The following is a 113,736-nucleotide window of genomic DNA, read 5'->3' as shown; positions in this document are numbered from 1 at the left end:
AATGATGATTACTCTGCAGCAATTCATCACTGCATTGATGCCGCAAACAGAAGGATAGATACCTAGGAATGAAGATAGAAGCCGCAGAAGTAAAATAAGAAGATGAATGGTAAAGAGGTTAAAGAAACCACAGCTATTAGCACAAAAGAAAAGAATCATTTGCTCTGCTCTATGGCAAGTTGAAAATTTAGGAGAAAACTGAAGTGTAAATGGGAATGAGGTAATGGAAATAACTATAAGAGAAGTGAAATGAAATTAAGGTGATTCTAACAAGGTGTAACAGACTCAACAGTGGCCAACTTCTTTAAGAATTTGCACCAAAATACAAGTCCAATAGCAACTATTTAAAATCAAGCCTATTGAGTTAGTGATTGTTCTAGATTTGAAGACAAGCATCTTGCATGTATTTCTGTAAGGAGAAGAAACCAATGTAAGCAACTGCAGACTTGTGAGTCTGGCTCAGTAGTACGTGTAGCTTTAAAACAGGTTTTGAAGTAAAAGACCACTAAGGCTACAGATAAAAGGGAAGTGGAATATTGGTTTACCAAAGCAAGATGTGCCAAACTAACTTGATCCTGATCTTTTTTTTACCCCCACTTTAAATAGTATGACTTCATTTTCTAGAGAAAGGAAATGAAGGGGATATATTCTGTCTGTCCTTCTACAATGGACTCATGCTGCTGAAAAGAAAATTACGTACTTGCTTGGAGAAAGTAGAGTTTAAGAGTGCAACTGTAAGATGACCAAGGTAAAGGATTTAGGGCAAGATTGAAAAAGCAACCATTGGGCTGAGGGGAAGTTACTTGGGACTGATTCTTAAGAAGCTGTATTAGGAGAAATCTTTTCATTGATCGCCTTAAGAGAAATGGGATTGAAACTTGCTGATAGTACAATATTGGGAAATTTACAAAACTGAGAAGTCTCAGGATATCCAATGAAAAGAGCTACATTACCTTAAGGACTGGGGAACTAGACAGAAGATTCAGCAACACAAACTGCAAACAATTACAACAGGATACAATAGAGAACATGTCAAATCTTGTTATGAGCTGAGAACTCATCAGTGGGAAATAGAGACTATGAGAGGCCTGATTTCTGTCTATCAATACACAAGAGGGCTAGAAACTCTATTCACTGTTTTAAATATCTCTTCTGGGTCTTATTATGTCTTCTTCTGCTGTGCTAAAAATCAATTTGTTATCAAAAATATCTTTTTCCACATGGCTACTGGTGGAATATGATCCAGTCACTCTATTTATTAACTAAACAAATAGAAATTTTGACACCTCTTTCACTACGAAATAATTGTTTCCAGACCACTAGCTGTTATAGCTCCTTTCTGAGTCCCTGCTACCAATATCCGTTTAGAAGTGCAGATAACAGAATGTTTCAGCAATGATCTCATTAATACCCTATTACGAAGTAATTACCACTCTTGATATTGTTATACATCCCTCTATTCAAGGATTATATTCTCTGTCTAGAACCATATTGGAAACAGACGGTAGTTAATAATCATGATTTGAAAAGCTTTCCAGTCACGCTGCATTGTAGAATACTATCTATCCCCCCTCTGAATTTGGTTCACTGTCTTCATTCCTAGGTATCTCTATCCTTGTATTTGGTCATATTAAAAAACTTGGTTATTTACCAAGCAATAGAGATCAGCCTGTATAGGTGGTCTGACCCTACTGCTACATTTTATTCCCTTAATTAGTAAAAGGTTTTCTGCCGGTAGATGTGATAAATAAAATACTTCCTTATATACAGACAGGTTTTTCCTGGCTTTGTTGGAAAATGACCCAACAATTGACAAAGTGATGATTCCTGTTTACAGAGTTATTATTATTATTATTATTATTTTTAATCTAACAGCTAAATAAGAAATTGTTGATATCTTTATGTAACAATTAAAAATATGTACCTATGTCAATGACTATCTTTTGTATATATGTATGGAAGACTTGTCCACAAAATGTGTCTTCATATATTTAATGCATACATAATTAAAAAATCCATGTTAAAGTGTGTAAATCTTCATATAGTTATCCCAGTACAATGAATTAAGATTAAGATAATCTGATCTTGCTTATTAGTAAATGCCTAGTACTACATACGATAAAATTAATCAATAAATTCTTATCCTATAAATACAGTAAATTAATTTTGTATGAATGCAAATCAATATAGAAAGTTACTGTGAACTGATATTAAGACCAAAATAGCAAGAAACAGATGCCATGTAGAAACAGAAATCTTTCCTTCAAAATTAAATCCTGTATACTTAACATGGTTGTAAAAGCTGTTTTACTGTATGGCACTGCAACTTGAAGACATACCAAGCTGCTGCTATCTGAACTCCACTTCTTTATAAAGTGTGGCTGTAGGCTACCTCTATATAGGCAGACACAGTTAAACCACTGGCCAAAACTAATCACAAGTGGAAGTCTCTGGAGACAGACAAAATGGAAAATGAGAGGAAGCCAAAATGTAATTAACAGCATAAAAAGGCAAGCACTGGCTTGTAATATCTTTCTCCACGCTGCCCAGAGTAGCCCAGAAATCTACACACCTTCACTGTTTGTTGCTCCAAAGGGGAATGGAAATGAGCTGAATAAGATAGCAGGGGCAGAGCCATGGAGAGTTTACATGTCTCCTTGCTGGTGGAAGAAAAAAGGCGATTTACTCTGCCCACGTTTGCAGCTGCCCAGCTGCTCATGAGGATACAGAGAAGGAAAAGGGTTAAGGCTGGGACTGTCCTACTGCTCCCTGCAAGTGATGCCATACGTAGCAAAATGCTTGATCTGTGCCTAAAACCAGTGCTTTTCACAGGCAAGCAGCGTCAACTCAAACAAAAGACACCATGGGTTACACAAAAATGGGGGAAATAAAAGGGCATGTGTAGAAAAAAAAGACTGTCATATAGAAATGTAAGGCGTATGCTCTCCACTGGACAAGGAGGCATAGCTAACCCACCAGCTTACTGTCACCCAAGTGCTACGGTTTTGTCTTTGTCTGTGGTTTAACACCTATACATTTCTCTCTAAATACATTGCTTCCTATCACTATGAAAAACAGTGGCAAACTATTTTATTAGAAAAATAAAATATGGTATTTATTTGGACACCAAACTGGAGCTGTAAGACACAGCAAGGGTGAGGTTCTTCACTTGTAGAAATGTAATGCATGACCGAGGGACTCACTGTCTCTTATTCCAAGCAACTGAGTCTCGAAAAACAACACAACCTTCCTGTGCGATTGAAGTGAGACACAACAAAGACTTGACTTCAGAATAACAGGTTTACTGGCATTATACACTGTAAGAGCTGCACATTAGTGAGGCAATTCAAAAGCTGGCTATACTTTTGCATCAGTGCCCAAAAAGTACTTTGGAAATTATTTGCCATGTTAAATATAAAACTACTAAGCAGTTTATTACTGTCAAAGTCATTCAACACAGACATCCTTGAATGTAATGTAAAGCTCCTGAGGGATGTATTTATGGCAAAATACACACGAAATGTTCATTTCTGAGCATCCCTGTAAACCCATCCGCTGTGGGAACGCTTCATGGAACTTTCCACTGTGCGTTACTTTCCTACCCTCTTGGTGATTTCTTTTATGTCGTTACTGCTCAGTGACTGTTAGGTGAGGAAAGTGGATACAATGCAGTTGCTCTAATTAGACTATGGTGATCAGTCAATGGAAATTGCCTTGCTTTTCTTTCTCTGCTTCACTCAGCTTCCTGTTGGAGCTTGTAAGTCTTTTCTGTCAGCCTGTGTTCCATCTTTCCATGCACTTTAAAAGTTGGGGTAGGGATGGGGATTAGTATCACCAAAAAGTTACAAAGTTTCCTTTTTCTTTCTTTTCTTTCTTTTTTATTTTCTTTTTTTCTTCTTCTTTCTTTTCTTTCAGAAATACCACACTTTGCTAAGAAAACACTGGATAGTTTCTTAGTATTTGGCTAAATTCTGCTGTTCTTACTGAGGATAATCTGCACTAATGGTGATAAAATCTCACCCACTCTAAGATCCCTTGGCCAGGAATCACTTCCTCTACAGTAATCCTTAGGAGTGAGTGAGTATTTTGAGTTAGTTGCCATTATGTGATCAAGACTCTACCAGATTAAACTGCTTTTCTGCTCAAAAGAGCTTAAATCTGGCTTTTAAATTATACTTGTAATTTTGCATATGCACTTCTTCTTGTGCCAATTCTTGATACTCTTGATTTTTTTTTCTCCATCTTTCTTATTGAAGCCAAATCCAACTGAACATTTCAGAATAAGCCCTGGTCTTTTCAAACTTTATGTTTATACACACATGAATCACGGTGTATCAAATAGAGCAGCTGGACGTGACACCACAAACCGTGCACATCAGACTGAGGGTCAAACCAGGAGACCCGCTAGGCAGCATTTCTGACAACAAATTTTACGCAACATTTTTCAATAGAGGAACCTGTGCTTATTCAATGTCTTTAAAAACGTAAATGTAAGGGAGAGCTCTAAAAGAGCTATTAAGCTCTTTTTTCTTCAAGTGACTTTTATGCTAAGTCCTGAGAGGATTAAGCGCTTTGGCAAAAGCAACTTCTACTGGCATAACTTTGTAAGTACAATCTGTAAAACAAGAAAACATTTCAAAAAATGGAGTATGGAGCTGATGTGCAATGTTTGTATATTATAAGTGTCAAAGAAAAACCTGTCTAGCTGTATTTAATAGCATAAACACAGAGATGATTCAAAGAGGGATGTCTGCAATTATTATTATTATTATTTTTCTAAATAAGATTCCAGTTTGTAATTCACAAATATGTATGAAGAAAACAATTGTAAGTATTCCTGGAACTAAAAAAAAAGTGCTATTTTTTACTGTATTTCATTTGAAATCTTGAACAAGTCAACTTCAGCTGTTTGCTTTCAGCCAATGACTTCAAATTGTATTAGCAGGCACAGCAGCAAACAATTTTTTCTAGCTGAATTACTTGAGAAGTGAAGAGCACAAGTTTTATAGACAACTTTTTCAAATTCTCATACAATAGGCCTGATGTTGACTTACACTTAAAAATACTGAAAACAAAAGAGATGCTAGATTACTTACTTGATTACCAGTTAAGTAGAAGTTCCAATTTTTCACTTGAGACTACAGAGGAAACAAATAAAAACGATCAAATGATGAAAACATTAAGGAAATTACTGAAATATTCAGGAAAACAGGCAAAAATTATCCAGTAAGTGGATATTATAACTTGTCTTCTTCTCTGATGGTTCCCCAAATGACTGCAAAGAAATTAAGTCTTGTATAGTACTAGCTATTAGCATTTTAAAAGTTAACCAGGGAAGGAAGCCACAGTCTCTGGTGGTCATCCAACATAATTTCACTGCAAAGTGCTTTTTGAGTTGTTAATGTTTCTAATCAAAATTTGTCAAGTGATGCTGTCTTAAGCTTTTGGGAAGAATTCCCTTGTAAAACTTGCAAAACCACTTCATCTGTTATCTTTTACATCTCTCTTCAAAACTTGCACTTGCTGATGTCTGCAAAAAAGTGGACAGATGTTGGAGTGCTGTAAACATAACTGCTTAGCAGACAGAGATTTGTTTCACTTCTTACCACCTTCTGTAATATTTTCTAGCCTTTGGTTATCTCTATCACTTTTGTCATTCTTTTGCAGTAAGCTTTCTGGACGAGAGACTATCTTTCTGCTCAGTGGTCTACAGCCATGGTCCCTGGCTAGGGCTCTGACTTTCTAAGGTAATGCAAGTGAATTAACAATAATCTTTAGGCTTTCTGTACGTTCTCTTCCCTCAGTAAACACCACCCTTTTCACATATGCTAAATTTCTTATTTTTCTTTGCCAGTGATGCTTCAGGTGGTATACTGAAATAATATTTTATTTATTTTTCCCAAAAGATAAGTCAGTGAGATTTGCAAAGCACATAACCAGACTCAACTTCAAACACGTCAACCATATCGCTGTTAGGAACTGTTCCAATATGAAGCTTCAGAGTATAGTTATGTACTATGCTAAGCAGCGGTAACAGACATTTGGTTAAAATCCAGTATGAACTTCAGGACTTTGCTGCCCTGGGGCATTTCTACACTTAAAATCCATTAAAATCCTAGCATGTAAAAATGTGTTGTTACTTCAGGCCCTTTACCCACCAGATCTTCAGCAATAGTCTCTCTGTAGGTATATTTTTCATTGGACATGGTGGATCAAAACAACAGGGAATTTTGGGTAACAAAGGAAAATAAATTTGTTAGGAAAATAACTCAAGACCAAATCACTGTAACTCTCATGTCTGCTTCCAGAGCACAGGAACAAAATACACACAGTTTGCTTACTCTTTTAGAAAATGTATCTGAGAGTGTTGCATGGACAAAGTCTCTGGACTTCAGGAAACTTGAAAAGAATTTGATTTTTTTCAAATATTTTTCAGTGTAGGTCATCTGAGAGAGGAGTGAGGCAAGAGACCATCACACTTCATCTGTTGTTGAAGAATTTTTCTAAGCTACCATTGTGAAGTTTTGTGGGCTTGTGCTCTCACCTCATAGGTGTCACACAAGCAATTAAACAGCCTGGAGCACTCTATACACTTCATAAAATATTTTTTATTTTTCTTCTTTCTTAGCTAAGAACACAGTCCTGGTCCCTAAAGTAGAATAAGGAAAAGCAAATACTTGAAATTATCCATCACATGTTTATAAAACAGTGAGGTGTACTTCCAGTTTCTTTCAACACTTGGAGAAAAAAAAAATTAATCTCATAATAATGAAATCCTGAAGTGTGCCTCACAAGACTGATTAGTCTTCCTGATCATAAACTTCAACACTAAAATTATGTCCTCAGGGAGGTGATGAATGTCCTCATGCAGGGCAAAATCCCAAATATCATTCAGATGTAGTCAGATCTGATTAGCCTAGGTGAACGGTATACTCATTTTATATTTAGATTACAACACTAATAAAAAATGTATGAAAGCAAGAGATTGAGAAGAGGATGCTGCAGGCAAGTTTTTCAGAAGGTAGTTGGAGTGTGCAAAACACAACTGAATCCTCACATATGTTATGTGTCTTTAAAATCAAGCATATGAAAACTTGCCATTAAGAAAAAGAATGCCCTTAAAAGTATGCAAAATATTGAATACTGACTTCGTTTTAGAGAATGGATCAATACTTTTGCAAGCCTGATGAAAGCCTTGCAAGCCTGATGAAAGCCTTGCAAGCCTTTGCAAGTGTTAGTGATCATTATCATTGATAGGAAACGAATAAATATTGAAAAAAGTGTTTGTACAGATTTTAATGTACAGATTTGAATTGACCATGAAGTGCACTAACATAAAGACAGTTCCCAAGGAGCTACAGAACAGCACAGAAAGGGGAATAATCTGGGAGAACCAGAGATGAGGGCTTTTTGTGTATGAGAGAGGCTTCTTTTCCCTATTCCTATTATAATTTGAGGGGATGTAGGATTTTAAAAGATTAGCAAAGGGGAAAGTCTTGGTAAGGTACAATACAGAAAAAAAAATGAATGGAAGTTTAATTGGGAAGTCAGGATCTAAAGATATCTTACACTGCTGACATCAGTAATAAAATTCTATGTTGCTTAATTGTTTTGTAATTATATTTCATTGTGAATCTGGTACCAAGTCACACAATCCTATTTCTTGATGACTTCAAGAGATGTTGTCTTTTCTTCTGGAAGGAAAAGGATGAAGACTTGATTTATTTTGTCCAATACCATTGATATTGCACAAGTTTTGAATGTTGCCAATCATATTCTGCTGTTTTTACTTGTAAAAAATAGGTTCCTTTTTACTATGGTTGACTTTGGCCTATCCTGTTTCTGCAGTATTAGAAAAGGGTGCAAAATGACTAATAGGAAATTGCTGCATAGACACTTTGCAGCATTTTTGTAAGTGTTCATATTTCTCTTTCATCTTATTATTCATCAGCAGCATGTATTATTACATAAGAGTACCTGGAGTTCATCCAAATATACGTTCACATAACGTAGGCTATTGTAGGACAAAGTCTTCTGTAGTCTTAGCATTGAAGAGACGGTATGAATGAAGTATGACTCTGGAATATAAAGATATGGAAACTCTCCTGGGTGCAGGTATAAGGTTAGAGGACATTTTGTTCATCCATGAAACTCTCGTAGAGCAACATTTAGAAAAAGGCTAAGGAGAAAAATGTGGGATTTCTTTACAGTGGGGAAAAGGTGAGGCAGATATCCATTACCAGAGCACAGGTGCTTGGGCCAGAATCTATACAGTAAATGTTCAGTCACTAAAAAGATAACTCTAAGGCTCTGAATCCAGAGATAAGCCCCTTGCTGCAAATTTCATTCTGTCTATGTTTTGTTAGGAGCTTAGACCTGAATTCTGAGAACAATTCAGGAAAGTTCTGAACATTTAGTTCCTTAAAACATGTGGTGTATATAGGAAAGCCCATTCTGTTAGTGGCAATTTCTGTGCTGTGGTAATTGTTGTGGGGAATAAAATGATGTAATGGTGTTGTGAATCAGGCCCATAGTTAACACGTAGTTAGCCTATTAGTGTCTTAAAACAAATTTCACATTTTTTTGTGAACATTTTTCTTGATTTTTAGTTTTATGGATGGCAATCCATAGAAGGCAGCTAAAGGTCATTTTCATTATATTTCACATTTAAGAGCCTGCTCTTGCAGCAATTATTGCAACAGAAATATTGGCAAGTTCACAACAACTGCAGGATTGGGCAATAAGGGAATTAAAAAGATTTGTAAAAATCCAGTGACTAAGTGCCTATTTCACTGCCTGTTGTATCCTGTTATATCTAGAGAATGGAAAAAGGAAATTCCATATTGACTAGATTGAGCTGTACTTGCCATCTCAGTAATGAATCCATCATGCAATTCCTTCAAATGAAACCTCAGTTAAACTGCACAACTGTTTCTTTTTATTTTCACACTGTAAAAATTCAGAGCAGCAAGTGTCCAGGAAAATATATTCATTGGAAAGAAGCTACCAAAGTTCGTTCATTTCGCTGTCATCTGCAGCTTATTTCACACAACCCCCAAAAGCAAGCAGTCAAAAATGGAAACTGTATGGGTGGTTTATTACTCAGCACTGGGCTCCAAGCATGTCTTGATGCAATTGTCTTCCTGATATAAAACAGACTGATAATTTGTTTCCCAATTCCATAATTATCTGAATTCATCAAATGACAGAAAATATTAAAACATTTCAGATTGCGCATAACCGCCCACAGCCCCTGTATTTAAATTCTGGGTCTTGGTCCCCTTTTCCTGGTAATTGATATAGTCATTTAAAGCTTTGCAGGTGCAAGACAGTATAATATGTGAGCAAAGAGATTCTGATTTGCACAAGCCCTGTTATGCTAAATCTCAATTATTGAAGATGCGACCTATATACTCAATTTTGCAATGAAGTCATTTTCGATGATTGGTATTGTCTAACGCAGTTTTTCAATAAATGTTCAATACAATGATTAAAATAGTAACATTTTCTCTAGGAAAGAGAAAAAAAAAAGGCATTTTCTTTCCCTCACTCTTTTTAGAGAGAGGTGCCTGCTCCTTTCCTGTGTCAGTACAATTCTTATGAAGACTGTTATAAATGAGGGTGCAGTTATTCTAGTCACAAAACAGACTGATGGACAGGTTAATATTATTGTGCTATATTCATATATTGTGTTACAATCAGAACAAGTTCCTTCTGACAGAAAAAAAAAATATTAATGCCTTCATTGTTAAGTCACATTTTCTACTAATTTCTCAAAATTCAAAAAGAAAAAGAAAGATTCTGGATACATTAAGAGAAAAAGGCAAATAAACGATGGCAAGCAAAAAGAAAACAACACTTTATACTCCTTTTTTGCCACTTTCCAAAATAAATTTTAGTTTAAGTGACTGTGGTTCATTCTACTAGAATATAGCTTTAGATTGGAGTTTTGCACTCACAATAGAAGTCAGGAGTCAATGAATGATTCCTCTGTGTTGGGAATGAGAAAAGACACAGAGGATTGATTCCTACATTTATATAGACCTTTCTGGAGTTCTCTTGGTTCTGCATAGCTGTTCATGCGTCAGTATTAGCAGTAAAGAGTGTCCCAGCCTTCTCAAAATATTGTCTAAGTATCTTTTTCTTAGTAGGTCATTAATTTTCAGAGACTTGCTAGCTATCCTACACAGTAGGTGGGAAAAAATGTTGTGCTGCTTGGGTGTAATGCCAACAATAACTAGCAATTCACAGCTATGATTTCTTGCCAAGTAATTATAACTTTTACTTCACTAGGGGAAAAAATAATACTAAGAATGAATATTTCAATAGCATTTACCCATTACCAAATGATTCTTAAGTTTTCTTTGGGAAAAGGAGCTAGGAGCCTTCCTTATGGGATGCAGATTTCCATGGGCTTTCTTGGGATTTCCAACCACACTAAAAATAGTTATCTGTATACCTGTGTGAAAAAGTTCTTTTTAAGCATCCTACCTCTTTTCCTAGTAGGTTGCATTCTCTATCCACTTGAGACACCTTACAGCTGTATCATGGTGTTTATGAGATTGTTGGCACAGGTTCCTTTCCACTTTCATTCTGTAGAGTGCTACAAACTTTGGGCATTCCTGGAGGTAGGTGTTGCAATATTAAGTTAACCTGCTCCTGAAAATGCCAGTACTTCTTAGCAACACAGCCCTGTAGTGTTAGTATAATGGTGTTTGTCTCAATTTAGCATTGTTATCTTTGTCTGGTCAAGGGTAACCTAGAGCAGGATCATGAGGAATGGACTCGAACATTCTTCCATGGGGAAAAAGGCTAATCAGGTTGTAAGGTATCTACTTTCTGTATGTAGCTGCAGCTTCAATTGCTGCTTGACCATGCAATTCCTTTGCAGTTCTTGTTACAAGAGGGCATTGTATTTTATTTCATTTTGGGAAGATACTTACCATTTTATTTATACTTCAACATTTTATTTATACTTTATTTCATTTTGGGAAATACTTATTCAATGTGCATCAAAATGAGAAGCATCCCAAATGTGAGCAATGCATTATTGAAAGATGGGACAGCAGAAATGTGAAAGAGTAGAATACAACCAATTTTAAGACAAAGTAATGTTATCATTTCAGAGTCATGAATTGTTAACTTGCAGATGTACTACTTTTATGTGTACCCTGGGCTCTGAGTAAGGCATTTGTAGGTGCAGCAGGCAGCCAGCAGTACTGCATAGTGCTGAGAGGTGAACAACACGGCACACATGGGGACAGATTTTATTTAGTACTTTCTCTGTTGAAAATGGTACAAAAATCTGGAGCTTGATCGTGAAGTTTTATGATACCATACACTTAGGAGTTATTGCCAATATCCAGAAAGATCAAAATATCTTTCAAGAAGTATTAGATTACTTTGAGAATTATACTGCTAGATGGAAATGGGTGAATGTTATAACCTAGGGATTTGGTAGCTGGAGACAACAGAGGCTGAAAAATGCATGTGCCAGCTTATAGACAAGAAGATTCAGGAAGGTTGTTTGATCACAGGAACACCACATAACGGAAGTTTAAGATGATACAAGTGATTTTAGGATGGGTCAGGTGAGCTATTTTTGAGAGAGGGAGGCCATCCTTGGCACCCACCAAACAATTGCATTCAGCTGTATTTGGGGATGCACTGAAACAGAGGAGAACAGTTTGATCGATGCAGGAGTCTACCTTGCGAGAGAAATTAAACTCTCAGGAAGAAGACTGAAAGGAAATGTCATGGTTCAGATCACCATGAGTTCAGATTAAACTGGTAAGTAGAAGAAATATTTTAGCCACTAGAAGTGCAAGGTGCTGGAACTGCCCTGCTAACATGACAGCACAGGCAAGACAAGAATAGCTTTGAAGATGGAGCTTAATAAGCTTAATGAACGGGAGCTGTCTGGCATGAAGGGGATTAAGTGACCCAGGTGTTCCTGTCAGGGCCTGGAGGGCACCAACAGGACCGTGTGTCCCTGAGCAGCCTGGCTGGGACCCCAGCCCCACCTGCGGGCCCAGGTGCTCAGGGCTGGCTTAGGCTGGTACCCCAGGCCTCACGGCAGCCATCTTGCTGCCAGCACTGCGCCCAGCCCATGCACACTGGGTCTGGTGGAGATGCCGGGACAGACCTCACAGCCTTCCCTCGCTGTCTCCAACGATGGCCAGGAGATTGGTGGGCCTGTCATTGTCACTGCTGTGGCCCTGCTTGGTGGCTGCACGCCTGCCTGGCCTGTACAGGGGCTGTCTGTAGCTCCTGGCACATCCCAAAGTGGGGAGTCCCACTCCAGCTGCTTCTTGGCAATTCCCTTCCTAGTCCTTAGGCAAACCTTCCTATAAGAAGGAAAAAATGTGATAATTATGTAAGCCAAGGTCTGAAAGAGACTGTGATAGTATTGATAAAGTTCCTGATATCCTAATAAATATCATAATTGCTAAGTATTTGGTTGACAGTAATGCACTGGTTGTCTGTAATTTCCTCAGTGACTTCATGGTCTTTCTAAGGGACATCAATAAAAAAAAAAAGAAAGAAAAAAAAAGTCTATCACTCTGCTCAGTATGTGAAACACTAAATAAGCTGTTAGTAATATCAGGTTCAAGTTTAGAAGATACCCATTTTTGATGGCAATCCCTAGAATGGAAGATCAATGATAGTTTCATTGGTTATAGAACTGAAAATGTCTTTGAAGCTTAGAGCAATTGGTCTGGATATTCCCAGCAAAAGAACCTAGACCCTGCATTTTTTTGCAAATCTTTTGAATGCTCATTTCTCTTGCATTTTCATGAAGGCAATGTTTTTTCCTTTCTCTTCCACTCAGTGAATTAACTCTTTATCAGTGCTGTAATGGAAGACTGTGAAACAAACAGCCACACCATCTGAAACTCTTCATCAGATCCTGTGGCTGGCAACAGGCATCTCTCCTGCTGAGCTACAGAACATATCATCTATGCCTTGTGCGTGATTAAAAGCAAGAACTATGTCCATTAGTATGCTTGCTAGTGCCAGGGATGCTTCCCTTGCAGTGTGTATCAGTAACCCCCTGGATTGCATTATTATTATTATTTTTTTAAAATCTGGTCACAAGACATTGTACAAGGACTGGCTGGATTTTGTTTTAAAATTTTTAATGGACAAAGTATCAGATCATCTGGTAATTTAAATGAACGTAGCTTTTGGAATGGGTTATGCCACTTGAGCACCTGGCTCTGTCTCTCCTAATAACTCCTAACCTGACTTCACTTTGGTTTTCAAAACGTTCCTTCAGCCGTTAGTGAGGCAAATATCCAACTGACATTTTTAAGAGTTGTGACTTATTAGTGCCTATGACTGTAGTAGACATTTGGATTAACCAACAGCTATATTTTGTTTCTAAGATGTAGCCTTTTTTGACTGTATCATGTATGAGTTCACACAACTTCCATTTCTTAAATCCTATTATGGTTTCGTTATTTGCTAATGTTATTAACTTGGAAGTTAATAAAAGATGTTCACCTCCTAACACACAGTTATGCCAGACAAGTGCCATACTTGGTGAATTCTTCTGGCTGAGCTTTAAACCTCTGAAAACTAACATTTATAAATAGAAGTGTTGACAAAGCCCTTAAAAACAGAACTGTAATAGAAATATACTAGAACTTTTATGAGAAGATTGAATAAAATTGTAGCTTTTCTCCAGATAAAAGAAAATCCCAGAAGAAAGAAAATCAAGGTCCTTTTATTGCATTATACATCCAGGGCCATGTTTTCAGATGTATGGAATGCTTTAACTAGAACTGGCTTGGGTAAAAGCCTTATGTCTGCTGTGTGGTATAAAATAGATTTAAAATAACCAGAGAAATTAAATATATAACCAATGACAACCAGTGAATATAAAAAAAGCAGCGAATTTAAGATGACCTGCAGAGGTTTTCCTGCTGCAAGGGAATTTTCTGCTTGCAGAAAGATCATGGAGATATGGAAGCATCTTTTGTGCATTGGTCACATTTTCATCCTTGAAATAAATGAAAGCCATTTGCCATATGTGAACAGTGACCGGGTGGGGGTCAAGAGAGCAGGCCAACACTGATGTATGTTTGCTGAGCCTCTTTATTCAGTGGGAAAATAAAAAGACCTATTTCTAAATATAGGTTTCCTGGGATTAAGGAGGTCAAATAGACGTGGATTTTTTTTTGCAGCCTTTCTCTACATTATCTCCAAATATAGATCATCTAGAATGGAAAATCTAACTTTTAGTGCAAATGTATTCAGTACACAAAATTGGTATGTGCTTATATATTGGTAGGTTAACCACTTTGCGTGCTGTACTGGGACTTTTAGCTGTATGTATGTACTCAAACAGCTATTTATATGCCTGGATTTCTCACATAATTTAGGGGTATGCAAACTCATACTGTTAGGTTCAAAATGTAAATCCATTTATATAAACATGTGCAGCCAACACAGATTTTTTTATATGTTTCAGTGTTGAAACCATGAATGAATCAGCTTGGATGAAAAAAGTCCTTCTAATACTGTATAAACTCAACAGGATTCTAGACAGAAAGCACTAGATACTTTAAAATAAAAAAGGAAATGTTTATGTGTGGATGATCTTGAAAGTATATAACAATAGTAGGAATGCCAGTTTCTCCATTCCATAGTCACCATGGACACCCCTTAATACTTATTAATACCCCATCTTGTCCTATTTTTAAACAAACTGACCCTCCCATAAGTATTCCTTTAAACTGTTAGTATGTGTTCTTGAATAAACACTTGCATCTATATGTAGACAGGCACCTGTAATCTGTCTGCTAAGATAGTTTTCTACTTGAATACATGAATGTTGTAGTTTTTTAAGAAACAGTATGAAAATAAAACTTCAAGTAGGCAAACTTGATGTCTGATGAACAAAGATAGTGTTTTCATGTACAAAGAATTTTTGTAATATCACTGCTATGACATGACTTGGATAGAACAAATTTAGAAAGTGGCCTTACAGTCCTCATTCTATTCATTAAAACTTCAAAAGAAACTAGGAGGCATTTGGGATGAATGGCCAAGTTTACTCTAATGCCATTTGCCCTCAGGTGCCATGCTTGAGTTGCCATATTGCTGGCATAGATGGTGGTTTGGATTATCATTACCTTGTAGTGTGTAAATACTGGAATTGTAATTTGCACAAAAAATATTTTTTTCTAGTAAGATTAGCTGAAAAATCATATTGAAGAAATAGGTTATCTGGTGTGCTCCTACTCTCTTGTGTCTGGCAATTTCTTAGTTTTCATATATTGAAAGCATCTGTGGCATGTGTTTTACAAAGTCTAAGTGGTGGAAGAAGAGTCTGAATGAGGAAGTAAGACAGGGCACAGAGAACCCTATGGAGAAAGCTAAGGTCCAGAAATTCTAGTATGAAATCCATTTTGTTGTTGAAAGAACTGCAAATTGCAGCTGAGAATGCTCACAAAGTTCCAAATGTTTGGATGCCATACTCTTTCCGTAAACACTGGAGTGACGTCGTACATGTCTACACGGCTCAGCCACACCTCTTCTGCATTTACTTCAGACTCCCTGCCTCTAGTGGTGCAGCCAACATAACAGTCCAGAACACTCTCCTCATCATTCCCAATTCCTCCTTTTAAGGTTTATTTTGGGGCAGCAACAGGCAAAGCCTTTCCTCCACCTCTCTCCAATTCAGGGTCACTGACCTCTTTGGACATTGGCAGATCAGGTTTTTCTTATTCTTCATGAGATCCTGAGTTTAACCTATGTGTTGATAGAAATAGCTGGTGATACTTCATTTTCAAGAAGAGTTTGAAGCTTTAGGGGCTATCTCCACCCTGTTGATCTGTTTGCTTAAATAGATTGCCAAAGCTTCAGGGATGCCAAAGGTTGTGCTAGCTAGTTCCACTTGGGTCTCCCACCCAAAAAAAAGGGTGGAGAATTCCAGACAGAGTGTGATTCAGGAAGGCCAAAAACCCTTTAGGACTCCACAGAAATTATCTGGTTTTCATCTTTTTAAGCCAATCCAGAAGAAACAGCACATAGAATCAAAGAGTCAAGGAATGGTTTGGGTTGGAAGGGACCTTAAAGTCCACCCAGCTCCAACCCCCTGCCATGGGCAGGGACACCTCCCACCAGACCAGGTTGCCCAAAGCCCCATCCAGCCTGGCCTTGAACACCCCCAGGGATGGGGCATCCACAGCTTCTCTGGGCAACCTGTGCCAGGGCCTCACCACCCTCAGAGTAAAGAATTTCTTTCTAATACTTAATCTAAGTCTACCGCCTTTTAATTAAAAAATGTTTTTGTTTGAAAGAGGTTGACATCCTTTTTGCCTTTAACTCAGGTATGAGAGAAATTTTAACCACAACTGAAGGTGGAAATTCTATGTACCTGATCTTAATGATGTGTTTTTAAGCGGAACCCCCATGGTTTTAAGTTGAAAGTTTTGGTTAAAACAGAGGTCAGGCTACCACTTGGGATGTTTTGCTTGTTTGCACCATAAAATGTAGTGATATTCTGCACATTGACAATGTATGTTCAGGTAATGTAACGTGTAGTTGCTGTGTGAAAAGAAAATCCTGGGAGGTAATTGTGTGTACTGATAGCAAGACAGTTTCCCGACATCTCTACATTTTAGGTATAAAATGCATATACAATTCATTAAAACTTAATTGGTGCTAACTGGAGGCCTTTGCCAAATTGGATTCCTCTCATGCTTCTCCTTTCTCATGTTTTTAGCTGCAACAGAGTTAATTTTCTTTTTAGAGGCTCACACTACTGTGTTTTGAATTTGGGATGAGAATAATGCTGATAAAATATGCATGTTTTAGTTGTTGCAGAGCAGTACTTGCACAGAGCCAAAGACTTTTCAGCTTCTCGTGCTGCCTTGCCAGCAAGGAGGCTGGGGTTGCCCAACGATCTGGGAGGGGACACAGCCAGGACAGTTGACCCAGGCTGACCAAAGGAATGTCCCATACCACATGGCATCATGCTCAGCAATAAAGCTGGGAAAAAGAAGGAGGAAGGGGGATAGTTCGGATAATGGTGTTTGTCTTCCCAAGAAACCATCACACCTGATGAGCCCTGCTTTCCTGGAAGTGGGAAGCGGCTGAACATCTTTAGCGAATGAATTCCATTTTTGCTTTGCTTGTGTGCGTGGCTTTTGCTTTACCTAATAAACTGTCTTTATCTCAACCCACGAGTTCTTGCATTTTTATTCTTCTGATTCTCTCCCCCGTTCCACATGGGGAGAGTGAGACAGCGGCTGTGTAGTACTTAGCTGCCTCACGGTGCTAAACCACAACAGATACCTATCAGAGTAATCCTAGGAACCATTTCATTGTACCATAGATACCCTGACCAGGAGTGCAGCAAAAATTTTCTCCACTGCGTTGTGGAGGCAGTAGTTACAGATTACCTATTGGAGGTTTTCCTTATTCAGATTTTAAGTGCCACAGGAGCCCATCTGCCTTGTTTCTGAATCCCTGGAAATCATATTACAAAATGTGGTTTGAGGACTCATCACAAATGCGCATTTGCAGATCTTAACAGGCCTTGTTTCTGTTCTGCTGCTCTAACTGTTTTTATTCCACCGATAGTAGAGAAAAATAATAAAGTGGATGAATTTCCACTAACTAAATATAAACATCTACAATAATAATAATCATTTTTGTTCCCTTTGTAATAAATGGACAGAAAAAAATACTTGTGGAGTGTGATTCACATCATTCCAAGGTAAGTGTCTAAACTTGTTTGGATGAATCATGTCCTAAAAATGCCCGATTTTCCACATGATGAGAGCCTTTGGTGACAACTTCAGATACAGGCTTCTGCACTGAAAAACATTTATCCAAAGGGAGATGAAGGGGATTTCATCTCAGGAGATCCTAAGAAAACAAAAACTACTACGTAAGGCAGATCATCTAGCTTAGTACCACTAATACTCGAGACAACAGGAATCTTACCGAATCTTAAAGAACAATGCAAGACCAAGTCAAGTATTAAGTTATCTTTCCTCACTATACTCTCCCAATTTCTGGCAGTGAGCAGATTATGGTTGCCATGAGCCAGAGGTTTCTCCTGGATCATTGCTCATTGTAGTGATGTGCATGTGTCTGGACCAGTGAATCAATGCACAGCACTAACCCTCCCCATCATACTTTCCTCTGAGGCTTCAGGATCCTTGTCCAGGATTAAGAATGCCTTACTATTCTTAATCTGTCCATGTATGGAACCTGTTTCAATCTAACTGTTCTGATACTTTTTTCCTTATTTTCTCTATTTCTTATTATATCCTCTGGGAACCAGAACTGTATGTTGCATTCAGCACATATTGGTATGCTTTTTCTTAAGTATCTTCATAATAGTTCTTAACATTCTAGTAGTCTTTTTGGTCACTACTGAGCATTACACTGTTTTTGCAGGCAGTTACTCACCGTCACTCCAGAACTGTTTTCCTTAGTGCTGAGAATTAATAAGTGAATGAACAAGAAGGTGCTTTTTCCTTTGTGAATTACTTTATGCTTGTCAATACTGAACTTCATATTATATTTTCTCTTTTAGACCTATAATACCCTGAAATTCTTCTGCAGTTCTTTGCACTTTTCTTTATTATGGCTACTCTTATTTATTTATTTATTTTTTTACATGATCTGCAAGTATTGCTGCCTTCTTGTTCATCCAGATTCTCTGCAAATTTGTTGAACAGAACAGATCAGAGCACAGCCTAGCATAGCAAAACATCGATATCCTCCTATAAAAAGTGACCTATTAGCCTCAGTTTTGTTTTGTATACTTTAGTCAGTTTTAATCCTATAACAGCTGAGTTTCTTTAAGATTCTTTGATAGAGGATCTTTCAAAAATCTATTAAATTTTGTGAAGACTTTTCCAATTAGAGATTAAAAGTGATTTTCAACAGAGAGAGAAAATGAATTGTGAAAGATACACTGTATTAGCAGAGAACTGGTGTACTAGGTAGTGAAGCAAAAGCATGGAAGATCATTTTATAATAAATAAAAAAGATAGTAGTCCTGTGGAAAAGGGAAAGAAAGGAAAAAAAAAGAGAAATGTTTTCATCATAGAATAAATTAGTTTAAATAGATTGCAATTATAGCACTTGGAAAGAGCAAGACTTGAAGGAGGAATCTTCCCTCTCCCTCTATTTCAAGCTTGCTGCTTTAGATTCTTCCTGCTTCTAATGTGAAGCCATAGTGCACCATGGAAAGCATAAATATGGATTCCTTCAGAGGTTTGATGACATTTTGTTGGAAAACACAGATATGTTATTTTGCAGATTTGTGATCTGCAAGAGTTCCATGTGTGCCAGTATATTCGGGACCATGCCATAGATCACAGTTCGAAATTGCCAGTTCACTCTATTTATTTACCTGGGTTAATAGAAACAAAAGAATATTGAACTGCAATTAAACTGAACTTGGAAAAGGATTTATGAAACCTTGTCGACTGTGTTATCCAACACAATGCCATTTGTGTGAGAACAAAGATTGTTCATTTAGAATATGTTGAAATCGTAAGTGAAATCACCTCACAAATATTTTTCTCCTTGAATGGATAACATCTGACAGACAGGAAAGCAATGCCTAACCCACTATTAACCATTACCAGGTTACCATTATAGTTAATTATCAAGGCATTACCCATAGTCCTCTGAAGACAATCGTTTTCTGGCCGTCACCCAGCCCTGCTGCAGTATGGTCTCGCTGACTCCAGAAAGCTGACAAGAGCTTTATTTTCCTGCAAGGGATACATTGTGAAGGAAGCCTGGTGAGGGGATAATCATGCATTGTTACATCGGCTTTAGGAGACTAGTATGATTACATTAGCTGGCAGCTCTTCTGATATCTACTTCAATGTCAGGGAAATTTCTGCATCAATATTCAAAATGTAACTCTATATACTAATTGCTTTTTCTCCCTGGCAGATACCTAACTTTAACTAGGAACTATTTTGAAACCTGTGCACTTGTTGAGAACTCATCAATAGATCATAAAAAATCAGGTCACAGTTTGAAAAGTGGCAAGTATTTTCAGGGTTATGGAGAGAAGAGTTGCATCTTTCCATAAGCTCTTTTCTGTAGGAAGAAGAGTTCAGCATCTTCATTAACGACCTGGATGAAGGGGCAGAGCACACAGAAGTTTGCTGAAGAAAGGCACAAAACTGTGAGAAGTGACTGATATGCCAGAGTCTTTTTGGTCTTCTCTACAAGGATGGCCTGACAATGATGCTGAGCATGGTTATGTGAGAGACGTGTTTCCTCTTTAGACTGTGCATATAGGGCTCTCTTCCTGACATGGAAGATGCTAGCATTACTGTGGCAGCAGCCCATTAAACAGCTGGAAAAAAAGTAAAAAGGCTTTGCTTCAATCCACAGTGACATAGCTTGATCAACAAAAAGTAGAATTTGAGGCCTTCAAAGAGGCAGCTCCCACACAAGTAGCTCACTGGCACGTGGCTGGATCATGAAGAAAGCGTGTCAGCAGCGTGAGGCTTTTATCACACACAACTTGAGAACAGTCCAGCAAATATCGACACTGATCACTCCAGACAGTAAAAGAAAACAAACAAAACCAAAACCAAACAAACAAATGAAAAAAAATTTGATAAGATTCTGTTCCTAATAGCATTTCTGACATACAGCGATAAGCTGTTTCTGGTGCACATCCTGATATTTAAGCCCCCACATCTTCAAGGTGCATTTTCAATGACCTTGGAAAAGAGTTTTTACCTCTCCTCTTCTTTTATACTTTTGACCTGTACTTTTCCATAGATACTTTAACAATATTCCAGCTTGTGATGCCAGAAAAAGAGAAGATCAGAAAGAAAAACATGTCATTACTCAGCAGTCTCATTGCTCAAGCAGGCTGCATTCTGCATAAAGTACATTCAGTGCTTTGCTCTCTGCAACACCAGTTTGAAGATTGTATAGCCCAGAACCCATATTGCATTCCAGGATTTGTGTTTGGAGGTGGTGTCACCTCATAAAAGTGTCAAAAACGTGACACATTGCAGTCACTGCAATTTGTTGAAAAACCATCCAAATTAAAGGAACTCTAGAAGAAAACATCAGCGATAAGAAAGTGAAATTTCCTATCAGTGTCAAGGGCCATGACAGAGTTGTTTTGCAGCATCCTGCAGGGCTCAACAATAATAAAAACAAGTGTCACAGTGGTTTAGCACTTCCTATTTGTGGAGGAAAATTTATTAAACAGCGACTATAAATATATGGGCTCATTCACCTTAATTTCTTCCCATCCTATCTGCCATTGTCTACAGGAAATAGAAGGACATGGGTTTCACAGCTTTGGTGGTGACAAAGGACCCCTGTGTGAATTTTGTTGTTAGCCTGCTGAAGGGCCACTTGGCACTTCACATTGGCTCATGGGTTGGGAATGGTGAGGGCCCAAAATCAAGCATGTGATAGAAGACTGCACACATCAAACCAAGTAGGCTAGGACAGGTGTGCGTAAACTCAGCTGGGGTTCAAGACTTTGACATCTCCTCACCAAAGTACACTGAGTAGCTTTATTGGGAGATCAAGACCTACTCAAAATATACTGACAAAGGCATTCCTCTCAAAGTTTTTTTTTTTTTTTTTTCTGTCTGCCACTTTTAATATTAAACTAGAGCACAGACACCCTCCACATCCTCTTTAATATAATAATCTTTATATTATTATAATATAATTATATTATAATTATAATTATAATATTGAGCCTTCAGCCTGGAGGTGTGGGTAATCTGGTTTCAGATTCATCTCTTCATCCTGAGGACATGCGGGTTCAGATCTCCCACTAGAATGTCTTAATCCTTGGCTGTGGGTGAGCACGGGTAAGTGATCTGTGTCCATTTTGTCAAAGGAAATACAAAAAAAAAAATGGAACCAAGATCCATTGGGCCAGAGAAAAAAGGAGATCTGGGCAATTTCCTGAACTCTTGATCTTTACTTCCTGAGAACCATTTCTGTGTACTATGTCAAGAAGCCACTGCATTAAATGACCTGAATTGGAACAAAACAAAACAAAACCCACCCTTTTCAGGGGCCTAACTCTTTTTGGATCTACCCATAGGTCATTTTGTTTTTAATTTTATGTCTCTATATTGCTTTGATGACCCTGTTGTGAATTCCCTTAGTTTTATTGTAGCGAGCATGGTGGCCTGTTACTACAGTTTTTCTTCTGAGAACAATGACATGATTGTAATCTGTGCGTGCACATTCAAAATGTGTGGCACACATTTTAACCTCACTTCCTGAAGCAGAGGTATTATTTTTGCTTTGGCTCTCCCCATAAGTTCACGGGGCGAGGGAAGAATAATGGAATTCTGGAGATCTGGCTCATGAGAGCCAGCTGTGTGCTGCGAGTGAAGCCCCCTTTGGAGATATCATTTGGGGCCAATTCCTTTATTTTGTTGTTAGGCAAAACTCCCATTGACGTCAGTGGGAATTTTCCTTCCATAAAAAATGGGGACTCAGGTTTGGCCCTGATTTTTTATCAGCTTGGGCGACTTCAAATAGTGCTGGTGTTCTAAACACCCACTGGTGGGCAGAAAGCTCCTGGATCTGTATTCTACTTACGATACCTTCAGGTTGGGATAAAAAGGTAAAAATAAGGAAAATCAATTCATCAGCCATTTTTTTTTCCCAGTATTCCCCAATGTATCTTATAAGAACAGTTGGACCCCCTCAGATTCATAAATGTAGCAGGTATTTTTAGTTTAATCTTTCAAAAATGCATTCTAAATCAGACATCTGGTAATAGCTTGTAAATAGAAATGTTAATAAAAATGCATCGTATTCAGGAATATCCACGATTTGAATCGCGTACTCCACCCCAAGCTTAGGAAAAGTAAATGTTATCCGTTTTCACATAATTTTTTTAGCCAAAGTCTTTTAAGCATATAACTTTACAGCTTTCATAAAAAGGGCATAAAAATGAAAAATGTGTTTTGCAATGAATCTGCCACTGATATGAGTGTTCAATTAAATGGACCGTGCAAGAGAAGAGGAAAGATTTGCTACTGGGGTATTGCCAATGATATCCTTTGACACTTCTATGGTCTCATGTGTTCCTGATCAAGCAACACAGAGCACTGGAAAATCCCAAACCAATAAGCCTGAAACCAGAGCAGTCTGCATACATTTGATATGCAGTCAGAAAAGGCTGATTTGAGATTATTGGCACTGAACCTATGGCCTTTATATTAACTTATCTTAAACCATTTTTGCCCTTTTGTTGACACAGAACTTCACCAACTCTATTTATACCCTGGAAAACTGCATGTTTCTGCTTAGACAACAGAATCAAACTATGTTTTTACTAGTGGCAGCCATTTGGAATTCTTTCCTACCACACTGTATCCCATTTCACTTTAAATCTTCTCTTCTGGACACATACTAGGTTCATATTTCTGTAAAATCTAGTTACCAAATTTGGTAATTTATCATTGACGTTATCCAGTGAAATATGCAGCTGGTTTCAGCCCAGTTCGTAAGTTTGTGTATTTTGTTCCCATCAAAGAAATTTCAGTGCTCCTGATGCAATTCAGTGCAATTCCCAGTGTAAGATCCAGGTTGCCATGCATGCTCTACTACAGGTGCAGAGATAAGAGTGTCAGCTCTGCTGTCTTGTCCTTGCTTTCCAACTTTGACCCCCAGATGCCCATCTTTCTGTGCACCTGGTTTGAGGAGAGGAGAGTATGAAATACAGACTGGTAGTTGATCCATTTTGGCCATTGTTTAAACTCTTGGTAGCTGATGGATGCTGAGATTGTCAGGGTTAATAGAGTTGTCTCCAACTTTTGTCATCCATATTCCTTGGAGGAAGAAGGAAGGGAGGTTCCAGGGAAAAAAAGACGACACCTTCTGGTGGCAGAAAACCTGCCTGCAATCTGATCAGGGAACCAATGTGTTCACAATGAGTTCACAGGAGTCTCTGATGTCTCGGATGTGGTACCATCTCCTCAACCCCAGATACTGGGAGAGTCATTGGTTTTGGGAGACAACTCCTCTGCTGTTCCCTCACTAGGATAGAGACCACTCATTCTGACTGAAGAAAGAAAAAGAAACCCTATGAAAAAGGTACAAAAATATTTCCGTCATCCATTTTGTCACATGCTCTTACACGTGGAAAAATGCATTTAAAGAATAGTAAGAGATCTTGACAATGTAAGTGTGAAAAACAGATTCTCACAGAGGCTTGCTTTTCATGTAAAACTAAAAAGTGGAAATACATCATGAATATATTTTTGTTCTTGCCACTCACTGACTTAACTTCCATGAAGTTGAGGTCTTCCTTTTCCAGTGCTATGAATCTGGCACTGCTCATAATAATTAAAGAGAAATTAAAAAAAAAAAAAAAGAGAGAGAAAAAGAATTATTTTGCTATGGCCAAGGAATGCACAAACTGCTGGAAGAATTTTTTAACTGCTTAACACAACATAACAGAGAGGTTATGCCAGTCTTCAGGATATAAATTTCTCATGAGGAATTCAGCTTGTTATTTGCTGTCTCATGTAATTACATTGTCATCTGTGTAGATGCTGCTTAGTTCTAAGTATAAAACTACTATCAGATTTATTTTTCATCTGCAAGAAATCCTGTTTCCACAGTTCAAGATTCTTCTGCCATGACTGAATTTGTTTTCTTGTGCATGAGGAAAGATATGTAGCTCATTTTTCAAACCAATGATGTGTGAAGGACTTGCCACTACTCTTCCAAACATGTCCAACAGATATATCTTGGTCCTTGTTGATAAAGAGCTCAGTTGTCTAAGACCTGGCACATTTCATGGCAACTCAGTCAAGTTCTATCTTTGGCTGCATTCACCAGTGCATCCCCAGCAGGCACATCTGACTCCCTGCCTTGTGTATGGGCAGCTGAGACCTACGGTAGAGAGAATGGGACAGATCTCAACCTCCAGGATAAGTGCCATGGCATACCTTGTGATTACTAAATGCTTTCCTCCTCAGAACAGGACAGCCTCGTCCAGGATCCTTGCGGGAAGAGTTCCTGCCCTGTGCTATCCTCTATATCATACCTTCTGGGAGTGTATTAGCTGTCTCATGCAAACCTAGGAGGCATCTAACAATTTTATTTAACAGATGATCCTGGGAAGTTGTTCAAATTGATATCTGCCTGTAAACTTGTCAGTAGTGTAAACATTGTCTAAAATATCTGAAATCCACCCCATTAAGCCTAGAACACCAAGGAGGGAGCTTGAATTGGTTTGCATGGGAAACACATTTTAGTGTGCTATGAGTTTTCATTGGTCTTTCTGACTTAAATTGGAATTTCGCTGAATATTGCCCACTTCATAAAATAAAAACAATATTGTCATTCAGTGGTAATTTGTGGATAGAGAAAAAATGCTAAAGACAAGTAATCACACCATTACGAAATAAGCTAAGGTCTGTGAAAATGTTGAATAAACGTATCTACATAACTTTTAAAATAAATGATGAACATCTCTCTTGACTGCTGAAACAACATTATCCCTCCATTATTTTTTTCCATAACTTTATTCCCTTGTCTAACCAGGAATAATTCAGTGCAGCTGAAATTCAGGAGCTGAAACGAAATGCAACTGGGATTAATCCCAGTAAAGTTACTTGCCTCATGCCAACCAATGACTTCAGCACAATGAGTCATTTTAATTGCATCATAAGTGTCCAAAACACCTTCTGTTTTACTGACCTCTTGGAAAAGTGAAGGCTTCTTGTTGGGATAAGTCCTTTTTATTTCTTTTCTTGCTATGGTGTTAGCATGTATTTCTGTGAAACATATAGAAGACTAAAGAACGGAATCATCAGACTTGGCAAAATTAACAGTGGTGTTCAGAATAAAGCAAGATGACTGGCAAACATACAAACTTTTATGATTCCTTTTCAGTCAAAGCGGTCAAATATACAGAAATGGCATTAAAATCTGAAAGAAAAACTAGTAATGTTTTGCATATTGCTATATGAACATCTTCAGAAATAATAACTTGGCATTCTCACATCTGTTGAAGCAAAGAGAGAGTTCAGATCTGTATTTGCAACTGTATTATTTTTTCCTTAATTATTGCAGAGCTTTCATCTCTTGTATCATGAGCTTCTTTACAGAGAAAAAAAAAAAAAAAAAAACAATCCAATAATATAATCTGTGCAATTTCATGGCTCTAATTTCCTTTCTTGTGAAGTGGTCAAAAAGAATATGTTTATTCTATTTTGGTTACAGAGCTTTTTTGGCAAAAACTTAATTTTGGAATAATTTCCTTGACATTTGACTTAGCAGTGTAAAGGAGAATGAAGAAAGAGAAGAAGGAATTTCTACTTGGAATCTTTCCATTTGGTGCTACCATGTATCTGTGACAATCAGCAGCTATTCCAAACCTCCCTCAGATGCAGGCAGTGAATAGTATTTGCATATAAATCCATATTTTATTTTATTTTATTTTATTTTATTTTATTTTATTTTATTTTATTTTATTTTATTTTATTTTATTTTATTTTATTTTATTTTATTTTATTTTATTTATTACAAGGAATGTGGTTTGTTTTTGTGCAAGTTTGAGGTACCAGTTTGCAGTGGTTTTAAGAAATTTTGTTTGTTAAACAATCTAAAACTGTTCCTAAACTGTACAAAAACTAGGCTTTAGGAAATCAAAAGGTCACCTGTTCTGAAGAAGATCATCTTTACAAGATCAGGACAAAAGACTTACTGGATTTCCTTCTCAGCAGAAGATAATGTTTCAGGAACCATCAGAGGGGAAAAGACATGCTTGACACATTGAAAATTAAAATTCCTGCAAAATATCTCTGCATCACATTAAATTCCACATTAGTCCAGCATAATTTGTGTGAGGTGTAGGCCCATGCACAGTTAAAAGAGATTTATACATTAGTGTTTTCTTTACTTGTCAGGAGAGTTGTTGAAAAAAAAGTACTCCATAATAGCAGGAAGTGGGAAGAAATTCAGAATGAGGTTGCATATAAACACTGTACGCTGAGACTGGAAGACTGTGGACCTGTTTTTAAGCCCATTAAAGTTAACTGGAGTAGTTCTGACCATGAGAATGAGTGCAATTCACATACAGATTTGGGCTCAGTGAACAAGTTTGCATAAAACAAGAGCAAACCTGAAACCTTGTGGAAAAAAAAAAAAAAAAAAAAAAAAGAAAGACTAAACATTTAACTGAACCAAGCCTTTTCCTGAGGGTTGGAAAAATTTTGATTAATTGTTTAATTTTCACATTCCTCATCTTTTCCATTTTCAGTTGGGAGAAAAAGTGGACAAGAGAGTAGTTTGTGGTATTTTTACTGGCCTGACTGAAGTTGAAGAGGTATTAGAGGTAAATTCATGAGAAAGTTTGACCTTGCAAGATTTCTGATTAACTTCCAGAGCCAAGAGATTCAGATACATTTGGATAGACTTTGAATAAACATCCAGCCTTTTTCATGCTTGTCTGAACCAAAGATCCAAATATTTTGATACTCCCCCCTCCCTCTCCTTGATGAACACACGTGTATATTGTGTGCACATTTACATGTGTTGCTTGGAAATCTTGGGAAAACACATGGACATTTAGGTTCTTGTCAGAGGAGTTCCTGGGCTGAAGTGCTAATTCATTACTGGAAATATAAACTGATATAAAACATAAGTGTTAAGTACTTCAGAAAGTACATTATGAAAAATATTTGAGCTATACACAGTCTTCAGGCTCATTAGGAAGTGAGAAAGGGATGGCATGGAAAAAATTAACTTGTCAACATAGCCATATATAATTTTCAAAGAGCACAATGTGAACACAAGATGTTGCACTGACCACTCAAATAAATCAGAAAGCTGTGAATTGTTTTAGAGATTTATTGATTTAATTACCGATCATAACACAAAGTGTTTGTTCTAAAGTAATCCTATAAAAAAGGGAAAAACATGATGTATTTATGCAGCTCTTGGACAGAAAAGCAGATCCTTTGAAACTGGTGAGTTATAGACTGCATGTGAACCACGCATTTACTATGCAAAGCTTTAAAAAAGTTTCTATAGAGTACAGCAGCGTCAGCATGGCATGTTAAATGATACAGAGATTCCAGTGAAGATCTTTTTGACCTCAGAATAGCTGAAGGTTTCTCTATGATTTTAATCATCACTGAAACCTGAAGCAGCGAAGGAGCACAGTGACAAGGAAGATGATTTAGCATGGGAAAATCATTGATGTTTTTCAGCCCTGCACACAGATAGCACCTAAAAATAACCCTGCAAAACTTGTACTGAGATGGAGGGAGTCTGAAGAAAATTACCTGATACTACTATCTGAATATTTGCCAGCATTTCAATATTTTAACCCCCCCAATCAGAAAAACTCATAAGCACAAGCTGAAGTCTCCTGAGGCTACTCACATGCTAAGGTTTATGCATGTGCTTAAGTGCTGCTCTGGGGCAGGTCTGTGGGACTGTGGAAGCCAGTATATTGGAGCAGCACTGGGAAACAGGAGAAAAAAAAAACACAGGCGTGTGAGTATGAAAAATGGGCAAAGAAGCAAATTGCCACAACATAGTGGAAGAGAAATCATTATGATTAAATTCACTGGCTTCTAATGGATCCCTCTGTTTAAGCCAGACTTGCCTCCTCAGGATGTGATACTGAAAAATCTTATCTGGGTTGTTCAAAGAACCTACAAAGCACATAAGAGGTCTTTTTGCCGTAACAGCACAACATGGTTTACACATATATTTATACAATACTTGCTATCCAGAAATTGCAAAGGTTTTATATTTCAGGGACTCGGTTCCTCCAGAATGGACGTAAGCTTGGATGGAATAAACTTCTGTGTGCTCCCTGTGAGCAGTCAGGGTACAAGGCCCAGTGAAATGTGAAATGCTAGGGTGACAGTATAAATGCAAATGTTTTACACTAAAAAGTATAGCCTGCTATAAGGGATGGGGAAAGACTTACCAATGCCACAACGATTCCTGTCTATTTGACTTTTGGTCCATGTTCTACACATAGGGCAATGACATTAAACATAACTGGCTGTGATTTCTTAGAGGCAAAATTTAATTTTTTTGGCTGTCTGCTGGAAAAATTAACCTCTAAACTAAACCCCTGGCATTTAATTCAGGTCTGATTTTTATTGGTCCTTAAAGAATAAAAGTTAGTAACATCTAAAATAGTGTAACATACATCTCCCTCAGAGCTGGAATAAACAGAAATTTTAATGATCTATAAAGTTTTATGAGTGACTGAACTTTAGTCAGCAGTGTTTCAGCAGGATTTCTGGAAACATCAAAAGAATAAAAAATCCAAATATAACACCATTCTACTTTGGTGGCTAAGAGTTAATAAAGTTAAAACCTCTTCCATACTCTGTCATTTAACTCCATATCATAACTCTTGTTACACTAAGGTTCATTGCCAAGAATTCATAGTAGTGGAAGAAGCAAATGAAAAATGGTCAGAAAGACCACAATTTTGTTAAGCAAAACAGTTCAGGTACAAGAGTTTGGCTGCTGTGAAAGAAGGGGAGGTGGCCAAAACTACTTGAGTATAACAGCCTCCCCATATTCTGCAATTATCCAACAATGAGTCTTGCCATTAATATCCATTAGGCCGTCTCAAAGTCCTGAGCTATTCAGTACTATAACCCCTCCCAGGGTGCATCAAGCCAACAGCCTAGAGAGGTTCCCAAGAGCCAAGCAGGCAGAATAATAATGACAGCTGTGAGTAAACACCTTTGTTCAGTAAAATTAATCATTGCAATGCTGGAGTCTGTGACCAGGTCATTACCTTACAGGCAGGTCCTGATTGTGACATCTGAGCAACCATAATGGAAAAGCCCCTATGCACAGAGCACAAAGAAGTTCTTTTATGACTTGTAACTAGGCCAAGGGAGCAATACCTTATGAGTGACAAGCTGAGCTGGAACTGGCCACACAGCCATGAGGGAATGGCTATGGGATACTACCACTATCTGAGGGTGGCGTTCACTGAATGGCAGAAGAAATGAGGAAAGTGGATCACTTGGTGTGAGGCAGATAAAGAGACAAAATAATATGAGACTAATATAGCACTTGCCCTTTGCTGGGAAGAGATGCAGTTATACAAAATCATAGAATCACAGAACGGTTTGGGTTGGAAGGGCCCGTAAAGCCCACCCAGCTCCAACCCCCTGCCACGGGCAGGGACACCTCCCACCAGACCAGGTTGCCCAAAGCCCCATCCAGCCTGGCCTTGAACACCTCCAGGGATGGGGCATCCACAGCTGCTCTGGGCAGCCTGTGCCAGGGCCTCACCGCCCTCTGAATAAATAATTTCTTCATAATATCTAATCTGAATCTACCCTCTTTTAGTTTAAAGACATTACTCCTCGTAAATATGGAAACCCTTGCTTCACAGTTGGGCATAAGCAGCACTGACAACCCACAGGCTTTTCTGCACGCATTACTAGGCTTGAGGCCACAAAGACATACCTGCAGATCTGTGGAGGAAGGGGTCATCTTGTGTCTATAAGCTACCTAAATTACTAATGATTTCCAAGAGAAGTTAGGCATCTAAACATAAGTTAGGCACGCAATACCTTTTGTAGACCTGTCCCCCTATCCCTACAAAAATAAGGTGATTTTAATATTCTCTTTTTATAATTCCAGAGAACGATTCCTTGCAGTCGTTACTGCCATTTCTACGAGCAATAAGGGTTTCTCTGTTCTGTGCGGATCAGATGCAAGTAGCAAAGCATACAATTGCTTTCCATGTCAGTCACAGTGGGTGAACACAGTGGGAGTCAGATGAAAGGGTGAGGCAAGTGTAAAGTGAATGGGGCTTAGCAGGTATGCTAAAATCACAGGTTTGCATTGGCTTGGCCAGTGCAGGAGGGGAATTACAGAATTTATTTGTCTGTCCTCAGATGGAGAAGCCTGCAGGGGAACTGGGAGAGGTTAAATTAAAGATTCTCCATAGTAGTTTTCCTTATGCATAGGGGACAGGCAGATGAAAGCACAGAGGTGGCTTTCTTCTCAGGAAAAAATAGGCGTGCTGATTGAGGAGGTTGTCTTTGTCAGATCACAGGCAGGAGCTGACAGTCTGATAGGCCAATGTATTTGACAGGTTGGGTGAGGCTAAATGTGAAGGGTCTTAAAGGCAAAGATAAGATGCCTGTGTTTGAAAATGAGAAGCCACTGTAAGGACAGAAGGAGCGTGGTGATGCAGCCAAAGCAACTGGCCAGGAACGTGGTTCTAATCTCTGTGTTTTGAATGGAAGTGAAGGCAGCAGTATGGCTGGAGACCAGATTATTACAGACGAAGCGCAAAATGATGGGATCCTGCTACGAGCCTTAGCAGGCTGCTGAGAGAAAGGAATCCTGAATCTGTGAGCTATTATGTAGGAGGAAGCAAGTAGACTTGGATCACGCAGTGACTGAAAGAGGGAGTAGAGTCTAAAATGTTCCTTGATCATAGGCTGGGGGAAGTGAGAGGTTAAGGGCAGCGGAAAAATCAGGGAAGGTGGACAGAAAATTCTGTTTTATCCATTACTGGCTGTCAGAGATGTGGAAGTGGTAGAATAAGAATTACATTGAGAAAGAGGTAGTGAGAGAAATTTGTGAGTCTTTTGTAGAGATTAATTTTTAGGAGAAAGGCACCTACAGATGGGAGAGAGATAGAAGATATTTAAAGAACTCTTTCTGCCTCTTCTTCTGATGTCCAGGCAGCTGAAAAATCATGGGCATCACCAGTAGCAAATCTTCCTTGCTTTGCTTACTAAAAGAATCGTTTTATCAATTTTGTTATGTTTATCATGCTTCTACAACTGGTTGTGCAGTGAGTGCAGAACCAATCACCCATGGTCCAGATGCTCCAGATGCTGATGGGGGATACTGCCAATAGTGGACACAATAGTGCCTGTGAGTTTTATGAAACAGGAGAAGAGTTTCAGTGCAGTGACAAGAGTCATACCAAAATGTGACAATCTACTGGATGCACAACTAGAACAGTCTTCTGTGGGTTTGATATAAAAGTACTCTGGATATATACCAAGACCTTGGGTATTATTAGAGCAGCTTTATGTGTCTTCTTTAATTTTCACGGTGACATAATCCTGTGCTTTTCTGTCTGGTGAGCAATGATTTACCAGATTGACAGACAAGATAAGATTTGATGGGCACATCATTCATATCAAAACCACCAGCTTTGCAGCCGGGTTCAGCTTTTCTGAACCTCCTGACCTCCCTTCTGTCATTCTTGTTGATGGTCATGATGCCCTCTCTGCCAGCCTCAAGAGGAGAGGGGCAGTAAGGACTTCTGTGCATTTTTTCACTCTCTCCTTTAATCCCAGAGTAGTAGGCTCTGAGTTGGCCTTCAGATTTGCTCCAGGACCCATCTCCCAACAGGTTTTAAGTCTGTCAGACAGTATCAACAACATTCTCACAGATTTCTGCTGAGAAACAGAGGCCAAAAGCCAAGGAAATTATTTGAAGAGGTATTAGTAACTCCTTTTTCCTACTAAATTTCAAGCCAGTATCTAAACCCCAGGGTGATGGCTGAAGTGCTGAGAGTAATAAACAGAACATCTTACTGATCATTTTGGCTGAAGAGAGAAAGAAAACCAGCAGGCATTTCTATACTTGAAATAATTATTAACAGTTTTTATTAGGAAGAGACCAAACTTGTTTAGCTTCTTTCATAATAAACATGTCTGATGGGGTGGAGAGAAAGGAGGGAAAATCACATGTATTCTTTATACAGTCTGGTTGGATGGCTGGCAAGTGCACCTGTAGGGCATATGTGAATGTATAAACCCACACATGTTCACTTAAAAGGACACCGTCAGCTTGCTTCAGAGCTTTTGTTTGTTCTTTAATCTGCATTATTTTAATACCCTTCTTAGAAGCTTAAAAAACATTATTTATTTCCCTATTGATTTCCTTCTTCTCTTTCCCCTTGTCAAACCCTTTCTCTGCGTGTTTGTTTTGCTTTGTTTTGAGTGGAGATAAAATTAACACAGCTGGTCTCATTTAACAGCCCAAACAGCTTCCACTTGCACCACGCGTTACCAGGCCAGTGCTAGCAAGGGTGAGAGTGTCAGGGGACAGCGAGCAGTGGCACGCTGTGTGAGCACCAGTTAGTGCTGCTCTGCTTAGACTGGCCTTTATGGGACACCAAGGCAACAGGTGGTTGGGAGGACATCCCCCTGAATGTGAGGACAGGCACATTACAGTGGTTCTCACTGCTGTTGTGAGCATTTCTGAGGCTTGCAGTGATGCAGAGCACCAGGAGGAGCCCTGGGGAGAGAAGCTGCCCGTCCTTGCCGTCGCAGCAGGCACATCAGGAGAAGCAGCCTACTGGAAGGCACCCAGTCAAAGTCTCCTGCTCCCTGCCATCCACAAAAGTAGGGGAAAGAAGGGTGCAAGGAGGAGCTTGCCAGAAAAGCTATGATGGTGGAGAGCTGTTGTGAGTACTGAGCTTCTCAAGTAGATTGCACTGGGGAGAAAGAAAAGAGCAGAGAGGTGGGGAGGAGAGGAGGTTCGTGGTCAACCCACTGTGCTCTAGTTCTGCTGGGAGATTTCAGCTGTCTTTGGAGGGCTGGCAGTGTTCACTGCTCCCCCACTGACTGCCTTTAGGATCTGTTCCAGAACAGATGAATTTTGACTCCTGTTTTTAAAGGTTTGTTCAAGTGAGGAGGCCAGAGGGAAAGCAATAGATGTTCAACCATCAAATCGTATTTCTGTCTTCAGCCTTGCAGGCTCCGTCAAAATCTAACAATTCTGAAGTTCCATGTAGAAAAAAGGATTTTGTGATATCATCAGACTTTCGCTCAAAAGTAAGGGTAGTTGACTATCACTGAATGAAAGTGAGCAGGACTGACACTGGCAGGGTGCTGCTGTTACTTCGCCTTGATGCTGTGGTGGGACCAGCTTACAGACGAACTCTAGGAAGCAGAAAGCAAAGGAAGGTCTCATTAAAAAAAGCACAGGGCTAAAACTTACAAAACAAGCTCTACAAAAGCCCCAGATCTGGTGTTTCATCTGTTTCAAGAATTCAGAGGATTTTTCTCCTTTTGGAAGATGATGCTTCAAAGGTTGCCACAAAGGAACTGAATCTGATCTCAGCAACAGCCACGGCTACAAAAGCAGTATGAAATAACAGGGTGAAAACAGAAATTCACACCCAGCCCATTACTGGATTAAATGTTTTAGGTTCTCAGACAGTGCTCAGCTATTCTCCTGTTCTTTGGCTATCCGAGACGCGTAATACACCAGGGCCAAGCAATCACTGTAAGTGGCCTAGGTGAAAAGATCCTCACAGGGAGGTCAGGCTTCCCCACCTGTGCTGGTGGGATGCCATTGCAGGGCTTCCTTCTGCCACCTTCTGCCTCCTGGCAGTACTGCGGGCCGGGGAGCGAGCCCGGCAGTTCTCTGCTCGGCTGCAGGACCTTGGCTTTTGCCCAGCGGCAAAAGACCTGATTCAAGTCACACACTGGGAAATGACTGAAAATAACTTGTTTACGATAATAATTAATATGTATTTAAGCTATGGACTAAAGTGCTTATATAGGCATGCCTGCCCAAACATCTGCTGTTGGAGCACACACATGAAGACAGAGAATAGTTGAAGAAAAAAAGAGACTGTTTTCTCCCCAAGGGTTTTCCTCTCTGATCTTGTCTTTCTAGCTGCATAACCCCTCCTGCTGAGGCTCTGCAGGAGCTTTGTCCACCCCAATGAGCTAAGCCACCCAGTATCCCTGCCAAGATCTCTGCAGTTTGCATCCTTCGGGACAAGCAAGAAGCACACAGAGAAGGAAGCAAGAAATGATCTACTCCACAATGAGACCAGATGGATGTGCACTCCCCTGGGTGCTCAGGTGTTTTGCTTCCTCCTAACAAAAAAGGACTCAGCTACCGTATAACTTTGCCATGCATACCTGAAGGGATTGTTGGTTTTCTGATGGGCCTGGCTTTGGTCGTCACTTTAGTTTGCTCTGACCAGTTAGAAGGAATATTGAAAACTGTCTTGTGCCTGGGGTTTAGATAGGGACTGTCTCCTTGGGTGTCTGTAGCACAATTACATACAGAAATGGTTACCATCCCTGATCAGTTTGAATGGGGTAAAGACTGTGAGGGTCCCTCCTTTGTGTCCCTCTTTCAAACTCCCAGGGTGAAGGATAGGACCCATTCAAGAAGGGGGCATACTGTTAGATGGACACGTCCAAGGAGAACAGGGCTGCGTGTGTGGCAGCTAGCCCTATGTGCCTTCTGAAAGGTCTCCTGCTCCGCTGCTGCTGCTGAACCTCAGCCAAGCAGCCTTCTGGATGCCTGCCCCCACCCCACTACATGTGAGACCCTGCAGTTGCTGGGTTGGGCTATGAATATTTCAATGGACTTTGCAGATGTCAATGTGGCAGTATGTCCTTCCGGCTGTGTGCATCCATCATGCTGCCAGCTATCTTGCAGCATCTAGGTTTGCCTTGGCATTTGGCTACATTTATTTCCATATTAGTTCGTAAGTAACATCTTCAGCTTTTGAGAAAACTCCAGCTACAAGCCATATATACGCATATATTCTGTGAGGCATTTACTGCTGGCATTTGAACAGCAAAAACAATGACAGCTACCAATTTTTGTTGCTGCTATTTGGGTCTAAGCTACAGTACTACATGAGAAGGTGGAAGGAGTTCAGCTATTTTCCGCTTTTCACAAGAAGTTAGTTTATAGTTGCTCATATGTTTTTCTTCATCTCATTTTGGCCTTGGATGCATCTCTCTCTTGTCTCTATTACAAATGTTGTCCCAGAAGTATAAGGTTAAAACAGTGGTCACCCCATCCACCTCTGTCTTGGACTTACGGACATAGAAGTCCCTTTCCTGCCAATTTCTATGAACAACTGCATCTAAAAGCTCATATGATGGCTTTGCTGGCAAAATGCTGTTTCTCATTTCCCTTCTTTTGTTACATTTTTGTCCCTGCACAAAATAATTAATACTTTCTGTTCTGCTTTCTCTTACCTTCCACTCATCTTTATTTCATTTCTGACGTTGTAAATTTGTTTTGGAATAGAAAGGCCTTTCTCTTAGCTCTTTCCAGCAACCCTGTGTGTTACATTTTATGAATGATTGTGACTTTTACAGAGCACTGCCTATTCATGTGTGCAATTTTGCAGTGGTAAGGTTTTCAATAAAATTCCTCTTACCACGGAAGTTTAGTTAAGTAAAAAATTGACTTTTTTTTTCTAGTTCTGCTTGGGGTTACTTTTATGTGTTGTTAAGCATGTCTAATTAAAATTGGCACAATCATTTTGCCATAAAAGTGGAGACAATACCAGTTAAGTAATCCTTGCCTAAGATCTCAAAATACAGAGAATGTTTCTTGCGGTTGTACTGTAATTTTTCTTAACGGAAAAAAACTTAGTCCACCAAATCTTTTTGGATGTTCTTAACCTGTAAGGTTTGTTTCCTTGCTCCTGAATACAAATATTTACTACATCAATTATTTGCTATTTTTGTGTGGTTAGGGGAGGTCTGTGTGCAGTCTGGAGCAAGGAGCAATGCTCAATGTGCCTAGCTGCAGAGGGCAATGAACCTTTCCAGGCAAAACACAGGGTACAGAGCTGGTCAATGGGGGCTCAGCAGGGCTCCAGAAGAGCACAGGTGCAGGAGACTTTTCTGAAGTAATGTAAAGATTGCTGCCAGCAGTAGAGAGTTGTTAATTACATCTTTCGAGGAGTAAGAAGTACAGAGATCTGGATAACCAACAGTCAAAAAGCTGACAAGAAGTGAGTTAAAAACTGGTGGAGCTATAAAGCATTGTGATAGACCTGTTTAATTTATAATATCTTGAACAATATTAACTTACTAAAACTTGCTAAAATGTTCTGTATCAGTTGTACCCTAGTAAAGAATCTGGGAACATGCTAAGAAAAAGAGGGAGAGTTTTGTGGTGTTTTATTAGCCACCGTGTTCCTTTTCCTTCCTGCTTCTTCCACAGCTGTGTGCATTACAGTACATGCTGTATTTTTGCTTAATCAGTAAGGTACCAGTCACCGCAAGTTACACATCATCACACACAGGCTCTTATCATCTCTCAAGGTGTGTTTGTAGATAATGTGTAATGTAAATGTGGGTGAAATCTCCATCATTACATGAGCTCTACATGCCAGTAATTGTTATCAATGAAAATTATTTATTAACAGAACAAGGGAGGGGAGAGGCTGGGTGCAGTTTCAAAGGCGGGTTTCCAGTGTTGAACCTTTGTTACATGACTCACAAGCTGAGGGGTCTGAGTGTGTATCTAAGGGTGTGCTTTGTTGCCTCAACTATGAGGTTATTCAGAAGCATTTTAATTCACCTCTCTCTGGTCTCTCTTGCTAACAGTTTCCTCAGCAGAAATGCCCATGTTTAGCCCCTGTCCTCCTTGATCTCTCTTGCCTTAAGCAGCTTGCATTATTCTTCCTTCCCCCAGTGTCCCTGGTAGTTTCTTAGTCATTGATTCTCTGCCTTGTTTCTGTTTTCCTGTTCTGTTTCCGGCTCCGGACGCTGGAGCAGAGCATCTGGCTTGGAGTGGTGTCAGGGCTGCAAACACCAGCGTGGAGCACTGCAGTGCTCCTGCAGCCAGGGTCGCTCTTGCTTGGCCATGCCCCAAAAGACTTTCTATAACCCCAGCTGGTGCCAGAGCAGTTATGCCACTTTGGTGAAAGAAGATGATTCCTCCATGCACAGAGGACACCCTTTTCGCTATTTAGCTACTTTTAAGTTTTCTCATGAAAGCTGCAATAGCGCCCAAGCAAGCCTAATGTGGTTAAGTATTCAGCCCAATGATCTCACATCCTCCACAGCAGTTGAAGACTCATAAACACATTTTATGTCTGTATTGGTATGCTGTCGTAATTTGGGAGACACATTGCCTGGGAACATAATTGTTGAATATGAAAGCCTAGTTAGATGCTGAGAGATCTCAGCCAGATGTAACATTCCAGTAATCAAAATTAAGTTATTGCAGGAACAAATAGAAAGTAGTGAAAGGTTAACTTTATATAGCTGTTGTTTCTTTTTCTTAAAACCTTAATTCATTTTTGTCTTCAAAAGCAGGGACTAGGAGAAGACAATGATGTCTGTTGTGGCAGGAGAAGAAGAAATCCAAGGAATTGTAGAGTCAGTAGAACTAGCTGGGGAAGAAATTTCATATAAAGCATTAAATTATAAAGCATATCTGATTAGAGCTGTACATGTATAAAGCATGACCTTCCAGAGCTCCAAGAAACGGGGATAAGCGAATTGTAGTATCAATTGGTGGAGAAGTACACAGATGGATGTAGAAGATATGGTAGAGAACAGGCTTCACAGAAAACTCAGAATTTGCAGATGCCTACTGCATAAGATGATTTCAAGGCTGTTCTAGATAAGCTGACCTAGGGAAGTATGTCTATAAGAAAAAATGTAAAGGAACAGAGAGTCAACTGAAAGACACAAGTAATTAAGGGATGAGTTTGTGCTGTGACATGAAAAACAGGAATTGAGAGAAGGCGGGAAAGAAGGAATTTGGTGAAGAATAGCCAGCTTCAAAAAAGACAGGAGGAAGAATAGAGTGGCAACCACTGTCTGGGGAAGAAGAGAAAAAAATACACATGGAAAAAAAAGACTAGTCAGGATAATATGGATATTAAAGAGTGAAGTTCAAAACCAGCATCTGGAAGTGACCAGTCAATATATCTGGGACTTCTGTTTACGAAGGCCTGTTGTTTTGAATGGCTCTATAGTAGCGAAATATTTGCTCTCTGACTGAAAAAAGGGTGTGAGTGGAGGACTCAGTGGGGTCAAATAATCTTGGCAGGCATAAAGGAGATCCACCCACCTCTCTGAAGAGTAAGATCCTAGCTGGAACACATTGAAAGTCAGTTTGCTGGGCAAAGGCAAATACTTAATGGTGAAAACTCAGGGATCTTCTCTTTCTGTCACATATTCTACAACCAGTTTAAAGGAGCATGCGTAAACACTTAGGGTAGTTGAATCCCACAATTAATCCATGGGTAGTGTATTGTAGTGAGTAACCTAATACAGAGCTAGTCTTATTTTCCTAATAGGCATCTGGATCCTGCTTTCTTATCTGTTCAAGGGCCTAGCTTCAAGATGAGTGGATAATGTTGGCACACCCTACCTTCCTTCATACACTCCCTGTCCGCTGATGGTGGGGATTTTTCCCTCCATTCAAGGCTGAGATGTGGTTAGACAGTAGGTCTTCTACTTTTCAGAAAAGTACTTTAGCTAATAGGTAGAAAATTACCATCCTGAAAGAAGTGAAATATGCTTGATAAAACAACCACATCTGTAGACTGTGGAAATGCAATAGCTCTTCTCTATCATATCTCTGTAAAGCATGTAATGGGATGCCACATAGGGTGTTATCAGTTAAACTAGTGAAAATGGAGATCAATGAAAGTGGTCCATGTTGGGCAAGAAGCTGCTTAAAGATGCATGCATAAAGATGTTATTGGGTAGTGGTGTACAGGAGCACCAAAGGAGCAGAGTTGGGACACGTTTCACTTGCGGTAGGAAAAATTGTGGGCAGCACTGGTGACACAAAGGTTTGAGAGATGATCAAGGTATGAAAGATCAAGATACAGAGAAAAACTGAATGGCCTGAGGACTAGTGGGATAGATTTCTGCAAAACAAAATGTCATGTATTTAACTTGGACAAGGACAAGAAAAAGGCTTCTGTTATAAACCAGAAACTAATCAGTTAAAATCGACAGAGGATGGGAACTTGGGCATATTATTTACCAGGATAAGTACGTACTACCAGTGTGGTGCGATACAGCCAAGAAAGACAAATATGGACTTGAAGGCAATTACCTGTAGAAAGAAGAGTGGCTATTTTTCAAACATCATCTGGAACTCCATGTCCTACATGGGGCTCCAATATTCAAGAAGGGTGAACTCAAACAGGTGCACAGAAGCATTGTGAGGTTCAACAGGGCAATGGCAAGCATCTTGTCTGGAGAAGCTAGAAGAATATGGTATCTTTTTAGCAAAGCAGTCCTTCATTTCATAAAGATGTTACAGAAAGAAAATATCTATTTAAGCTAAAAGACAGGGTTGTCAGAAAAGACAGAAATAAACTCCATAAATGTAAACCGCCCATGTGCAAATTCAGACTGGAAGTTTGAAGAACTTTTCTAACCAGTATTGTGAGGGGAGCAGAGGAAGTAAAAACCCAAATTGCTGAAAAGGAAGTTGATAAAAAAAGATATAATATGATGTCTGCAATAACAAGAGACTAGTTCCTGTGACTCAGGAGGACTTGTTGAACTCAAGAGCCAGTTTCTTAAATTAGATACATTTTTATAGTTCAACATAATCAGCATACCTATGGCAGTGAATTACTGTCTATCTAAATGAGACTGGATTCATGTGTTCAGGTGAGGAAAGAGCATTAAGATCATCAATTACGAATTCTAATGCAATGCAGCCCATAGAAACTCACTCACTAAATTTTTGCTTCAGGCCCAAGCTTCTCTTTGATCTCTAACACATCTTTTCAGAAAGGTATCCAGATTTAATTTAAAAGCTTGAAGTGAAGTAGAATCCACCACACTGAACTGCAACATCTATTGAAACTGGGGTGCAGATGGGGTTTGAGAGAATAGCTTTTGACCTGTGTGATTTTTTTTATTTTTTATTTTTGCCATTGTTGACAGGCTTTATGAGGAAATACATCAGACAGATCATTGTGGAAGATATTAAACTTCCTACATCTATTCTGATCTGATGAATTCCTTTTCAATAGCCTCAGGAGGGTTTAGTAGCCCATGGTACGTTTTTTTCTGCTGTTGAGTTCAACTTTGAAATCAGTGAAGTGATTTCAATTTACAGCAGGAGAGAATTTGATCCTTTATGAGTATGATTAATGGACTTTCTGGGATGAGCAAATATTTTCTAAGTAACCCAACAGGTCGGAAAACAGCTATATATTTTACCTCTGGGTAAAACCAGCAGACTTTATCGTATGGCATACTGCTAGAGTAGTATTTCCCTTAATATTAGCTTCCTAAATCTGGTTCATACTCTAAGTTAATGCTTTAAGTTCTGTCTGTACTTAGAAAAGAGAGATAAAAACTTGCCAATGATAAGTCACCTCACCTGTTTTATATACTTGGGATGAATCTCCTTCCGGTTAGAAAAATAAATCAAATTACAGACCTATCTTTCAGGTGGCTGAAATTAAGTGAAAGGAGTCCAATATATCAAATCTGGAAGAGAAATATCCTCTTTACAGAGAAGCCTAAGAGGCTCTCATGGAATAAATTTGGAGTAGTGGACTAATAAGACAAGATAAAACAAAATTGCAGTACTTATGCAAACATGGATCTGATTTCTGTGTGATATGGAAAAAGGAAAGGAGAGGAAACCATTCACATCTGGGAATAAATTTAAGACTCCTTATAAAGATCTACGAACATTAAAAATCTAGTATGGACACGAACATAAGCATAACTAGATAGTCACTAGATTCATTCTTCTCTTGCAACATGTCTGTTTGGCTGCAGTATTTCGTTGACATTCCTTCCAGAGACCACAGGCACCCTGAAGCACAGTCCCGTGCAACCAGCAGTGTGCATCCAGGAGGATGCTCCCATTATATATGACTTCTTTTGACAAGGAGCTTACTGCTTGCAGCGCTATGGTTATTTCTTATTTCTAGTACCCAAAGACTCTTTAAAGTGCAGTGGTGCCAGACTTTGAAGTAAATCTCTGACTAATTAAAAACCTTGTCCAAAGGACTCCTTTTATGCATAGGCAGCATATACCTTTTAAAAAGATAGCTTGAATATGTTTAATCTGTAGTGTGGCACATGAGAATAAAGACGGTGTGTCCAAACTCTGCTCTTAAGCTTCAGCAATCAGCACAGCCATCTGGAGGTCAAGTATTTTTAGTGGTCTGACTTGGATTAGAGTATGAACCTCATGCGCATGAATCATCACAAGGATTAATGAAGTGTATAAAGTGTGTGTGCTTGCTAATCTCATCTATGGGTACGACAAAGGAAGAAATATGTCATTTTGAGATGGCAAATGGTTTAACAAAGAAAAGACACAAAGCCTAACCATATGCTGATGAGGATCCTACAGCTTATGCCTTTTATTATCTTAACAGTTAAGAACTATAGCAATTGTGCTCAAAGGAGGCATGGCATGAAAATGATCATGTTTCACTTTTATCTGTGAAGTTTTCACTCTTCTTCCTTTTGGCATTCCTACCTCTGTTTTTATCAATTATATAGAGTCTATTTTAAATTAAAACTAGAGATTTATCATTTGCATTGATTTTAATTCACACTTCCTGAAAGATCTTGTGGCTTGTCCCATGGATATAAACATGGTTGCTCAAGACTTGGCTTTGGCTTGACCAAATACTTCCTCAGGGGCAAGTATTTGTCATAGCAACTCTGATAACAAAATAATAAGTTTCCTAACTTAAATTTGGCCTAAGTTGCTACATCAGTTTTTTTTTTAACTAGAAGGTTAACAGGGGTCTCTGCCATTCTAGCTATCCATGCAGGGCAGACACTCTGAGGCTCAGCAGTTCCATAAATATTATCTTCCTTGGCCCTGCAGAGCAGATTTTCAAAGTTTCAGAGTCAGCTCTAAGAACAACTGTGTGCAGAGCTTTGGATTCCTTCATGGACAGAGGCAATCAGAGACTTCCTCAAACGCTCATCCCTTCTGGTCTTGCACTGTTTGACCCAGAATGAGTTAACGGGACCAGTGAGCAAGTGAGTAAGCACATCAGGGTCTCAGAAAGGCTGGGGTGGTCTCTCAGAACTTCTGCAGATACAAAAGCCCCTGGTTAGTTCCAGTATGTGTCTTGTTCCTTTCTATCTTAGTAAAGGAGTGTTTTGGACACTTCTTGTAGCATTAAATAAGAGAATAATCTTTTTGCAACAGCCAACATTTATCTACTGCTGTGATATTGTAACTTCATGTGCTTGTCTGTTCGAACGGAGGTAATCCCAGCTGAAAAAAGGGAACTATTTTTACAGTAGTGGTTAACATTTGGAGCTTAGTGCTGGATGGTACCGAGATTCCTCTGAAAGCAGCTAAGCACTCTCAGCTCTGATTACAGTCTTGGGAGGCCAGCAGTCCCTCAGCATGGGCTTCTTGGCTTTTCCGAGGACTGGGCTCTTTACAGCATCTTTCTTCAATGGCTTCAGTAGGAAATTAGTTTTTGGTACAAATGTGAATTGCACATGTGCGAGTAACAAATCTGGATCATTGCCAGTAGGTAAAGTCGCTAACTCTGCTATTTGGTAGTTACTATAGAGTTTTCAGTAATACTCTTCAGTTCTCTTCCTGTCCTTTCAGTTACAGAAAAAAAAAAAAAAAAAGAAAAAAAAAGAAAAGAAAAGAGCCTTTTATGTATATAGGGGATAAATGAATAGCACTTGTGGGACAAAGATGAGTGGGAATGAAAATATGAGGGTTTTCTTTGCAAACGTTTATAGTCTGCAAATGATAGAATTTTCATATTCAAGCTTTGTAAAAAACAGCGCTCAGGGGCAGAAATGAAAGGATTGTGTATGGGGGGATTAAACTAAAAAAGCAACGCAACAATCTGAAGCAGAAGAGACTCCAGTGTCCACAGAGCACTGCAGACCAGCAAAGTTTAATGTCAGTAGGATTGTGAAGGTCAGTGAGCAGATGAGGGTTGATGGAAATGCCTCTCCAGACTGTAAAAAGACTACACACATCTGGTAGAATAGTCCCAGAAGGTCTCTGAGTCTCAGTGGGATGTGAAGCCTGTAGCTCACTTGTTGTGTAGTGTTATTTTGATAGCATTACTCTGTCTACAGCAACCATAGAAAAATAAAGAAGCTCCCATTCAACTTTCAGAGCATGGATATTTTACCCAAAATGAGACTTAAGGAATTAATAATGTTGAAAGCTAACGCTTGCTTACTTACATTTGTTTTTTAATTTTTGTATGTGTTTACTTACTTTGCCAAACAGAGGTACGCCTCAGTGAAAGTGGGGATTGAGTGTCATATGATCCTGGAATAGAGGAAATACACTTGTCAAAATAAAATATCAAATCTGCATTTTTGGAGCAAAATTTCATGACAGATGTTATGTACTTCCTATGTACTAATTCTAAACATAACTGGTGACCACATGGTTTGCCTGCCCATATTATGTAGAATCTTCATGTAAGACATTTAGAAACTTCAAAATGATTTTAAGCATATTTACAGTTGTAACACTTGCAGGACAAAGATGAGTATATAGTATTGTTATAGCATTTATATAGTGATACTATATTTGCATAACTAATGTCTATAAGATAACAAGAGAATAAGGTAGTTTTTATTTTCTAACCTATTAGTATCTGGTTTTTGGATCACAAAACAGCTGAATACTTGTCTGGCCCTCATATCATTTGAGACTATGACTCTTCCCATCCACAACAGCAGGGAAAATTCAGAGAGGCAGTGTCACATTTTTCTGGCAGGTTTATTCCTTTTCCCTTGTAAAGATCAGGGCAGGGGGAAAGGTTAGACATATAGTTTCTAATCTGTACTGACAGTGACTTGCCTTATAAACAACTTCTGATTTACATGAGCATAAACAAAATCAGAATCAAGTTCCTGGTGTTTAGACCTGAATATAAAATATGCATGTCCTTTTCCAGGAGAAACATTCATGGATACACTCCCCCACCCTGCTAGAAAAATAAGGTGATACCTTTAAGATGCATCTGAAGCCTTTTGATTCTTCTTTAGCAAAGGCTGTTCTCTCTATTTTTAAGGCATCTTTCTTCACAGTGATCAGTACTTTATTGTACAGGTAGTTTCAAGATATACTGAAAATGCCAGTGGTCAAAAATACCACTTCTTGCATTAGTGACAGCTCGCATATGTTGGGACCTACCTATATAATACAAACCTTCAAAAATCATATTCAGTATAGGTTCCTTAGCGAGGATTTCTTTAACAAAGTTAAGTTTGATAATACACTTGCAGGCTAGATAGTGAAACCCTTACTGACACTGATTAGCATGTTAATCCATGATGAACTCATTTTGAAACCAACAGAATATTTAAAACCCAGTGACATTTAGCTGAAATAAACTCTGACCAGGCCCTGGGAAATAGGAAATCCCTGACATGAGCCTTACATAAAAGAACAGCTTAGTTCATGAAATACGTAAACGAGCAAAAAGGATGTTTTTGCAGCCAAGAAAGCTAGTGGTGAATGAAAAGGTCTGGGGAGGGGGTGAGGTGGAAAGAGAAATGTGTGGGTTAGATAAGTGAGTTTTTTTGTACTTACAGTCTTCTCTTATTTTAATATGAGCCAAATATCAATGAAAGCTTAAAAATATGCATTTCAGAGAGTTTTCAGATGAAAGACTTAGGAGAAAACTGGCAGCATAAGGGAAGAGGAGGCTGCATCCTTTGGGAGGAGAGCGGATCAGAGGCAGACCTGCTGCACGAGGTTTGTTTCTGGTGGAAGAGCTGTTGCTTTAGGGGAAGTGAGAGTGTTCGAGATACTAGACCCTGCTAAAGCAGGAACATATGAGCGATGCTGGCACCAGGCCACAGAGCGCCTGGATAGGAGTCCAGCACTGGAGCTGGCTGGGGATTTTCTGATGAAACTGTTTTGTCAGAACAGAAACCTTTTTGTGGAGACATATCCCCATTTAAACTCCCTCTCCTCGCCAGGGACAACATTTCCAATGCTAACATGAAAAGTCTGGTCAGAGGGAGAGAGTGATGCACCCTTGACCTCTTGGCCAACACACTCACATGGAGTCCTGGTCCAGAGAGCACCTTCTGGGGTGAGGGGTATTTTATCTCCACGCCACCTTTAACCGGGCCACACGCAGAAGGGAGATCATCAGGTTAACCCAGCGACGTATTTCCTATCCCAGAGCTGTGACCGGTATGGACCACAGCAGGATTTTCTTGCTCCTGAGTGTACAGACATGGGTTGGACATCCAGGTTTGCTTTGATGGTCAGGCTACTGCTTCTTCTGAGCTGTGCTGCTCAGCAACTTGTATTGGGATGTATCATTTATATAAACAGTTTACAGTTTTATTGGCTGGAGTGCAAAGGAACATAGTCATCATGAAAAAAAGAGGTCATGCTGTTAGTGACTATGAGCACTAACCACTTAAAAGTGAAAGGCAGAGCTCTAACAAGTGAGAAACCAGTTCCTACTGTGCCACTAACAGCAGCCCAGTTCACTCATATAGAGCTTTGGAAACCAAGGAGCTCCAGATCCTGCTCTGGGCAGCAACTTGCTTATCCTCACAGCAGCTCAGGGTGCAGTAATAGGAGGAGAAGAGTGGGGAGAAGAAAGCAACACTGTTTGGTACTGAAGGAGCACAGAGGACTACTTTCCAGGTGGGTTCTAGCTTGCTCTAAACTGGAACTGGGGTAGTTGGGGGTATGTGCTGCTGAGCTGCTGTGGGTCTAGCCTGTTTTCATTTCTATTTTAGGATAACATAAATCACTCTCTAGCAGTATCTAGTCATCCGCAGAAGCTGTGAAAACACCCTAGACAGCTGACTCAACCAGCCACATACACGCCTAACACTGGTTGAAAATATCCTCATATCTTTTCCTTTATCATGTGGTCAGCTGTAGGATCAGTCTTGGTCTCAACCATAGTTATCTAACACATCACAGACAAAAAAAAAAAAGTTGCAAAAAATGTATCTGCTTACAGTTTTGTCCATCACAAGTCAGCTACTGAAAATCATGAGAATGGTGTAAGATTCATATGATTAAGCACAATACCGTTGTCTTGTTTCTTCTAATTTTTCTTCAGCCTTTGGACTTTCCAGGCATATTTCTGTTTGCCTTTCCACCCTTACCCTTCATCTCAAGGCTGTTTTAAAATGAGGGTGAAGAATTGTAAGTTTTTGACTCTGTAAGCTGAGTATAAACTCGCTGTCCAAGTCAGTACTGCATATATTCCAACATAAAACAATTCTCCATAAATATGACCTGTTAAGGTGCTGTAGTATTTTGCTAAGAGTCAGACAAGACTATCCTTCAGTTTTATAACTGAGGTATTACTGGCTCTTAAGGTATTGCAGTAAGATCTCTTATTTGCTATAGCCGAACTCAAGATGTGAGGCGTAGAAGGCTGACTGCAACCTCGGTCAGACCCAGTATTGCAAATGCCTCCAAGGACAAAAACAGAAGCTCCAATCTTCCATTGTTTTGAATGTGATTGCCTTACCATTTGGACTGCAAAATTCTTCTTTAGGCAGTGTTCCCCGATTAGAAATGCTGTCAAGACTGATGACGTGCAGCACCGTTTCATTTGGCGTGGGTGAGCAACACATTGTGAGGGAATGGAAAGGAACTTTGCATCTCAGGGCAGCAGGCGAGGTTGCAAGAGATAAGTTATCCCTTCTGCTGAAGGATGGGTGCTGCAACAGCCTGAGATCAGACTCTGCACAGTCTCCATAGACTGTCCCTGCTGATTCAGGGGATCCAGAGATCAACTGATCTATTTCAGGCTGCAAGCTCCACGTTGCAATCAGTTCTCACCCACCTTTCCCATTCTCTTCTGTCACCGTGATGAACAGTAATTCCAGCAGCAAACACACTTTTATATTCACTTTCCACATCCCACTGTTCAAATATCTTGCTGCTATCACATATAAACTGTTTCTTCAAGTCTGGACCTTGCGGGATAACTGGCTGCATGGTGAATCGCCTGATACGGGCTTTGGTCACTTGGCCTGATCATGGAGGGGCACCTCACAAGGGAATTGAAGGCTGTAGAAAAAGATGAAAAAGGCAGAATTTTTTAGGTTGGAGAGAAGGAGGAAAGACGCATAGCAGAATGAGACGCTCACATCTGCATATGCTTTTGTCTATTATTTTTTAGAAGAAAATGGGCTTTCATACGTAAACCCAGAGAGCTGTGAGGATGGTATTGCAGGAAAAGAAATGTGCAGAAGAGAGCTTGGAGAGGTAAAAGAGGCCTGGGGAAGCTGGTTTTGGGATGCTATGCCCAGGAAGAATGGCTCAAAGTGAGGAAGAGCTCGGAGGAGAAGGAGGATGAAAGCATTATAATACAAGCTGTAGCTTCTTGGGAAGTCTCAAAGGGGAGGTGCCTTACGCTGGGTCCGTGACAGGTATACTGTCATTTTTTTCCACCAGAATATCCCTGTCGCTGCCTGCTCCCTTGCATGACGCAGAGGGCAAAGTCTGCACGTTGTCACAGCTCCCCCACGGTGGCGAGGAGCTCCGGGCGCTGCGTCAGAGGCTCCCACCCTGCGCTGCACCCAGGCTGTGCGCCGACAGTGCCACGAGGAGGGGCAGAAGGGACGGGGGCTCACAGCTGCTTTGCCTCCCAGCAGCTTGTGCCATGGGCTATGAGGCCAGGATGGCATATCCAGTCAACTCAGCAGCTAGCGGAGAGGTAGCAGGAGCAGTTTTGCATATGCAGTCAAATACTGGTAAGGATTTACAGGCAACATTTCTCCTGCCTTTGCTGTCATTCACCAGTCTCTGCAAGTACCTGCATAAGCTTGCAGAACAGGCAGCTCATCTTGTAGGCACAACCGCAAACGTGAACCATGCCACAGTCCCCCTTCTTCCCTTCTTCTCCAAGATGTATAGAAAAGCACCATGCTGCCAGAAAATAAGAAACAGTCACTCGTACAGAACATTTAACTTGAAAACTTGTCACTTGATGGGAACTGGTTGTATGACTTTAATCTTAGATGACATTTTTACTTCAGATACTATTAAATATAGATATGAAACATGTAGGAATTGTGGTAATTTCACATACTGTGTTTCTATTTGGTAGCCACACTGGGAAGCACTAGGATATATATTTAATTTTGATATTATTTCCTATTTCCCATCTTAGGAAAGGAGCAACTACCAGGTCCTAAAAAGGTCTATTTTTGCTTTTTCCAAAGAGATCAGTAAATATGTAAAATGTAGGTATTTTCTTCATAGTTTAGGAGGCACTGTGATCTTACCAAATCTTTCTTCTGGTTAATGTTCAATAAACAGATTTAAAAAAAAAAAAAAAAGAAAAAAAGAAAGAAAAAGAATATCCTAGCAGTTCTAGGAAATTACTTCAGCATCTACAGCCGTAAGTATAAATTGTAATGAAAACAGGTTTCAGACCTAAATCGTGTCTGTCCTCCACTGTTTAAATTTCCTAGACTGAACCAGATTCTCTGCTGTGCTGGTCCTGCACCTCCTGATGGATGCTGAGGAGAAGCGACATGGGGGTCCCTGACCCGGGCAGCCTGGGTCCTCCAGTACCACACTGGGGGCCCCTCCGTGGCGGTGCTGTGAAGTGATGCAGGGAGGTGGACAGCAAGTGGGCCGCTTGCAGACACCAAGTCTTTGCAGACTGGCTCTTTATGCAGGGCCAGTCTGCGGATGCTCGTCCTTGCCTCCTACAGCATTGCAACCCTTGCACCATTTATCTCCAAAATCTCTTCCTGAATGCCTGGGTTAAGTGTTTTGCAGAAAACAATGCTACAACTCAAGACTTCTTTAATGAGCACCTGCCGTGCATGACGACTTAGAGCTGTGCAGTTTTGGGTACAAAATGTTCCTGAACTCTGCCTACAACAACCTTGGTTTACTACAACTGCGTGGTCTGGCTGCAGGCTTACCTGTTCAAGTCCTGTGTCATCTGTGATTCTCTTATTACCTTTCATGGCCGTTTGCATACAATTTTATATTGCCCTTTAAACTCTTCTTGTGGTTCATCTGTGACTATGGCATCTCTCCATAAAGACACCCACGTTTCTCAACTTACTTATTTGTCGAGTGCTTTAGATCTAAACCATACCACACAGTTGTTTCTCCCAATCCTTACAAAATCTGTATTTCATGAGTGCAATTATTTTTAGGAACATTCTCAAATTCAGAGTGGATGTGGATATTGCGAAATAAACTAGTCAGACAGCCGATCTCCTAGGGTTAGAAAAGAAGAGTGTTACTCAAAAAGGAGCCCAGAAAGTTGAAGGCACGTATAAAGTCAGTTCTTAAAAGTGGGAATGGTTGCATCTTTTTTAATAGAATTAGAGAAAGCAACTGAAGGGATTCCAACATCACACCTTCACTAAAAGTCAGGTTAGAGAGCAACCAAAGGAAACAGCTCTTAGTGCAGATTTTTTTTTTCTCCTGCGGATCCTAAAAAATCCGGGCTCTAAGTCACATCTTTTTGTCACCATCTACAGGTGTGTTATATACTAACATTTTCCTTTATTTTTTTTTTCAAATACAGACAGCAGCATCAAAGAATGAGAACCAACAGTAAAAGGCTAAAAATTGGGCTTGGGCAAAGGGGTTTAATAAATCACATCCGTCCAGCAAGTCCTTAATCTCCCCTGTTTAAATCATTTGTGCTCACCTGCAAAATAAAGCTTCCTTTTTATGATGAACCCAAGGGAACCTGTGTCTGACCCTCATCCCTCCAAGAACTAGTCTATTGGGCTTCTCCAAAAAACAGGCTGACAGAAAAGACAGAGCAATTATACCTTTATACTCCCCTCACGATTTCTAGTTTGAGGAGCACAAAAGAAAACAAACAAGACATAAAACAAAACTAATGAAACAGGTTTATTGCCTTGCCTTCTGGGACAAATGGAGCTCCCGTTGCCAGGAGGCATCCTGAATCTCACGCCAGAGCTGTGGTTGCTGTGCTGGGGCTCACAGCACTTTAGGAAACCTGCATGGCAGGCTGTTTTGTGCACCATGGTGCTCAGGTTCCTGGGGTGCTGGTTTGGTGAGGAAGAGATAAAAATAGACAGCAAGAGGGAGAAAATCGCTGCAGGTTCCTTACCCTTCTTCTGTGGGGATAAGACAAACTTACTCCTTTTTTTCTGTCTGAATGTCTGCAGTGGGACTGCAAACACCACTGAGTGAATTTTGGCAATGATCTGTGGACAATGAAAGAGTAAATCCTGTACCTTAAAAACATTAAGAAATGCATTAATTTCCTTGTCATAAAGGAAGCACATCTGTAAAACTTCCCTTCCCCTTGAAACTATTGCTCTTGCTGCACCATCTATTTACTCACAGGGTGTAGGACGAGACTAACAGCACCATTAAAAAGCACACCTCACAAAGACGCAAGGAGAGTCTGGAGACTCAGTGATAACACCTGGTATTGCTTCCCCAGTGCTCTGGTTAATATTTACCTGTGCTAAACTGTTTAAATAACTGTAGATGCCTGGGTCACAATTTTTGCTTTTAGTAGCAGAGTGCAGTGTATTTGATGCGGTCTGAGACATTTCCTGAAGAAACAGGAACAGTCACTCTATTGAGGTCAAACCCTTAAGAAAGGTTCTTCTGCAATTTTCATTTTTGTCTCAGCTTCTTGAAAATGGCGGGTGTAAGCAGCTGCATGAAGTACTCCATGTTTGTCTTCAACTTCTTATTTTGGGTAAGTTGGTGTTTAAATTGTTATTAGTGACGCATGAAATGTGTTCAACATTATCCAAATGCTGTAGCTGAAGAAATTGTAAATAAAATAGAGCATAAATGGAACCAGAGTATGGTTCTAAATCAGGGAGAGGAGAATGTTTAATTTTTGCCCTTCCTTTGTATTTTTTTTACAAAAAAGCCTTCCCTCCACATTGAAAAGTAGAACAGATGGGTCTCCATCTCCCTGCCTGCAATGTGCCCCTTATGTCAAGGGAAATCACTCATTTCAGCCAGAAGATAACAGACTCTACATTATCTTAACGTGCATTGTTCTCTTGTGTTTTTTGTATCCTGTTTGTATTCAAACTGCATAATCCTGAAAGTGTAATTGCAAAAGAAGATAGGAAAATACACTTGTATTTTTAGCCTCCTAATTGATAAATTGTTTTCATATACTTCTTTGTGGTTCTTAGCTTTATGCTCGGTGTCATAATTAGTTTCTGATGGTTGACTGTACATTTTTGGAAAATGGTATGGGCTGGCAGCGCTGCCGAGAGCTGTACTGAAATGATCAGCTTTCTCCAGCATACATAGGAAGGTGGTTCCTGCCCTATGCCCAGCACAGGACAGCAGGCAGCTTTCTGAGAGTAACTTGAACCCTATTCGCCTATTTGTCATATCTCGGCTAGTTTGCAAGAGTTTCAGGTCCTGGAAGCTCTGAAAAGCTTTGAGTTAAAGATAATTTCTGTAATGGTTCAGCCTCACTGTCAGCTTTCCTACCATAATTTTGTCAAGTTCACCAGAGGTTCGCTGAAACCGGATGCAAAACTGCTAACCCCAGTATGTCTGTTGGCTCAAGGGACATATTCTGAGTGAAAAGGTGATAGAATTCAGAAAGGTTCACAAACAGTAGTCGTAGAAATTTTGTGGCTAGCCAAAGTGAGAAGAATTAGCAAAATTCTTTGATCTCTTGTGGACCTCACAAAGAAACTCCTAACAGGCCAGTAGCTGTCAGGACTGGCCCCCACTTTTCTTCCTCCACCTCTACCAAGGCAGATTGAAAGTATATGGCAGCCTAAGCCTCCAGGGGCTGCATGGATTTCTGGGGAGAAGAACCAGGATGTGATCCTGGAGGAGTCCTGAGAGTTCAGGAAAAAAGCAGCATGGAACAAACTTCCCAAGACCGTGTTTTTGCAAAGGCAGGAAAATCTGCACTCTGTTCTGGGGAAGAAAATGCTGAGAGCATTTGCTGTGCATATGGCAGCCTGGATGAGACAGAGGAGGACACAAATGCAGTTATAATGACTTATTTTAAAGAAAGGGGCGTAGTACTACCAAGATGGGGAAGAAGAGGTGTGGTGCAACCAGCAGTACATGCAGGTGGAGTACAATGAATCTGAATTCTTTGAATAACACTTCCGTCTCTAATCCCTGGAAATCATTAAATTGCTGTGGTAAAGGACAGGGAGCAGTGATGTCTTCACAGCTGCTGCTTCCACTCCCTGGTGCACAAGGCAGTTGGGCAGGTGGAAAGTTAAACTGATAGTGGGAAATGAAGGTGACTTTCATCTCAACTAGATAACAGCAACGGCTGAATGTTTATCTGGAGTCCTTTTGTTTTAACCCCTTTGCAATCTCTCTGGATTGCCCCCTTCTGAGGGCCTCAGGAACAGGCTTTTTAGTCTTCTTATGCCTTTTTCTTAGCAGCTCTTACAGTATATCCTTGAGTGTCTAAATTCTGGAATAGGCTAAGCCAGATCTGCAAAGTGGCTTTTACTTTGCTCTCCTTGGCCCCATGAGTTGTGTGCCCTCAGGAATTCACAGCCCTGGCATTGGGCTCTGGAGCACCCACAGAGCTTTGCATCCTCCAGTCTGGTGAAAGAAAGCTAAATTTTATTTTAAGGAAAACTAATAATTAGGATGGAGTACTGCAACAAGCATGCAGTGTTCTATTTTGACTCTTAGGGAACAGAGCTTTTGATTTGTAATTTCAATTATTTTCTTTGTGTTTTCTTGTACACTTCGTATATGATGAAAATAAACAGAAACAAAACATTAAAATCTTACTGAAATGGAGCGTTTGTATGAGTCTAAAGCAATTATATTTTCTATATTTAAAACATGTATACCATAGTGGAAACTTCAATTTAAAATAATATTCTTTGGTTTTTTGAATGGAGGAAATAAATATTGTAGCATCCCCATCTGATTGGTAAGTTCCTGTACATTCAGATTTACTTACTTCTACTACTGTGCTGTATTTTTTTGGGAGGTCCTATATAACAAATAAATCAGTGGGCCAAATTCTGTTTGGATTTGCAGCAATAGCTGCTTCAGTGGAACTTTTCACATTAGCAAGCCCACGTTGTCTGGTGCATAGCCACATGGTTCACACAGTGCTGCTGAACAAGACCCAAATACAGAGTCATATGATACCATCAGTTTCTAGGCAGATTCAGCGGGATTCAGATTATTTCAGTGGGGAGTTCTAGTTAAATTTGATAACATGATATAGCTGTCATCGATTGTACAACTTTCTGTTTCATGTGTAAAACGTACTTATAGGAGCTTTACTTAGAACAGAAAAATGTGTGGTACTCATGTCTGAGGGCTGGCTGTGTTCCATATTAAATAATCTGCTAAAGTCGTTATGGCCTTTGATGATGAATATTATATGAAACCTTTTTGCAGGAAAGTATTTTTGAGGAAAAAAAATCTTAAACATGTAGAAATAACTCTTTTAATTTTAAAAGGTCCCAGTTTTCATGGGAAGCTCATAACCACAGTTTAGAGCCATTTCTGACTTAACAATTAAAGACATACGGGAAGATAATTCTGAATCTGACTAGACTTAGGTCCTCAGTGATTTCTCTTTCCTACCAGTCCTCTCAAGTTGCTCACATAATTACATATGATTAGCCTCTAAAATTACCTGTCTCCCACACCTGGTAATAAAGAGAAATTCTGTGTGAGAATCATCACAAACAAGGTAAGGAACACAGTGGCTGGAGCATAGTGGAACAGTACCTCAAAGATCAACAAAACTGGAGAACAACTGGTGATTAAGGAATATGCCTGGATCTGGGATTCATCCACCCCGACTTCAACATCTTAAAGCAAATCATTCTGGGCTTCTTTTTAAGTTGGTAGTGTCAATGGGTCATTTAACTCATCTGAGGATATGTGTCCCTGACAGGTCAGAGGAGCTAGACTTAGATGTTTATCTTTCATGTGCACAAGATGAACTAAAGTTGTCTTCTGTAAAAATATAATGGAAATAATAACTACCACAATGTGCACTTTACAGGAGGAATATTCTAATAGCTCGAGATGGCCAAATATTGTTGCAACAAAGAAAGCAGGAAGACTTTATTTAGAACTTTTCCTAATAGTTTTACCATAGAGAATATTTCTAAAGATATATGTCCTGAAAAATTCTAGAAATAACAGTTGTACCAACATCCCTTATCAAATCTTTCATTTCCATTATACAGGAAACAGTGTTCTTTACAGTCATGTTATATACATACTATAGCAATTTATAGTCGTCTCTCATCTGACAGAATTTCTGTGTACTTACAACCACATGTATAAATCATCAAGGAAATGATGATTCCTCTGGGGTAGAAACATCAGGGCTTTGGTGCATAACTGAAGGTTTAACTACCCTTATGAAGTTTCCTGGATATGAATCAATATTCTGTGCTCTAGCAATTCATGTTGCTTTCATTTTGCCAAAGAAATTATTTCAGAATTTTGGCCAGCATCTGGTGCTATTTGGATTCTGAACTTTAATCTAAAATTGTTGATCTTTCTAAATAGTCTTTATTTTTTCCCACAGGTGTGTGGTTCAGTTATTTTGGGAGTCTCTATATGGATACGTGTTAGCAAAGATGCTCAGGAGGTAAATTCATGCGATAATATCAGTCCCATGTAAAATGCAGAAGCTACTATATAGACTTTAATTTCCCAACTTAATTTCTGCAAATGTGTTCTGCTTTCACTGGGGTGGTTTGTGTGGGTAAAAATGGATGTATTTTATGACGTTTAAGATTAAACAAGATGGTGCGGGTAGTCAGATAAAGTGATCAATGTAAGCACAGACATGTAATGACAAGAAGTGTCTTCCAGTGTTACTAATCTAAGTTCTTGCAGATGCACGGTGATTTCTTTTTAAAATGTGGGTCTCTTTTTCCTCTGATGAAAACTAATGATGGTTTTGTTATTGATTTCAGTGCTAGAGAGAATAAAGAGGAGCCATGAGCCTCTTAGTTTTTTCAGTGTCCTTCCCCATTAGAATAGTATAGTCGTATATATTTCTAGAGTTACTTCTATGTATTTTTAGGAAATATTTTTACTTTTCTCACTATCTTCAATAACATAATAATTATTTTCTCTGTAACTTTGAAAGGGAGCAAGATTTTTTCTCTTCTATTTTCAGTGACTCCCTAAAAATGTCTTACCCTTTTTCACTCATGGAATTATTTTTAAAGAACAACAGATCTTTACTCAGGATTTAAACATAATGCAAATAACCTTCATGGAGGGGAGAAGAAAAATCCCTGAGTTCCCCTCCTGGATTTTATCTGGGTTATTAAATTACTTCAGATTTTATGACTTTCCTTTTCTGCAAAGCTACAGAAAATACAATCTTGATGAGCCCTTGATCTTGCATAAATGCACCAGCAGGTCCTGTTGGTGCAAAGGCTCTTTGGCCTTGTGGGCCTTGCCAGCCTTTTGCCAGCTGTGCTCCCAGTGGCACTGATATCTTAATTACAGCATGTTTTCCATTCACATAAAGAAATGAAGCTGATTCTACCATTCCTCTGGAAGGTGCTGTGCAATCTTTGTATGATGATGCTTTGTTATGCTAACAGGAAGAGCAATCTGACTCTGAGGTTTAGGCAGTGCATTTCTTTTGCTGAATTTGAACCACATAAACGTAAATGAATTTGAAAATTTAATTTGTATACTTTAGTTTCCAAAATGGATTTCTGGCTGTAGAAGTGAAAAAATGATCAAGTGTTACATAGAAGCATTTTTTTCCAGCTCTCATATTGAGCCTTTAGGTTAGATTAGGTTAGATTAAGCTGCAAAACTTCTGATCGCTCCTCTGCTTCTCTACCACAATCCATCAGTAAAGAAAAATAATTTTTAGGTCAGTATATCTGGAACTGAAAGGATGTTGGAAATAAGAAGATAGCTTTATATATTTCTTCCATTTGGCTGATGGTGCTGTTGCCCTTAGCCAGTCCCAGATGTCTCATGTTTGGCAGTGGATGGATGTAAGAGAACTCAGTTCACAGTGACATTGTGATGTGTCATTATGGAGAGTTCTGCCATGTCCTGCTGTGGAAGAAGAAGAATGATGTGTTTCACTCCTCGATCAACATTTTACAGAAGCTAAAGATGCCATGCTTGCTAGATGACCATCTCTAGTATCATGGCTCAGATAGTGCAATGGAGCTTGGAAAACCATAACCATTATTATTCTTATTTTTGGAAAGCTTTCCTATTCAGAAAAGTACACTTAAGTGTGTCCCAAGCTGGCTTCCTGAAGTGACTCTTGTTACTCCACAAAAACTGTGAATTAAGAACTGGGACCAAAACTGAAAGTATTTTCTTACTATTTTTGCCTCTATGCAGGCAAAGATCCCATTCAAATCCAATGTATGTTTTGCCTGAGTAGTAATTGAAGAGACCATAAGGATTTGGCTGTAGATGAACAAAGCTTTCTAAGAATAAATAGCAGGAGTTTCAGTCCTACTTTGAAGGGGAAAGAACAACATATTCCTAAAATTATACTTGTCTATATACCTTTGTAATTTCCATCAGAAGATAAACATGACAACTTCCAGACGTTTTTGCTAATCTTGGCACCAGGCACATTGGAAAATATTCTTTGAACATTTCTCTCTGTTTTGGCCCTTGGCCTTAGTCCTTCTGTGGGAACTGAATAATTTGATATTTAATAATAATGAGGTATATGAACTGTTTAGTTGAATGTCCCACACATCAAAATACAGTCCTCATCTCTGATGGCATTATTAGAAATCATGCCCAAAAATAAAGAAAAAGAAAGCTGCTTTGGAAAAATATATCTTTCTACACTATATCCAGCATCACTCAGAAACATGTTCTCTTAGGAACAGCCACAGAGTACATTCATGGACTTCTAATGACAGACAGAGGTTTTGTTTCTTTAACATTTGGTTAATGTAAGAGAGATTTTGAGATAATTTTGCTACTTCTAGCAAAAAGCAAAGATTTGTCAACTGAAAATGAACTGAAAGCTATTTTAAAGATGAGATTTTTATTTACTATGTAAAGTTGACTTTCATTCTGTGCAGAGACAAAGACTGTGAAGAGACACCACCAGGCCCTCCAACAAAAGGTTTAAGAAGGGATGTTAGTGGTTTGTTGATTCAAGGAACAGAATTTCTCCATGGTTGCACATCAGTATATTTATCAGTTATTAAATAATTTTCTTGTTTTGGGAAATACAGATGTTTTTCAGGGGAGTTTCTTGCAGCTGCAAGATTTTTTTTTCCCTCTCTTTTCAGGAGTTGGGCATAGACAACAGCCTGTTTGCAGGGGTTGATCTGCTGATAGCTGTGGGCTCCATCATTATGGTCCTCGGGTTTCTGGGATGCTGTGGTGCCATCAAGGAAAGCCGGTGCATGCTGCTCTTGGTAGGAAAAAGAACATTTGTCTACCTTTAACAGACCACAGATACAACTGATGTATAAAGTCACTGGTAGTATCAGATGACGATACTGTTTTTATTTAATCAAATGCCTACTTATGAGCATGTGTTGTCATCACTTACCCCACACTTGAGCCCTTCCTGAACTGAAGTGTGAAAGAAATGATGGGTGGTCTCATCAAAGAGAAGACAGGGCCAAGAGAGCCCTGACCATGTCACTAACTTTTCCCCCACACATTCACTCCACCGGTCACCCCCCTCTATCTATCCCATTTCTCATATCTCATAAATTCCCAGTTGCTCCCTTTGCTAGTCCTCCCAGAATGTCCTCCTTGTCCTCCTACCCAACATCTCTCACCTACACACTGCCCATCATGCCACTGCTCCAGAGTGTGTCGTTTTGATGACTAGATGATACTAAGGCACACACTCTGTCTTGAGCATCCCTTTTCTCACCCCCAAAGAAGGAAAAACTGGAACTGACTGGAACTTCAGTTTGTTCTATGAAGCGCATGAAAGATTAATATTCACTTTAAAGAAATGATAGCAACTTGGTAAAAATACATTTTAATTTTCTCTCCCTTTTGTTTCTTCCTAGTTTTTTATTGGACTGCTGCTGATCTTGATCCTTCAGGTCACAGGAGGTATTTTAGGAGCAGTATACAGATCTAAGGTACAGTATTATTCTGTATTGTCATTCAAGTCTTCCCAAAGATTTGTTTCTCCACTGAAAACTAATAAAATATTTGCACTTGCAGATTGAAACATCCCTTAACACGACTTTAATGGACAGTGTTAATTTATTGCAAAGCAATACAGAACAAGCAAAACAATTTCAAGAGACCTTCCAGAAGTTTCAGACAGAGGTAATTACGATGTAACAAAGGGTGGGGGTTGTTGCTATCTGTTCTATCTCTAGCATTTGTCTATGCTTCATTTTACGGCTACTCTGTCATAGATTTGAATTTCACTCCCTGGGGATGGGAGAGGGTCTGACTTAAGCACAAGTTAAAATGCTGCACAGGGGTTTCTGCTCCCTTGATACAGCATGGGGTTTCCACGATGATTTCTTTGTGCAAAAGAGAAGATTCTCTTCCTGAGAGAAATGGAGCAAAGACACAAAACATGCAAGTAGATCTGCTGATGTGGATTTAATTGTGTCTGAAAAAGTCCCTTTCTCTATACATACAGAGGAAGACATTCTCAATGACTCTAAATAGGATTTTCTGAAAGTTTTTTTGTAGAAGAAATAGAATGATAGCTGTCTAGATCTGTAAGTCTTAAACTCCGTAAGTTTGCATCAGTGATTACAAATTCCTCGGTGTGCTTGCAGAAATTATAAATTTCTTACAAGAATCAACACAACCGAAGCAAAGGTCCGCTTATTCTGTGATATGATTGCAAGAGATTATCAATTCCTTCTTCGAGGCCATAGGCTCATTACACTGGCAAGTAATACTGCAGAGCTCATGGGGTGTGCAGAGCATGCCTATAGGATTTAAAAGCCCCGTAATTGGTATTGGGCCTTAAAAAACTCTGCATGTCTTTGTATTTGCTCTTCATGGTGTTTATGTTTGCTTATTTTGTCATTCTAACAGACTGGTTCACTAGAGACATTTGTGCGTATGTCTGAGGAAGTATACTTCAAAGACTTGTAATTCTCTCTGGGGTGTGGTAGGATTTATGGATTCAAGTAGCTCTTAGGACCCAAGAAGTCAGGTTTGCTTCTTGGTCATAAACCTACTGCCATGAGACTGTTGTTTGATGCTTGGGTTATCAGTCTTCCACAGCTTTGGTTATGCTAGTGCAAGTTACGCATTTTCTAAAGTATATGTTTTGTTCTAGCCATGGTTACCTAAAAGGTGCAATTTGCCTCATCTATTTGGAGCAAGGTGTTGTTGCCTGGGTAGGCTGGAGTGCTGGTTTTATTCCCCTATTCCAGACTCTACCTGGGCCCCCTCAGAGCTTCAGCCACATGAACTTATTTAAGAAGTATTTAAAGATTTAAAGGCTTCTGTCTCAAGTTAGGAATAAAATATAAAACAATGCTCTCTTTCTTCTTGAAAGCACTGAAAAAGTTTTCAGTCTCCAAAGTCCAGATCATCTTCATTTACAGAAAGTGGCCTCTGCTTGAGTTTGGATTGGTGATGGCCAGTTCTTCTATTGCCCGAAATGCCCCAGCTGCATTTCTTGACCTCCAGAAAATTTTCCTTCCCCACTCAAGCTACCATGTTTCTATTTCCTCTCAGTAGGATATGGAAGATAGAGTTACTTGGCACCTACAGAAATTAGTCTTCTTTTAAAACAAATGAAATAGGGAATGCTTAGATGTTGACACAATGCCAGACTTTTTTACAAGACTTTTATTGATGTTATTTCTAAACAAAGGGTGATATAAAAATCTGCAAACTCTGATAATCCCCACCATCCCTTTCTGTCCTCATCTGAGGTCATCCCTGCACAGGTCCTCACTGAATTATTACCTCAGAGCTGGATGGCTCCTGCTCCATAGAACGGCTCTAGTACCCCTCCAGAGCAAAGCTGTCTTTGCACCTGGCTGGACACCTGGGGCCTAGGAGCCTGCCCCACCACTGTGGGGATGGTTTCCCTTTACAAATGTCCCCCAGAATTGAGACTGACTGTTACATAAGTGCTTTGATGAAAAGGCTTCCTTCCCCTTCGTTGCAGCTTTCCCTTTTGAAGGGAAGGTGCTCCTTCAGTGTGTCCCAGCTGAGAACTGTCCAGTACCCTTTAGGCAAGAAGATTGGATAAGAAAAACTTCAGGAGTGTATTTCATTTAGAATATCGTGTTACTATGAAATCATTAAATGCATATTTTACTGTGTAAGAGCAGGGAAAGAAATGCAATAAAAAAGAGTTTTGTTTTCCCTGTACTTATATCTATTCTGACTTCTCCCACCTGCAAGGTGCCAGAAGGTAGACACTTAGCACCACCCTGATTCTAGACATCACACAGAGAACAGATTTCACCTTTTACAGTGTGTGTCCCTCTCATGCTCCCAGTAGTACCTGTGCCTATACATTGGCACAGAGTATCTGCTGCTGTTTTTAGGGTAGGCTTAAAGAATTCTTATATCTTTAAAGGCTGCTGGTGTGAAAGGAAAGAAAGTGAGAAGCAATATTTAGGTAGCTTATATTACTTGCACTTTTACTTCTCCATTCTACCTCCGGCTATGTCCTATGCTTCTGAGCCAACTTAATTCTCCTGATATAATAAGCAGCTACCTGGAGGGATGATTGAAAGGTGAGCAAAATGAAATATATATATATATATATAATTACTCTATTAATTTTTAAATAGACCACGATTGTTTTATTATGTCCCACAGCCTTTGCTTTTATACAAAATAACATGAACATTTCCAGCTGCTTTTTAAAAGAGGGAAGATGCAAACCTGAGTCTGCGCCCCTGAGCTTTAGTGCCTTGAATAAATTGGAACCTGAAGTGAAACTGCACCTGGCTTAGGTTTCACAAACCCCAAATGAAGCCCTGGCCTCCTCAGTCCATTTCTAATTTAAAGGGCTAATCATCATTCAAGGTGGTTGTTTTTCTAGATTTCACAGTTTTATGTGCCTGAATTTTACTTTTTCAGCCTGGCTTTTCAAGATGTGATTTACTGTAGATGTTACTTACCACATGCAGGTATAAGCCACAGAAAGAAGACTTGATTTTGAAAACACACAATACCCAGCATTGCTCCATGCTGTATTCTGGCACTGACAATTACTAGCTTTACAGTATATTAATGGTTTTTGAGTGCTGCATATTGAAAATTGTCTTCTTTTTTTTTTTAATTTTACTTTTTTTACCTTGTGCACTCACAGTCTTATAACTTGTATTGAAATGTAAAGGGTATTTGAGACAGCTATCAATCTGGGAAAATTTCCACATGGGAAAGGATGAAAGGAAATTGTTGTTCCTCTTGGCTTGCCCTCGTTCACTCCCCTAACAGGAATTCACTGTTTTTTTCTTCATCTTCCTGTTTCCTCTTTTCCTGCAGAACAAGTGCTGTGGTTTGGTGAATGGGCTTGCAGACTGGGGAAACAATGTTCATACAGCTATTGGTAGCTGTCAGTGTGAACCAAAGGGCGAAGAAGCAAACCTCTGCATCCTTTCTAACAACAGATATATTTATAAAACGGTAAGAAAAATATAATGTCCCGCTCTTCTTTCCAAAAACAGGTTTCAACACAGAGCTATCTTTAGTTGCTGGCATAGTCAACAGTTCTGTCTCTTTCCAAAAAGACAAAGTTTTGCCTTCTCTTCATTAGCCAGCATTGCCCCCACACCAACTGTGGTGAAATTACTGTGCATACATGAAATATGCGTCTGCTACCTCCTCCTGGGATGTCTCTTGTAACTGTGCACTCCATTATCTCCCAGTCTGCATGGTAACTACAGGTGAAAACTACCATTATGGCTTTGGGGTCAGAGTATGCCTCTGGGTCAGAGCAGCGCACCAGCTACTCTGGCTCTCCTGTGGAAGATGAAGCTCCTGCCAGAGCTCATTTTGGTGGTAGACATGTTGACTCAGAGGCTTCCATAGGGCTAAGAGATAATGAAAAGCAAACGCATTAAGTACAAGACCCTTGAGTTTTATAGTCCTTTATTAGAAGAAAAACACGCTTATTTTACAGGATCTACTGGTAAGGCACCTCATATGTGGTAGGCTTCCTGGAAGCATACTTAAAGTGTAATTTGCGACAACTCAGGCCTTTTGAAAAGCTTGTGGTAATTAATATAGTAGTAAGGCAAAAGTGCCTGGTGAATGGTTACAAAAAAGCATACTCAAAAAATGGTAGAATGGCAGCAGAAATCTCGTTTATTTCACAATTTATCTGTTTTCTTATATGGAAATTTATCTCCATACATACCAAGAAAAATATGGAAAAAGTAGTAGAAAATTCAGACATAATACCTGCATTTTTAGAATGCTAGTAGTATGATGTTTGCCAATCTGCATCTAGTACAAAGCAGATTTTAGCAAATATCCCAAACTGATTGTATACTTTCCTAAATGCACAGCTTCTTAGCCAGGTCCTTTCTGAACACAAATTTCCTCCCTGCGTAGTCCCACAGAAGCAAATACTGTTTTAAAGCAAGGGAACAGTCTGGTTGAGTAAAGGATGCCAAAACCCAATCTGGAAATAAGATGTATGCAGAGGCTTTTTTGGCCACATTTTTATGTCTTTTTGGCCTCAGGCAAACCCTCAAAGGACATATGAGAAACCATCAGTGAAATTACTGCAGGTGCAAGATATCGCTCACATGAATGCACAGATTTCATGGTGGTGTTAGATGCTAGTAAAGACATTCAACTCTTGTGATCCAGGAAAAATGGTTTGAAATTTAGTGCAGTTCTGAGTCAGCTTAAATGAGAGGTTTTTAGAAGGACTGGAAGGAAAAGACCCATGTGTTTATTGTGAGGGAGGAAATATGGTGAAGGCATATAACTACGCATTATATTTGGGGGGAATGAAGTTGTAGTGTTGGAAGAGTATTGTGGTTTTGATGGATTTAAGCTGTACTTGGCTTTCCCTACAGTTTGCAAAAGGAATATTGTCAATGCCTGGAGAACATGTAGGCGTTATAAGAACAGATGTATGCACTTATTAAAAAGGAGAGTAGCTCTGCATAGAACTTCAGATGTGATCACTCACTTCCTCCCAGTCCCAGGCCAAGACCACCAATCATTTGTCAAAATTAATACTTAAGTATATAAGTTTTATATCCAAATATTGTTAGTTGAGACTGATTCTAATAATAGGCTTTGAGGTCTCAAACCCAAAGATCAGATTAGTGGAAAATGAAGTTAAATTCATCTTCATATTTGTGAAGGCAAAGGCTAGATATCTGACATAGGGCCCAAGATACGTATAAATGTGTTCGTGTCTGTTAGCAACAAACCAGAGTAAATTCAAATAGCCTTTCTTTTACATGGAGAGCAAGAAAGAAAATATTTTAGAGGATGTGTTTCTAACAAATTTAGGATAATCTTGCTTACCTATAATTATTCATTTTGTCTTGTTTTTCAGGTTTGTAAAGAAGCGATCATCAAATACCTTCAAGACCATATGCTCATAATTATGGGGATTGCATTTGGACTGGCAGTTATTGAGGTACCAGTATACACCATTAAAATATTTAGTGGCTGACAAGCCATACGTTCTACTTAAAAATACACTGGGAGTGGAATTAAAACACCTGCTTGCTCAATTAATAGACAAGGGAGAACCACCTCTAACCTTAGCTAAAATCTCACTGTTATTTCCTATCAACAACATACAGCTGCCAAGCTGAGGAATTCAGGTGGGACCAGACCACCCTGTTGCCTATATAAGCATATCACATGGCACTTTTTCTGCAAAGATTTAACAGGTCTGGAACCAGGCTGGGACTTGACAGTGAGCCCAGTGGATGGAGGGGTGTGCAGACTCCCAGACCCAGACAAACAAGAGGCAGAGTAGCCATTCTTCTCCTCTTCTTAGCTGGAGGAAAAAGTCATATCGTTAAACTTTGTGGTCCCTAAACTGCGTATTCTTATCATGGAGAAATTACGATTCGAAATCATTATTCAGAGGGAATAATTTAACCATCAAGATGGTGTCTGAATGTGCTTGAGTGCACAGCTGTGTTCCTCCATATACTCCGGTGTGTGAAAAAAGCAGAGCATGTGAGCTCTTTATTTTAATTGCTTCATCATATACTGAAGACTATCACGCAAAATTTTCTCCAAAGAGAGGAGAAAAAACAGTGAGGTGATCCAGTCAGCTACTTGATGAATGATAGGCTTTGATTAGGAGAAAATGACAAAGAAGCAGGGGATTTCATCATGTTGCTTTCTTTGGTCATTTTCATTCTTTTTACTATTCCTATGTGGTTTTCCTCCTCCCCTGCCCCCCCGCAGATGAATGTTTGAGGGAAAAGCAGAATGACGAAGATTGCTGTGCAGAGTTCAGTCTGTTATTCCTAACGAAAACTTCTTAACATCCTTGGCAGAGGACTGTTCCTTGTGGTATAAGAGTGGGCTAGAGCCCCAGCTCAGAAGTACACTTCCAGGAAAATAATTGTAAGCAGAGAACAGTTAGGCAGCTGCAGCACTGCGAGATGACAGGCCACTTCTTACTCATAGGCTTCACATTACATAAGGTGCTATACATGGGAGGCCAGGTCTCTTGCCTATATGTAGAGTTCATGGGGAAAATCAATGAAATATATCAATAATTAAAGAAAGGCCTTTGCAAATATAACAAAGTGTAAAATTTCATATCTATCTAGAAAGTAAGTTGTAAGTCACTTTGCTGTAGTTATTGTAGTTGTGTTTGTTGTAGCCTTTAGTTCATTGGCCATCATTCTTACCTTTTCTCCAGCTGGCATATTCTGTGGCGGTTGCCTCTCTCAATCATAAAAATATTTGAAAACAAAATGAGTAAACAATATGAGGATAACAGCCTCAGCTGGTACAAATTGTCAGCTGGCAATTTACACTTGCTAAAGATTTAGCCTTTCCAAAGATATTAACATATTGTGACATCTCAAGTAACTGCAAATCAAAAGCCACGTGCTTAACTCTCTCTCTCTTCTGGAAAACCCCAGATAAAAAGGCCAGGACAAGGAAAAGTACTCTTTCATAGCCTTCCCCCTCTGCCTGCTCCATCATGCCACTTGTGGGCTGTAAATGGTTTCAGCTCAATTTGTTAGTGGAAATGACACTGAGAAAAGAAGGGCCCAGTTTCACTTGGGCACAGGTGAAAATGCGGGCATGGTACATCAAGGAAGCCCAGTCAGCTTCTTCCAGCTGTGAGGCCATCTCCTTGCCTTACCTGTACCCATATGTTCTGTACACTCCACAACATCTCTTCCTTAAATAAATGAAGCTTCCTTAAATAAATGAATTCATGGCTTCATAAATGTCCTTTGAATACTTTACACTTTTGGGTAAAAGATTACTGGTTAATTTTAAATCCAGAAGGAAGCTTACTGACCTTCTGATCTCGTCAGCTGTCTGTAACAGGTTGTGGAATTTCACCCACTAATTCCCACCACAGAAGGTGATCATACCAAATTTTATATCTCAAGCAATAACTTCTTTTGTGGACTCAGAGTTTCTATCTCAATCTTATTACTGATGAATATAAAACATTTATTGCATGATCATTTGCTCATCAAAAAGGCGGGATATGTACATGTGTGTAAATGTACATCTGTAAACATATACACATATGCATATACAGATATATTTAAAGATGAGAAAGTGGCAGTCAAAAAGAAGAGAGATTTCGAAGAGAAGCAACCCTTAGAATATGAAATGGATTCAGAAAATTCCTCCAAATTTCTTAGAAAATAAAAGATTGAATTTTTGTCTGAGTTTCTTGAACTTTTGCTTCATTCGCTGCTTCTTTGCAGCTAAGAACTGCATTTTAAAATCCTGGAGTTACAGCGTTCCCCATCCGCACAGGCAATCCATCTTTTAAACAAATGAAAGTTTTCCATTGTATTTGCAATCTTACCTGTGGTACATACCGATTTCATTAAAATGGCAATATACTAAAGTCATGTTCTTTAAAGAATTACATTGGAAAAGATCTTCTGCGTAGCAGATTTAGCCTGCTTGTAAGTCCAAGACATTTGCAAACAAAATGTTCCCACTGTGTATCAGTTGTATCTTGGGATTTCCAGGACTGCCAAGTAATACCAGAAATGTTTTTGTTTTCCAGATTCTTGGTTTGGGGTTTTCTATGAGCCTCTACTGCCAGATCCAGAGAAAATGAAACTGTGGAAGTGTCAGAACAATGTCAACAGCCAAATCAAAACCTTTGTAGATAGATGGATATTTGGTTTGGCACCTTCAGATAAATATACGCATGTCCCAGGCAGCTGTTCTGACGAAAACAGCACCTCCTGTGCACACAGATACTTCACAATTTGCAAAATGACCTCCTTATACTTTGTAGGATTTAATGATGTGAATGTGAATTTTATTTGCAATAAACGTCTTTGTTTGTGTTTCTGATGAGTTTATTTTGTCTGAAGATAACATTTAAGTCATGTTGAGGTTTGAGCTCGCCCTGCAGAGTGTCCACATGGCTGTCATGCCACTCGAAGCAGAGTCATCACTAACAGCCGCGTATGGTCTTGTGTGGGCTGGCTGCTCTGGGGAATCACATGCCTCAGGCAGCTTCGCTTGTGGGGCAGGGTTTTTTCATTACTAGTGGCACGGATCAGTTTGACACTGGGTTTGATATATATGGTAAGGTCTCTATTACTTGTGAAAGGCACAGGGACTAGCTTTCTTCCAACTAGAAAACCCTTTTTGGGGGTTCCCTTTAGGGAGATTTATTCTGGCAGCTGAAATAGTCACTTATGGATCCAAATGATGTTTAGATAGCATATGGGAGTTGGATTCAGTGGCATGTGTTCTGCAAATATGCATCAAGGATGAATATCAGGTGCTCAAGGTCAGGTTGGACAGGGCCTTGGACAACCTAACCTAGTGGGTGCCATCCCTGCCCATGGCAGCAGGGTTGGAACTAGATGACATTTAAGATCCCTTCCAAACCAAGCCATTCTATGATTCTATGAAATCCAAAACAATGAGAGACAGAACTAGCACAGAAATCCTGCCAGTGAGATTCACCCAGGGTGGCCAAGGCAAGCAGCAGGCTTGCAACTGGAGGCATGGCTGGTCACGCTATGACAGAAATATAAAATATGCCTGCCTTTAGATCCACCAGTGCTTGCAAGCATCAGGGCTCTGAGGCACCAGCAGCCCAGGGCCCAGGACCCCATATCACCCCTGGGGCTGTCAGACCCTGCCCCAGCAAGGCTGCAGCAGAGCCTGGCTCCAGCTCTCCCCAGCCCAACCCAGTCGCAGGCTCCATGAATCTGGGCCTACCTATGGGCCTGCATCCCATGTAAAGATGGGATTTTAGCAGATTTCCTTGAGTGGAGACCTTTACCCATGCCTGATACTGCCCAGACTGGGTTCAGGTACAACTCACCTGCAGCAAGTTTCTGTCCCATCACACCCAACTTTCCCTCTATCACTAAGGCCAAGATGTGAGAGCTGTTTTCAGACATTTATGCCCCCCAGGAAGCTGTCTATCTACCAGGCAGTTCTGGCACTTGCTGCTGAACCTCAGAAACTGTGCCAGAAGAATTCAAGCTTTGTTGGATCAGAGAAAAAGCATGACTCCGTAACCCAGCTCTACTCTCCTGGAAGGAGAAATTCTGGCTCCTGCTTCCTCCTTCTCCCCAGACTATTTTTTTTTTTTTCTGTGCATGTCCTACCCATAATTTGAAATCCTGGGAACTGAGCCTGAATCATACAGATCATGGGATGGTAGCTTGGATTTTTACTACTGAAAAATTTTGGAGTAGAAGGGCAAAACAAAGAAAGAATTAATCTTCCTCATCCTCCTCCTTCCTACGAGAAGGAAAGCTCTCCTCTTTGAACACAAGACCATACCGCCTGCCACAGAGAGGGTCTCAGAGCTGTGGATGCTTAATGGGTGGACATGAAGGGGAAATTACAGCTCACATTTGCTCCTAGAATTAGCTAGTTTCAGTCTGCTGTAAATTGAGTGCTACTGCTATGGATTTGAGATAGGCATCAACACAAAGTTGGCACAACTGATTCAAGCCAGTGTGCTGGCTTGAACAACAATCTTGTCCCATATGCTACTTTGGGGGAAAGTATGAAAGTAAGGTGTTAAGACACCTAAGTTTTTATTGTCTACAGCCTTTTTTGGATACAGTCCATAAAATATCCTCTTGCATCAAAATAGAGATATGTTAGACTCTTTCTGGTTGAAACTATGCTGCCATTAAAATCAACAGAAAAAAAATAATTGTCTTCAGTCATGAAGTTTGACACAAGAGTTTCACATAGTGAAACTAAAGTGAATAGCTCTCAGCCTCTATTTATTTAGGCAACTTATTCAAGCAATTGTCTTTGTCTCCTAATGCTCTAAGGAATAAAACTGAAGTACAATGATTATATGCTACCATGACTGTTTAAATGGGATTGAATTGATGAAGTCATTCAGGATATTATCAACTTGTTGGTACAGTGAGTTTGCCTCTAAAATGTGCCAATTGCCTTTGATGTTACAGAACTGCTTTACTTGTAATGTTCTGTATTCTCCTGAAGTTTTCTCCAACAATTTTTCAACAGAAACAGCAAAATATAAGCATAAAACAAAGAGGAATCTGTAAGAATGGGATTCATCTGGCCATATGCAGAACTATACAGAGTAGAAATTCATGTCTGAACTACCTGTTTGACTGCCCTTTAATCTTCTTTGATTATAACCAAAGAAGGAAAATAAACAAATCCAGGATTTGAGACATCTCATTCTCAAGTAGATGTCCAAAGAGGTTAGATGAGTCACTTGCATTGCAGATGTGTAACATTGGAGTGAATGAATCCCACCCAACAAGATTGAACTCATTAAAAATAATAGAAGCAGTCAGTGGTCAGTCAGGGAAGTGTATTAATATAATATTCCATGAGGGTGCAATGACTATTCATTGATTCACTGACCTTTCTGCTCAGTCATATTCCAGCCTCTAGGAAATTAATCCTGTTTACTCTCTGGGCTGGTAGGATGAGATTCATCTTCTGTGCAGGAATGTCCTTCTCATAGCCACAAGTCTATAGCAGAGATCCCAGCACCACTCCTTCATGGAGTCCTCTTGGTTTTCTTATCAGAGAACATGCTGTATTAGCAATTGACTTTAAGTAACAATGGGCCGTTTTTCTAAACCCACAAGCACTTTTTAATCACGTTCTCTGGAATCACTAAAATAGATTTTGACAATGAAACATGGAACAATAAAATCATTAGGGTTTTCATTTGTGGGGCATAAGAGAATGATCTTTTTTCTTTTTCTTTTTCTTTTTCTTTTTCTTTTTCTTTTTCTTTTTCTTTTTCTTTTTCTTTTTCTTTTTCTTTTTCTTTTTCTTTTTCTTTTTCTTTTTCTTTTTCTTTTTCTTTTTCTTTTTCTTTTTCTTTTTCTTTTTCTTTTTCTTTTTCTTTTTCTTTTTCTTTTTCTTTTTCTTTTTCTTTTTCTTTTTCTTTTTCTTTTTCTTTTTCTTTTTTTTCTTTTTCTTTTTTCAAAGACTTCAGCACTTTGGAAATTCAGCAAAGGGAAAAAAACATATTGTAATCTTAAATAGTATAAGAAAAGAATGGTAGGCAGAAAGACAATGCAACCCTATTTGTTTTTAAGGAAGCTGGATCCCAAATTAGAACCGTGTCTATTTAACACAAAATGGGGATTCAACATGTGAAGGCCAAACAACTATTTAATGGCAAAGGATAAGACATTGCACCTGGGTCAAACTATATCCAAGTAATTATTTTTTACATAATTTAAGAGATTTTAGGAGAATTTGTTGTTCTCAGAAGGGATTGTAATTGGGGAAAAAATACAGCATGAATAGAAAAAAGAAGTTATAGTTTATGGTAAAATGTGAGTCGGTAAAGCAATGTCAGGAATGCTATAAACAATGAAGGGAGTGTTAGTGAGTCCATTTCTGGAAACATAAAATGAAGAAAAAGAGGCAGATAAACAAAATAAATCTGATTTTGAAAAAGGATAGAAGAATGAAGCAAAACAGGGCAGGTTCACTTGAAACAAAGAAGAATAAAGATATTGAGATTATCAAGAACCAACGGTTTGTTGCACTTAACTCTGTGTTGGGGGAATTTGGCCCTGATCCACCTTTGTATCCTGGCTGTCACGTTGAAGGCGAGTTCAACCTGTTCTTCATGCAACATGAAATATTCCCCGTATTTGGCTGGCTGTCATAGCCCCTATGAAGCCCGTGTCACCAGAGCAGAACTGGTAGTCAAAGGGTGGTGCAAGAGACAGCTGCATGGTCCCCAGGGATACCTGGACAATTAGCCCAAGGAGCAGAAACCATTGGCTTTGCCTCTGGAAAGGACAAGAGGGAACAGGAGATCTGGTCCAAGTATGTTCAGAAACATAATTAAATGAGGCAAAAGTTTTTTATTTTATTTTATTTTATTTTATTTTATTTTATTTTATTTTATTTTATTTTATTTTATTTTATTTTATTTTATTTTATTTTATTTTATTTTATTTTATTTTATTTTATTTTATTTTATTTTATTTTATTTTATTTATTTTATTTTATTTTATTTATTTTATTTTATTATTTTATTTTATTTTATTTTATTTTAAACTTAGACGGGGAATTATCAGTTTAAATTCTGAAATAGGATAGAAACCACAAAACTAAAAGCCAGTTCTTCTGCACTGCTCTAAGACCTGTCCTAACTGCTTAGCCAAAGGTTTTTCTGAGATGGGAGAACACAGCCTATCTAGGCTGATTTAGACTGGATTCAACCTTCCCCAGTTTAGAAGATATTTGACTTTGAGCTGTTTAGCTGGCCAGTTATAAAACAAATCCTTAATCCTTCTCTGGGGTCAGAACCAAAACCTACCCCTGTAAGAGTTCAGGCTGTGGAAGCCACCTGAACTCCACACCTCCAGAAGGGAACAGAGCTATGTGATGTGGGAAGTGTTACATTAGGACATTATTCAGGGACTAAACAGAGACTTGGATATCATCTGTCTTTAACCATGGCAATTTGATTATTCTTGATAATTATACATCAAGAGAACTGGCAGGTTTTCTCCCTGCCACTGTCAATAGCAATACTCTCATCCTTTCACTGAAATACTCTCTTTTTGTGCAGTGGTTTGGATTAAATTGCTTTTTGTTCTGTTCAATTCTTTCTTTTTTGAACTGAAAGCTGACCCTTGGTGTATTTTGCAAAATGCTGAGCCTGCTCAGGTTTCTTGGGGAGGCAGAGGGGTGATGTCATTCACCACTTGATAGGATTGAATCCTTTATCTATCTGAACTTGGACACTGGGGAGGAATGGGAAAATCATGCCTATCCCTTTCTTTCTCAAATCCACTTACAAATTCTTTCTCCTTGTAGAGAATAACAAGTCTCCACAGCAATATCTCCTTACCACTAGATTTTATAAACTTTGCTGAAGCAGTCCAGAATTCTTTAAAAGACAGAAACAAGGGAAGTGGAAAAGGGATGAAAGAATAAAAGGCAAGAGAGGTCCTTGGGCCGTAAGAGAGATAAGAGATATCTAATAATCTTCCGTCTCGGTCTGTAAGGAGATCAAATTCAGCGAGTATAATTCATCAGAGTATCTTCAGTTACTTCACCTACATTAACCTGTGCAAATTTTGAAAAGACAGTTAGGCCCATTTCTTTCATGAGTATCAAATTAAGCTGTGGTAATGAACTTGCACACACAAGGCCATGTGAGAAAAGCAAGCACCGAATACAGACAAACCAAAGTGCTCTCTCAGACAGCTTCATAAAGCAGTCTCAAGGCGTTTTAGCATACCAGTTACACACTGAAAAGTCTGTGATCTTGCTAATGTAAAGGGGTTAATTAGTAGAGTGGATTCCAGTGATTGTATTAAAAGGCCCAAAGTGTCAGTAGTTTCACATCTGGTATTAAATGAATGTAATGTGTTTCTAAGCTGTTTCAAACTGTGCTTTTGTGGTGCTTGGTATCTAAAAGATTTGTCAGATCAGCCAAACCCAAGTTGATATATGAATACTGACTATTTTGTTGCTATATTGCATTTTCTTGATAAAGTTTCTGCTGAACATATTACTTCACTGTAATACAAATGTTTCCTAAACTCCATTTCATTACATTCATGAATTAAAGCAGCAGCTGCATTCTGAACCATTAAACCTATCATTACTCAATGTGACATTAATTTCTTTATTATTACAGTTAATTCAGACCAGGAAAGATCTTCTGTAGATTTGATTCTACTTGGGATGAGAAAAGAATTGACTGCACTTACCATTGTCTCCATAAAAAATTAAATTAAAATAAAATAAAATGTTTTTGAATGTCTTGTTTTTAATTCAAAAATGTTTGTCAAGCATATTTTTAACTAAGTCTTAGTATCTGTATCATTGATTAGTAGCATATTAAGGGTAACAAATACTAGGAAGTGGAGCCATGGAAATGAATGTTGACCGGTCATCAGGACTTCCATTACTTATTTCTGTTCCCTGATTGGAGTAGTGTCTACTACTGTGAATACTATTGAGATCTTCTGGCATAGGCTTAAAATAGACTCTTTAAAGAAAAGCAGTGACTGAGGAGCGTGATTAATGAAGAGAATGAATATAGTAATGATGTGAATGGGGATGGGAATGAATATACCAAAGAAATATACTGGCATGACATTACAGCAAAGGAAGTGAATTACAACCGCTTCTCCCATTGCAGTAGCAAAGAAATTGGGATCTCACTACCTTGATACCTAGGCTATTGCAGTTACATGTATATCTGAAGACAAGGAATCAGAGGGGGTGGGCAGTAAAGATCATGTGGTAACAAGGCTCAGAACATCAGAAAAGAGAGTGAATGAGAATGACATACCCAATTGCAACTGGGAGAGGAATTTAGGGAGTGAGAATATGAACGACGTGAATTAGTATGCAATCAGAGCAACAAGACAATGTTTACACCCAGCCTGACGGGGAGCACGATGGACCACTGGAGCCTCTTGCAAACTGATCAAGACTGGACTGTTTGTCAGCACAAGTGAGAAACTACAGAATGCTGAACACAACAGAGTGTGCAGAACAGAGAAGGAAACGGGGGCTTGTTTTGTAGTGGTTAGATTCCAAATATGTCCTCTGCTCCAAGAGACATTCCAGATTCTGAAGGAGTTTGTCACATTAAGTACAGGAAATTGTCTGTCAAATATGGTTTTAGGTACTGTGATCGTGGTACAAAGGATCCAGATGTGTTATCTCTGACACACTTAATACCATGACATAAATGATTACGATGAATTACCTTCTCCCCGTGATTTAATATTCTGCTCTCATTCTACACATGGACTCCTATGGTTACCTGGAGGACTTTTGGCTATCACCTTCTATCGTATTACTATCTCCCAGTCTTTCAGTCAGTGGAAAAAATGTTTTGAATTAATAGAATAAAGAAGCCATTCTGGAATACAACACATTTAAGTTGTTTAGACATAATTTTTTAAATACATAGGCAAAGAAATGTACAAACCTTTCTGAGAAAAAAAAAAAAAGTGCTATGCACGCAGAAAATTGTGGACAAAGACTTCAAGAGTAGTTTTTCAGAGCTGAAATTGGCTCTTTTTTCAAATATTCTCAAAAAACTATTATTTATTTATTTATTTTGGATAGCAGCAACCATAAGTTCATGTTAATAATGCCAGTTGATTTTCATAATGCCTGTCTCTAACTGCAAAACTGCAATAACCACAATAATGCTATGTAAAAGGAACAACTGCCATGGATTTCATGCTGGTGTGGAGAATTCTGTGAGCAGGTGGAGTGGGTTTTATATCTTCCAAGAGGGACACTTGATGTATTTCTCGTCATATGGCAGCCATTCCTAAAGTTTGCAGCTATAGGTGGAATAGGTGGTATAAACATTCTGTGCTCGCAAACCCATGGTTTGAATTTATGCATACTGTCTGACGGCTGTCGCTTTCAGTTTTACCGGAATAGAAATTTATTAGAGAGACTGGTACTATGCAGTCAGAAACTAAAAATAAGGACAAAGAGATGAAACCAGAAATGAGTACTGACACTTATTCAAGAATTGCAAGTGACCAGACTGAATAGAGAATATTTCACAGAGGAACGCAGTTTATGTAAAACTACATATTGTGCACTGTTACATCACAGACATGCTTATGTCTCCAAATACAGAAAATACAGAATTTCCCTGGTCTGTTTTGAACTTCAATGTACCTATTTATCAAATTAAGATTGGATAAATTAAGTGAGATTCAGTCACTTAATGTAACATTTAGTGCCTTTTGGACTGCTGAAGTATTCTGCCTGGGTTCCAGCTGCTGCACGATGAAGTCCTTTGTCTCCCTGTGGTCATTTGTGTGTCCTGCACAGAGTTCTTCCTCACCTTAGCAGAGCTGAAATAAGGCAACTTAATTTTAGGCATCTGATTCACTCTTTTGGTCCCTAGACCAAGAATTCGAGTTTGTCATCTTTTGACTGCAGGTTACCTGGGTTATTGGAAGAGGCTGTTTAGAAAAATTAAAAGTCTAAAACAGTTTGTTTTGTGCTGACAGCACAATGATTATGTCAAAACTCTGTTATGAACTAGATATCCACATCATGTACTGTTAGGAATGATAATGGGGCTATGCTGGCTTCACACTATAATGGAAATAAGAGCCCAGTATATAGTTTATGGTCTGTAACAGCTGACCCATCTGTGAGACTGAGAAATAGACACAAATGCTCTTGTGGATCTTTTGGACATAGCAACTTCTTCAAATGAAGATGTCCAGGGATATCAGCAAAGCCACAGGCATTAAACCTAAATTAATTTATTAGGAAGCAAAGAGTGAGAGAAGGCTGTGAGGAAGGGAAATAACTAAAATATTTTAATGCTGTAAAGTGCAGTTCAACTACTTTTTCTATTTTAGGACTTTGTCATACACCTGGGAGAAAAATTATGTTGGCATCAGAAATGATGGGGAATATGAAACCAGGGTGACAGAATAAAGCAAGGCAGCACAGGATGCCTTAGGGTTGAACCCATGTTCATGTGTTCATGAACCCATGTTCATCGTTTGTTCCATGAACCCATGTTCATGGGTTGTCCTAAGCCTTACCCAAATGCCCAGGAAATTTATCTCCAGACTTAGGACCTGTGGAAAATTTGTGACCCCAGACTTTAACTTTTCATTGGCTCTCAGGGTATGTCTTGCATATACCTTGTATGTGGTATGTGTCTTGTTACTCTAACCGGTGTAATGCTGTTGCTACACACTTTGCAGAGCTCAGGAGGTCACCTGTAGCCTACAGTGTGATAAGTTATAACAAGGATATGCAACTGAGCTCAGATACACTGCAAAATGTGCAGTTTGTCACCAGAGACATGGGTTACAGTGGCCTCTACGCCAGCAGCCTGCTGTCAAGCACAAGGTAATGCCCAGCACTTGAACTACACTTCAAAATTTAACACCTGCCTGCAGCCAAATGTCCATGCCACTGGAGTATGGATTAACACTGTGCATGGTAAATAAGCTTTTGCAGTCACCTTATAATTTGCTATTTTGACTTTTCTGTATATTTTGGTGAATCTTAGAGAGCAGAACTAAAAGTCAAGGACTTTTTTTTCTGAAGATGCAGAATTCTTCAGGGAATAGTATTGTTAATTGTAACCACTTAAACTGCTAATACTGTAAGTGTTGGTTTCTTAGGAATGTATGTATTTTTCTAACAAAAATTGAAGTCTGGTGGCTAGACAACACTCTCAGGCAGGAATCCATGTTCAAGCAGATACAGTGAATTTGTGCAAGCTCAGAGCGTCAACAAATAGCACCACATCACGGTCTTAGGAAATGGAAAACATTTTTGTCCTATTTACCCTGATTTAGATTAAGGAATCTTTGGAAATCAACAGTTAAAAAAAAAGTGCATCAGTGATGTGCCATTTGCAGAATAATAATGTTCTCTTTAACACAGAAAATCTCACTTACCCATGGGACAAAATGGGGCCAAATCCTCATCTGATGTCAATCAGCATGATTCCTTTGCCATTAGCACGGCTCCAGTGTGTTCAGTGGAGCAATACCAATTTACTTCTGCTGAGGGCTTTGGCCTTCTGTCTCAGCTCAAAGAAATTAAGCTGCCGTCCAAGTCTTCTGACTGAAGCTGTGTGCAGTTTAAATCTTGTTGCAAAAAGCCTGGTCAGATATGTTTTTCCTTTCTGTTTCACATGATTTTGCACATTCATCATATGAGTTTAATGGAATATGTCTAATTTTCATCAAACCATGGAAAACCAAAAAATGTTCACAGGTTTACGCCAATGTCCCATTTTGCTGAAAAAATGCTAATGACCTTAGGCTTAAATTTACTTTGCAGAAATGTTTTCTCTTTATTTTTATTTTTATTATTATTTTTTTTAATTTGTAATGAAATGTAAAGAACTTTAATGTCTGAGCTATTTTACACCTTATTAATAACATTTTATATACCCCTGCTTTGAAGGTCTTTTCAAAATAACATTGAAAATTCAAGAAAATTACAACAATATTATTTTAGGTTAGAAAGACACACTTTTTTCCTCTTTTCTTTTTCCTTGTGGAGGTCATACTTAAAGTGACCTATCATAAATCTAGAAAACCCTATAAATTCAGTTATAATTAAGATATTTAAGATATCTTTCTGTCCTTATTGTCCTTAGCAGTTTCTGATATGACTTTATTCTAAGTCTATCTATCTGCTTCACATGATTTTGCACTTTCATGAGTTTAATGGAATATGTCTAATTTTCATCAAAACGTGGAAACCATGGAAAGCTCACTATCTCAGGTGACAGTGAGTCATGTAGCCAATATATAACAAAGCAGGTAAACTGTGATGCTGCTACAAAGCAAAGCAGAAGAATCGTAGGAATTACCATTTCCCATGTTACATAGTGAGAACATTCTACACAGATATTATTAATAGCTAAGATTTGTATGCTTCTTCCAAATGTGATTAGGTTTTGAAGTTAATTTGCATACCTTTGCCATCACTAGCATTAACTTTTTTATTCAAGGAAGTAGTAGGTAGGTTTATGCATTCGATGCATTTTGTATTTGTTATGGTAGAGCTAAAAATCTTGCAGTCTTTCACGTGTATTGGTCTCACTTGCAACTGGCTGCTCCCTACCTGGTGAATTTTAAGACTGAGTAGCAAGATCTTCAGGAACCTTATCAGAGACCCTGGGAGAAAGAAAGGATATATGCGGGGCTGGACAGCATCTATGCTGGGGTGGACATGCCCAGGAAGAGGCTGAAGGTCCCTGCAATAAGAGCCTTCGAGGGGGCTAAGTCAGGTCCCTGCTCGTAATGCTGGACAGGGACCGTGCTTGGACACCAAAGGTCTCCCAAAAAGAGAAGAAACAAGATACTGTGCCCATAGTTTGGAGACACCAACAGCTCATGGAATAGTGTGCTGATTTATTTGAGAGAGGGAAACCTGAAGGAGGATCAAATATCTTTTAGATGGTCTCCCCAAAGTTTCATCTTACTTTCAAATTTCTCTACAACATCATCTCCTCTCCTCTCCTCTCCTCTCCTCTCCTCTCCTCTCCTCTCCTCTCCTCTCCTCTCCTCTCCTCTCCTCTCCTCTCCTCTCCTCTCCTCTCCTCTCCTCTCCTCTCCTCTCCTCTCCTCTCCTCTCCTCTCCTCTCCTCTCCTCTCCTCTCCTCTCCTTCCTACTTCTCACCATCTGACACTCTATGCAGTGAGACAGGACCATGGTCATGGAAGAAAACCTCCTTGTAACTTGGGTTCAGCATGGCCCTGCAATCAGAAGACATGTCCCTGCGTGCTCTGTCATGTCACCAGTGACAACCACCATGAATGTGAAGAGGGGAGAAGTCACAGTGGGTGAGGACAGGGTGAACTGTGGCCTTGGCTGGTCTGGGAAGGATGTGACAGCATGTCTAGGGGAACAAGTCTCCGTAAGGAGAAAAGCAGGCAGTGTTCCCCGGAGGAGGTATACAAGATGTCCAGAGGAAGCTGTTTCCTAGCACATCCTGGCAATGCCAGGGCTTTGCTAGCCTGACTGCATCCGTAGTCTGGAAACTCCTAACTGAAGCACGGATCAAGCGGCCAAACTTCAGTGCAGATCAAGCCTCCAAAACGGCCAGGACACTCTGATGCATTATTTCCAGTGCAGGTCCTGTTAGATTAGGACATGTTTTCCATTTGAAGTTGAGCTACACTAACCCAATTCCCACCAAACAAACAAACAAGCGAAGGAGCGCCCCGCGGGAGGGACAGCCGGTTCGTGCACAGCGGGGTGGGGACCGCCTGGCTCCAAGCGCCGGCGCTGGGGTTTTTCTCCCCCATGACTTTCATCCTGTTTGTCCCCGTTGCAAGGGGTTTACAAACTCAGAGCAAACATCTGGTCTGGTTTAGTGCCAACGAGAAAGAAAACTGGATATTAATTTTGATATGACAGTAAAGCAGTTTGATAGCGCTCGCCCAGACAGAGCACCCACACCATTTACAATCTCTAAAACTAAATTGATTTTTGTAAAAGCCTTGCAAGATCCTATTAGGGCTGACAATTAAGGTTATAATGCAGCCTAGCCTGCTAAGGAGTAGTAAATTTTGCTGGAATTTGGTCGGTTGGTTACACTGATTTTATATTGTTAGAGAAAATTTTGGTCATGTGAAGGCAAAAGCAGTTTAAATCTGTTTCATACACTGCAGCATGGTCTCACTGATTAAAAATACCTGGGCCTCTTCCAAACTTGTCGTCATATTGGCTATATGACTGTTATAAGCAAACCCCTGCAAACAGAAAGATCTGAAAGTTCAAAGCTTATTTAACTGGAGAGTGCTTGTAAAAGGGGAAAAATGCCATTTCTGCATGGAATAATGGCTTGTAACTTTTCCAGCATTATTTTTTCATTAATATCACCTGAATCTGATATGTATGTTTCACAGCAGACTCTAAATAAGAAATCTGGTACCTTTTGGCCTGTTATTCCTGTACCATCTGGCTAACAGGTACTGTACTGTTCTTGCAGTGTGACGCACCAAATAAAAAAGTCAGATCTTTTTAAAGCCACAATAAATTTCCCAAATGAGTTTGTGTGAAATGTTAAAAAGCAGAAGATAGAGGTTTTCGGTTACATTGCCTCTAATTTGAAAGGGGGATAAGTGGAGCCAGGTGGGCTACTTAGCCCATACCTGCCTGTTCCAGCTTTTTGAATCTGTGAACATTACACCCGGATACAGATGGAAATTGGAAACAATAAATGATTATTAGAGACTTATCATCCTGTAACTCTTGCACAAAAGATGAGCCACTCTCAAGGACACTTTGGAAGTGCACTGCTTATGTACATATCCAGACAGATGTACAATAGTAGGAACATGTCATATATCAAGTGAGAGGAATAAGATTTCTTAATTCCACTGTGACAAGCACAAGTATCTTTTTAAAAATGAATCTCCTCACCGTTATTACAGTTTCCTTCTGATGTCTGTTTTGGTCAAGATGAGCATCCACCCATTCCTAGCTATCTGCTAGTTCACAGCTGGAAATGGGGGACGGTCTAAGCAGACAGATATTAAGAAAATGGGCTTGTGATGTCTTATTTGAGTTACAAGCACAAGAAATAAAGGTAAGCTCAGACAGTTAAGTCCCTCTCTCCCACCTTCCACTTCTGACTCATAAGTCTGTATTCTGATTACTGTAGAAAAAGCAGGACAACAACTGCAAATAAAGCCAGAGCAGCAATTACTCAATGGCATGTTTCTTCATTGACTAGTCACAATCAAAACTTTCCACACAGGTGGCCTTACTTTGCCAGGGGATGGATAGGAAACAGAAAAGTTTCCATCACAAAATGCCTAGCTTTCTTCCAACTTGTTCAGAAGAGGAAAATTACCCTGTGCTCTGGGGTCTCCCTTCCCCATCCCCTCCCACCTGTCAAGAACAGAGGCTGAAGGAAAACTGGGGCTCTGGGATCCTTGGCAGCAGCTCGGTCTGGATCCATCCGATGGGTGAGGAAGGCAGCCTGGACACGCATAGGCTGAGGAGAGGAGAGGAGCTGGGCTGCTGTGGGGTTCAGGACTTTCCTTAAGATGTGAGTTTTGAGTTGGTAACAAAGCAAAAGCTGAGACATGAAAAGCCTCATTAGGATGGGGTGAGCTTCGCTGCACAGCTCTATAGACAACTCACAGGTTCTTCCTTTAGGAATGGGAGACCACTGTGGCCAGCACAAGTCATGGTGAAGCTTGCAAGCACCTGGCAGGTCTTCATGTGTTTGCCTCTGAGTCTCAGTTGTGTGAAGAGCCTTTCTATTTCCATTTGATTTAAGACAAACATACCAAGGGACTTAGCATCATGATGCTCAGCACTGCCAGGTTAGGGGCTGAGATGAAGAGGAATTCATAAACCTGAGGTAGGGGTCCATGCTGGCTGTCCTCCGAGAGAAGTAGGGGAGTCCTCAGGGCACAGATGGCCACAGCCCATTCACCTTGTTCTGCATGGAGGTTCTTCTGCCTTCATGGCTAGGACTCAAAGCACAAATTCTGTCCTCAAGAGCCTAAATCAACCCATCTGTTATAAGGGACAGACTTCAGGTTTTTACAGTACTGCAAAGCTTTCTTAAGAAAAGTGCATACACTTCAGGTTAGACAGGAAAGGGAAGAGGACTTGCTGTGATGGACTTTGGTGATTAAATTTGTTCATGTCTTTTTTTTCTGCCTCTCACACCTTAACACTTTGCCACTCTCTTCTGTTGTTAGCCTCTTTTCCTTCACAATGGTCAGCTCACTTCACTCCTTGAGAAGCGTCACCCACCTTTACAACACAATAATTAATTAAAAGGGCAGAAAATAGGAATTGGAATAATACAACTCTTACCAATTTTCTAGTTGTTTTTCTTTTCTCTTAAGAAAAACAAAACATGAGCTGGAACAGAAGGGCTGCATTTAAAAGAAAAACAAAACCCTCTTCCAAAATACCTCCATGTATAAGAGTGGGAAACTATCCCTTGCAATTAGATCAAATCAGGATATCCCGCAAGATGTGAGATGGCTCAGGGGGCACTGCTGGAACAAAGTGTGGTGGAAAGCCTAACACCTTCTCTATCTAACAGGAAAATAAGAAACTTTACGGATTTGATCTTCATTGTCTGAGAAATCAGATAATATTTTCAACATTTATATTCATTCTGAATTAATGGAAATGCCACAATGATGATAATTTTTTGGCCTAGCACAGAAAATGCCAGTTTCATAACAGCTGTACATGTTAACATACTTGTTGTCTTTGGGGTATTTGTATGTCTTACCAGCTTAAATAGCTCCACTAGTTATAAACTAGTACACAAATGTCTAACAGATGTACAAGTTGACATGAGAAGGAAAAAAAATGCACAAAACCCATCACTCTTTCACAACTAATCTGCTTTAATGTAGGATACACAGCCCACTTGTGCTTCCTTCCCTGCAAATGCTTTCTTACTGTGAGATCCCTGAATCCCAGCCTGCTCTTTGTTCTCTCATATTTGAAATAGCTGCTGGACTTTTATAAATGCTCCATCAGTCTTTAATTGTCTCATGAGACCCAGTACTCCGAACAAGCATAAATAAATGCCTTCAGAAGGTCTGAGACGGGCTCACTGGGAGAAGTGAGGTGGGTACATTCCCACTTATGTAACAGCAGAGCAGCTGTGGCCATGAGCGGTCCTTTCCTCCCCGTATCTGCAATCTTGCAGCATTCATCTCTGAACCCTTTTGTTTTCATTTACTTAGCACACCAATCTGCATCTATACAGTTTTGAGCTCCTGGTTCTTCTCGGTTCTTCCTCTCCTTTTGTGACTTTGGGCCAGAGCTGTGTGGAGTTGATGCTTCTTATTTCTCTCCCCTCCTGTTTGCTATGTCCTTTCTTCAGGGAAGAAACTGGCCTCACATGTGTGTTTTGGATATGTCTATGTCCCCCAGTGTGGTCCTGCACAGGGGTGGCCTGAGTAAGCTGTATGTGAACAAGCGCTGCTTGTAGCGACAGAGCACAGAGATCTTTATGAAATAAATCAGCCTGCAATTTTACATGATGATAAATTTATCCTCAGAATTACAGTGAAATAATCTCCCTTGTTTGACAATGGGGCTTTACTGCTTCTGGTGCCAATCTGGCATGCTTACAGTCAAGGTAGACTATGGCAGTGGTTTCCTTTTTTTTTTTTTTTTTTTTTTTTTGTGGTACCATCATCTCCATAACTCAAATTCAGCTCAGCAGTAGAGAACACTTGGGCTGATCCCTCACTTAAGTGAGTTTCTCCCTCTAACTGTTGCACAAAGCATATGCTCTTGTATGTTGTATAACACTGAAACAGCTCTCGCATTATTCAGCACGATGTATTTCCCAAAGGAAAATATTTCTGGATGAATTATTCGTCCATTCTTTCAGGAGGGTAAATGAGGAATATGCTCCTGTCACTTCAGGAGAGACCTCAATTCCCTGTTGAGCGTCCATTACGTATACCATCATCAACTTTAACTAGATGTCAGTTGAAAGATTGCAAATGCTGTAACCTTAACAGTGCCATGGATCTTGTTGGTTTACTGGCACCAGTGTGACCTACTTAGACTAGGATTTCCCCCCACATTCTTTGCTGTAGATCCTATCTATGGCTTTTGGGTTAGCCTGTTCTCCTTCATCAAGAGAAGCAGTAAACAAGCTGGTAAATCTGTCCTTCGCATTGTCGAAGTGTAAAGTTACACCGCATCTGTACTTTCTTCTTCATTTTGTTTTTTAATAATCTATTGGGTTTGTTTGTTCAACTTAATGAAAATAGTATGTTATTGTTATGTAGTTATGCCAAAACACTTCACCAGAAATTTCATAAATGTTTTCTGGTGCATTGCCCGGTTTCATGTGGTTTCACTTTTTCCCTTCATATAGAAGAAAAGCACATGGAAGATAAAGATCTTAGGGTTAATACAACAAGAAAAAGCCCTGGGAAGATTCCCTTAAACAGCAAAAAAGGAGTTAATGAAAAATCAAGTACAAATGAATAACTGTCTGTCTGGCTAACAGTAAAGCTTTAAGGTCTCAATCACAGCTTTTATTTGCAATGGTAAGCATTTATTCTCAGCAAGAGTCCAGCCAAATTTTTTAGGGACCTTTTGTGTGAGAAAGTACAAATCACCACAGGGAAAGGTCCCACCACCTCACACTTGCAGCTTCACAAAGTGTCAGGATTGTCCTTTGCTCCTATTAGTATGCCTCTGGGGCTAAGGGTTTTCCATACAATTAAAAGGAGAGGGTCTCTGCCTCCAGGGGGTTCACAGCTGAAGGTCAAAAAACCCATGGGGCATCAACAAAGGTTTTTTTTTGTGCAAATCAGCAGGATGCTACAAACAGCATAGCACTAACCTATCTTTTAGGATGCCTCTAACTTGTTCTGTTAGTACAAAGAGACTGTTTTCCCAGAGTGCCTGCATTATCTGTGCAATAACAGTGCTTCTGGAGGTGGCACCTGAGAAGTTCTGGAGCTATGAAAAAGTGGATTATTAGAAGACAAACTACAGCAAACCATAATTTGTGCTTATACATAGTGCAGAATTTGAGTAGAGGAGACTTGCAAGGACGTATATGTGTGTAAAAGTAGAATTCATCCCTTTGATGGTAAATATGTCTGCTAACTTAAATTTAAACCTGAATTCTGGTAAAGCAGCCTTATATCCCATCTCTGTGTCCTGGAGGTATATATCTACTGAAGTTCAGGGCCATGGAACTTCCTGGATATTTTTAAGCAGTAAAATACTCCTCATTTCTGATTTCTGTGCTGTTCATGTTAAAGTTACTGGAAAGCTCTCTTTGATTTTATTCAAACGGGATCAAGCTCTCAAACATAATTTAAGGCTTCAGCCATTTCCCATTGCAGCAACTAAGTCCAAAACCTAACAGTTAGTTGCACATACTGATTGCCAAATGGAAGGAAAACAGGCTGAAAGAAGCATAAATATAAGGGGTACTGAAAATAAATTTATTGCAAATGAATACTGTATCTGAATGAAAATCTGAACTACTTCCAAATCAGTTTCAAAGAACTGATACAGCAGAAAGAAAAGCCTTCTTGGCCAGCATTATGTCCCTTACCTTAGATAAACTAACCTGTCAATAATGTATAGTGGAGTCACATATTTTTCTATGATGCATCTGCCAAATATCTATATATGCAAGTGAATTCACAGAGTCTGGATTGCTTTCAGAGGCAGGGATGTGGACATCTAAGCTCTCAAGCCAGAGTAATGTGACTCTTCATAGCTGGATACTTTTTTTTCTCTCGTTGCATGTACACTAATGCATACGTCCCAAAGATCAGCCGCAGCTGCATGGATTCATGAGATGATGCACGTCTGCTTTGCTTTGACAAGCCGCGTGGCAGGGGACACAGTGCCAGCCTCAGCACAGTTTATGAATATAGGGACTAGGTTTCAGTATTGGGCCACAGCTTATCCCCTACTCCAGGCCATCTTGGGTCTGAAAATGTATTGCTTAATTACAAGAAAATTAAACACAGTAAAAGGAACGAAGAGCCTCATGTGATGAGTTCACGGGCAATGCTGAATTGCAACCTTACCATCCAGCATCCCCCATGCCCTTCTCACCCAGTACTTTTCTGCTGACCTTCTCAACCCTATTCTTCCTGTACTTTTCCATCAGTAAGTCTCCAAAATACTTCTTGCGCCAACCCCCTTCACACCTCCCCATCTCCAGATCCATACTGCCAGACCTCCTTGTGCCCTGTTTCCCACTGCCCTTATGTGCTCCCCATCTAAAGCTCAGCCTGCTTTCAGGATGTCACTGCCGACATCCCATCCTTCCCCCCAGGCTTGTTCCATCCCCACTACTGCCCACATCCATCACTGCCCTCCCACCCCAGCCATGTCAGCTCCTTGCCCTGGAGAAACATCAAGGTTTTAAGAACTTGGGCAGAGGCCACAACTGTGAAAGCTTTCCAGAGCTGCACTTTGAGGGGTCAAAGTGTGGGAAAGAGAGGCAGCTTTGCCTGGGGTCACAGACTGGGAAGACACCATGGTGTTGCTCTCCCAGTATGCAAGGTACCAGTTTCACAGACGGAGAACACAAGGTAGGAGCCAGCTGCAAGAGAGTTCAGTACTTGAGACTTGACTGACCCACTATTAGAAAGCAAGTAGTTTACCAAACTGACAATAAAAATAACAAGGTCTAGGACACTTGGAGTTGGGAGAACCAAATACAGAACTATAAGTCTTTTGGGAGGCTGCAGAATAAATCCAATTCTGTGAATTTCCTCTCACATGCAGAGACACATTATTTAAATGAACACGTGTCTGTCTTGTCTTCTTCCTCCCACATTTTCCCCCTCTTCCTTCACAAGTATAGGCGCAACAATAAAACAGATTTGGTTCTTTGCTTTCAGAAAGCTGGACTGCACATTAGCAACTTCCCTTTTGAAATCTAAACGGGAAAGTTATGTGCACAAGCAGGCCATATTGTGCTCTTATTCTTGAAGCCAAGCTCCCCTTGGGTACCTATATAGCTCGAAACAGCGGCGACAGGATATACAGCTGGACAGAGTATTTCCAGTGAGCCACTTTCCACTGGACAGTGACATTTTGGTGGAATGTGTTGATTCTGTCAGAAACTGTGCTGGGAGCCAGTCTGGTAAGCAGGTGGGTGGCCAGAACCGCAAAAAGCAATTTTTTAACAAAATTCCATTATAAATTTCTTCTGTCCTTCTGACTTTTCCTTCCAATTTGAAATAAAAAATAAATAAATCTGGAAATGGTAATTTTTCTGGGGAGCAGGAATTCCTACAGCCCTAACCAAAAAAGAAACTATTTGTTTGTTTTTCCATTTGGCTCTTTCTCTCTGTTTCTCTGGCTTCTCTCACTCAGCAACCCTTCCCACTCCCCCTTTCTGTTCCTTCTGCTCATTTTTCCCCTTTCACCTCTTCATTTCTCAGCTGAATTGTTTTCTCACTCCTGGCTTTGCAATCTATTTCACAGCTGATCCTTTGCCGAGCATGAACTCAATAACACTGGAGGTGAACTTTCATGCTCATGTTGATCCACAGGATTAGGATAGACAGGTTTGCCCCTCTCCCTGCAGTAAGTAAGGTTAATGTATAAACTTCCTCTCCCTCTGCTTTATATTCTGCTCATTTTTATTATCTTAACTTACTGTTTTGTTTCAAAACCCTGATCCATATCTAAACATAACCTCATGTGAACCGCCTAGCCACCACCATCACCACCACCACCACCACTTTGCCCAGCTTGCTCTTAGAGTAGTGGAGTTGACCATGACCACGACCAAGACCATGAGCTGGAAATGACTTCGGTGTCAGTGCAGTACCATCAGTAATGTAGTTCGGTAATGGAGTTCCTGCTATATGCACCTCTTTCCTTTCAGCCTGAGAAAAGTTTTACCTCCCTTATTAGTTTCACTAGCAGTAGCACAGGTTGTTTTAATATTCTGTGCTGCCTGTAACATATTGCAGATGTACCTGTGTGAAATGGTCTCTCGTTATTGGAATGCAATAAAAAGAAAACAAGCTTCTCAAGAGGAAAGAGGGTAAAAGAAAAAAGTTAACCCAGTTTGGGCCTGAAATTCCCCAGATTTTAATACTAACATTAACATTTTATAATACAGCTATTAAATTACCCATAGAAGTGCATATAAAAGGGCTCTGGGCCAAATTCCATAATCTTTACTTTGCTCAGCCCCCATATCAGTTGCTGAGGTAGTAATAGAGACTGCCTGGTTAAGTCTGAAGAACATTTGCAAAAGCACCAGTGTGACTCTAGGACCTCTTCCCTGAAATGCTGAAGCCTCAGGATAACACTTCACTGAGAACGATGAGAGGACACCCAATGCAGCAGGCACCACACTATTTCCAGCAGTGAGAGGAGTTGGGGCACCTTGCCCATGTGGTACCCCAGCGCGGGGCAGAGCACGTCAGCTCGGCTGCAACTTGCTGACCTGGCTGCAGTGCTGAGATCTGCCCTGGTATTCACACACGTTTCTGAACTGTAGCCTGGGTGAGCTCGTTTTGTCATCTCTGCATCGCATTTCCTTGCATGATGTAGCCCTGCTGTGCATCATTTTTAAATGGGACTTAGACTCCTCAGTTAACTGGAGACTTGCAAAATGTCCAAGGAAAACATGAGGGCCAAATGCTTTCCCTGAAGGAATGTCCTCATCTGGTATAGATCTGACACACCATGCTTCTTCTCATTAAGCATGCAGTGTGTTAGGATACTTCAAATGGGGCAAGATATATCCATGTGTTGGCTGTCCCTAAAGGTAAAGGGCCAAGTTATCCAACAGAGCAGCATCCATGTTGTTCTGAAGTTGTTAGACACAGCACAGAACCGGTAACAATATCAAATGATGCGTCTGTGCACTTGTTCTGTGCACCCATTGACATTTCTGAAAAGCTTTTGGTCCAACTGAACTGGCAGATTAACTCATCCTCAAATTCTGAAAGCACCTCTTAATTGTTTGCATCCATGTGTAGGGGTGTCCAGCTTGTAACCTGAGGCCAGGAAAGCCTTTTAATTTGTTTTAATACTTTCCCTTTGTGAAACAAGACCGACAGATTGTCTCTCTCTCCCATAGAAGAGTACAGGACTGTGCCAGTGTATTTCTCATGTCATGCTGCATTATTTCACGCTAATTTACTCCAAGTTCTGCAACAGTTTCTTGCAACCCCCTTTTATTTTTTTCATCAGGGTTCCAAGTGTATACACTACACTTGAAAACACTGTAGTGTATATAGCTCATCTCTTCCAGCTTGATTGCTTTATTACCCATTGACTGTGGAACTAGAAATAAGAATACTTTCTTAGCATAAGAATATAATCCGTGATCTGAATGGATACAGAGTACAGGTTGAATGTGAAGGTTGCTGTAATGCTGGGGTTGAAAACAAATGTGTGGTTGTTGGCCCCACACCAAAATAGACTTCACTAAAAATCAAGTCCAGGTCAGCCCAGCCTGAGATTGTCTTGTATTTGTGTAAATCCATAAGTCTGGTGATCTAAACATAGAGGAAAAAACAAACAAACAACAACAACAAAAAAAAACAACCTGCCTTTGGCCGTCTGCACCTTGAGAGAGGCTGCACAGTAAGAAAGAAACTGAGTTATAGTGGAAAGGAAAAAAAGCCATTGTGAAGCAGTTGTTTGTAATGGGCTAGATCATCAATTGTAATTTTGGTGCAATTTGGCAAAGCTCTGCTGCCTTCAGTGAAGCTGACCCTGTTTATACCAGCTGAAGACCTGGCTTGCTGTAATTTATCATTACTGTCAGCAGTCCTTGTAATTTCAATCTTAGGGCATCTATGAAGACCAGTGCATTACAGACAGCTTCTCTTCTGGGCCAGACGGAATCATAAGCCTTCTGGTAATCTTGGATAATCCCTGAAGCTATGAGTCACTAGAAGCAGAGGCCCTTCATGCATCGTTTGAACCCCTAATTATCCAACATGTGTGGGTGAAAAGTGAGAGGGAACAGCAGGGCCAGCAGCAGGCAGAAAACACTGGATGAGCGGTTTCGAAGGGAACTTTCTGTTAATGTAAACAGCTTCTTTCCTTCCTAATAATGCACCTGTTAACAAATATATTCCTGGAGAGCGACTCTCATGCATCTGCTTACGACTTTGCAGAGGAAGTAGCTAATTGACATAAGGGGACTTAGAAGTGTTTCCTGGCTATAAATGTGCAGTATTTAACACTGCTTTATAGAGCACAATGCTCAAAACACTGCCAAAAACTCCAGAGCCCTGCTAGAAATGTGGAAGAAGCAAAAGGCTTCCACATCCAGAATGGTGACCCAGAATTTAATACATTTCCAGGTAGAATTAACAGCACTCTGGCATGCAGCCCAGTCTCTTCCACCACACAGCGTGAGTCCTGATTAGAGCTTTTTTCCTCTCTCGGGGACTAATCGCATCCCTTTGAAAAGAGATGTAGTTCCCTTGATCATCCTCTCTTCTGCAGGGTGGCAAAATCAGAGTTTTGAAGAGAAATCTGAGAAACTGCAGGAGCGTGCAGGCAGCAACAAGAGCAGAAGCAGCAGCAGTGGCAGATCTCACTTTGTGCAAGGCTCAGCGCGTGCTGTGCAGAAGGAAGGAGGTGTTCAGCCCCTTGGTGGCCTTCTGCTTTGAAATTGCTTGTTGTCTTTGCCACACAGGTGGGCTTCACGCTCTGAACTGTGGCCTACTGGTAATTCAAATGAGCAGAGGGTGTCATTTAGAATGAGGGCTCTTCTTTGGTCATATTTCTCAATGCAGCGAAAAGGAAACATTTTAACCAAGTTTCTTGAAGGAACATGGTTAATAAGCTTGCTCATTGAACATTGTTCCCTATCTGTTGAACTTTTTGGTTGATTCCAATGATAGCCAGATTCTACATACTCTGGAAAATTCACCAAAGAGAGAGACCGGGGTTTTTGACTGCCCCAAGGATGTGAAATGTGGCTATAGAACTCAAGCCTTCATACATGGAGAAGTTGAGTGGTCCAAAGGCACAATCAGGAGGAGGCTTTTAATTTTTATACTGCTTTATGTCTTTTAATTTAAATACTGCTTCTGCTGCATGTCCAGTCAGCCACATGATAGAACTGAGGGAATTTCTCATGGGACGTGTGGGGCCTTTAAAGGTAGCAATGGCTAGGGCCTTTTTCGGTCAGTGATGTTACTTCTGGCCATTGCTCAAGGCTAAATGGGGTGTTTATGCTTTGAGTATAGACTTTAAGAGGGGAACAGGCTGGTCAAAATTCAGCCAGCAAGAAGGTAGTGAGCATTGAAACTCTGTACTCATATGTAATGAAACTGTTGCTGCTTTTAAGGCGTATCTAAGTTGGATCTGTCAATTTGGTGTCTCAGATTAGCTGGAACTATTTGGGCATTGCACTGTCAGAGTAGGCTTCTGGGGGAAATGTGGGATACAAGAACTGCTCCATATCTCAAAGGTATTTCCAGGTTTACCCCAATGGCTGCAGAGCACAGTTGGTTGGTGAAAATCCTGTGGATTTGGATGCTGCCTTCTTACAGAAATTATTGCAGCAGAGCACTCTCAAACAACAATCTGCTATATCTCCAGGAACACTTTTTCTCTCTATAGATGGAGCTCTTTTTTTTGCTCTTTTTTGTTTTTAGTTTAGCCAGCATAATCTGTTCCCCTCTTTCTTTTTTCTTTTACGGAATTCATTTGTGAGCAACTTCAAAAATGGAAAATATTTTAAAAACTATAAACAATTTCTTTTGTTTTCTTGTGGGGGTCCGTTAGCTGGCACTGGTCGAAAGAAGAAATCGCATTGCTCTTAGAGGCAATTTGTTTTGATTTTCCTCTTTGGTTTATTTTATAGTTACACAGGCAGGATGGGTGGAGACCAGATCAGTATCATTGTGATCCCTGCTATATCTGTCATCTCACAAGTTTGTTTGCTTTTAAGAAATGATTGGTGTTGATTTCAGCGGTTCTATCAGTTTGTAAATTATGCTAGGCAGTGCTTCTCTCGCCAAAGCACACCTACTTTTTCCATATGCGGGAAGAAGAAGGTTACTTATCCACAGCTTGTGTGTACATCCAGAAAGCTCTAGCATATCTGTGAATGTTGTGAAACAGCCTCTCCTTTGCTTTGCATAGATTTTCCATTTACTAAACAGCTCTGACTTCTTTCTCACCTGCTGGTATGATTCTGTGCAGAAGCAGCCTCCAAAATTCCACTTATTTATTAAAAAATCTTCCAAATCCTATTTTATTTTTTTTCTTTTGGAGACATTGGAAGCAATCCTGGGCTGATGGAAATCAGCCACAATGTTGACATATATTTCACAAGGTCTAAACTTTCTTTCAGTAATATTATACCAAAGTGTAGATCTTCAAAGAATTTCTCATTAGAGAATTTCTCAACTTCTGCTTTCTTACACAGAGCCAGCCTGGGAATAGATGCTTCCCTGTTAATTTAAATGGTGTTTCTCTAGATGCCATATCCTTAAATCAAGACAATATTACTCTTTCAACTGGATGATTTTGCATGTGTCCTCTTTGTAAAGCCCCAGAAGATGCAGACACTGGCACCATATGAAAAATAGGTAACAGAGGAAATTAAGACGTTTTATGTATCTTGCAGCCGAGAAACCAGACCAGCTGCCTTGATCTCTGTCAAGTGGGGAAAAGGCATTAATCAAAATGAAAAAGAAAGAAACCTCAGTCATCTTCATTTGACCATTTCACTGCTTGGATCTTAAGCAGAGGTAGGTAAAACACTTCTGGGCATATTTAAACTGTTCTGGTTTTCCATGACTTAATTTATACCCAGATTTCTTGAGAGAGAACTTGAAGACATCAGCAATATGGAACAGGTCAGGACAGGGAGAAAAAAATACATGCAATGGAAATCTGTGTTAGGGCAAAGATGGTGCTCAAGTCTAAGATAGCTAGTGGTCAGCCCACAGAAGAATCAGGGCCAAATTTAATGTCAATTTAAATAGTACATCAGTTCCAGGCAGGTATGAATCAGAAACTCTGCAGAATGGGGTACTGCAGAAAAAAAATGTATAGTTTTGGTCTTCAGGAACTGTGAATAAAAAATAAATAAATTAAAAACAAACAACAACAACAAACCAGAAGAGAATAGCAGAAAGGGGGCTGTAACAACAAGATGATAAAAAATAGCATTAGCAAGAAATATCACCAAAGACATCCCTAGCATAGCAGGTTCATCCCAGCCCGTGCTGTGGCACATCTGAGACTGGCATTTGAGAGTAAGACATGAGTCTTACAGAGGAGTAAGGCTGATGTTTGAGTTCACTTGCATATGTGTATGTCTTTGGCAGAAACTGAATTCATCATGTACCGTATTCGGGACTGTTGGTTGCATCAAAGCTGTAGGTATAAAAACAAAGTTGCTTTTCACCTAGCTGGATGGTTTAGTATTTGACCAGAGGAAATAAAGTTGTTGATCTTCTGTTATTTTTCAGTGGCACTGCATTAAAGTGTGTTCAGAAGGCTCGATAAAGTATTTTTCATAGAACCATTATTGTGTGGCTGATTTATGTGACTACTTTGATGGTAAGGAAGTTTAATTAGTAATAGCTGCAGTTCTTGAGGAGAATTTTAACAAGGTGCCTCGCATATGAAAAGCACAGAAGTCCCTTTGTTCTGAACAACCTCTAACAGGGTGTAAAGGAGACTTTTGCCCACTCAGCTCATTCTGATAAATTAGCAGGTCGCTTTGAGCAAGTAAGCGGAACAAGATCACAAATACCACTGAGCACCAAGCCTTTGCCCGCTGAGGGAGCATTTGGACCATTGCTAAGTTGCTGCAGAAAATGTATCCAGTCACAACATTAGTGATAGTGTATCCTTTCTTCCTTCACAGACATGGAATTTCCAACTCCTTTTCTAGCTGTCTCTAGCTAGGTGTCTAACATCTACGCTACATCTAAGCTGTCTAACATAGCTATTCCCCAGTGAATGGAGAGAAATTGGTACAGCTACAGTGAGTCATCTCAGCCAAACACAGGAGTTTAGGATAAGCCAATTAAATTACTGTAATGAAATCAGCTGAAAACAACCTTTTATGCTTTGTGTTACGAGAAACATAGGTGGGGCTGGTGTTGCAAGGTCCCACTAATTCAGGCTGTGTACCCATTTGGAGCACATAATGTATTCTCATCTTTCCGGCTATTAGGCTTTGGAAAGAAAATGGATAAACAAGTTTTTTGAAACCATAAATCTGATATAACTTTTAATAAATATTTTGCTGTTTTCTGAAAGGCGGTGCCTACGCCACTAACTAGAACAGGCCAAGGGCTCATTCTCCATGCTACGGGCCAGCTGGCGTGGCACCGGTCCTGTCTTCAACCCCGAATTCAATGCCCTCTCAACACAGGACATCAGGCTGCCTGGTGGGAACGGTCCCTGGCAGGGGACGGGCTGTGAGAGCATGAATAGGCACTAGCCAGGACTGGGCAAGAGCGCACTATGTGCTTCATGGTCACCTTGAACCTGATCGTGATCTCTGCCCAGCCTGTTTCCTATTTACTGGTATAGACACAGGCAAGAGGTTTTATCCTGCAAAAACATTCTTACCACTGAAAACTCTTTTTTTTTTTTTTTTTTTTTTTTCAGTAAAAGACCAGAGACTCAAATGGGATAGTGTGTGCTCTGGCAGAGCTAGGATGTGTTTGAGGCTGGGAGGGCTTCCCAGGTAGTTGGGTATAATTTCAAATGTTCTTTAAGAAAGATCTCCGAAGGGAAAGTTACATTTACTGTACGGTCTCTAAGTGAATCCTGATCAAACTACTTTTGATTATTTCAGCTACAACAGATAGAATACTTGGTAATGTCTTGAATCCTTCTCTAGGTGTAGAGACGGCAGCTCTCATACATTTTGTAAACACTCAGAGAGCTTACAATAGTCTGAAAAGAGAGCAGTGAAATGGAACAATCATTTATTTCTGGCATCTTAGATGTATGGTACATAAAAGAAAAAGAAGTAGGCTAAGCATTTATCAGATATGAGGATTTATAAGACTGGGAGAGGTCAAGAATACTGTCTTCTTTCTTTTTGATAAAGTGCTCTAAAATTTTAAGGTCTAAGGCAGGACTGAAGTCCTCAGTTTTGAGGTGATAAGGAACTCAAGTGAACAAAACTTCTTTCTGCAACATTGTTAATGAAGTACCTCTCCAGGTCTGGGAAACCTGAGGATAACTATACCACGGAATTAATGCGGTCTCACAAGAATTGAAAAGGAGATGGATGGTCAAAAGAGGGGGACTAAGACCAGAAACTGTAAATCACTTCCAGTATCTAGAGCTAAAGTGAATTTCCAAAAGCTAGTGGGATGGTTTAGAGGTTAGCTATAGTGAATAATGTCTCCCACTTGCCATAGAGATCCACTTTGAAGCTTGTGTACATAGAATTGGGAAGTTATTTTGTGGTATTTAATCTTCATCTTAAATCTCCAGAACATGAAATCTTGTGACTCCATACAACTCTCACATCTGAATCAAAGAAACAAGTTATTAATAATAAGGATGATTGTCAACAGCGAGGACAAATGGTTTAGTTCCTAGGTTTACTTACATTAGACACCGCCATAAACAACCAAATATGCGACAGCTGCAGATGGTTTCAGAAATTCATAAAAGGATTGATTGTGGAAGAAGACTACCCATTTCTAATTATGCAGACCCGATGGCTATAGAAGCACAAGCTTTAAGGCAAAGAGGTACAAGTTTCTGTAAGCTGTGGTGGGCATCTGTACACTCTGGAAAAAAACAAACACACCAGCACATAGAGTCAAGCAGAAGTTTTTGGTCTTGGATATATAGATCTCACTGTGAAGGCAATGGGATTCAGATGTTCCATTAAAAACAAACAAATAAACAAAAATACCATGTATTTATTAGGTGACATGAGATAAATAGCTGTATACAGCCCCTTGTATTTGCTGAGTAAGGAAGCTGGCAGTGCCTCTTATTCCTTGGCCACAGTGTCACAATACCACCACAGATGCCCATGGTGATAAAGGTTTCTTATAACACAACAGTTATCAGCTCTTCCAGTAGGAAATGCTGTGCCAGATTCCTTGGCACCCTGTGGGCACTCTGTGCTAGACCAGCTCCTGTGCTGCTACCTCTGCCGTGGAGAAGGAGGTTTGCACATGGGGCCAAACTGGATCCATACTGGGGAGCTGCAAGCAGTTCTGTTCTACCTAAATTCATCAGAAAGCTGAAGAATATAACCAGCAAAGAAGGAAGAATTAAAAATAAATAAGTGGAATATGTAGGATACTCTCCATTGCATGGCAACACTTCATGAGCTGGTTTGGAGGGACGGCACTTTGGCATGGGTCCGTAATACATGACCTGGACCTCTTGTGGTTGTCAGACCTCAGGATGTTCCTACTAGTCAGTTGGTGTGCATTTCATGAAAAATATCTGGCATACTACAGTTAGAATTGTATTTATAAGTTGAAAATTCTTTGCAGCTTGTTGGTCTTTCTCAAATATCTCTGTGTTTTTTTAAAATAGTCTCATGCACACATTTTTATTTACTTGATTTATAAACCCTGTAATTTGTGGCTTCCTGCAAATTTTTCCTTGAAAACGTAACAAATTAATCAGAGACATGAAAATCTATTAACTACAGGTCTTTGTAGTGCATTTCCTGTCATTCATACTGTGAAGGATCCCAGGGAAATCCGCTAATTGAGAGAAATCAAGAGCAATCAGAACAGATACAAGACAAACTGGGAAAATCAACAGTAATTATGTACTGAGAACACATTAATGAATACATTAAACAGAATTCTTTTCTTTTGCAAGAAAGAGTAGACATAATTAAGAGTAGGAACCAATTAGCATCCTTCTGTGTGACAAGGAGAAACTTTAAGGTAAAGGGCAGATGGAACAATTAAATTATGCAGGTGAATCAATCTGGGAGGCAGCAAAAGCAAATGATTAACTGGATGTCCTAATCTAACCTACAAGATGACTATAGCATGAGAATTAGACAGCAACATGTGCATAGTTTTATATATATATTACAACCTAAAGTTGTTCAAGGAGTCTTGCAAACTTGGCCTGATCTCAAACAACAGTTGCTTTGGGCCATATCAGCATGTTATCAGCAACTATTCTGTTAGTTCACTTATTAAAGCTTCTCCAGTGAAGGCCTTCCATGGGCTCCCGCACTTCACGTCTTGGTGATACCTTCAGAGCCTTCCCAGTGCATTCAGTCTGGACACTGAGTTTGTACTGCGCATCCCAGAGCATACCATACTCCGAAACGGACACCATACTCCAAAATGGCCCTTTTAGTGCTTTCCTTGCCTATTTGAAACTTTCTGCCTATACTGTTTCCTAGCATTGCCCAGAAGCTAGACATTTGTCCTGAGCAGCCTTCCTCAAGCACCTCCAGGGTCCACCTAGACCTGTCAGCCCATGTTATATTGCTACAGGTAGCTCCCCACTGTTCATTGCACATAGTTTTTCCTTAACGAGGCTCTGGTGTGAGGTTCTTTTGTGACACAGGTGTACCTGGACAGTGTAAGGAAGCACACCAGAGGGTGAGGTATTAAGTATTTTCCCTCCCAGCAAGCCTATGGGGTGCTCTTATTGCTAACTCCCCGGGGGATTGTTCAAGACTAAAACATTTGCCTTCAAAGTCTTTGGGGTGACAGGAGTGTGTGGGCACTACCCGATACCTGTAGAGCACGTGACATATATTTTTTTTAATATCTACTTTTTTTTCTCTGAACAATACACTGGGAGGGAGTATACCACACTCCCACAGATCTGCATCTGCATGCCTGGACACCCTGTCTTCTGCAGTTTTGAGCAATTACACCAGGACCAGATGTTCAACAAACTCACTGGAGCCTGAATTAGCACTTACAAGCTTTTTTTTTCTATAATGCTAATGCCTTTTGGCAAAACTAAATACAACCATTTCATACAGCACAGGCCATCAAAGTACATCGAGAAAGTAAATTTTTAACTGGTGACTGGTGGATGAATTCTCTATTTTCTACTGCTGATAATTGGAGCTTTCTAGTGTCCCCAGGATGGTCTTTACTAAAGAATAGATAGTGACAGTCTTAACTAAGGTATAGATTGAAGACAGCAACAAAGACAGAAGTTTCAGGCTACAAAATTTGTTACATTTTGGGTTTTCTTTTCTCTTTTCTTTCACACTAACTGTGGTTTTTACCTGATTTTCACCAGTTTTGTCAAAGGTTATTCAGCTTTTGATTGCTGAGAACTCAAAACTGGTTAGTTTTATGATAAGTAGTTAACAATTTTTGAAAGAAAAAGTGGACATTTTTAAATTAGCTTTCTTTGATAAGAACATAACTCTCTTAGGATCAGATAGGGTCACCAAATTCTTAGACTAGTGTTGATGATATTATTCCCGCTGCTCCAAATTTCATACCGACTTTCCCTTTATTTCAGTTTGCATACTGCATCTACAGCAATGAGACAGTACTTAGATGGCTCATGCATGTCCATCTTCTCTAACCTCAGGCAATGGGATCAAGTCTGATGCTCCAAATCTGGGTTTAAATTACATTATAATACTGCTTTTAAAGGCAGGCATGTTTTTACACGTCCTGGAAAACTGTCATACACATGCTTTGATATCTTCTTTCTGAGAGAAAACAACAGTGCCTGCAGCCCAGACATTACTTGTGAACAACCATAACAAAAAAGGAAAAGTATGTGGAAGGAAAGGAAACTGCACAAAAGAAAACCCTTTACAGAGAAATGGTAGAGTCTGTATGATATTCCAGTTTTTCTTAATAAAGAGACTACAATAAGGTTGAGTTACATCTTCTAGGAAGATCATATCTGTAGGGTAAGGTAAGTACACTGCTCTTTTTGAGCTGAACTCAGAATATAAACTGGACTACTTCGCTGGGTTATCTGCATGCCTGTAATTATTCTAACTCTCCACTGGATGTCAATACTGCTTAATACAAATGTTGGCTCAGAGTTCGCTGCTTAGAACAGAGCAAGCCCTGTTTTTAGAGATGATGACAATTTAGAGTGTAACTAGGTAAGGAATGTAACTAGCAGGTGAAACCTGGCCCATTTGGAGGCAGATAGAGGACAGCTGTTAATAACAAAGGTAATTATTCCTTCCTTCCCTGAGAAGTCAGGGTTGCAGTTGAGTTTCCATTATATAGCTGATGTTGTGCACCTCTGAAAAAATCTCTGCCCTGAACAGGCTGGCAGAAATGGGAACCTGGTGTCTAAGATTTCCACCAAAGATAGATGTGGTATCCTAGAATAAAGACACCCTAAAGCCATTGGAAGACTACCTTCCATTTTGTACAGCAAGGCAATTGGCTCACAGAGCTCAGGCACTTGAAACCTAGTGCACAAAAGACACAGAGTAAGTTTTCATCAAAAAAGTTGTTAAGACCACATGGCCATTATTACAGCCAAGATTACTGATTGGCTTGAACAAGCCTTATTTAAGCTCTGAACTTCTAGGAGCTTCTGCCCCTTTTGCTCCTACCTCATGCTGCTTGCCTGGTGTGTATGATGCTCTTGCTACTCTGTGTTCCTTGGCAGAGTACAGGTGTGGTGGAGATATTGAAGGGAGAGCCAGTAGTACCAAGACTGCAGAAGCAGAAAAGTTGAAGGTAAGGAGAGAGGAAGAAGAAAATTTCCCTGTCCCACAGATACAGGGATTTGGGAGATATCCTGTGTTTCCTCTGAAATCCCAGTGAACTCTTCCTTGCAAGACTGCCATTAAATAATTCTGTGGTGGTCATGCAAAAGAGTTTAGTGACTCTCTGTTATCCTTCTGTTGCTGTCAGCACAGGTGAGAACATGCTGCCTTTTGAAGAGGAGAGGGAAATTGTGCAGATCACAAAATCTGAGTTAGCAGAGTCTAATTTTTAAATTTTTTTTTTTTTCAAGAAACTCCAAAAGACAACCAGCTTAGAATGATACTTTTGGCAGAGCAGTTTTTTTTTTCATTTTTTTTTTTCTTCTCCCCATTACCATATGTAGCAAATAAGCTGAAACAAAATGAACAGAAATGGTGTTTCAGTGATTGAGCTCCCAAAGCTGAGCTGATGCCAGTGGCACCCCATGCTTCTGTGAGTTCGCCTAACGATGCCTGTGGTATTTAACTTTCATAAGGATTTAATATTTGACACTGTGACAAGATTTTTTTCCAGGCATGCATGGACTGTTTTTTATACTCTTATTTGGCATATTTATTCAAAATGTACTATATTTAAGATTGCTGTAATCACATACATACATTGGCTACTGGCCACAATGTTCTAGCTATTAATCATACCCCAGAATCCATGGCAGATGTAAAAATTAAGTTTTATTTATCAAACTTACTCATTGGAAATGGCAGCCCAAGAAATTTACTCCTTAGGATTCTGACTTTTCTTGCATATTTCTGGCAATGGGTTCAAGGCTTTAGAAAGGTGTAAATCATTTTTTTTTTCTCAGTCCAGACGGTGTTGGCACAAAACTAAAATTATTTTTCCAGAAATGTAAACCCTTTTGTTTGGATGGCCTTTATATTACTGCCAAATTATACCACCAGTGCTATTTCTTTAACCTAATGCTATTTTCCATTATAATCCCATCTTTCAAGAAACAAACCGAAGTTTTCTACTCTTGCAGAAGTTTCAGACCCACAGATATGACTACCTTTCGGCTGAGTTGGGAAAGTAGCATCCACTGACAGGCCTGGAGGATTGCGGTTGCTTTTTCCGTACGTAACTAGATGAAAAGGCAACAACCTGATATGGAAAAGCAGGTTCAGGAGGAAGATTGTTTCTGTGTTATGACCCACAAAATATCCACCTTTGAGAACCTTGGTATATGGGTTTGCCTACTAAAAACACCATCTCTGAAAATAACTTGCATGAGTATTGTTTAAGTTGAAGGGTCCCCAGATGATTGTGATGCTGGTTCTGCTATTTGCCAGTATAGGAAGAGCTCCTACAACCCAAACTTGCTCAAGTTTTCTATTAAAAAGAACAAATTAGGTACAGTAGTGCAGAAAGAAAAGAAAAAGAAAAACCCAGCAAGACTAACATTATGGGACAAAAATACATCCACCATATGAGTGTACTGAGTGCTGCAGATTAGTTCCTGGTTTTGTTTGTTTTTTTTTTCTTGCAAATTGTTTTTGATTTACATGCATTCCTTTTGTATACATATATGGTATATTAAAGTGTAAGAACTAAATTAATTCCAATTGTCTTCTGCTTGGGCTAAATATATGTAAACCTTATAATGTCTGGGCTTTATTTTATTTGCATTTGCATTCCAAACGTTGTCATAATACATCTTTTTGTTCTTTGAATGATTATAGAGCACTGCTGGTCTGTAGAGCATGTGATTGTTCAGAAATCAGTTACTTCACTAAGCAACTTATAAACTAGCTCAAACAAAGCAGTTCTCTGAACAGGATGTAAGGGAGAACTCAGTGTGGACACCATGGGAGAGCATGTCATAGTGTAACAGAGACTCCTCCACTCAGATGCAGCACGGGAAGAGTTTGGGCTGTGCTCACCCAGTCCTGCCAGGCGCATAGCTGGTGCTTCCCTATCACTCTGGTGTTTCCTTACAGACCATGGAGAGAGTGGGACTCAGGGACCAGGTGAGCTGACTCGGTGCCTGATGCTAGAAGGGTTGAATGCTCTGTGCGCAGGGAACAGAGGACTGTCCCATGTACATCAGATTAGAAAAGTTGCCCCAGTTTGCAGCAAATACTCTTTAGAAAAATGTACTGGTTGTTTAATCCAGGCTCTTCAGGCTGGTGCACCCAGTGCTCCCCAGGCAGGCAGATATCCCCATCACACAATACTGGCTTTTCCCCCTTGCCAGTGAGATGTGGGCTTATGGGGAAGAGATGGGGCAAGGAGGGGAGAAGTCAAGCAGGAGACTCAAGTCTGTGCTGTATGTCCCGTGGAATGGGGATGTCCTCCCCCACCTGCCCAGGGCTGCCTTCAGTCAGGGCATGCTGGCCAGGTGGCTGCATCAAGGGACAGGTTGGCTCCAGGGGTGGTTTGGAAGCTGATAACATCCCGTGCTGTCTTGTCCTGTAGTCTAACTGCTTGATCATGTGCCTGTAGGAAAGGAGCCTCTGGCAGAAGATGGAACAGAAGCTGAATTTTGCTCAGTACCACAGGGGGTCCCAAAATGTGCTGTGGTGGATGGAAAGATGGAGGTTACTTTTGCAAAGTCATGTTTTTTTTTTTTTGTTGTTGTTCATTTTATTTGCCTGTAAAGCAGAACTTTTCCAGTTTCTCACTTTGGTGAGAAAAGCAAGTACAAAGAAAATCTAAACTCGGTTAGCCTGAACCAAACTGGTGTATAACTTGGCCTCCCAGCTGAAATTTCGACTATCTGCAAAGCCCTAAAGGAAACGATCATGTTGATTTGAGGTAGGCTGGTATAAAGCCAACGGTTTCAGTTGACTCCTGCAGACACTAGTGTTAATATCTGTGCAGCTGTTATGAGGGGAAAGATGAGTAGTATCTACCAGGTTCTGTCCCTGACTTGAAAAGTGGTCATACAAATTAATTAGCCGTGGCACTGCTAAGCACACTCATTATTTATTTGTTCCTAAATAGCCCTCTCAGGTTTTGTTTTGTAAGTTTTCCTACATTCCTCCTGCTTCAATGTCATGTTGTTTGCCAGCATCCTACTCGTGCTCAAAATGGCTAAGATTTGTTTTCCGAAATGTCAGCATTTCCAGGTGTCAATTTTCTTCCCTTTTCAGACGTAGAAGTGCCAGTGGAAGGTTGGCTCTCTTTTTCTGGCTCTGCTGTGAATTAAGTTCAACCTTTCCTTAAGAAGGTTTGTGTTTCAGAACAGCACATTAAAAAAACTTGACCCAAGCCCCCAAACAAGATAGTTGATGGAAGAAAAAAGCTCTCTGCTTAGGTTTGAAAATTCTTCAAGAGGAGGAATGCAAAGGGACTGAAGAACTCAAGCAGTTGTCATCCATGCCCCTTCTCCATGCCAACATATTTCTTTCTTCCAACTTCTGATCGCAAATTAGTAGTTTAGTAACTGACCTTGTAGTGTTTTGGACTATTATTCTATTTGGGTCTGCTTTCACCTAAATAACAACCATCTGGTGGTGTCTCAAATCAGATACGTGTGATGGACTATGTATAATAACCAGTTCAAGGATTGTCAGGGGAAGGGTTAACATTCTTGCCCTGAGCAGAAGGACCGCAGCTGCATGCCGTAAACTTAGCACAGAGATTGTCAGGGTAGAAGGCCTGGGTCAGCTGTAAAGAATTAAGCAAATCCCCCTACTACAAGAAGAGGGAAGAAGAAGAGTGGAATTAAGAAGTCCCTTTCTGTCTTTGTGTTTGGTTCATGGTGAAATAGATATCTGAGAACATTTGAAGCATACCTCAACCCTTAGCCTCTACACAATTTTTTCTCATGGAAGGTCTTGCACCTTGATCTCACAGAACCTGAGCAATCCATCTTCTGTTCCAGTAATGCGTGAAGTTTGAAGAAGGTGTGTGGAAAAGGTGTCATGTCAATCTTCAAATCCTCTTTCTATTTTTCTGGAAGTCTGTATTCCCACTCTCAATCTAATGTTTTGTCTCTACAGGAAAGGTGGAAGTTTTACTCTATGTTGAAATGTTCCCAGTGCAAACCCTTCTTCGAGAGCAAGACTGAAGCATAAACGTGTCTTGTTTTCTCCTAGATGTTGTATACTTCTTCAGAACAAACAGTTTCCAAATGCAGAGTTCTGTGAAAGGTTTATCATAGGGAGATGGGGAAATGGCACATCTTCCTCTTACAAAGCACGGGACAGCTGGAAACAAAAGTATGTGTCACAGGATATTAGTGATGGAAAAAAAAAAAAGTATTCAGGGCTGGTTGACTTTGTATATCCAAAGCCTCTTTTTTGGAGGACAGGAATGTGAAATACTGGAGCGTCCTGCAGAAAGGAGGCTTCCACAAAAAGACAAGGCTGAGGATGCTATTACAGCCTGGGACCATGGTAAGCGTATAGTCTGGACTCCTCGTGATGGGTGGGGAAGGCCACATTATGATTTCTTGTTTCTTTCTGCTTTCTCAGGTTCTTTGAATTTGTCGAGGTGCCAAGGGTTATTGAGCTTTGGGCTTTTTCTTTGTTCCTTTTTAGCTGTGGGTTGGAAAGCAATTTTCCTCTATGCGTATGTGTTAATGCGTGGTATGTGTATATACATACAACAAATATGCATAGATATAAATATGTGTGTGTATACATGCAAAAACATCTTCAAGACTATAAATCTTTATATACTGAATTATGCAAAAGCAGAGCCATATGCTTATCTTTGTAACCATAAAGAATCCCACTGAAATCAGTAAAATTTCTTCCAGCAATAGAGGATGCGTGGGGTTTTGACTCTGTTTTGACAGCTCAGAGTAAAGGCTGGCTTTTTTTGTTCTGAGCCCAAAGCCAGGCACTTGCTGTTTGTCAGAAAGCTGCTGTTCCTCTTGTGTCTTTGGAGGAACTGCCTGAGGGAGCAGCCACCTACCTGAACCTTTGCTCCTGCCTTTCTTGACTTGTGTGAGTCAACACTTTATGAACTGACTTGTTTTCTCCATAACTGTTGCTGCACTGCATGGCTCTGAAGCTGCTGTCCATCTGTAAGATTTAAAGCGAGACTCTTGACTTTATCTGCTGTTGACAATGGAAAAAGCAGATTTGTTCTGGCTTTCTATTTTTTGTAGGGGTAGGACTATATTTGATATATGAAAACATTTTTCAAAATGATTAGATCAATCCCTCTGTAATTTGATTTGTTGGGTGGGAGGAGGGGAGGTGGAGAAAAAAAAAAGTATTGTAGACTGTTTCTCAATAAAACTGCAACAACTAAGACTCCAGACCAACAAACACTTACACATGTGCTTAGCTTCAAGTCTGAGTTAGACCCAAGGGGCCTATATTTGTATTTGATTAATGACAATTATTTGAAGAGAGATGGACTGGATGGAATCAACTGGAAAAAATATGTAGCTATAAAAATATATGCTTACTGTAATGTATTTTTATACTGTTTCAGTTTTGTTATATTCTTTTATCTTGCATATTTGGCACACAGCTGTAGATTTCTGACATAAGGAAAAGGTTGCACTGTCAAATTCTGTTTAGTTTTAATCAGAAGGGTGTAACTAGGTCCCCGTTTGCTAACATGAACCCACGTAAAAACCCTGTTAACACTAGGGAACCTGCAGGCAGAACTGGGACCCTAATTTGAAAGAGCTCCAGGGGCTGATCTTCCTTCCTTCCTTCCTCTGGTAGCTCTGGTGAGTTCAGTAGCTCTGACTGTATGGTTAAAAGATTGACCTTACAGCATGAGAGCAGGGTTGCTTCGTTAGCAATCCCCTTAACCCTTGTACATTTCGTCTTGTCTGCACACAAACCTGGCTGTTTGCAGCTAGGTGTTTGAGAGCAAAGGCAGGCAGAGCCTGCACCTCGCAAATAAGAGCTTATGCGTACATGGGTGAGTGTCAAGCTTGTGAGGCTGCTTGCATGGGTCCCTGCCTTGATCCTCAGAGCAGCTCTGCCAGAGCCAACAGCCCTGCTGCTCCTGCTGCAGCTCAGACACCTCCCTTAGACCAGCTTTGGGAAGGAGAGCTGTCAGTGCAGGAGATGCAGTGCAGCCACCTAATTATCCTCTACTGGAGAGAGGACCTTGTTGCTGCTGCCCGATGCTTTCTTTTCCTCTGTGGCAGACAGAAGGAGGAGGAGCAGAGCACCTAGACGTGGCATGGGACCTGCTCAGTCTGATTTGCAGCTTAGAAAAGGCACTACTTTGAGAGCATAACCCAGGCGAAGAAAACGCATGAACATGTCCACTCATCAGCTGTTGATGCTCCCTTCCTAATGAGTGGTAAGAAACAGCCCATGATTCATCTCAACCTTAAGGTAAGGGTAGGATTTGGGTCCAGGATTTAAGCCTGTTCATTAAGTGTCTGGTGTGTCAGTGGAGATGGTCTTTGCTGTGAAGGGTAGTTGTACCTTGTAAAGTGAACTAAATCGTTCTCTGGTCTCCAGTGACTGAGTTGAACAGATCTCCATGACTGTTCTGAGAGCTTGGACGTATTGCGCTCCCTTAGGTGCCCTTTTTCAGTCTGCTTTTCTCAAAACCCAGGTGCCTGAGCTGATCAGGAGAATCAGGACCTAGAAGTGCCTATTTATCTCCAGCGTTTTCAAAGGGTGGCTGCTAGGAGACACAAACCGTCAGGCACCATTCCTGCTCTGGAAGGAGAAAAAGCAGTGACAGCTTCCTGGGAAAGGTCCTGCTGAGGGTACCCAGATCTGTTTGGGTTAGGAGAACAGCAGGCTTCCCTGGACTGTCCTTGGCTCAGGCTTATAGCTCCTTCCAGAAGTAGTCTTTTTTTTTTTTTAAGTGTATGGGGTATTCTTATGCAAAATGGAGAGCAGAACTGGCTTAGTTCATTGTAAAATCTCTTCTACAGATAGATCCCTAACTCACCCAAGAACTCAAAGAGAAATGCAGACAGGCTTGAGTAGCCTAAATCCAGAATTAGAGTTCTGCACACATTCGGCAGTGCCTAAGCTCTTAATACAGCCATACCAAAGCAGACACCAAGGTAATGCCTAACCCTGCTGTGTTACAAACAGGTGACTGATAAGTTTTCTTTGGTACTTTAGCCGCAAGAGATGGGTTAAGACTGCTGATACTGAACGGAGGTAGGCATTGCCCTCAGCACAGCATACGTGCCCTCTAACTTCAGTGTACTGAACATCTATTTAGAAAACACAGATTAGCAGGACTGAAGACAGCTCTCTGTTTATTTCCTAGATTAAACGTTCTAAGTAAAAAGCCATTTTTACCACATGAAATCTGCTCTGAGGAGACTACATCTCTCTCCTTAGTCATCTGTAAGGAGGTTGCTACCTGACTGTATTTCAGAGCTAGGACACAGGTCAAGTGAGATGATAAATGTGCTGGCAGGTAAGATCCTTTGTGAAGCTTGCACTTGGCTATACGTCTAGTTAAACACTCATGAGGGTTAATGCAGGTTGGGTCTGAGCTGCTGCTCCAACCTCAGCCTGAAATGTCCTCTCTTCTGAACTGCTGGGTACTGCTGTGCGCTGTTTGGACAGCTGCAGAGCCCCGCTCCTAAGGGACCTGCAGGCCTGTGCTGGGTGAAGTCTTGTATACACACATGGTTTTGTGTACTCTTTTGGAATCCATCTGCACAAAAGGCACTGTATAAACAGAAGATCGCCAGTGCTGTACAACCAGGATTACATGTCTAAGCTCCGTTAACATTATGGCTGCAATAGATCTTACCTTTTCTTTTTTTTGTAGTCCTGCATAAATGGAAGCCACCGAGACTTAGACAAATGTCTGCACAAGGCAGCCATTTAGACAGCCCTGTTCTGGCCAAAGGTTTGGATTCTGCCACGTGTCTATGTTCTGCTGAACTAAGAGAGTTGGTCAAACCTATATCACGTTGGGTAAGGCCTACTGGAAAAGACCAGTTAACAGAAATGATGCTGCATCTCTCTCTAGAGCACAAGATTGTTAGCCACATATGAAAATTAATCCCATGACTCAATACTGTGAATTCAGTGGCTATAGCAATAGACACAATAGAAATCATGCTTGCAGTTTAACACCTTTGCAGAATATCCTTTGAGGCTTATGTTAAGAGTTTTCCAGTCTCTTCCTTTTGGTCCCATTGAGGTACAGTTCCTACCGCAAGAGTACAGGGCTGTAGCTGGGATGGCTCACCAGGAGAGTTTTGCCTTCCCAGAGCCTGTTATGCTGTGCCAAAATCACACACAAATGTCCTATAGAGACTATTCGATAAACTGCTGGGAAAGCACAGGAGCCAGAGATAAATCATCTAGCAGAAATTGCTATGTTTGACTTGTCAGGGAGATTACTGAAGTATAATGGAGGGGGGGAGAGGTTTCAGATTTTATTTTCTATCAAAGTGTTTTTTGTATCTCTAAAAAGAGACTACACTAAAAAAAAAGAATGGTGGTAGGGTAGCCTAATGTAGTTGGTTTTATATCAGTTATTTAGAAACATTCTTGTCTTTAACAACAAATTCTAGAGCCAGGCAGAGAAGCCTTTTCTAGCACTGTGGTATGCATATATAATTTTAATATATAAACTACTAATGCAGTACTAGCAAATGTAGTACTGAAAAATTGCATTGCACATATGTTATCAAGTGAGAATAATTATTGGGCCCTATTAAGTGCAAATTTCTGCAGTTGCCTATGATGACAAGCTAACAAAAATGAAAGGTTTGGCTTCCTTTTCATCATCATCATTTTCCAGCTATTGGTCCTGTGAATTTCTGTGCTTGGAGAGTGGAATCTGTACTGGGGTAAGGATTTGAGCCCCAGACCTCCCTCATTTTGGGTGCCATTTGAGGGCCTATGTTTTTGGCTATTTGGTGGTGGTCCACTGTCTGCAGTTTTGAGCAGAAATTCCATTCCCCAGCAGAGAACTCTTGCCCAATCAGTGTTTCATTGAAACTGGCACACACTATGAAAAGCTTTATTTTCAGTGAGCCAGCATTTTCCAAGCAAAATCTATTTTGTCTGGAAATTGCCTACGAGCCTTCACCCTGTGCTAGCTGCACATATCCCTTGTAAAGGACGATCCCAGCTGACAAGGAGGCTCCAGATGAAGTAGGTATGGGCTGACAGGTGAGATAACCCTTCTTCTGCACTCCCTCCCATGGTTGCAATGGACTGAGCACTTCTGGCTTTCCTCTGCTTTTCCAGCCTGCTTCACATGAGGAAAGAGGCCTCCACCAGCTCCAATGCTTCATTAAAGGCATGGCCCATGAGGGTGAAGCAGGGAAGAATCCTGCAGGACAAATTACGCATGAACTTAGTGTAAGACGTGTGCTGCTCTCAAAGCAGTGATTTCTATACGGTAATGAATTTCATAAGTAAGATCAAGGTCTTACCAATCTTTAAAGCATAGCCTCTGCTCCAGCATAGGGATTCAATTTTTAAGCTTTTGTGTAAAAATAAATTAAAGGTATAGATGTATATATATCAATAAAAATGGAAACAAAACTGAATGCAAAGTATTTATTAAAAGGACAACTGTATGTGAACAACTGAGATAGGTTAATACATTTTAATATACACAGCTTTGGAAAGTCATTTTTGGAAGGAAGAGGAAGGAAACATTTAAACACATGAATACTTAAGTAATGCTATTAGAAAGAAGTAACTACTTAAGCAGGTTGAGAGTGGGAATAAACAGGTGGAAGACCTGAAAGCTAGCAAAGGGAATATTCCCATCTGGAAATATCATTGGAAACAAATGGAACTGAACAACATGCCTCATACATGCATTAAACAGGTGAAATGAGATTAGACAAAATTCAAAAAGGGTAGTTGTTTTTTTGTTGTTTCCTCTGAAGGTGATGACAAATCTCCTGGTGGTTTCAGTAGCTGGTTTGTGCTGACCCGAAGGGTTACCCACAGCTCAGCTCTGGGGGTGGAAGGTCTCCCAGCATTGGTACTGAAGGAGCAGGATGAGAGGAGATAGGATTAACAGGCAAAGCCTGACCGGCAGAAAACTGCGGCCACATCGTTGTCCCTGTTCTTTCTTTCCACTTCTTCCAAAAGATTTAACACCAAAACAGTGCTGCAATCTCTTCTTAATTAAAGGCTGTTTGCACACAACCTGAAGGCTGGGTTGCATTAAGCTGCAATCCAGAAGCTAGCTCAATCTTACTGAGTGGTATGAAACAAGAGGTGCAGGAGTTGGTATGTGTAACCTTCTAATGTATTTTTCTGATCAAGAGCAGCCTGATAGCAATGCATGCATATTCATTTCTTCTAATCTCTCTTGAAGGCCATTTACATAACCAGTTAGCTGAGAAATGAAATGTGGTCATATTATCCTACTGCCTTCATTCATAAATATCTTGCCTTAATCAGGTTAGAAAGTTCGTAGCACTGCATGCAGCTGATACCACATTCCAGCAGTAATCACACTTTCTCCTCATCACAGGAGGCCACACACCTCAGGGCTGTCTTCACCTGAAGAGCCTGCAGTCTGGAAACACTGCAGGCAGCAGCTGCACTGAATGATGCTCGGCGTAGTGAGATTTTGTCACCCCCAAGAAAAAAACACTTTCCTTTCACAATGTGCATGGCTGCATATCAGACCGGCACTTGCCATGGGCATCTGATGTTAAATAAGCCTTGGTCAGCGTGTATCTGATGGGAGTTATGACTTTTATTGCTTCAGTTAAAACTATGGTGTTAGAGATGTCAGGTTGCACTTAATACGTTTGTGTACTTGGCACTATGTCGTGCTAATCACTTCAGCATTCCTTATATGTGGCGCTAGTTTCTCTAGTTTATGGGATACAAAATCTTGAATCTTGAATATTTCATAGTTCTACTTAAATATATTTCCTAAGTCCAGTTTTGGAAAGAAAATACTTAATCCTTTTTTTTAAAAAAAAAAAAAGTTGATAAACTGGGTTTTGAGCTGGAAGTGAGAGAAATATTTATATTGTAGATAAACATGAGTTTTCATGGAATCTCATGGCAGGAATATTTTATTGGAATGACTCTGCTGTGCATATTCAGGGAACATATAATGGGATATAAACAAGTGGAAAAAAGTCATCATGGCACTTTGAGAAGGAAATAATTGCATTTTATTACCCATTTGGGCATCATGAAGCAACTTCACTTCTAGTTTGACCCTTTAGTGTTGCTAAAAAGTGTCACTTGGTTTAATAAAAATATCATTATCTTTTACTTAAACTGCAACTCTAGGTCTTTATTTGAGCTGGGCAGAAGAAAGAAATTCCATTTCATATAATACTTGCCATTTCAAATTAGACTTTACTCTGGCTTGGAAATAAAAATAAAATAAATGTGAACATCCTCTAGGAGAAGGAATTGAGGGTTGGCCAGAACATTGTGGGACCCACCTGGTTGGAGGTTGAAGAGCCAAAGCAGAAGGTGGTAGGAAACCATGCAGCTTTTTCCCTCCAACCGTTTTTATTTTGCAAACCTGTGCTTAGCTTTCTTTATGCATTTAAGTACCACCGACTTTCCAGGGATTAAATTCATATTTAAGTTTGAATGGGGATGAATCCAAGAGAGTTCATAAATCGTCTCTTTTGAATGAGGAGGCTGATGGCTGGAAGCCATCACGGCTGTACTGGTGATGCTCCCCAGGTACGCATAAGGACATGCTAGGGTTGCCAACCAAGGAAAAAACAGGTTCCTTCTACGTGAAAAGGGTCGACTGAAGTTTGGAAGCTACCTCATCAAGTACACTTCTACAAAATAGAACTGATGCAGGGATACCATATGCTAGGCAAGGAAGCTAATCTGAAATGCAGAAGAAGGTTTGCACACAGAGACTGAAGCTTGTCCAGGATGGAGTCAATGTACTCTCTGTATTTTAAGATCTACAGATTGCATATGAAATTCTAACAAAAAAACTAACAAACAAACCAAAAAACACAAAATAGTATCTTCGTGTGACCTTTATCTATCTTTCATCAACACTGAGCAAGGTACCTCTTTAATCTGCTTAGTCTGTGCTGGCTGGAGGCCTGGGAACCAAAGCTTTACATGCTGGCAGCTCAACAGCCACTACTTCACTACTATCTTGGCTGAGTCAAACTCATTTTTATTAGTAATTAATTTATTGTGTAATATAGACAACAGGAAGACATTTCAAAAACAAAAGTCTTTAAAGATATATACCCTACTAAAGACATCAAAATATGTTTTATACCTAAGGCATGGATACAAAGAGGTTGGAATTGCCTTGACGGTGATGCATAATACAGTTGGTTGTGCATAACAGCTACTTCTTTATCTGAGTTTACTAAGGTGACCAAGAAGAAACTGGGTTTTTATTTACGTATTAGTAAAATCAAATTCACAATATGCATCACGTCATGAAAATTCTGTGATAGTAGTGCTTACAGATATATATGGTCAAGAATTTCTTTCAATTTAATGTCAACACTTGGTAGACTTTAAAACCTGTTAAAAGAATGTTATTACATCAAGGTAAGGACAAAGAAAGGTTAAATAAAATACTTTGAATGTGAAGAAATTTTTGTCAGTCTTTGTGCATATGCAATTTCCAAAGCCTTATGAACGAAGACACAGAAAAATATTTCCTACCCTTATTTATAAAAACAAATGGTATTCAGCAGACCAATTAAAAGTACAGTTTGGAGTTAATTAAATCTATTCACAGACTTCTGCTGACAAATATTGTTTCTCGAAACCACAGATAAAGAAAACAGAATATTTTTAAAAGACGGTATGTTTCATTTTCTACTTCTTGTACTAGATTTCTATGTTGTTATTGTTATTACTGTCCATGTTTCAAAAAATTATTCCTGAAAATCCTGAAACATAATTTTTACTTCATTTCAGTGAGTAAACTAAGGGACCTCATTTACATGACAACTTGTAGGTTCAGTGCTTGAATTGTTTCACATGAAAAGCTGGACTTTTTGTTTAATGATATTCTTACTGAACAATGCAAGGGAAAAATGTGAAGTTTTCCTTGATAAAACACGTCCAAATTGAGCAGTTTGTGGAGTGTTGATCAAAACCAGAACACTTCAGTTAAAATAAGTTAAGACAGTGGATTAGGAAAGAAGTAGTGTTAATACCCCCTATTTCTCCTCCCCACAGCTGTCTTCCCCAGCTGAGCTATGTTCCTGCCTTGCACTGCAGCCAGGAGGATTTTCAAAACACAGCCCGACTGGGTGATGGTGGGACCATCCTCCTTCCTGGGAGCAACAGTCTCAGTCTCATGGAGGAGGTGAAATCACACAGCTGTTGGGATATTCTAGGGAGAAAAAAAAAAGAAAAAAAAAAAGAATACGAGAAGTGGGCTATCTTTGCTTCGCACCAGCTAAAGAGGACCAACAGACTGGCATAATTATCTGCACCTCAACCGAGTAGTGTGCAAGTACCTTTACTGTGCCTTGCCCCTGTATCAGTGAAATGTAAACTTGTAAATTGGGAAATTAGATCAAATACAAAGGTCTTGGTATCATATGCAACCCTCATGCACACTTTGATAGTATCAAATGTTATTGATAAAAAATATATACTTCACCAAAGATTAGAGACTGTCCATATACTTTCAGAACAGAACCTTATTTGTCTGCCCTCTTTATTTAATCTGCTTCTCCCCCCAAAAAATATATATAAATAAAAAATGAAAAATCTATATAGTTCTGTAAGGACCAGAACTATGAAAACCTAGTTTCTAATCACTCTATTCTTGTGATTGACTAACTTTTTAAATGAGTTTTATGAAGACACAAGCTTCCACTTTATTATACATCTGGGAATCCACATTGACTATCAGCAATCACAAGGATCTTTTCCCTATATCTGGCAGAGAATTCTCATGATTTTGTTTGAAACCTTTACCTTAATATCAGATTAGGTCCAAACACTATGAGAAAGGAAAGAAAGATAACTGACAGAACAGGATCCTTGCTTCCTTCCAAAATCGGTTTAAAATGGCTCCACATCCTTATCAAAGGAATAGGTGAATTAGATATGTAGATTAGAATGATTTATAAAGCTTTTTTTGGTGGGGTAATTTAATTCTCATGTCCTCATAATTTATTTCACCTTGAGAAATATTCAACTGTCATGCCATTTTACTGGAACTTTTTGAAAGGAAGAAAAGGAGATACGCAATATTAAAATACCAAGTCTGCCTTTGTCAAAAGTGCGAGTGATTTGTAGTGCTGGGAAGTCCTGTGTGGCTGAGGTCTAGAGTGAATTAAACTCTGGAAGTTTGACTGTATTTTAGTGCTGAGCCATCAGGTGCGAATATTTGCCTGGCTGAAAGAGCCCTCATTTTTTACTACTGGCTAGACGTGCCAACCATAAATCTGAAGTAAGGAAAGGCACCGGACTGAACTGGCATCCCAAAATATTCAGGCTTGTAAAACCCCCAAGTATTCTGTTATATGCACCCTGAAATGTTGACGCCTGTCTGCCTGGAAACAATAACCTTGTATGGCTGTTTTTTTGACACAGGCAACAGTATGAGGAATAGGAGGCCAAGCATCCGAGGGGCAGTTCATTCTGCACTCTCTAGCTATGGTTGTTTCAAACTTTGAATTAGCTCTTTTATTCCATGACAGCTATTTCATTAAAACCAAAAATCAAAACATACCAGTTTCTCTGAAAACATGATTAATGAGGTTCTCAGGTTCAGGAGTGTATCAGAGAAAAACATTTACCTGGAAGGATGGAAACCCAAATTCAACTCCACTCATCTGAGTGGTTCCCCGAGGGGAGCTGAGGTTGGCTCTCTTTTTGCCCAAGGTGAGTAACTAATCAGTAGGTTACAGATAATATTCCAGCTGGTCTCCTGGAATAGGTTTGTTTTCTTGATCCACATATAACAGGAGATATTGGTTTTG

The 113,736-nt window shown here is 39.8% G+C and overlaps 1 protein-coding gene and 1 long non-coding RNA gene across 2 annotated transcripts; both read left to right on the top strand.

The window, feature by feature from the left end:
* The first annotated feature begins 51,227 nt into the window (after positions 1–51,227).
* On the top strand, positions 51,228–67,138 carry TSPAN8 (tetraspanin 8). Its single transcript, XM_013197974.3, has 8 exons — positions 51,228–51,421; positions 55,244–55,306; positions 57,966–58,094; positions 58,707–58,781; positions 58,867–58,974; positions 62,131–62,271; positions 64,166–64,249; positions 66,848–67,138. The coding sequence occupies exons 1-8, from the start codon at positions 51,362–51,364 to the stop codon at positions 66,899–66,901; spliced, it is 714 nt and encodes a 237-aa protein (XP_013053428.2). The 5' UTR covers positions 51,228–51,361; the 3' UTR covers positions 66,902–67,138.
* Positions 67,139–98,780: 31,642 nt separating this feature from the next.
* On the top strand, positions 98,781–101,482 carry LOC106046803 (uncharacterized). The gene is made up of 3 exons (XR_010829696.1): positions 98,781–98,918; positions 99,928–100,912; positions 101,388–101,482. It is a non-coding gene; the product is annotated as an uncharacterized lncRNA (long non-coding RNA).
* Positions 101,483–113,736: the final 12,254 nt, after the last annotated feature.

The sequence above is a fragment of the Anser cygnoides genome, chromosome 1 (genome assembly GCF_040182565.1).
Source record: "Anser cygnoides isolate HZ-2024a breed goose chromosome 1, Taihu_goose_T2T_genome, whole genome shotgun sequence".
In the NCBI taxonomy this organism is placed as follows: Eukaryota; Metazoa; Chordata; class Aves; order Anseriformes; family Anatidae; genus Anser; species Anser cygnoides.
The sequence above is the reverse complement of the archived record's forward strand: the minus strand, read 5'-3'. Positions and strand labels throughout refer to the sequence as shown.

What these genes read in the sequence shown, in the direction of transcription:
- TSPAN8 (XM_013197974.3), top strand. Translation starts at nt 51,362, where the DNA reads ATGGCGGGTGTAAGCAGCTGCATGAAGTACTCCATGTTTGTCTTCAAC. An exon ending in GCCGGTGCATGCTGCTCTTG is followed by an intron (nt 58,095 to 58,706) that starts GTAGGAAAAAGA and finishes GTTTCTTCCTAG; the next exon opens with TTTTTTATTGGACTGCTGCT. An exon ending in ACAGATATATTTATAAAACG is followed by an intron (nt 62,272 to 64,165) that starts GTAAGAAAAATA and finishes CTTGTTTTTCAG; the next exon opens with GTTTGTAAAGAAGCGATCAT.